Source organism: Emydura macquarii, unplaced genomic scaffold (genome assembly GCF_026122565.2).
Source record: "Emydura macquarii macquarii isolate MOO-44397 ecotype Brisbane River unplaced genomic scaffold, CSIRO-AGI_Emac_v2 contig_1253, whole genome shotgun sequence".
Classification (NCBI taxonomy): domain Eukaryota; kingdom Metazoa; phylum Chordata; order Testudines; family Chelidae; genus Emydura; species Emydura macquarii.
This window is the reverse complement of record NW_027131390.1, coordinates 46,044,736-46,156,351: the sequence shown is the minus strand read 5'-3', so window position 1 is coordinate 46,156,351 and position 111,616 is coordinate 46,044,736. Positions and strand designations below refer to the sequence as shown.

The window sequence follows — 111,616 nt, the reverse complement described above, 5'->3', positions numbered from 1 at the left end:
TCTATGGCTCCCGCTACAACGAAAGAGCTATCTTGTTTTCAGGTCCCATTGCAAGCCCCCCGAGTAAACATGGGAATGCCGCTGATTGTCACTAGTACAGCTTATCCCGGTTTCACGCAGAGATAAACTACACCCATTCAAGATACCATTTACTTGGTGTACAATAGGGGGTTGTGACAGCTCGCACCACTCACCGCCAGTCTGGTGCCTCCTGCTGGTTGTCTGGAAAATAGGTCCAGGCTGACACCCACATCCACAGTCCGCGACACGTCAGTCTCTTGCTGCAGTTGGCCTGTTCCCCTTCCTGTAGCTGTCCAAAACCGCAGGATCCTCTTCCTAAGTCAGCCCTCCAGCTAAGTCACAATCTGTGTTTTCCCCTTCCGGGGGAGATTCTGGGCTCCTTGGCAGTCTGGCCACTTTCCCAGTGGCTACTGCAGTTTCCCATCCTACCACTTCCTGAGTGGCACCTGCAGCCACTTATCATGCCATTTCCCCTGTGGCGAGTAGGGGAGAGAGAGGGACCCAGGCCTGCCCACTACTCTGGGTCCTGGCCCACAGCCTTTGGCTGCATCCCTAGTTCCTCTTCCTGTTGCTATCTCCCTGGGACACTTCCCCCCAGTCCTAATACCTTCTTCATCCTCACTCAGGCTGTATCACTATCTACTTCCAACAGTCCACCAGGACATGTCTGCTCTACTCTGGCCTGCAGCTCCTTTTATATGGGCCTACTGGCCTTTGATTGGCTGTTCCTCTCAGCCTCTCTCCTATTGGCTGCCTCCCAAGGGCTGCTTTTAACCCTATAAGTGCCAGGTTGGGGCAGACCAGGTGTATTAGACCAGCTATCCTGAAGGCTGGAATCAGGGCCAAACCTCAGTATACGCGTTGCTCAGCTGGAAAAGATGACTTCTAAAGGTGTTGGCTACCGTGGCAAACAGACACAGATACTGCTAACCTAGTCACTATTCATAGTGGGGGGGGGATATTCCAGTCAACAGAGCCTTCAAGAGGAAATGTTACTTTAGGAATCTCTCGTCCTGTTCCAGAATTAAAAGCACACAGTTGTGTTGAGAGGCAAGGACGTTTCTAATGAAAATCATTGAGTGTAGGTAAGCTACATAAGTCCGTCATTGTACCCCACAGTTGGTAAGGCAGTCATTAAAGAAAAAATAAAACATAGCCCTTTTGGTTGCCATAGCCAGGAATCCTTTAATATTTTTCAACTTTACAGCTTGCCGTTTTGAACAGTTCACCAGCTCAGCAGACAAGATTCACGAGGAAACCCGCCTGCTTGCAAATTGTGTGAGCCCTAATTAGATCACAGCATCTGAATGTGATTTGTTTGGTCTTTGGTGAGGTATGGCCATTCAAATAAGTAAAGAATTGAATGCTCCAATAAATAAAATCTTTTTTGGGGATGGGATGGAGGTAGAGGAGATTTGTTATTTCTCCTCTTGCTATTTCCTTTTTATGCACTGATCCCATCTGTTAATGCGCTGCTGTTATGGTAGCTCCTTTGTGCTTAAAACACAATGGCACAGACCACAGATAACAAAATGCAGTCAATAGGAACGTACAGCATTGAGCAATGTTTGACAAGTTCACTTTGTAGCTCTGAATGAGTGTGGAAACACAGGCTTGTGATCAATGCCAGGTTAATGAATGTATTTCTCTCCCCACTGTTCCTCCCCACCAAATCCTCTGCTTCAATGCCACAGCTTTGTTTCCTGTACTTTAACAATGGCATTTTTCAAATAGGATGCATTTGCATTGACTGGTTAAGTGAGGAAAATAAACGCAGAAGATGACAATTCTGCCAGCGTCAGGAGAGAGGAAAGCAGATGCAAAATGGGGTGCTGGCAGCTCCTAACATAAAATCGGCTTTATTGTATAATTTAGCATATGTAGAGATATATATAAACAGAGCAGAATGAAGGCAGATACATAAAAAGAGCCTGAGAAACTACAATCTGAATAATGCCTTATTTTACTTTGCCGAGGTTTGTCAAGAGATTCTGATATTGGACTAAAGGTGGAACCATGTATTGCAGAGAATTTGTTTCTAGTCAAGGTGGTACTATACTGTGGCTTGAAAAAAATACTGGGCCAGGTCCTGAGCTGCTATAAAGCTGCATAATTCTATTGATTTAAATGGAGCTGCGTTACACCGGCTGAGGAGGGAGACCAGTGTATTAGGCCTTAAGTTAGCTCAGTGGTGAGATATATACAACTGGTCATTTACATTTTTCGCAGGGTGCTGTGATGACATCGCTGTGGCTGGAAGTTGGTTTCTAACAATTATTTGCAGTGGGCTATATGTATGTCTTGGAATGGCCTAGCCCTATGTCATCTTCAAGAGAACTCAAGAGCTCAGCATGGACCAAGGAACTATTGGGTTGTGAAGGGAATTTGAGACTGTTAGTGGCTTCTGTTTACTGAAAACGATGCAGCCACTGTGGACAAATTGCATTGTCATTTCAACTATCATGACCAAGGGTACAAGTACACTAGGCAGAGGATAAAAATATCCCTCATTAGTTACAATTAGAGCTGGTCGGAAAATTTTCATCAAATTTTTTTTTTTTACTAAAGAAAATGCAATTTTTGTCAAATAAAAATATTTTGAAAAACACGTTGATTTTGACTGAACTTCTTTAGAAACCTCCCACTCCAACGAGCATTTGAATAATGTCGAAACATCCCATTTTGACATATTCGGACTAGAACATTTCAAGGTGTGTCAGTTCAAGATGACTTTTTTCCTTTTTTTTTTTAATTTTATATAAAAACACTTGAAAGTTTTGAAGTTGAAATGGGAATGAATTGATTTGGTTTGATTGAAATGAAACCTTTTGATTGACCCGAAACAAACTCTTTTGGAATTTGGTTCCACTGGGGATTTTGAAATATTTTGTTTTCATTCCATTTCAGAAGAGAAAAAAATTTCAAAAAACCAGAATTTCCTGTGAAACAGAAAATCTGGGTCCTGCCCAGTTCTAGTCACAATTATTGTGCTAGGCGACTGCAGAGGTATGGTGGCTCGGATCATGATCAAAGCCTAGCACAATGACGTGTTACTCACAAAAGGCTTCACATGGATCTTTCTTAAACTAAATGTTTTTGTTTTAAAATACTGAGGTGGCCTCCAGCCCTCTTATTTGAGTTGTTGCTGGGGAGTCTTGTTGTGTTGGACCTACCAGTGGTGCTGGCACAGGTTCAGGCAAGTCCACCAAACCAGAACTCCGTGGGGAAGCTGTGTGCTCAAACCTTTCACAAATATCCCTTGGCAAGACAGTGAGGGCAGAGTGCTTAGAGGCCCTGGAGATGAGTGCTGTACAAAAAAGGTTGGACTTAGTGGATGTGGACAATTGAAAACCAGAGGGAAAAAGGAATGTGAAGTTCCAGATGGAGTGTGTTAAGGATGCAACTGCACACAGACTGGCAGGCAGGAAGAGAAACCGGAATCTGGTGGCATTTTGATGAGCAAAATTAGCTAGCTTTGGGACAATTCCCAAAAGGGGCCAGACAGGGCAGAGACTCCAATGGGCAGGCATAATTTATCCTCTTTTCTGCAGCTGCCTGGGCACTCAGGCCTCCAGTCTGTAAAGCATCCTTATTCAGCACAGCTCTTCCATGCCACCAGCTTCAAGGGGACTTCAACTCATACCTAAATGTTTTCCTGAATTGGGGGCCTCATTGAGCCATCCCTTAAGAAAGGTTATCCAACTCCCGCCACCTTCCTTCTCAGATCTGCCCTGCGAGTGAGGAAAAGCTGAATATTCCCTCTATGCTGCTAGTAATAATACAGTAGAACCTTCGAGTTACGACACCAGAGTTACGAACTGACCTGTCAACCACGCACGTCATTTGGAACCGGAATATGCAATCAGGCAGCCGCAGAGAACACCCCCTTTTCCCCACCCCCCCCAAAAAGCAAATACAGTAGAGTACTTTGTTTAATGTAAATTACTAAAGAAATAAAGGGAAAGCAGCATTTTTCTTTTGCATAGTAATGTCTCAAAGCTGTTTTAAAGTCAATGTTCAGTTGTAAACTTTTGAAAGAACCACCATAACGTTTTGTTCAGAATTACAAACAACCTCCATTTCCGAGCTGTTTGTCGCTCTGAGGTTCTACTGTACTTTGCATTTTTCAATGTGTAAGCTACACCTGTTTGGTGTAGCATCTGCCCCCCTCTAGTGGGGGCTAGGCCCACTAGAGATTGAGGAGCCTGCAGCAGCCCCGGTTAACAGAGCTCTCCTCTTAGTTTAGGCAGCAGTGGCTCTTTTATTAAGATCTGGAAGTTCTCGGTTCTAGGCACCCTGCCTACAGACTGTCGGCATTACACACGTTTCATCCAAAAATCTATTGCCAAGTGCTTCACAGGGGTACATCAGGACAATTACCAACTCCATTGGACTCCTGGGGAGAAGAGGTTGTGAGAAGGGAAGTGATTTGCCCAAAGTCATTCACAGACGGTACCAGAGCCGGGAGCAGAATCCAGGCCTAGGACTCCAGACCCCACAATCCAAAACCCGAGACATCGTCTGCCTGTTTGCTTAACCATCAGTGCTCCACAGCACCTTGTGAGAGCTGTAATGTTGTCGTCGAGTCAGAGCTCAGCTGGATGACCAAACATCATGGCTGGAAGTATTTTAATGGAGACAATCACTGAAGGCGTCTGGCACCCCTCCACCACCCCCTTCTTTGGCCAGCTGGTTTGCAAGTATCTGGTGGTGTCCTGCAGGCTGTATTTGACAGACGTTCCTGGAGGCCTGTAATACCAGGGATTGGCAGTAGGTGCTTATATTCAGAGAAGGATCGCACAACTGAGCCAAGTCACTCTATACATGCAGTCAGTTCTTCTCCCTGTCTGATGGCTCACTACAAACCCACGGGGGGAGACGGGCAATGGACAGAACTTGGACAACTGCGGAGTGACCTTTGCAAACACTGAGCAGCACACCATCAAAGTGTTAAGCCTGCTTTTTTGAGGCATTGGGGACCAGGCACCTTAAATCCACTGCAAAGCCTTTCATATTTATGGGTCCAATCACTGACTTCACTGAACCAACCCAACAGGAAAGCAACATCAGAGCGAAAACTCACTCCACCGAAGCCACCAGAATTACACCCAGCATGTATCTGGCCCACTAATTTAACCATCCCACCTACCAGCCATGACAGTGTAAGCCAAAAAAAAATGCAGACAGATGTCCTGGTTTCACAACAATGGAGCTTTGCTTAAGAGACATAGTGGGTGCGCGGTGTAATCGCGGGGGCCGGTTTGCTAGACACTGTGGGCTGGAAATCCTGTCAGGAGCAGGCAGCGCCTTGTTTATTCTGATGTGGACTCGGTTGCTTCTGTAGCAAGGTTGAATGTGAGCTCTGTCAGCACAACTCCGCAGCGCTGTCTTGTCTCACAGGACTGCCTCCTCCTCTCTGTCCAGCATTCCAGGTGGGGAGTGGATTGGCAGAAGGAACAGGGTGTGCCAAGGGAAACAAAGGTGAAGCTCGGAGCTGAGGTCGTGCATTGTCAGCAACATTTCAGCGTCAGGCGGTTCCACCTTCTTCAGGGCCGATGGGTCATCACAGGTTTCTGCAAAGCACAAAAGCATTGAACTGAAAACCATGGGGCTCCGGGATCAAATGCACTGATCTCATTTGCCCCAGATTTGCACTGCTTTCTTTCCCTTCTCCCAAGCGGGGTGCCCCTCCTCCTGCAATTTCCACTCACATGTGGGCTGCCCTCGCCTCCCCCTTTCCACTCGGACAGCAGAGAAGGAGAAAAAAGCCACCAGCACCGCTTCCAGAGGAGATATTACCCCTTAAAGAACAAACAGCCTCCTTTCATCATGCCCATTTAATAGTCTCAGACACACTCTTGACCTAGTCACCGGTCATGAGATCAGCTCTGCACTCCACAGCTCCATTTCTTGCCTGCTGGCCTCCTGTGACTGCATGCTGGCTAAGGGTGGGCAGGCTGAACCAGGGAGGAGTGGTTGCTAGCCTCTGGGCACTGCTGATGTCTCATGGGTTTCAATAGTGGAGACCCATGCAGTCATCACGCATATCTTGAGGGGTGAAATCGTCAGTAATACAGAGTTTGCTAAGACTTCCGTGCTAGTTTGTTGGTGTAGTGCAGGGGTGACCAACCAGTGAGAGACAAAGAGCCGCAGTTACCCTTGCCCTCAGGCAACGTGTCAATTTCACTCCCCCTCCTCTCTCTACCCCCCACCAACAGTTGGCACTGATCTGTCAATTTCGGTGGCAGCTCGTCAATTTCACTCCCCCTCTTCTCCCAGAGCCGCATCTGTCTGAGCAAAGAGCCGCATGCGGCTTGCGAGCCGCGGGATGGCCACCCCTGGTGTAGTGAAATGCCCGGACTCTATATGGCTGATCAGCAAGAAAGCTGAGCAACCTCATGCCCCTTTCAACCTCCCTTGTGGAGTATCTGGCACGAAGGAGCACGACAGGACCCGCATTGCCACTCATGCAGCTGCTGGAATGACCCCTTTGCTCACCCTTCCCGCCACACTCAGGGGCTGCAGTGAGTTCCATGAGACCAGAGCATCGGAGCCTCCATCAGCTCCCACGCTCTGCTGATTGAAACTCCCCTGCCCCCATCACTGTGTCTGGTCAATAAGTGAGCGTTTGGAAGGTTACCGCGAAGATGCGATCCGCTTTCCTGTTCTTCCCATTGGGGTTTCTTTGTGTCAAGGAGCCTCGGTAAATGGAGTTTCGATCAAAGGATTCATCACTATCTGTATGAAAAGAAAAAGATAAAAATGGCTTACATGGGTGGTGCTGATCTAGGTCACGCTTGGGTGACTAGGAAATGCACCTGGATCTTTTGCAATAGCTTCCTCAGACTGCTCTGGGCCTGATTCTCCTCTGACTCGCAGCAGTGTATAATCGGTGAGTTACTCCCCCATTCACACGAGTGTAAACCAGAAGAGAATTAGACCTTTCATGTTTGAGGCAAACAGATTCATATTCTGTCATATTCCACATCAGTCAGAGGTGTCCGTTTCTCACTGCGCTATTGTTATCATTTCCATTCATAATTCAGTACATACATTTCACGAATGGGCCCAAACAAGTCAACCAACAGCCTCTAGTTATTCAGGCAGCAGCTCACCTAGGCCTCAGAATACTCATCGTTCTATCAGTGACCCCTCATTTATATTTATATATCCCCCCACTTCCTGTTCAGGAAAATGGTCTGAATCTACCTTGGAAACTCTGAGCTCAGCCACCGATCTGAGAAGCAGCTTCATAGAATCTATCACAGCAGTGTCCGGCTAGCCTGGAACCAGCTTGCTAATTTCTTGGCCAATGTAAACAAGAGGCAAACCTGGGGTGTTCAGGTTGCATGTGAGAGCACTGTGTGCCCAGCTGGCGGCAATAGCAGGACTGGACTGTCTGCTACAGGCCTGATTCTCTTCGACTTTACTTCTGTGTGGCCTTTGCACCAGCGGTTTCCAGTCTGAACTGGTAAGAGTTTACACCCGCCTCCCTTTGGTGCCCACCGGGGGCTTAAAGCTCTGTGGGATAGTCAGAGAAATAACCAACTCTTGGCTTGTGCTAAAACGAGTCCAGTCACCTTCACTGCTGCTGTTCCGAGTAGACATCAGAGCTCCTTGGCACCATGGCGGGGTGCATTAGAAATGTAAGGGGCCAGATCCTCTGTCCCTCCCAGGTCCCCTGCGCCATCCCCACAACACAGAAGGGACTAACAGCTGTCGTAAGGCAGCAGCTGGTGATTCTCCGAGCAAAGGGATCCCCTAGATGGCCCACCTGCTCTGAGTGATGGGCTTGTGCAGGGGCAGGGCTGTGGTTCCACCAGCTAGAGGTGCACATCGGCCGTGAGAGCACCGAAGATAGGGAAGGAGAATTTCCCTAGGCACAGGAACGGCACAGGGCTGCTGACATAGGCTCCTCACTGTCCCTCCCTCCTGTGTGCACCTTCCGCGCTGTGCTTCCCGGAGCACTCTGCTCAAAAGGACAAGGGCTTGTTCTGCAGAGCTGATGTGCACGTGATGGCCGGGTTCCGCTTGCCCAAGGTGTTTACAGTATCGCTCTGGTCAGAGAAACGGCTGCACTCTGAAAGCAGTGCTGAGTTCGTTCTCCTGCAACGGTCCCATTGCAAATCTACTCAGTTCCCAAGATCAGGCCAGCTCAACCTGCTGGCTAAATATCAAGCCACGTCTCCTCTGCCTCATCATTAACGAGAAAAGTTCTGGAACTAGGGAGCAGCTGGTAACGTTGTTAATAAAGGCGTGGGGCTGGGGATACAATCTTGCTTCTGTCACACTAAGACAGGATTCGAAAGGGATACGCATGAGGGAACACTGTTGTTCAGGAACCACTTTTCTGATCATGACCACGCACTAAATTTTAAATGATCAAAGGTTTCTCTTTTAAAATCTCTTTGCTGGCGGTTCTTAGCAATGGAGAAAGGGAAACACAACATTCTGCATAAAAAACACAGTGCCACTGAAACAAGGACTCGGGGTTCATATGCTGAAAGCATCTGAAAGAGCTGGGGTATCATTTGCAATGCTCCCTTCCTGCATTTGTAGCAGAGCTGCCTGTGGACTCTCTGGTTCTCACCTGCTTCTGCTCTTGGCAGATCTTGCAAATGTCTCTAGTGAAAGAAAAGTCCAAGAGTGCAGTCCTCAGGTGTGCTGGAACTCAATATGCTCAATGCACCAAAGGGGTGGAGGGGCAAAAGGAGCCTTACAACAGCTTTGTGTCCGTTCGTCCGTCGTCATGTTCCCCCTCTCCCCCATTCTGGGAACAGCTCAGCGCCTGGCTCAGTTTGTGTCTCGAAGGGCTTTACGCTGCCTGGAGACCACAGTGCACTCCAAGCACGTCCCCAACCTTACATCAAGCTTCAGTTTGGCCCATTTTTATGGTGTACAGTTGCATCCCAAACCCCAGCTACAGGGGTTCTTTCTGTAGGAGGCACAGACTGGCCTGTTGATCTTCACTGTGACATACAGGAGCGAAGTGTAAACTCCCGTTAGTTAGCCCACTGTATTGAAGAGGACGGCATGGTACGCTGTGTTATGGAAACATCCTTAGCACGATCAAGTCTCCCCCGGAAATCCTGACATCCCCATTAACCTAGAAATGCCTGGCTTAATGAACCTCTACATAATCTTCCATTCACTGCAGCCTTGTTCCAATTTCCCCTATCTGCATCCTGCCCTGAACAACCTTGCACATCATTGACCTGTGGGGAGAGTGGCAAGGAGAAACAGAGTCTCTCTGCTTCCCCGCTGGAGCGCGTGGGGGATTAGACTCATGCCCTGACGTCATCTGATTGCACCATCGCTCTATCTGCATGCCAGGAATGCAGCGCCCCGTTTATCTAGCTGCCCTTTCAAGGGAAGAGCAGATGACTTCCTCACCAACAAAGAGAAGGGACTTCGCTCCCTGAAAGACTCAGATCAGGAAACATGCCTTGCAATCCACTTTTAATTGGCGGGGGGGAGGAGAATGCTATTCATTCTCTGTATGAAATGATTGCTTTTCCCTTTCCTCGCCATTCCTTCCTCTATTCAGCACTTATCTTGAAGGAGAGCAGCTCTTTCTTCAATCCCTCCTGTAAGCTTATGATTCAAGATAAGAGAGAAGTGGAAAAATCAGTTCCTAATGGCCCTTGCCGACAGCTGTCAGGTTATAACGTATCTAGAGTCCTTCCCATCGCACAGCCACTGCTGCTAGATTTTGGGTCTTTGTCTTCTCTGAAACATTTCTAGCTGCTGTAGTGTAGCAATGGTTGGGCAATGGCTCCTGCCCCTATAGAAGAGGTCAGAACGGTGACAAGCCAGGGACTGTAAAGACACTCACATCGAGGAAAAAAAATACAAGGGGTGTGGCAAACCCCTAAGATAGAAGGAGGTGGGGAAATTTGGAGATTTGTATTTCCTTAGGGTATCCTAACAGAATCCTATTCTCTACTGGGAGGGGGCCATGGAGATTATTAACCTTTTGTCTCAATCTGGCCTCTGGATTCTGCTTCCTTCCCAGATTTCATGGGCTTATTTCTAAAATCCCTGTCCCCTGCACTTGCCATACCAGATCCCTAGTTGAAAAACATGTAAAGCTGGCCAGATGTGACTGAAAGCCCCCCCAGATTTGGGACATTAATCCCCACAAGATACAACATTCCCTCCACAACTTCCTCAGACACAAGCAGAGAGCACAAATCTTACCTGCAATTTCGAGGGAACTGTTGAATTTTCTCCTTAACACCTGTGGCATAGACATTACCTAGAAAAGAAAGGAGACTTGTCGTCAATCTCCGTGACTGTGTCCTTTATATTCAAGCACTATATGATAAGGCCAGTGGATAACCTTAAAGCTAGGCTTTCCGTCTATGTTTAGGAAATAATACCGATATCAAACACACCTTAACATGGCCACAGTATTCTTATCAGCAAGTTAAAGAAGTATGGGTTAGATGAATGGTCTATAAAATAGATAGAGAACTGGCTAGATCACTGGGCTCAACGGGTAGTGATCAATGGCTCCATGTCTAGCTGGCAGCTGGTAACAAGCAGAGTGCCCCAGGGGTTGGTCCTGGGGCTAATTCTGTTCAACATCATTAATGATCTGGAGGATGGGGTAGATTGTACCCTCAGCAAGTTTGCAGATGACACTAAGCTAGGGGGAGTGGAAGATACCCTGGAAGGTAGGGATAGGATACAGAGTGACCTAGACAAATTGGAGGATTGGGCCAAAAGAAATCTGATGAGGTCCAACAAGGACAAGTGCCGAGTCCTGCACTTTGGATGGAAGAATCCCATGCACAGCTACAGACTGGGGACCAATGAGCTAGGCAGCAGTTCTGCAGAAAAGGACCTGGGGGGTTACAGTGGATAAAAAGCTGGATATGAGTCAGCAGCGTGCCCTGGTTGCCAAGAAGGCTAATAGCATATTGGGCTGCATTAGTAGGAGCATTGCTAGCAGATCGAGGGAAGTGATTAATCCCCTCTATTCGGCATTGGTGAGGCCGCATTTGGAGTATTGTGTCCAGTTTTGGGCCCCCCACTAAAAAAAGGATGTGGACAAGTTGGAGAGAGTTCAGCGGAGGGCAACAAAAATGATTAGGGGACTGCAGCACAAGACTTTTGAGGAGAGGCTGAGGGAACTAGGCTTGTTTAGTCTGCAGAAGAGAAGAATGAGGGGGGATTTGATAGCAGCCTTTAACAACCTGAAAGGGGTTCCAGGGAGGATGGAGCTAGGCTGTTCTCAATGGTAGTAGATGACAGAACAAGGAGCAATGGTCTCAAGTTGCAGTGGGAGAGGTCTAGGTTGGATATTAGGAAAATATTTTTCACTAGGAGGGTGGTGAAGCACTGGAATAGGTTACCTAGGGAGGTGGTGGAATCTCCATCTTTAGAGGTTTTTAAGGTGTGGCTTGACAAAGCCCTGGCTGGGATGATTTAGCTGAGGTTAGTCCTGCTTTGAGCAGGGGGTTGGACTAGATGACCTCCTGAGGTCCGTTCCAACTCTAATATTCTAAGATTCTATGGTCATCCTGGCCAGAATCAGTCAGCTGAGTGTGTGTTGGTGGGAATGCTGTGTTTACTAGCAGATTGTACCCAGAAGACATGGGGGGAAACAAGGGGAAAAGCAAAGAAGAGATCATTTTTTAATTCTTCCAAAAACGCAAAACTCCATTTGACGAGAGAAATTCTGGCAGCTCCTCTGGAACGAATTCTAGTGCTGTAAAGCTGTGCCTTATATAGCACTTTGCCTTAAGATGACAGTCCCATGCTGCCAGCCAGATGAATGGTTAGGATGGTGTGCATCATACAGGTGTCTGCATTCTCCAAGCAGGTTAAGATATATTATTGCAAATGCAGAATGAAAATACTGCAGCGTTTGTAACAGGTGCCAGACGTGTGGCCTTATAGTCGGAGGGGCCTTTTTCAGCTACCCAACAGCTAGCACCAGTGCAAACTTCCCCAGGCGGCTATGTCTCAGCCCTGTGCTGGAGTAATTCATTTGGCGCTGAATCAACAAAGCATTTAAACACGGGCTGAAGTCTACCCCATGCAGCCAACCACGTGTTTTGCTGACTACAGATAACATGGGTGTGTAGATGAGTGGCTACCTCATGGGTGTGTAGATGAGTGGCCTCAGGATGGCCCTGCAAGCAGCCCTTCTTTTCCCTTCTTGGATCCCCAAATAAACTACACGCAAAGTTTTTCCAGTCAAATGACACCAGCCCTCCTTGGGGTCTGAGGTCTTAACTATAAGTTCTGAACTAAACCCTTCAGTGGGGTACAGTCAAAGGCCCTGGTCTGGTCAGAGCCCTTCCTGCCTTAGTAGGCAACGCCCAGCCCTGCCTAGCTGCAGCCATCCCCCTGGTCTCAGGATCTTCCCTTCTCTCATGCTCTGCAGTCTCGCTACAGCTCCTGAGCTTCCGCCTTACGGCAGCCATCTTCCACTCTTTATAGGAAATTCCCTGATTCCCCTCAGGCGGGGCTGGCCCCTGTTATCAGTGTTGGGTTGGACCCAGGCTCTCCAGCTCCAGGGCAAGTCACTCTGTCACAGGGTCCTTTAGGTATGAGAGAACAAGACAGTTTCCCTGCCCATTTCTGAGACTGCCAAGAGTAGCTGCCAATTATTGACGGTGATGAATTTGTGATGTGGGCAGATGTCCATTAGGATTTGGCTGAGTCCCCCAAAGCCCATTTCATACAGGCCTCTTCAAAGGACAGTGGTCACAATCACGACAGACTTGGACTACATCTAGACTGGTGACCTAGAGGAGAAAGGCTTTCCTGCCAGACCATTCCTGAGCAGACGAACCAAGGTTTCTCTGGTTTGTTTTAATCACCTCATTTACCACCAGGCAATCTCTGTGTACTCACTTTGAAGTCATTCGGCGATGCCATCCCTGGAGAATCCGTACTTTGATCCCCTTGACTGCTACCTGCGTTCCTGGGAGGCTGGCGCATAAACAGCTTGGGACAGAAGACAGGAAAAAGATTTCTATGACTGCTTCAAAGGACAAGCAAGAGGTACAGATGTCCACTGGGCTGACCCTAGCAGCCGGAACATTTGCAGCCTTGGCACTCTATGGCCACTCATGATGATATTGAGGGACCTATGGGTTCCATTACTTGACTGCTCGAAGACTAGCATTGAGAGAACAGCCCTGAGTTCTAGTCCCAGCCCTGCTACCAGCCTGCTGGGGAACTTTGGGCAAGTAACTTCACCTCTATCTCTTTGTTTCCCCTCCCAGTGTTTGACCGTCTGGTCTATTCAGATTGTAAGTCTCACCCAGGGACCTCTTGACGACAACTGGCAGAGTGCACAAGGGTTACGGGAATCCCCGGAGTCTGACATTTACATTGTGGTTCAACGAAGAGTGTCACATGAGGTCTCTACAGGGAGCTGGTGTCACCCTAGTCATCAAGATCATTGCAAAATAGATGTATGTGCGTTGTGTACGGCGTTACAGAGTTGCACTGAAAATTACGTTCTTAAGGTCTAGGAACTGGTCACCAGCAAAGGCGAAAAGCAGGTTTTCTTGCAGACAAGAAACATTTCTCTGTCTGTTTACATGGACGTTAAGTATTGCTTCATTCACACTGGGTACCCACTCAGAAGTCTGAGCTGAATGCTAATGAAGGATTGTGGCGTCTTCACGGAGAGGAAGTTAACAGGAAGAGGAAAATAGCAGGAGTTATTCTGTTTAGACTGATTATATATGGAACTTTTGAAACCATATCTGAGGTACATAAGAACCTCTACGTATTCCTTTCACTATCACTTGAATCTTTCTTCATTGATGGTAAACTGATCCTTGTTTTCACTATATATCTAGACCGAGGGAGCAAACTGCTGGGGTGTTAAGCAAACTGGCGATCCGGAGTTCCCTGTTGCAAGCTGGTGTGCGCAGTTCCTTTGGGAGTGCCCAGTGGAACAGGGGCCGGACACATCGATGGGATGGATGTGGGTCTATTGCTAACTTGCACAGAGTCAGCGAGGCCTGCGGAGGCCTGGAAGGCCGTGCTTGTGTTGCCAGAGGCTGGTGGTTTTAGGGTGGGGCCGGTCTCTTACTGGGTGTGCGTACAGTCCCTAGCCCAGTCGTGTCCTGGGACCTCCAAACACTACCATCATTCCAATGACAGCAGCCAGGAGATAAAATTCTTTTAAAATATGGATTTCAGCTGCCCCTGGTGGTCCAATTTGAAGTGGTGGACACGTGCCAGGGCAGAGGTTGCTTCAGGCAAGGATCTCATTTACAAAAAGAAGAATTTTATGTGACAGATGGCTGGGATTTCTTTCTGATAAAGGAGGAGGGGAGAGTGTACAATACACGGGTTCCTTAGGAATACAGGGCGAGGGGCCTAGGGAGTAGCATTGGAGCCCAGAATTATAGATGTGCAGTGGGTAGAGCACTGGACTGGGAGCCTTCTATTTCCAGTCTTGTCACTGGCCTGCTGGGTGACCTTGAGCAAGTCACTTCCCCTCTCTGTGCCTCAGTTTCCCTATGTGTAAGATGGGGGTAACACTACTACCTTCCTTTGTAAAGTGCTTTGATATCTACCGCTGGAAAGTGCTGGAAAAGAGCTATGGATTGTTATCACAGAGCTGTAGCGTTTACACTGTACGTAGAATTTTGTACCATTGTTTTAAAATCAGCAAAGGTTTTGCCTTGGGAAAATCACTTCCACCCTCTGTGCCCCTTAGTGGGGATTAAAGATACTGAACCACATTTGTGAAGGGCTTGGAGATCTAGGGACAAGAAGCTCATTAAAAAGCCCCGCACCCCATGAGTTCCCTCATTTTCACCTGTGAAAACTCACAAGTCGGGCTTAGAGAGAGATCAATGCTGAGTCGTGGGCGAAGTGTCAGAAACAAGAAACAGTCACCTCAAATCAGCAGATCTGAACATCACAGGCAGCTATTTCAGTTTTTTTAGCGCTTGGGGGAAGGGCCTCATGCAGGAATTGGCAGGGGAGGCTTTTACTCCTGGATTATTCAGGCTGTTGGATGAGATGCTCATAACTGTCCCTTCTGGCTTTGACATCACTGCATAATGTGCACATCTGAAAGCTGGGTATGTTCTCCGAATGCAGAGACACTCACCTGGGTGCTGGATTTCTTCCTTGGTTTTTCCACTGGTTTAACTGTCAGCCCAGCAGCACTCAGCGCTGCGATTCGAGACTCTATGTCGGAAACCTAAGAGAAAAAAGGCATGTAACTTCTCACAGGTGCGCCCCCAGCAATTATTCACATGGTACGCAGGTGCACCATGTGAGCCGGGCAGATCCCAATCACCACCAATCCCTGGAGAACCAACTCCACAGCAGCCACTGGCCATAGGGCCTTGCCCGCTGGGTCAATGCCACATTTGGCCTCCGCAGAATGCAGAGCGATTCCACCTTGTGCTCACTCCCCAGCAGTGGCTTCTGTCCCGGGAAGCTCACGGGATTGCAGCGCCATTCAAGTTTGGCCCAGCTGGCTCTCCGTAGATGGAGACAGAAGGGCGGATGGACCACATTTGACTGGTGTTGTGTCCTAGAGCATGGGGGTCACAGCACCACTCAGGTTTGACCCGTCCACCCCTCCAGACCAAACCTGAATGGCACTGCATCTCCCCATGTGGCAGATTGCAACGCCACTCAGTCTGAGGGCCCTTGGAAAATTGCCCTACCCCTGGGTGTCCGTGCTGCCAATGATATACACCATGTGTAATGTGTGTATGGCTCTGAACGTCACGGATATCTTATAAATATTGCATGACAGCATAAAGGAAATGCTCACTCCTGGTTTATTTTCTTACTGAGTCCAGGATGAAGCATTCAGCGGTTGGCCCAGCACTGTGTTTGTACAGCGCCTAGCACAATGGGGGCCTGGTCTATGCTAAGGCCAGAGATTTTACCTCACTCTCAGCACGCTGCACCTGCACAGCCGTTGACGCCACTTTGTCCTCTAGCTCTGACAGCTCTGAGTCCGTGGTCCCGCTGTGCCGCGCATGTTCCTCTAGCTCCCTCAGAGTTTTTTCCAACCCGTATGTCTTTCCAGCAGTCATGTAGACCTGAAAAAAGCCATCACTTGACACATCTCACAGCTAGGCATCATTTGTTACACTGTCTTCCCATTCTAACCCCCGTTGTGTTGACACGGGCTGCTCTCTTTTGCCTAGTTAGACAGCCTGAGGTTGCCATGGACTCAGTCACAAATGGTTTCCACTGGTGAGACCAGCGCTTTATAACGGCAAACTTCTGTTTTGCTGAGCAGTCCATACCTTTGGACTCCTGCAGGGCTTCCTTCCTCTAAGGGACTGGGGCCATTTCCTCCCCTTGCTACTTTATGGATATGATGAAGTGATTAAAGCTCATTGTGAAATACCAGGACAAATCTGCACAATCTGAATTAGTGGCGTCAGTGTGTGAACAAGGAGCTTCATGTCGTGCCTTGAGACTAGAGGGCAGGCACTTGGAAACACGTGCAGGCTGCTGTGTCCTGCTGTGACATGCTTTCAAGGAGAGGAGAGGCGGAACAATACAAGCCAGGCTCTGAACGTCTCCTGTCTCTGTCAGCTGTGTCTGGATCTGTTGAAGAGCTCTGTGCAATGTCCCTACACTTCAGGAGCTGGAGGTGTAATGAACACCAGTCCACTTCTATAGCACCCTTATGTTCTGAAAATACGTTTTTGGGTAGGAATTCCTCTGTGGGCATGCAAACAAGGTGTCACGTGTATGTGCCGACTGGAGTTGATTTGAAGATATGTGTAAACATTCCTTTCTAGATCAAAGGGTTAAAGAAACATTATTCCCCATCCCAGTACACAACTTGATTACTGCTATGTTTTTGGTTTATTGAATAAAGCTTATTCTCGACGACTCCCATCAAAGTCTAAAATACTTGGTTTACTTGATTTTGAGAGCGGATTTTCATTAAAATGTACATCCTTTCATTGTAGCTTTTGGTATTTTTATAGATACAGTCTATGATTAGGGCTGCCACGCACTACTGTAATATGCCTAATAAATAAACACAGTACATTGCCCAGCACAGTGGGATCCTGGGTAAGGCTATGATTTTGGCATGGAACATTTTTGGTAAATTTCATGGCAGAGGTGCTAGAAACAAATGATAAGTCAGGGAAAGTTCATCACATAATGTGGTTCCCTTTATGGAGGGGCTGCTGGGCCAAACCTGAGTGGTGTGGAGCCCCGTGTGCTAGATTGCAATGTCACTTGGTTTGGGAGCCTAATCAAATGTGTTTTTACAGCCGTTGCCAAGATTTCAATGACTTTATTCCAATTCATGATTTCCATGACTGTCACTTCCGTGACAAAACCATAGTCATGTCTGGGGTTCCTGGCTGGGTGCTCCTAGGCACTACTGTGATACAACTACTGTGCTACATCTAGCACAATGGGGTCTGGGTCCATGACTAGAGGCCTGCTAGGTATCATCATAAAACACCGAATAAATAATAATAATAAATCACGCAAGCATTTTCCCTCTCTAGTCTTATACAAAGTGATTCCACAAAATAAACAAACTAATCAATCTCAAACGTACAACGTGATTTTGGCCGTGGCTGTCAAAACCCTGTTGGCTTCTATGGCATGAAGATTGGCCCCTTGTGTGTCTCTTTCTGTGCATAATCTACTGGCAGGAATGATAAACAAAGACCTGATCCAAAACCCCTTGAAGTCAATGGGAATCTTTCTACTGGCTTCAGGAAGGCTTTGGATCTGGCCCCAGAACAGCCAATTTTAGGTGAATATTAAGTTCATACTGATGAATACACACATCAAACACTTGATTCCAAGCGTTATGTTAAACAGAAGTACCGTTACTACCTTGATACCACAAGGAGTGAGTCTACCTAGATGTTTGACTGGATAAAACATTAACAAATAATATTCAAAATCCAGAATGCTGCTTACATGCTTTGCTGAATGATCCCATTATCTTATTATTGCAAATAGCCTTTCCTCCCCCGTCCACAGCTCCCTGGCTTGCTGTCCCTGTATCATGTAATGTGTGAAGTTAGACAGCAAGATCTAAAAGGCAGGGGACTTTTGCAATTTATATGTACCAGGAGGCACCTGGCACAATCCTGGGGCATGGTAAAATAAATGTAAGTACTAATTATCCAGTCAGGGAAGAGAAACATACCATGTGCCCTATGTGTCCAATTAAACCTGAAAATCAGAGTGTTGTATATTTGTAACTAACTGAAATTATCCACTGAAGCTATCTGTTAAATCATTTCAGTGCATCATGAGAATCAATCTGTTGATGGACAATTAAAAAACTCACAGAGAAGTTACTTTACAAACACGAATTAATGCTCAGAACACCCAGGGTATGTAGATGCAGGAGGGGAAATGACCTGCCTAAAGAGGCAGTAGAAGTCTTGAGAGTGTGGCTCCCACCCCATTCCTGTTGCTTCTGAACAATCTTGTTGAGCAGCGTACATGCCCCAAACTGTTTTCGAAAGCACCTCAAGTTCACGGCACCACCGGCTGGATTCCCTCTTTGTGGGGAAGAATTCAAAGATGGAAACTGATGTAAAGAGTCCCACTGTCATTGGGATGTAGCATTTCATTCAGAAACCGAGTGCGAATTTCTGAGAACGTTTTGCAGCTGTATTTGTAGGAATACACTCTCTGATGAATGATTGAAACACACACAGTATAAAAACCACTCCCAAACACAGAAGCAGAATCCACCAACCCAGACCCAATTTTGACCACTAAAACTTACCAAACTATCTACCAAGGTCAAAACAAATGACTTGAATTTAACAATTCTACTCCCAATAAAGTGATCCATTTCCAGTACACTATAACAGTACTATACGGCATTACTTATTACAAAACGCTGCGTGGGAGATGCTATGCACTAGTAAAATACAAACGTACAAGCTCTACACACACTTGCATAAACCTACAACGCCATATTAGCAACAGACTGATCATTCTATTCCTATTCATAAAGACATTTCCCCCACTCCACTACACACCACACTATAAGAAATCTTATACAACTTGGACAGAACATACTCCATGAGCCCTCTTCAATCTTTACTACACTTTGATCCTTAGTGCAGTTAGTGGAAAGACTCAAGTTGACTCCAAAGGACTTTGGATCAGGACCTTACAAATATAACATCAACAATATCCACCCATCAGCACATTCCCATTGCAGAACTGGACATGGGGGCAAAATAAAGGTTGGGTGGTTGGTGGCAATTGGTAGGGGGTGAATGAGGGACATTTTAACCCAGACTTTCCCACGACTATAGAATCCATCGAGCAACTATTTAAACCGAGATGGTGTAAAATAGCCACAGGAGAGGAGACTTGTGCTAATGGATCAAAGTTGGGCTTCTCTCCTGAGGAAGTGTGTGTGTGTGTGGGAGGGGGAGGGGCACGAGTGTGACTGTCTGTGTGTGTTGTTAGTTACGCCTGGGTGGGATATAAAGTAGTAGAAGGTTGAGGTCCGTGATAGGGAGACTTTTCCCCATCCGAAACCTTGGTTCAGATCCTCAGCTGAGAAGTGCTTGGGGCAGCTTAGGAGTGGTGGAGCAAAGATGGCTTAAGGGCTGCTCTGGCAGTTGGGGGTTGCCAGGGCCCATGTCCTCTTTCACTTCATTGACTATCTATACCATTTTAAAGTGGATAACAGACTCAGCCTTTCCCTGACTTCCATGCCCTTTCTCAATGGCCCATGGGCTCCTATACCGTCGTCACCCACTCATCAACCTGCCATTCTCCTGATGGAACCCTTCCTCCCACCTCTCCCAGAGTTCCTCTCCCCTCAGCTTGAGAATGGACAACTTAGTAAAACATTCACAAGGGGCTATTGGTGGGAGGCAGTGGGAAAGTGTGGCAGAACGTATCCCTGTGTCCACACCCTACACACCACTGTAATAATCTTTGTACAGTGTATGCCTTGTGAGCTATCATTTGAAAACTCACAATTTGCTGGTCAATACTGTCCTTATAAAAGATGTGTGACAATGCTGTATGTGAAGTTATAAGATTCCACTCTATGGCGTTCTTAACACATGTTCCAAACTAAGGCCGGCAAACAGGTCTGGCTCAAACAAAGCAATGTGTGCTCTGCTTAATTTGCATCTTAGTAGTAAACAGTCATCAAGCAGGAAGGGAAACAAAAGAAGCTCCAACAGGTGAGGAAAAAGCAGCAGGGAGCATCCTTCCGTATAAACTCTCTCTCTCCTGAATCTCAGCTGGAAATATTTTCCAAGAGGGGGACTGAGGCTGTAAAAAGGAGGGACAAACACTCCCAGGCATCCCCCCTGCCCATCAGTTCTCTGTATCAGAAGGGACAAAGGAAGAAGCCACTGAACTGGGGAAAGGGTCCTGGCCTAAGAAGTTTGGTCAGTAAGACTGTTACGAGCATGTGATGAGAAAGCTTTGCTTTGAATTTAACAGTTTGTTGGGTTAAGCCCCAGTTGCTGTTTATCTTTGTTTTTCTTGTAACCATTTCTGACTTTTATGCCCCATGACTTGTACTCACTTAAAATCTCTCGGAGTTAATCAACTTGTTTTATTATTTTATGTAACCCAGTGTGTTTGAACTGAAGTGCCTGGGAAACTCCATATGGGGCAGCAACTTACATGCATATTATTTCTGCTAAAGCCATAACGGGCTCTGTATGAATTTGTACTGTCCAGGAGAGGGCTGAGCAGTACAGAATGTACATTTTGGGGGGGAAATCTAGGACTGGTGGTGTGTAGGGGCCACTCTGCAGTATAACCGAGGCTGGTAAGAATCAGGTGTAGCTGGCTGGCTGCAGCACACACACAGACATAGGCGGGAGTGACTTACATGCTGGCGGCTCTTTGTGAGCGGTCCAGGCTGGAGGCGACAGCAGCAAAGCAGTGTAAAGGGCACCCCAGGTTAAACAGTAGGGGTGACTGACAAAGCTACTCATTACTCTGGACTGCACCCTGGGTATGTCACGGAAAGGTCTGCGTTGTATCAGTGAGGAATGGAAAGTGTCAAAGGGAGTGGGGGGGTGGTTGGAGTCTATCAGAAGCATCTTGCTTGGAGACAGCCAAGACCTGAGAAACTCTCATCCCACTGTACTCAGTCAATGTTCCCTTTAGTCTACAATAGTGCTCCTCCACCTTTCCCATCCCAGTCTAGCTGGGCACATTCTCCCCATCCCCAAATTGTGCACCGCCTGGGTGCAGCAGGGTGGGAGGGATTCCCCTGGCACCTGATTCTCAAGGCCCCTGGAGGGGTCATTATCCTTGGTTTAGAATCTTTGTTTTAACTCTTACATGTCCAGAGCCAGGAGCTTTAACCACCCAGGGCATTTTGCTGTGTCCTGCACACTCAGTGGGGGCCCTGCCTATGAGCAGCAGGGAGCCTTACATTTTCTTCAAGTTTTCGACAGGCTTCGCCCACCTCCATCCCGTCTTTCAGCCTGGAAGGCTGCCCTGCAGGGAGAGGAGAAGCATCCTCACACTGGCCATTTCCATTCAAGGACTCGTGCGTGGCTCTCTCCAGGGCATTGATGGCTCTCAGCGCTGTGGCTGTGATGTCACACAAAACCTGAGCCGATGACCTCTGTGAATGCCAGACACAGCCAGAGAAAAAGTTATGGTACCACACACATGCACGCACACACACAGCTGCACGAACGGGGGAGAGGAGGTGGCACAGAAAGAGGAGCTGGGAAAGACACAAGAGCTGTAATTAAAGGGCTCCCATTGTTCCATAAGGGCTCTCAGCCGGAGATGGAAGTGGCTTTTACGTTGCGCTTTGATCTCGGATCATACCTAGTCAAGTGCGGCTGTGACAAAGGAACCATCTCAGAACGCCAGTGAAGAGCGCCCATTAGCCGGCAGCCTGCACATAACTACAGGCTGCAGGAGAACGCTGCAAGAGGGCGGCTCTTGGCCTTGCTGGGTGTTTGTACAGCACCTAGCACAAGGGGACTTTGATCTTAGTTGGGCTTTTTAGGCGCTGCATAAGGCAAACATTGATGCTATTTTTTTGCTTGTTGTGGTACACAATATTACTGCAGTTCTCCCACCGCTGCAGTTGGAAATACCCAAAGTCAAATTCAGCTCAGTTACACAAATGCAACAGAGCAGAATTTGGCCCAGGTGTTGGCGGTTTTTGAGTCAAATTGAAGCTGTCGAACCAGCTTTTTGATAACAGCCACAGCCCTTCCTCCCCTCTGTTTTCCCTTCCTTGCAACACTCCCTCATCTTCAAAATGCAGAAACAGCCTCTGGGAGCTACTTGTTCCATTGATGCTGGTCTAGCCAGCCATCCAATCTACAAGCACTTACATGAGAGATCAATGGAGGTAAAGTAGCAACAGGAACAGCTGAGTTAGGGACATAAAGTCCTTATCCACTCAGGTGCCAGTCAGACATTTGTACTAGCAGAGCTCTGAACATGGGACTTTCCAAAAGTTTTCAGGGGGGGATGCGGGGTGTGTGGATTCCACAGAATTATGGCTTTAAAAAAAAGGGGGGGGTGAGATAGAATGAGAGAAGCATAATGGCAATTCCTTTCCTTTCCTTGTCTCCGCTCACAGGGGATTATTATTAATTATTGCATTGAGGAGGCCCAGTCATGGACCAGGGCCCTATTGCGCTAGGCGCTGTCAGAGCAAGGTACATGGCAATGGTAAGGTGTCTTAAAACTCTAGAAGCCCATTTCAAATGGTTCAAGTTGTTCTGCGCTGTAAAGATCCATATGACAATGTTCCTAGCCTCCACCCAAGAGAAGGAGAGGGACCTCCTGGAATGGCCAGGGTTAAATCAATACAGTGCACATTCTTAAAGGAAACTCTGTGGGGATCTCAGCGAAAGCCCGGGCACTGGGCCTTTCTGAACGGTGCAAGCTGGAAACGTCTCAGCTAGCCCTCATAATATGTAAGAGACCAAACCAACCCTCCGCCATCCCAGGATACAGACATCCCCGGACGCTGCACCTCTCTAGGAGAGCAGTTAAGAGGGAGAATTCCTTTTCCTCGGTTCAGAGTGCCAGTGTACCAATATGTGAACCCTGGTGGAGCTGCAGTCGGGAGGAGAGGAAAGTAAGTTATAGCCAGTTTTATATCTGCAATATACTATCTCATACTCTGCTTCCCCCTAACTACCACAGCCACACAGTGAGCCAGTGCCTGCATAGGAGAACTCTAAAGACCAGCAAAGATACTGCAAGGAGTGATGTGCATCTCTCAGAGCTGGTACTGAATTCAGAATAGGGGTGGAGGTCAGGGGGATCCTACTCGTAGGGCACAGTGGCTAAGAGCAGAATCGGACCGGCTGTGATTTGGATGAGGCCATCAAACAGAGGCCCTGATGGCCTTTGGTTATGAAGGGTCCCATGATGCTTTTCATAAGAGCCAGGATGTGATCCTGATGTCCTGCCTAAATTCTGACCCGGGTAATTACACTCTGCCTCTACGGATTCACGCAGTAGCTACGACTGGCATTTTTTTCACTGCTGTGTAGTGTGGAGCAGCTGCTGCGTTTCGTCCTCGTAGAAGGCGTGCAGGTTGTACATAAATGCACCCAGTGCTTTGGGGCGAGCGGCGTTACAGGTGACTGGAATGATCTTGGCCATCATTACTGGGCAGTCTTTACCCTGACTATACTGTGTTTGGCTGCTCCGCTCTCTCTCTAGTCAGGCTATGTCTTTGCACCGGAGGTGCTGTGGATCAGGCATATCCCTGTCCGGAGACACTGCATACTGCGTGACGCCCGCCATTGCAGGTGGCTGTGAGCTACAGCACAGAGTGGACAGAAAAATCTCCTCTCTGCAGATCCCCAGAACCGCCCCCACAAGAGGGCAGTTCTGGCAGGAAGGGGGCGTGGCCAAGTGGTTGATCAGTACATCCACCCACCCGCTTTCAATGGCAGGTCTCCTTTGGCTCCTCCAGTGGATTTTAAAGCTGCGCCCCAGGCAGAAACCCCGAGGAAGGGCATGGGGCAGAAATATCTCCTGCACTCCCTCAAGCTGGAGCAGCAGCCTCGCTAGCACAGGCCTGTGTTCCTTACACCCCCGAGCTGGTGAAGCAACTTGGGCCCAGTGTCTCGAAGGGTGGAACAGGTCTGGGTCCCGGGAGAGACTTGGTTCCAAATAGCTTAGTTGGCCCCGGGGTGAACGCACCTGCCGGCTGTCCTGCGCTGGTTTGGATTAACTGCTGACCCTGGTGTATTTTGGTTGGCAGGCCTGTAACGAAAACAGACAACAGCCAGGAGGAAGGAGGGATGTGTCGATAAGGCAGTAGGCTGGGACTCAGGAGATCTGCGACAGACTCCCTGGGAGATGAGTTTAGGGTGGGATTTGCAGGGAGCTGAATTAGGCCAATACTAAGTGCTCATTCTGCTCATCTCTCTCTCCGCTCCAGTTCCCCATCTGCAAAATGGGGATAATCCTACCTTTTTCCCACTTGCTGTCTGATCTATTTAGACTGCACATTCTTTGAGGCTGGGATTTTCTCTCACTATGTGCATGTACAGCACCTAGCACAAAGGGGCCCTGACCTCAGGCAGGGCCTCTGTGCACCACTGGAATACAAATACTTAATAACAGTGATGGCTGTGGCCCATCCATAGAGGCAAGCCTCCATGCTTTGCCTCTCCTCCTTGCATGGCCTTGGAAGAAAAGCCTTTATTACTTCCATAACCCATTAAATGCGTGCGAATGTGCTGCTGCTGCGGTCCCTCCCCGGCCACCCCAGGAAGCTGGCACTTGCATCAGGTTGTTTACTTATCTTGCCTCTATTTTTCATTTGAGACATCTGCTTCTCAACAGGCAGCCCAGGGAAGCGGGTGGCTGGCTGTTATTTCCGGGATCGGTTCCTGGGGCTGTACACTCCCCTTCCAGCCTCTCCCCCAGCTGTGTTCCCTGATGCTACACGCCACTGACTCATCAGGCCACAGCTGCTTTTGGTGGGCAGCCCTGATAAGTTGCAGAAAATGTTCCTTTCTGCCTCTTTACCTCTGTTGTCCTTGCTGTATCCCAGAGTAGTGCAAGATCTTATTAACTGGTGGGTTTGAATGCTGCACAGAGAGAGTGTTTAGCCTCTAATTGCAACATACGGCTTTATGGTACAGTGGGCCTGATCTTGGATATCAGCGCTGACCAGATTTTGTGTGGACAGGAAAAGGCATATTATTTCAGCACTGCCAAAACTTACAAGCAGCTCTGCCGAGAAGCACTGTCAGAGCAAAAACAACAAGAGTGCGGTAGCACCTTAAAGACTAACAAATTTCTGCGGGCATAAGCTTTCGTGGGCTGCAACCCACTTCGTCAGAGCTGCATGATAAAGTTTGTACTGTGCCTCCTTGTTCCTGGATCAAGCTAGTCAATCCTGTATTTTGATACAACTTAAAAACAGTAAAAAGAAATACAGCATGCTAATCCCTACTAATAACTTCCTAGATACGCTGGGGATAGATGCAATATAAATACCACAGGCAGAGACAGACCAGTGTGTTTGCAAGGACAAGCCCATTTCCTGGAATATCACTAAGCTGGGAGGTGGCTAACTGTCCATTTGTTATTTTATAGTGTACCTGTGGTTTGAGACAAAATCTGTTTTCCAAGTTGCTTTTCACAGAAAAAGGCGTCTGATTTTATGACAGTTCCTTCCTTTTATAAGACTTTTTATGAGCAGACACGGGGTTCAAGAACAAACCCAGATCCAAACACAGGGGACACTTGAAATGCAAACCTGGATCAGGGTTTTGCAAATGGGCCCCACTGTCTTTAGAATAGACTAAATCAAAACCATGATTTAGATCCATCTGGATTTTGGGTGGGTTTTTTTTTTGTTTTTTTTTAAGTCCAGATCCAAATGTTGCAGCTTGAGATCAATTTTGTTCCAGAAGGACACAGAGTTTTGTACCAAGAAAGCATTTTCTAAATATCTGTAATGAACGTCAGGGGAGAAAAAGCATACACTCTGTATCTGCTACTGCCCAGTTTGTCTACAAAATCCCTGCATTAGCTTCTAATTCAGTGCTGCGAAGTTCCTGGGATACCTTGGCTCTAAGCATGGAGCCAAATTCTAGTCTACAGCCCAGATTCTGTATGTCCTAGCCACTTTGTGCCACTGGTATTTGGCCTGACTTAGCTACCTGGGAATTCCTTTGCAAAGGGGAGCTCTCAGTTTGCTTCTTCTATGTCAATTGCCGCTGGCTCCCCCACCCAGGGGTTATGGGGGCATGTTGGGACTGAGATGCGCCTGTGTTTGCCAATTCACGACTGGTGTTCGGTCTCACGTGGTTGTAGCCAGCTGACAAAGTTAGAGCAGACCCAAAGCTGCTTTTATTTATGCTCATGGGCCCGGGCCAGTGCAGATGCGTGAGACTGTGGGAGGTGTAACCTGATCCCTGAAGAGAAATCTGGGACTCTGTTAAGTAGTTTTCTGGCAAACAGCCTTACAGCATAGTGTGACTAAGGGAACAGCAAGCTTTGCCCCCAAAACTGCACGCAGGAATCACGTGAAATGCCAGCTGTCCCCCGAATTTATCTTCAGCCCTGGACTGACCTTCTCTCAGCACATGCACGCACAAACTCAACACATGTGCCCCATACAGCTGCTCACCACTACACTGAGTCATCTTCCTCTCCACAGCCAAGTGTCTTCTTTCCGGATTCAGATGAACAAAGATAAAAAAGGGCCCTCGTGGAGAAATAAAAGACTCTCCGATCACGCAGATGAAAGCGGCTTTGCACAAGCAGTTATGTGCCACCTGGCCCAGCCTCGCTCCTTTGATAGCAAAGCTGCTCATTAAAAGGAGATGGGGTCAAAGTGCACAAAAACAGCAGCAGAGAGACCCGGACAAAGGAGCCATTAAAACCCAAAGGAATGCTGACCTCTCCGCTTTGTTCTAATGGAACACCTCAGAAGGGAAGAACAGCGAGTGCGAGGCCTACAGAGTACACGAGGCACAAGCTCTTTCTTCCTTTAATTAATATTTGAATCACCTCCGGTTCTTTATGGGCTGTCAGCAACTACTCCTCACCAAAGTGATCAACACAGAGCTACTGAGTCATAGAATTTAGAGATTAAAAAAAGACCTGTGAGCTCTGCTCTTTGAGGAGGGCCTGGGCGGAGGGGTGCTAGCGTATTAACAGCGCTGGACGCCTTTGTCTGCCGGGGCTTTTCAGTTTAGGAAGAACCCCCAGTGGATGTTCTTCCTGGAGACCTCTGTCTCCGGTGGGTAGAAGTCTGGGAGTGTCTCTGCATTGCCCTGGCTCCGGTGCTGAATAGAACAGCTACTTTCTCAGTGTGAAAAAGCGATTCCAGTCCACGATCTAGTTCAATACACAGCAAAGGACTAGGAAGGGCTTATTGCAAAACCAGTCTGGGGCTTTTCATCTCTGATGCACCCCTGTACAGCATACACTGCAGGGCCAACATGGGGGCCCAAATCCTGAGCCCAGTGTCGGGTGGGCTGGACTCTGGGTACTCCTCTATGGGGACTAACAGCTAGAATAGTCTAGGCTGGCCTCCCCGAGGGAGAAGAGGATTGAAGGATCTACTGAGCCATAGGTCCTTGGGCCGTGCCCAGCCACCAGCCCTTCACCTGCTGGTCAGACATGGCACACAGGGCTGTGGCAGACATGATCCCCGCATCCAGACCGATTGCCCAGTGGAATCTCTGCTCTAGGAGCATCCACACTACCAAGGAGCAGCCTGGATTTGCCTTCAGTGCCCCACTGAGATGGCACCATCCCATGCCCAGGGCTCCTGTTCTTCCACTGGCAGCACAGGACACAACGCAGCAAGGGAGGCCAAACTCCAGAATCACCCTCTGCCCCCTTTGCGGCCCGGTGGCAAAAGCTACTTGTGACTCTTGGAAGGGCTGCTGCGGGAGAAGCGGACAGGAGTAGTGGGGCTACGTCCCTGGATGCCACTCAGGACATGTCTACATTGCTAAAAAAACACCCCGCAGCAGTGCATCTCAGAGCCTGGGTCAGCTGATTCAGGGCTAAAAATAGCAGCTTGGACGTGCCTGCTCCAGGACTCTCTCCCACTCACTGGTTGTCAGAGCCCGGGCTCCAGCCCCAGTGGGAATGCCTATACCACTCTCTTTATCCCCATAGCACGAGAGCGAGTCAGTTGACCTGACACAATTGGCATTATCTTAACCCACCTGGGCTTGCATGAGTTGGTGCTACTGGGGAAACCAGATTCCCCTTCCAAAGCCATGATCCACGATGCTGCAGACAGCTTAAATGAACATCACCTGGAGAGGCCTCCAAGGAACTGGAGTTCCCCATGGTGCACGCACGCAAAATGTTCACCAAACCTTCTGTACTTCCACCTGCCCTCTGCATCAGAGGCAGGGAAAAAGATTTCCCCACATTTCCCTTCCTGCCCCGGAGGCGCGGAGGACTTTGTACCCTCATCGCTAGCGCTTTAGCAAAGCATCTGCTGTTCTCAGCAGCCCAGAGGAATATCTTTGTTGAGTAGAAAGCATGCACCCGCTGTGAATGTCTGATAAGATTTAGAGTTTCCTGGCTGCAGAATGGTTTGTCTGAAATGTAGGCTTCTAAGCGATCTGTGGGCTAGTTTATCAACCACCCTAAGTCATGGGTTCTCAACTTGGGGCTCACGAAAGGTGGGTTGGAACCACCCTGCACTTCCCTTATTGGTTACGGGACAGGGAAGGGGAGGTAGAGGGGGGATGCATGTCCCAGTGTGGAAAAGGCAACCCAAATGTAAGCCTCCAGCCTGGTTGAACAGTCAAAGACCTTAAGTGCCAGCACCGAGTGTCCAAGATGGTATGTAGGAAAAGCCAATAGGTACTTGACTGTGGTGCAGTGATAGGATATTAAGAGCAGAGGGAAGAACAGGAACATAAATAGAAACATGGAGAATGGCACGTGAACTGTACTGAGTTTTAGATAGTAGGACTCATGCTACCTGATGAGCATCACAAGGCAGGTCACTGCTGGAGGAGCTCATTTCTGGTTTTGATTCGTCCTCCTTCTTTTCCTCCTCTTCCTCAGAAGAAACTCCTTTGTCACTGATGTTGCTGGCTAACTCTTCCAGCTTCCTCTTCAATTCCTCTTCTTCCACATCAGGATCGGTATGGGACTCAAAGGCTGGTGACTAGAGGTAGAAAAACAAGCAATTCTTAGTCTTTTGGTGTTCATGCCATTTGAATGTTGTTGGTATTTTTAGGCTTCCGGTGTCATTTCTAGGCTAGCAAAAGGGTAAAAGCGAGGGTTTATTCTGTCACTGCTTAAGCAAACCAGCTTGTGCAGTTGTAATGCAACACTCTTGGGTGGATTATCGGGTGCAGAATTCAAACCCAGGACCTCTGGATCTAAAAGAATAAGCCTCTACCTGAGATGGCTGTGCAGACTCAAATATCTCTGTGATCCAACCACTAGAGTTGGAGAGAGAGCACAGTGTGTGAAGGTGGGTTACACAATCACCACTTAGCACTTACCACTCAGATTCTCAAACAGCCAGACCCTGCAGTCTTCCAGTCCACACACCTCCATGAGATTTCACGTGCAGTATAGATGATTTTCATATCTACTTTCATGTAGTTTAAGGCCATCCCTCACAAATACAAGCTGGAGCACACAAGAGGTAGGTTGTATCCCACAATAAGTTAGCGTGGATCCTCTGATGGAGCTAAGAAGTGCCTGCTGCAATCTGATCCTGACCTAAATATGCACCAGCCTGCTGGTAACTTTGAGCAGCCTGTCCTAAATAAATTACCTCTGACTAAATCGGGCTGGCTAAAAATTTTCCAGCAAAACTTTTTGTTTTAACAGAAAGTTAAATTTTTGACTAAACAACATTTTTGTTGCAAAAAGTGTCTGCTTTCTGCAGAAGATTTTGATTTTTTTGTCAAAAAACTGCAATATTTTGGCTGAAACCCAAAATATTTTGAATTGGAAATGCTGAAATATGATGCTATCACTAAACGCAGCATGGCCATAGGCTCCCATGATGCACTGCTTCTCTTCTTCAAGAGGGAAGAGTGTGATGCATCATGGGAGATGTAGTCTGGCCTATCAAGCAGAATGGGAGCATGAGGAAAACAAACTACATCTCTCATGAGGCACTCTGGAAGTATTTCCAAATCAAAATATTTTGTTTTTTGACCAAAATATTTTGCTTTTCAAATTTGTGCTTAAAAAAATAAAAAATGTCCACCAAGAAAAGCTAGTTGAAAAGCTAGTAAGAAACTAGAGCGAGTTGAAAGAGCTAGTTGAAAAATAGTAAGTAATCTTCTTTGATCTAGACATGCACCACATTTAAATCTTGGATCCAAGCACCCCTAAATTTTGATGACATTTGGATCTGAAGAAAGCGCAAAACTTTTCAGCTTGAACCCCCCCTTTAATTTTAAACAGAGATAAATTACCCTCATTCAAGCCAGGCCTGTATGAATCTTTTAAATTATTTTTGTCCCTTCTACTGTCAAATGTATCAATAACTGCATGATCCCAAGTAAAGGAAACAAAGTGCGTAAATATTCTACAATTGGGAACTCAAATTAGCACTAAGTGAGCTACCTATGCACCAGCTGATTCAATGTCACAACAGAATTCCAAATTAAATTGACCTTTTCCCTTGAGGGTATGATGATAGTCATTGAGACAAGGGCAATCACATGGAAAAGACAAATGTCCATCTCAGTTAGAATCTGCTATTCACAACACAGATTATTACATTTAACGTAGCTATTGATTTCTGTGTAGTAACCACGGAATTCTCATCCATTCTGGAAGCATTTACACGCATATAGGAACACTGCTTAGACTAGTATAAATAAAACCGTCTTGTTCGTGCAGAGAATGAACTGACGTGGAGCTAATTCAAACTCGTCAGACCACCGTTGGCATGTTTGATATCCATTTAATTTCCATTATATTCAGTTTTCTGATGAGACTCACAAGCTAAAAAATGATAGGTCTAAAAAGGCTAAAATAAATGGTTAAAAAGATGAATCATCTGCCACTTGAAAATCACGTTAGCCTTCATGCTGCTCCAGGGCCTTTCTTTCAATGGAAAGACGCACCCTAGCCAATCAATGCTACATCTGCCTTGGCAGAAAGTTCTGTTCCTCGTTCAGGCAGTTTAGGAAGCTCCACAGAGACTGAAGCTTGTAGGAGGGATGGGTGTTGGTGTACATCTGGGTCGGACAGAACTAAGCACTTTGAGGAGTTGGGTTATACGTTAGTTGGTCTATTGGTGCAATAAATACCCTAGGATTTAAACAAACTACTTCATCCCTGTCCTTTTAGCCACCACTTCCGTGGTGTGCAGGGCATCCTGACTCCCTGGGTGTGTCTACACTGCAGTTGGGAGATGTGATTACACTGTGTGGGCACCAAGTTAGCTTTAATCAGGCTAGAATGGGCGCAGCAGAATAGGTGGTGGCCCAGGCTAGCCCCGCCTGACCACAAGCCTGCCTGGCACCCTGGTATGTACTTGGGCGGTAAGCAGTGTAACACCTCCTGACGGCAGTGTAGACACGTCCACTGATGCAGCTGGTGACACTTTCCACCTCCTAGATATACTTTCTGTCAACAGAAGCACCTCTTCTTCCCGAGTGCTGTACAGCAGATTTCTTGTCTATTGTCTGTGTAACTGGGGGAAGCCATGTCTCCTGCCGACACAATGCAAGCTGCTTCAAAGGACTTTGAGGAGACTGCAAAAGGAGATATTTTCTCCTGTTGCACACAGCCCCCAACTCGGCACTGTTACCTCTTCTGAGTGCACCATGATTCTTTCCTCCAGACGATTCAGCATGCGTTCAATAGCTGACATGCGTTTGTTGAGTTCAAATATCTACAGGAGAGGAGAGAGAAAGGAATACAGTATAGAACAGCTCCCACCACCAGAGTGAGAATACAGTACAGGGCAGATCTAATCAACACAATAAAGAATATGGCATAGAACAGAGCCCATCACCGGTACCACTGGTTAGGCATGAAATACAGAACAGATCACCGTTAGAAAGACAGTGGGTGAGGTTTTCAAAAGAGCCTAAAGGAATCAAGAGTAGAGCTGGGCACAATTTTTCAACCTAAACTTTTTGGTGAAAGAAAAATGCAGATTCGGGTTGTCTGAAACATTTCAAAATTCATGTCAATTTGATCACATTGTTTTGGTCCACTAAAAAAAATTAGAAAAAATTGAAATGTTTTGTTCGGTTTGATTTTTCAATTTGAAATGACTTTCATTTCCAAATTTCCATTTTAAAAGATTTAAACAGTTTAAAAAAAAAAAAAGCCACCTGCTCTTAATCAAACTCATACTTTTCCCTTTGGGTTGAACTTGGCATTTTGTTCAACTGGAAATGATTTTTTTCCCCCAATGTCTCATTTTGCTAAAAATGTTTTAAAAATTTGTTTTTGGGTTGACCCCCAAACCATTTTCTCCCCTTGAGTTTCCAGAAAATTGCCAGCAAATCACAAAATCAGTTATTTGTATAGATCTATCTGTTAAGGGAACAAGTCAAGGAGTTTGCTGTAGAATGAGGTAGGAAAAGTTATATGGCTTTCAAATTATATAGCTTTCAAATGGCCTCGGACTTGTTCAATCTGAATCTTCATGGATTGGATATGACAGTGTCAGAGAGAGGGTAGGACAGCAGGGTAGCTTGCCTGATGTAGAGGTTGCCTAGTTGTCAATCAGGGCATTGGATGGTCCTTTGTGTGGCTGGTGCTCCCTGAGCCAAGTTCCTGACACTGCAAAATACATGCGAAGTACTCCAGTGGATGTGCTGCCCTTCTGCTTTTATGATGTAGACACTGGTCTGTCATTGACTGATATAATCAATCCATTATTATTGCCCCTAGGCCAGTGACCAGCATCAGAAAAGAAAATCATTTTATGGTCATTAACACACTGGGAGAGATTCAAGTCTGGGCTAGCTTCCATTTCCTATTGCTAAATCTTTCAGTCAGCTAGCACTCCATTAACCCCTCTGTAATGCACCAGTGGAAATGGAAATACTTGAAAGAAGGTAACTGTTCTCCATGACAATTTTTGAATGGAAAGCCAAACAAAGAAGTGTTTCCTTTGAAATTTTCTGATTTTTTTCAATTAAATTCAAAACATTCAAACATTTTTCAGTTTTTATTTATTTATTTATTTATTTGTGGGTGGTTGGACCAGTGAAGAAAAGCGGGGTGGGGGGTTGGCAGGGGGAGAGAGGCAAAGCAGACAACTCAAAACTGGAAAAGCAAAGACAAATACTTTTTGGATTTTCAAAAGCCAAGATGAAATTGTCCATTTAGTCAAAAAACTGGAAGATTTAAAAGGAAACCAATGCTGTCTGTAAAAAAGAAAAAAATCATTTCCTTCTGTGATGCTGTCTGGATTGGAGGGTGGGAGAGCCATTTTTAATATTACTAATACCAATATTACAGCATTGCAACAAATATCGTATAGAATATGCCCTGCAAGGTATCGATGGAAAAGGCATGATTCGCTCAGATTGATAAGCCCGTTTATACGTACGTATCAGTTTTGTATTATGAGTCTCAATATGCATGGTATACTTGTATTTCCAACTTGGGCTGTTTCAGGGTGACACCCCCCAGACAAGATGGCAGCAGCACTAGGCCTGCTTAATGGCTCATCGAGGGAAGGCAGGTGTACAATGAATCCAGCAAAAGAACTGAGGGGGCTGCACCTTATGAGTTACCAGGACATGTAAGAATATACCTACGGACAGGGGACTCTGAGGCTTTTCCATGCCCTGTGCTGTGGGGCTGTGTTTGGGACAAAGGAAGTACAAGTCTCACGGCAGAAACTATAAAATGCAGCTGCATTATCTGCATCTTGTCTTCATTCCTGCTTCCTACCTCCGGATCAACTACTCCACATCTGAAGCTGTGAAACAAAGGACTGAGACCCATCCGGGTACTGGATGTACACCAGAGGGACTGTACAAGCCTGCAAAGTCCACAATTCTGCTGAGAATCTGATATATATGGACTTTCAAATCATTTGTATGTATCGGATAGCTTTGACCATTTAACATCTCTCTTCTTGTTTGTTTCTTTCATTTTATAATAAACCTTTAGTTTTCGTTACTAAAGGATTGGCTGGCAGCATAGTACTTTGAGTAAGGTCCAAACTTATATTGATCTGGTAAAGTGACTGACCTTCTGGTGATCAGAAGAACATTTTGGTAAAGGGAATAGAGTTTTAAATAACTTCTCTCTTTACTGGATTTATTTCTGATTGGGAGCCAGAGACCGAAATGCAATAAAGGGGGCTATGTATTTCTTGTAGCTTCTTGATAACCTGTGTGGGGAATCAGAAACACTGTTTGTGACTGGTCAGAGAATCTAACTTCAATGTTACCCACCAGATCAGGGTGAATCTGCCCTCTTTTTGCAGCCTGCCCTGACCTTGGCATTTTCAGGTGGGCTACTCTTGGCGCGGACGGATCACATCTTCTAAAAACCGTTTTTTAGGTAGGGAAAAAAATGATGAAAATTGTTCTAAATGGAAATGACAATCTTCTCCATGTCACAACCCATTCTCCTCAGATGTATCCCATTAAAAGATGAATGGCCAGCAAAGGAAATAATAAAGAGAAATGTGTGCATGTTTTTAACACTTCCTTCTTTCTTCTCATGTTGCTTTTGTATTTGTTAATAAATGATTAATTAGATTCCCACAAGAAGTTGGCGTGGATGCATGTGTTTAAAAGAATAAAGTCAGCTCAGCAGATGAATGTAAAAAATGGGTACTTCAGAGCAAAGAGTACTGTAATTATCATCCTTAACAGAAAGCATCTTTAGTAGCATTAAACTCACAGAGAGGCAGTAATCCAATAATTTTGAAAGTGAAGTCTCTGTAAACACTGTTGCGTCTGATGTGACTAGCGTTTAGATCACTCCAGGGGCAATAATCAGGCTGAGCTTTGTAGCTTGTCACTAATAAATTAATCTATTAAAAGAGTTGGATATAAGAGACTAATACCTGATAGTTTATGGTTTAAAGCTGAAATGCAAGAAACCTACAGGCTAAAATATTTAGCTTAGGCAAATTAAGCCTTAGGATAAATTTGCTATATTATAAAAATAAATCAGCATAAGTAAATTAACAGTAAACCTGCTAAGCTAGCATCAATGTTGTGATATGGTGAGGTTTTGAAAATAACGGCTAAGTTTAGATAATAATGTCTATGAAAGCTCAGTAGACACCACAGGATGACTGTTGGTAGCTGGGGTGAAATGCTAAAAACATCCTTAAGATAACTTGCCTGCAACTATCATGATAAAGTGATATAAACGGGAACCAACAGGTTAGCCTACCGGACATAGGGAACCCCAAAAGTAGTGGGGTATGGAAGCTGAAATAAGGAAAAGGGGTTAAAACCTTCCTAAATATATACGAATGCCAATGGGCATCAGTGTAACACATTATAAAAGTTGCATCCTGGCCTGTGTGCCTTGGGAGATGCCAGGATGATGACTGTGGGTGATGGTGAGGATGATGATGATGACTAACAATCATTTTTTCCGCAAAGGGTGATGTGAGTAATGCAAATGCTAGACATTTCGTATTGTGCTCTCTCCCCTTTACCAGACTGCTGGGTGCATATTATCTGTTTGGTTAATAATAGTAACTATGACAGAAAGAGCATTGTTTAATCTCTGTAATGCATCATTGGGTCCCACTTCTACTGATAACTTCTGTACTGGAGTTGATCTGGGGGCTGAACTCCCACAGCTCAAAGTAGGTATAAAGTAGGTATAAACCCTCACCCTGGGGTGGGCACCTAAAGTAACCCATAACTACAGCTTGACCATCCGCTTGGAGAAGGGAAATCAGCAACTGGAGTTGCAGCTAGCGAGGGACGTGAAGGGGAACAAGAAGGGTTTCTACAGGCATGTTGCCAACAAGAGGAAGATTCGGGAAAGTGTGGGCCCCTTAGAGAATGAGGGGGCGACCTAGTGACGGAGGATGTGGAGAAAGCTGAGGTACTCAATGCCTTTTTTGCCTCTGTCTTCACAGACAAGATCAGCTCCCAGACTGCTGTACTGGGTGGCACAAAATGGGAAGGAGGCGAACATCCCACAGTGCTGAAGGAACGGGTCCAAGAATATTTAGAAGGATTGGACATACACAAGTCCATGGGGCCGGATGCAATGCACCCGAGGGTGCTGAGGGAGTTGGCTGAGGTGATTTCAGAGCCGTTGGCTATTATCTTTGAAAGCTCGTGGCAACAGGGGGAGGTCCCTGAGGACTGGAAAAAAGCAAATATAGTGCCCATCTTCAAAATAGGGAGGAAAGGGGATCCAGGGAACTACAGACCGGTCAGCCTCACTTCAATCCCTGGAAAGATCATGGAGCAGGTCCTTAAGGAATCCATTTTAAGGCACTTGGAGGAGAGGAAGGTGATCAGGAACAGTCAACACGGATTCACCAAGGGAAAGTCATGCCTGACCAACCTGATTGCTTTCTATGATGAGGTGACTGGCTCTGTGGATGTAGGGAAGGCGGTGGATGTGATATACCTTGACTTTAGCAAAGCTTTTGATACTGTCTCGCACAGTATTCTTATCAACAAGTTAAAGAAGTATGGGTTGGATGAATGGACTATAAAATGGATAGAGAACTGGCTAGAGCATAGGGCTCAACGTGTAGTGATCAATGGCTCCATGTCTAGCTGGCAACCGGTCACAAGTGGAGTTCCCCAGGGGTCGGTCCTGGGGCCGGTTTTGTTCAACATCTTTATTAATGATCTGGAGGATGGGGTAGATTGCACCCTCAGCAAGTTTGCGGACGACACTAAGCTGGGGGGAGTGGTAGATACCCTGGAGGGTAGGGATAGGATACAGAGTGACCTAAACAAACTGGAGGATTGGGCCAAAAGAAATCTAATGAGGTTCAACAAGGACAAGTGCAGAGTCCTCCACTTAGGAAGGAAGAATCCCATGCACAGCTATAGACTGGGGACCGACCTGGGCAGCAGCTCTGCAGAAAAGGACCTGGGGGTAACGGTGGATAAAAAGCTGGATATGAGTCAGCAGTGTGCCCTGGTTGTCAAGAAGGCTAATGGCATATTGGGCTGCATTAGGAGGGGCATTCCAGCAGGTCACGGGAAGTGATTATTCCCCTCTATTCGGCATTGGTGAGGCCGCATTTAGAATACTGTGTCCAGTTTTGGGCCCCCCACTACAAAAAAGATGTGGACAATTTGGAGAGAGTGCAGCGGAGGGCAACCAAAATGATTAGGGGACTGGAGCACAGGACTTATGAGGAGAGGCTGAGGGAACTGGGCTTGTTTAGTCTGCAAAAGAGAAGAGTGAGGGGGGATTTGATAGCAGCTTTTAACTACCTGAAAGGGGATTCCAGGGAGGATGGGGCTAGGCTGTTCTCGGTGGTGGCAGATGACAGAACAAGGAGCAACGGTCTCAAGTTGCAGGGCGGGAGGTCTAGGTTGGACATTAGGAAAAAGTTTTTCATTAGGAGGGTGGTGAAGCATTGGAATGGGTTACCTAGGGAGGTTGTGGAATCTCCATCCTTAGCTGAGGCTTGACAAAGCCCTGGTTGGGATGATATAAGGTTAGTCCTGCTTTGAGCAGGGGGTTGGACTAGATGACCTCCTGAGGTCCCTTCCAACTCTAATATTCTATGATTCTATGATTCTAAGAGAGGGCAAAGCCGCATGCCCTTGCGTTAACAATCCAAGCAGTAGTTCTGCCGTGATAAGGCAATAATACACAGATCACAGACAGCCCTTATATAGATCTATAATGCCATTGAAAGGGCTCTTTATGGAATACCAGGGGCTGTTTGTCCAAGCTCTGAAAGTTTTAGAACAAGCTAGCCACAACGTGAAGTGAGACCGGGATAGCCTCTAGGTCCACGCCGAGGCATTCTCTCCCCCTGAGAATCAACCCCTCCCACCCAGGGCCAGATTCTGCCCTCAGTTACACCACCCCAGGGAGGTCAATGAGGACACAGCAGTGTAACTGAGTGCACAATTCAGCCCCAAGTGCTAGCGTGGGTCTACTGAGCGATTTCAGCCATAATGCAGTTATATAGAGCCATGCTGTAAAACTGCAAAGGCTCAGTCATGCAGGTTGAAGGTACAATCAGATTAGTTCTTAGGCTTTGCCCAATTTATTAGAACCTCGTATGTGGAGCACCTCCGAGAAAGTCAGGCTGGCGCAGCCACCATCAATCTCCATTAGGAGCTGTAATGCTGCTGTGTTGGCTGCACGACGAAGGCTGGCAGACAAGGGCTCAGCACTAAAGCTTTTGTTGTTCTTGTTAAATACAAACTGGACAGTAGAGGACAGCTCCTCAGATGGTGACTTCAGTGAAGCTGGGACAATTTATGCAAGCTGAGGATCTGCAGCCTGCCAAAACCTCAATTAGCCAATGAAGGTTCAGGAGACAACTGTTGTTCCCCATTTTCCCCTCAGAGGATTTTTGGCCAGATAATAGTATTTGGTTGAACAATTTTTCCTTTTAAAAAAAGAAAGGTTTATTTAAGAGGTAATTTTTTTTTCTGAAAGTAGAGCTGGCTGAAAAACAGGATGTCATTTCTTTGAAAATTTTTGCTGAAATTATCAGCTCTTTTTCCCATTGAAATTTATAATTTTTATGAAGACATCCTATACATGTTTTATTATTTAATGTATAACCAAGGACATTCACTAACTAAATTATGCGTTGAAGGAATTTAGGAAGACAAGGGAAAGCACAATCTTGATTAAAAGTAGCTTTCAACATGTAAGCCTCAGACTTAATGTTCCTAGTGTTAGATTGCACATTCATTGCACACCCCTAGACTCACACTGATTGCAATTGGTGTTTTGGATGTGCAAAAAAAGCCCCAGACATCTGCTTGTTGAAAATGTAGATTAGAAATTGGTCTGTGTATTAACCGTGCATTTATTTGTTCAAGCTCCAATGCATGCTTTTGTTTAGCGGATGAGCATGGCTTTCTGCTGAATCAACTTGCAGTTTTGTAATCTGTTTTAAACCTTCAGTACAGGAGGGAAGGGTTGGGGGGGGGGAGAAATCTAACTCTCCCACTCTAAAATAAACAACATTTGAAGCTTTTCAGACATCATTTGCTAGACATGCTCCCCTTACCATCACTCATCAAAGGTATGTGACAAGTCAGAGTGACCGATCTGACTGCAATTGGAATACTTCAAGAGCTACAAAAGAAGACGATGATCACAAAGTCGAGCAGGCTTTGTCCGCTCCTCAAGCACTGGTCCGTTCACGTGAATAAAGTCTTTTTCACGTGCATAGGAAACTATAGGCATCTTATAGAATAAATGAAACAGGCTGGGCTTTTTATTACAGCTAAATGGAGCGTGAAGGAGAACTCCATTTCCTCTTCTTGCTGAATTAAAAAAGTGTGATAGTGAAGAGGATGGAGTAGGGAAATGACTACGGGCACTGCGACTTTCTGTGTAAAAAAGGGGGACAGAGACAGAAGGATCTATTCTCTCTGTGCCCAGGCACATAATTCAGCAAGATTAATGAGCTTTAAATGTGCACTTCTAGAGCCACATCTCGTTACACTGGTACAACCCGCAATGGAATTAATGACAGCTGCCCTTCACGGTCTGGGAGCAAAAATGTGGCCCACAATGTGGCATGGGATATGAACATCTAGGTACCAGCACACCATAAAATGGTACCAGGAAAATATCTTAAGAGACAGATCCTAGACCCTGTTACGGCTCCTTTTACTACTCTGGCAATGCAGAGAGACTGCAAAACCAACTTAACCAGCTTGCTGGGGATCCTCTCTGCAGCGATGGACTCTCTGGTCCGTGTGGATCTGACAGATCTACTCCAGGCCCCACTGTTCAGGGCCCCTAGCACAGGGGTTGTGGGTGGGAGAAGAGGGTGTGGCTGGCATGCCTCTGTGCTGCTGGATTGATCCCTTGATTTCACAGGCAGATGGAGCTGCTTTCTTGATTGCATACAGTGTGCTCTCTCTGCCTTCTGATCATCCATTAAAGCGGCTAAATTATTATTTCACCGCACCAGAGCCACCCTTTACGATGACCATCTGTCTGAACCATTCTGCACGTGCTAAGTTTCAAAAGTGACAGGTTGCAGAGACTCAGCCACAGATCATACGAGTGTGACACTATGTCTGAAAGTGTCACCCCAGAAACCCCATATTCACCCGTCATATAATTATGCTATGTTCTATACAAAGTATGCCTTGGGAAGTATCATTTTAAAAGTCTTGATCTGCTACACATGAATAGCTTGTTGGATTGTATGTGCTGCCATCGGATGTGAAGTTGTGACATATTGCTGTGTATGTTACAAGAACACGTTGTGAGGTGGGAAACACCGAACCCAGCTTTTCAGGTACAATGGAGTAGCCAGAAGTGCTGATGGGCCAGTAAGGGAAATCTGCTCTCCCAACCCCCATCCCTAGAAACTTCACCAAGGAAGCAAGTACATAATGGGATGCTGCTTGACCAATGGGGGGCGTCCCCCCATGTCACATGCATAGATCTCTCCCAAGCTGGAGGAAGCTAGAAAAGGGAGGGAGTGGCATCATCATTTGTCTTCACTCCCCCCCCAACTCAACACCTGCAGGAATGCCTGGCAAGACCAAAGCACTTTTGAAGCGGGGTTGGGGGAGAGGGAAACCCAGGCTGCAAAGCAGACGCAGCCTGTGTAACAAGAATAATCTGTAAACCTGCTTGTATCATCAGACTGGGTGAGATACTGCTCATTCAAATCCTGTTCAGTATTACAGAATTTAGACTGCAGACTTATTTTTATTTCTTTGGTAACTCCCTCTGATCCTTTGCACCAACTACTTCTAATCACTTACAATCTATTTTTCTGTCGTTAATAAATCTGGTTGATAATTTTACCTAACACAATCTGTCTTGAATTGAAGTGTTAGCGAAACCTCAGCTCAGTGACAAAGACCATGCACATCCTCCCCACGATGGCAGGGCGGGGAGGTAATAAACATGTCTTGGTCAGGCTTCTGAGTAGGGCAGGAGAGGGCAACTTCGGAGTGCAAAGCAGGGAGTTGGCGTGAACTGGCTGGTGGCTTTCTATCCATTGCTTGTTGGGGAGGGGCTGGAAAGCAGCCAGGTAACTCAGCTGGGGGTGTGGCTCCACCCGCCATCAGATTGGGCGATAACAGGATCTGGAGGATCTTGCTGTTTGTCACCAGCAGAGCCCGGTGAGAGGCAAACCCAGCTGGACAGTGAAGGGGGCACAGCGCGGTACTCCATTTTCCAGGCTGCAACCTGGGAGATGCATCCTGTCCCAACGAGGAACTGGGAATGGTTTAAAATCCCTTTGTTACCTGATTTCCAGAGTGGTTTATATTCTCCTGGGATGAGGCCCTGTTCCTGCGTTTTGCATGATGGGGCTGGTAGACAGGGAACTTCTGGGCTCCCTTTACATCCTCATCGGAGGTGTCCATATCTGCGGAGTATTGGGATCGGTGCTGCTCGCTCCATGGGCTGCCTTTGGGGACAGAACGGGTTCGAGTCACTTGGGGTTCAGGGCAGGGATTATCATCTTAGGTTTCAGGAAAAGCCCATGGAAGGACAGGTGAGGAGAGGTGAAAAAGGAAATAGATTGCAACAACATTAGGAAAAAGTTTTAAACAGCTTTACAGAGTACCATGGACCGATCCAAAGCGCAAGGAAATCAGTGGAAAGATTCCCACTGATGTCAGTGGACTTTGGATCAGTCTCTAAGACCAGATGCTCACATGCATGCAAAGTAAATTACTCCATGATGCCTTATTAGAGGAACGGTCAAGCTCTTCCCTTTCCACATTGTGGCAGTAGATACTCTAACAGCAACAGCTTATTCAAAGCAAAAGTGAATGCATCCACGGCCAGAATAACCATAGCATCCCTATTTCCACCAAGACAAGCTTTCAGCTAACCAAGTTACAGGGAGCTCTGGAAAGCTAAGCTATAAAGCTCCTGAGCTCATTCAAGGGAGTGCGTCAAAAATCTATTTGTCTCAAGGGATGTTACTCGTTTTTATAACAGCAAGGCAAGACAAAAATCCAGCCCTCTAAGACGGCCAAACTTCAAAGCTCTGGCATATTGGCTAGGCTGAACTGTAAGCTCTTTGACACCTTCTTGCTCTGCGTGTCTCAGACAGAGGGACCTCGATCTCAATTAGAACCTCTAGGCACAAGCAATAAACAAACGAGCACAAGAATCTGCTGCCCTGTGACCAAAGCTGCTATAGTCTTTCTTAGACTGCTTGCAGAGCATATGTGGATCCTTTCCTTTCAGCCCACTGCATCATTTTGGTGAAGAAAGACAACTGTTTCACCAGGCCTACTGAAGGGGCTGTTATCCAAAGGTAACATTTAAGAGAGCAGATACATCTATGGGGCTTGAAACACAGTTTAAAATAATTTGAGCGCCCAGAACAAACAAGATTGACATTGCAATTTCTATGCCTTATTGGAGGCAGCGCTGTCTAATGATCAGAGCACACAAACTCTCTCTTGCTATGTATATGCATAACACCGCTCCACTTTCCAATCCGTTAAACAGTGGCTAGTAGTTCTTTGGCTTTTTGCAAGACTTAATTAAGAGACCCTCACCCAAAAGGTGCTTTATGGGGGAAAATATCGCACAATGAAAAACACTTTACAGGATTTAGGGGAGGAGGCAGGACTACTTAAGGAGACTGGCAATGGGCTAGGGAACTTTTCACTGCTGTATTTTCGGGTTCAAATCCAGCCCAGGTAGTTGCTGACTGAGCTCTCTCTCTCTCTGGCAGCTGTTTCCCTGGTCATTGTGACATTAATTGGTGGTCTCAGCCTAGCTCCTGGTGGAGACAGGTCTACATCACAAGACCCACTTTCCCAGCTGGGCTCAGTTGGGAGCTGAGCTCATGAAAGGCCTAATCCAAAAACCACTGAAGTCAAAGGGAATTTTTCCATTGATTTCAATGGGCTTTGGATCAGGCCTCAAAACAAGGAGAAATTAATAACAGCCTTTCTAAATGCTTTTAAAATCAGTTCCACGGTGTTATTTCTATCCTATACAGTACTTCCATTTTGTTTACCTCCATCTTGGATAATCTCAGTGGTCAGTCATCTGGGTGTTAATAAATCCAGCCAATAAATTACAACCACATGGGAGATGGTATTTCAGGACTGCCCATGTCTAAACTGGGCCTCAGGCATTTTTTGCTTTGCTACCCTGATAGGAGAAAGCACATCAGATATAGAAGATTTCTGTAATCTCATTTGCTAGAGTACTTACAGTCTCCATAAACTCCTGATCCCCCCCCAGGAGAGGGTTTGATTGCACAGGGCTTTGACAGTTCACTTTAAATGAGCACATTTGGGGCACAACTTGAAAAATGAGGACAAAAGCTATCATGCAACTGAGCCATGGGGCTGACATGGTGGCCAAAACCTCCTCTGGTGTAGATCAAGCAGTGCTCCCCTTTGATTTGATTAGAACTAGGATGATCTCCACCCGATGGGGATCTGGCTGGGCATTCACAAGTTAAAATGTGGTCACGCGAAGGCCTGAAGCAAGGCTGCTTTGGCTTTTGGTTTCATCTCACACGCTACACAAAGTAGCCTCAGAGACCTCCTGGCACAGCCCAGAGGGCTGTAGGGAATAAGACGGGTGGCATTTCTTGCTTTGGAGTCAGGATGATCAGCTGCTCATGCCCAAGTGATCAGCTAGCTGTGCAAGCTGATTTGCTTGTGCAAATCAGATGTAGGGTTAAGACCTAATTTTGGAAGTCAAGCCCTCTGTGTTTTTGCTATTTTTAAAGAGCCCAGGACCTTTAATTTTTCCATTCTGGTAGAATTGCTGGCCCAGCTACTGTTTTTCCTCAGAGGGGAAAGGAGATCAGTGCAGCTTACTGGGTTTGGGATTCCTTTCCAGGCTCTTCCTGCGTGAGTTTACCATCAGCCGAACCTCGGTGCTAAACTCTTGCTCTGGAGGGGCCACATGTTGTCCCTGCTCCTGGAGGATCTGGTGGAACACTGCAGCCAGGTCAGCTTCAGCGATCATTGTCTCCTTCCGGGAGGCATCCTCTCCGGCATCTGGGAAATCTGGGAATGACTGAGAAGAGAGGACACTGGTCAGTATCTATAAATGGGCAGTGTGTTCCCTTTTCCCAATAGCTCACTTTCAAGCAAGATATTTGCAGATTATTTTTTCCCATCCAGTGAATTAATGGATCAACTTTCTAGATCCACTTCCTGAACCAAGACATAGAAATGGGTGGAATTTGAAATGTTTGCCTAAGGGATCTGGACACAACTTGCCATTAGTTTTAATTGGGCATCACCATCCCCTAAGCAGCCTTGAAAATCCCAGCCCACGTGCCTATGATTTTAAAATTTCATCTTTTTACTGATAAAACAATAACATTGCTTCCAAAACCCTGATTATTTTCAGATGGTTCCTAAAGAGAGATCATTTTCTCATAGGCTACAATCACAGTGTCCTTCATAAGGAAGGGCTAGAATAAAATAAGGAACAGCCTAAGCGGTTTGCCCCAAAAGCCTTATCAAACTTCTTTTGGAGTTTGAAAACTCGGAGGTTTGGTTGACTTTTCAAACAAAAAGTTATCGTTATGGTTCTCAGCACTTCCTGGTTCTACCCAGGAAAAGGGTTTTAAGTAATGAGGTACCAAAAAAAAGAGAAGTAAAAAAAAGAGGCTACTCAGTATTTCTGGCTTGCCCAGAAGCAAAAATGGACTATCCAGTCCTGCAACTCCACAAAGTCTGGATGGTTTGAATAAAAACTGAGATCAGCTTCCAGACATCTGAGCTCTTGTACAAACTGAACCAACCCTCCTTGCTTTTGAAGTTTGCACATCACTAGACTGCGTGTGAGTCAGTTATAGACATTTCAGGAAAATTCTGTCTGCCTTTTGGACATTAAGCAAGAGATGCTGCTTTTTGTGCACCTGCAGGAACAGGCAGAAGACGTGAATTTTTTTGTGACGGAGACAATGTGGGTGAGGTGATGTCTTTTACTGGTCCAACTTCTGTTGGTGGATGGTAAACCTTTAGAGCTACGCAGAGATCTTCTTCAGGTTTGGGGAAGAAGGAAGAATCTTTTATGTAGTAGAGTCAGCATCGAGATGTGACTTTCACAGTCACGAGGTGTGTTGTTCACTCAAGGCACTAACGTGACCCAGTTTGCAATGGCAGGTAACAGCCAGCGATGACTGGAAGAAGCACTGATGCATTATGAAGCTGGTCTTGCACTTTTCTACACAATTTTAATGCAACCCTTTGTTTTCTCAGCTCTGGGAAATGTTCTGCTACCCACACAATTCCCTCTCTTTCATAAGCTCAGTCTTCATGTGCCTTGCTGTGACAGGACAAGCTAATTAACAGAGCCAGGCCCACGGAGTTTTGCAAACAAAAAGAACAGCTTTTCCGGTCAGGACTTTATGGATCAGTCTTTTCAGATGGCCTCAGCCCCTCCCCAGAGGAGCCTGCCTCAGAGTAAACACAGGAACAAAATTATAGAGAAAACATATGTGCCCCTTCCTGCATGGAGAATCACCTCCTGCTCTCTTCAGGTTTCCCACAGAACAGGGAGAGAAGGGCTCTTCATATTCCCCATCCTTTTCCCCAAGCAGGTTTTGCCAGAACCCAGTACTCCTGTTATGGTTTCCCTGACTACAATTCCCAGCCTGCTTTGCTCTCCATCTCCAGCAAGAGTGGCTGGCTGTAACCACAAGAAGCTATCTTTATCCCTTACCATTGAGGCAGAGGGGAGTTCCCTGCACTTCGAACTCTGGTCTCAGGCTCTAAACGAAGAAAATATGGGTTTCCCAAACCTACACTACCTTCCTGAAATATGCCCTCTTCTCCAGCAACCACACTGTCTGTCCCACAGATATTTCTGGAGTAGGGTAGTGCTGGCTCAAAAGAGTTCCCACTCTGAATCTCAAAGACTCAGGTCATCCTGACATAACATATTTCTCATGGTGGCACCATCTTGAAAAACATCCAAGATGACAGAGCCTGCAAATAGAAGAGATGGCAGAAGAAGAGGCTGGTTTTATTTAGTGATTCAGTAATCTGGTACTCAGCTGCCAATTAATATTATTTTAGAGAGCCAAGGAAGACAGCTAGAATGTATTGAGCCTTGGTCCTTGTGGGTTTGCAAAGAAACAGAGACTTGTCCTGCAGGAGCCAATACAAAAACAGCAATTAAACCCAGAAGAAAATGAGACCAAAAGACATGTTCTCTTCCGAATCTCCTGCTATCCTAGCTCACCCGTCCTCACTTCAACTCACTATTCTCAATCTGATTCATGGCCTTCAGAAGTAAGGTCTATGTGGCAGAAAATAAAACAAGGGGGAAAGCTAGTCAACATCATACCCTTGGGAGCAAGGAAAGAGAGAGAAGCCGTCTCCCACCACCTCCCCAGTACCTGAAGGCCATCCTGGTTGACCGGTGCTGGAGAAAGCTGCATAGATTGACGGCGTGATTGAGCAGAATATTCCGAGTCCAGTTCAAAATCAAAGGGATGAACAGACAGCAGGCGCTTTGTCTTGCGCATCTTAGAAAGCATAGAAAGTGCGGGAAAGCAAAACTGAGTGTAAATACAATTGGTCTTTAAAAAGGGGACTAAGGACTCCTTCGGCCCATAACTATCTAGCTCTGCCTATGTCTCTCTGGTTGTGTATTTTCTCCTCTGCTGGCTACAGATCTTACAGTACTGCTTTGCCTAATTGTATTTAGGGATTGAATGTTGCTCTCTCTTTCTGCCATGCAACCCTGGAGTTGCATGTGGATCAAATTTTTTCCTATTTAAAAGGTAGACATGTACATGAGTGTGGGAATGATAGTCAGTATTGGTGTGGATCAGATGAGCAAGGTCCATTCCAGTGCACATTGAAGAGACTGGAAAGACTCCCTTTGAATTCAATGATCAAGACCAGAGTATTCCAAGGCTGTTGATGAGAAACTTAACTAGAGGTTTATTAAGGAGTTGTGGGGAAATGAGATTGGCTTAAATTTCACAGGAAATGTCAACAGCTGCTGTGGATGCCTCAAAAATTTGTCCCCCTTTTCAGTCAGGGGATGATTCAGATAGCCACAGCTAGGAGGCATTGCCATCTCTCCTTCTTAAAATACCTCTGGAAGCTTTGCAATTAGAGCTAATTTATTAGGCACGTGTGGAGTTTTATACTTCATTGTCTGATGCTTAGGCCCCCTTAAGAGAGCCTTCACAAAACTAATAGTTCTGGGGAAGAATAGCCTGTTTCTTTAACAGGTTAGATTGAAATGAAGTGACTGCATTTCCAGGAGAGTAACTGAAACAAACAATTACATCTCCAGATAATATCAATGATGCAACAAATGGATGTGGTAAGGGAGCTGGCTAAGAGGCTGACCTATAGCATAGCAAGGTAGAAAATGAAATGTGACTTTTAGAATCTATTTAACAATACCTAGCTCTCTCATCAGGTTATTCATCTTAAAAGTGCTAAGGAGGGTCAATATCATTATCTCCATTTTACAGATAGGGAAACCGAGGCACAGAGGGGGGATGTGACTTGCAGCAGGTCACCCAGCAGGCCCAGGACTAGAACCCAGGTCTCAATCTAGTGCTCTGCCCTTTAGGCCACACTGTTCCTTCCTATTTAGAAAAAAGTGGCTGGTGTTACTCAGAGAACCAGGCTGTTCGTATTAATGCGGGGAAGGAAGCCTGGTCAATAGCGGCTAGTGACTTTGGGAGCCTCTGTTTGAGACATTACAAAGAGGCCAGATTTCCAGCGGGCGGGTTTCCAGCACTTTCTTTTCTTATACCTGCTACATGGGAAGATAGGTTTATAATAAGAAAACCAAAGCAACAGAAGCCCCTGCAGAGATAGCTCCCACCAGCCAAGAAAGCCCAGCAGCCGGAAATGCACAGTCCATGCAGATTCACGTGGAATGAGTCATGGTATCTTCACGGAGGTAAATGCTTACCCTAGCACGGTGCTCCGCTTCGGCACCATCAAGGAGGTCATCTTCATCATCACTGTCATTGTCCACCCCACCGCCGGCACGTAGCTGGCACTCACCTGGGAAGAAGCACAAGAAAAACGTTGTGCGTAAAGGGCTTGGCAGCCCGCGCGCTACACCGGGCTGAGATTTCAGAGTACTTAACTGTAGCCAGCTGAAGCATTTCAGCCATCGTGGGGCTGGAGTAACATTGTCTGTTGGCCACCCCTAGGGTTGTCTCTTGGCTGGCTTTGAAGCAGCCTTGCCAGTTTTCTTATGGCTACGGTTGCTGGTGAAAAGATTTAATTTTCTGGGGTTTTTCCTACTTGGGACAGTTAAACATAAAAATGTACTTATTGTGTTATGGCATGTGCGTGTGTTTGTGTGTATGTATAATGCTTCTCAAACACATTTCAGTAACAGTTAGTTATAGTTGGCGCTAGGACTCTTTTTGTTGGTGGTGGTGGAGGTTGAGGAAGCCAGTGTGTCTAAGAGGTGGCGACCTCTTGGCCCATACTCTTGTTCCTGTCATAGCATCTCTTGGGGCCAGCTCCTGCTCCTATTTGGATTTTTTGGCTTCAAGGGGTGCAAGATAGGCCCATGTTTTTGTAAAATGCTGCCTTAGGGCTGGTCTACACTTACCTTGTGATTCGGTGGTAGTCGACGGGAGTTACGCAAACTACGCAGAATAATTTGCGTAACTCACTTCGACTGCTCTGCTTCCCTTCTCCGCACTGTCTACACTGTGCTGCGCTTCTTGAGGGGGTGGATTTACTCAGTCGACTTCCTGATCGACTGAGCAGGTCTATATTGACTGCTCAATCGATCCAGAAAGATCGATCTGGCGGCAGCGAATTTGCCGCCGTCAGTATAGACATGGCCTTAGTGTGTGATTTTATCTCCCTCTAGTGGCTGATCCAAGGACTATATGCTATGTCAGTCTATTGCAGCAAAGGGTCTCTTTTAGCCCAAGAGATATAGGCCAGTACTCCTGGGTGCTGAAGATCCCGGATGTGATGTGCCTTGATGACAGTGGTGTATGTGGCCATGGTTCACAGCCCTTATCTTCTTATGAAAACTTATATCATCTTATACCCTCTCACTAGTTGCCCTTCCTGCTGCAGACCCTTCTTCCAGCTCTTTGATGTATAAGATACACCAATGCAAGCTCAAACAGGCCAAATTCAGAAGTGATCGTTAAAGTGGTGTGAGTCTGAGGCTCAGAGCATTTCACTGAGTCTGAGTGACTCTAAAGTGTAAATCACACTAGCTTAGATTCACTTATTCTTAGCTCTAACTTCAGCACAAGGTAGTTTCACATCCATTTTGTTCTCAATTCTCACCTGCCCCCTTGTAGCAGGTACTATAAAGAGAAAATCCAGACCTCTTCACCCTTGTGTGCTAACCCTTCGATATGAATGGCTCATAACCATTGATTTCCAGACCTGATACTACTGTAATAAGGAGCCCCACTGATCTCAATGGGAATCAATACTGCTTTGGAAAGCATAAATAATGCACAACCCCAAACAGTAAAATTCCCAGAGAGCACTTTAGTCAAACCCGAGATGGATAAAAGGCCCATTCACATGAATGGGAAAAGTTTTGATTATCACTGGCAAGAACCCCCAATTATGATGTTATGAAGGCCCAGGTTCAGCAAGGTATTGAAGACGTGCCTGACTTTAAGAATGAGTCGTTCCATTGACTGATTTAAATAGAATGACTCATGCTTAAAGACTGGCCCGCGATTAAGAGCATTACTGAATCAGGGCCTAAATTTGAAAAAACGGAAGTCTCAGGACAGACATGAATTGTTAGAGTGAAGAAGGATCAATATTATGGAGGTTCCAATTTTCAAACACCCCTCCTGAAATATACTGTTCTGAAGTGTACAGTAACTGTCTGGGGTTTACAGGAACCAAGAGGACCCGGGAAGCAGAAGATCTGGGAACCCCACTAGTCCTGAGTTGAGCCGTCAGAGCAGCTCACATGCTATGATTTTCTTTTAAACGACATTAAAAAAAAACCAACTAACTTACTGTTGATGTCTGGCAAGCTGTAAACTCTGTCATGAAGACCTATGTGCAAAGAAAAATAGTGGGGGGGGGAAATAAAACACTTTCTGCAGGTTTGTTACACAAAGCAACCGTCAGAACCCAGCTTAGTAGGAGCTAGATTCTGTTCTCCAGAGTTCTCAAGGCACAACCAGTGAAGCACATTTCAAAAGCCAAACCATGAGTTTGGAGTCACAGCTGGACCGAAAAATCAATGAGGTTCTGCCACGTGCTATAGAGGCATAAAGGGGATTAGTGTAGCTAGTTCACACTTCATTCGTTCAGCATCAATATGTGCACAGGGCTCTCCTGCAACGAACATGCGGTTGGCTTTGTTACCTTATTTAATAGCCTCGGGTGGGAGTTATGGGTGACTGGCACTTCTTAGTGTCAGGTCTGAGGACAACATAAGGCAAAGTCTGGTTCCACTGGGATTCGTTCATCATCACCATGGCTCTGAGTCCCCTCACACAGGAGTCCATGGAAAGATTCTCATGGACTTTAGTGGGATCTGGGCCAGGATCCAGCAGAGCTGGCGTGAATGCGCACCGTGTCTGCGGATACTCCTGGGACACAGATGGAATCACTCGAGTGGGGCATGCATGAGGGCCAGTGAGCAGAGACGCAGCCAGGAAAAGAAGAAGAATGCTTAAAACAAAGGGAAGTAACAGATGGAAGAGCCCAAGAGGATATATTGTGTGACGGAGGGGTGCGCCTGCCATTTATTACCAGGCTCATCGCTAGGAGGTGCTGTTGGCCAATTAATAGTGGCTGCCACAAGGGCTTTTGTACCATTGTGCCCTTTTCGCTCTGTGCCCTTATCCCTGGCCTTGCCGCCCCCAGGCTGGGTTACAGTAACATGCTCTACACGAGGCTATGCCTTAACACCACTGAGAAACCGCAGCGGGGGCAGAGCGTGGCTGCTCCTTGGTAAAAGTGACGCTTCCTGTGGTGATCCCAGGACGCCTGGGCCCTGACCTGTGCTGCCTGCAACCTGGTTTCACTGTGAGGCTGCGGGGCTGGGTTTGGCCAGTGATTGCAAGACGGTGTGATGTGAGCGCAGCTGCAAGGAGCCAAGGGATGAGAGCTAACCGTCCACAGCTACCTGGTGGTGGCAGAGCTCTTAGGGAACTTCCTCAGCTGTCCAATTCACTTCCCCACAGGGTCTGATGGCACCTGACACTCATGACATGCTCGAAGGCTCATCTGTTTCCCCATGTTTTTCAAGGACATGAGCAGGGATGGAAAGGTGGAGACTGAAATACATTTGGGTGGGTTGTATCGGACTGTATGGTATGCATGGTAAGCATGGCATGGGTATTTTTAGGACTGTGTTATTAACCAGTGAAGACAATGATTCACCAGTGTAATTAAGCAAACGCCAAACATTAAGCATTCGAGCGGTCCCACCCATTTCAACGGGACACACACGTGTTTGAAGTTAAATTCCCCGCAGAATCTAGGACTCAGCAATGTGTATGGTGGATGACACTGTGCAGCCCAAACCACAAAGGCCTAACACTGTCCTATCACATTGTCCTTATCAATGGTAGTTATTATAAGAAGATTAACTCCAGTGAAAGGAGCCAGCCAATTTCCCTGTGTTTTTTAATTGATAACAAAAATTATTAGCCACTCTGTGACGAAAAAAGACTAAGCAAATTATTATCCTTCATCTTTGTTTCAGCATTTCCTTTGTTTTGTTTTAAGCTAACCACTTCAACACTCTTTACTCTTGGTGTATTATTGAGAAAGGTGCTCATCAGATTCAGCAATCATTTTAATTTCATATTAAAAACGATCTATATCATGTGCTTCTAATTGTATTTCTATGAACTAGTAGATGTTGGAAAAGAATAACACTATAAGGCCTTAATCAATGTATGCCCATGGCATTAGAACAAACTATTTTCTGGGACTTCACCCGCACCCCTGATATTACCATGGACGACAGAACCAGTTTTCAAATGTGCGCATTAAGGAAATAGCGGCAATACCATATTATGTTGGCAGCAGCTAATTGTTAAAGAATTATATAGTTAACTATCTGATGTTGATGGTAGCTGTGTGGATAAATCCAATCTCTGAACTGCCACACAATGTTTATATGCTACCGGGCCAATCTCTAAAATAAAAAAAAGACCTGTTCTAAAGGCCGTAGCAACCGGGATGTCAGTCTCATGGATCGATACAGGATTGCCAACCTCAAGGCAACCCCCAACGAGTTCTGCCCCAAAAATCATGAGATTGGCTTAAAAATTCATGAGATTTCAAAAACTAAAATAAAATAAAAAGTGTTGGGGTCTTTTTATTTGCCTTGTGGTTTTTGAGCCTTAGGTTATGCTTTGGTCACTTTTTCAAGCTTTGCTCTGCAATCATAAGGGCTAAAAGTGTACTTTAAAAAAAAAATAATGAAAGCCGAGATTCTCACCTAAGCACAAGATTCCAGGAGCTAGGGCTTTAAGAGAAACACCAAATCACGCGAGACTTGCTAAAAATTGCGAGGGTTGGTAACTCTGCAAGCATGGCGCACACGTTCTAAATTTTAATATGCCCCTCTTCTCTCCCCGCACTTTGTACTTATTGATACCTCTCAGGCATTAGGATAACTCTCATAATGCATAGCACACACGCTTCCCTTTGCTTCCTTTGTTATTAGATCTCACCAGTTTCATTCCAAGAGCAACTTCAGCAGATGTGCTTGTTAACCCTGCAACACAGCCCTGGGAAGCCTTTAAACCTCTCCAATGCTGCCATCTACTGGCAAGTCGGTATACAAACATTTATCAGCGTGCAGAAAACAGGGGCAGAGGAGAAACCTCTGTGGTAAAGGGCCAGCTTCTCAACTTGTGTACACTGCCCTAGCACTGCTGAAATCGGTTATTTAAAAGGCAGGCACACTCCTTGGTGTTCTTTGCATTATGAAGCATAAATGTTGATTGAGGATTAAATCCTCAGCTGCTCAGGAGCAGAGCAAGGCACAGAGGAGGGAGGGGAGGGAAGGCGAATTCAAACTCTGTCCCTGTGGCCAGTTGGGGGCCAAACTAGAGCAAGTCTGAATTAAATAAGGGATGATTTAGCTTACATATGCCTTGGAATAACCCCCTCAGGGTCATTACACTGACCGGATTTGTCAGAGCACAGTGCACTCCAGCCCTGCCCCCAACATCCCTACACCTTAGGGTTCAGAGGAGACAACTCCAGCAGTTGCCCCAACCTAGAAAAATCCTGAGCTGCACATTTAAGGCAGTTTGGTTGGCCCTGTGTGCTGCCCTGGTAGTGCAAAGAGGCCTTTGTAGGGGCTGGAATCTGGCCCTTACTTACAGGGCTTAGATATATTTTAAGCGACTGTGCGAATACTGATAGAAAAGCACCGTATTTGTATATATTTTTATATATAGATGCATAGCGCGCACACACACGCACACACACACACGTGCGCGTGCAGATTCATCCTTGGTATCAATAGAGTTACACCAGGGATACATTGTACCTAGTCAGTTACAGTCTCAGTTTGAAACAATCCAATTTTATAGATAGGGAATTGAGGCACAGAAAGATTAAAAGATATACCAAAGGTTACACAGGAAATCTGTGGCAGAGCAGATCATTAAGTGAATTCTAATTAACTGAATCTTTGTCACACTCACTAATAGCAAAAAATACCAGTAATTTAGCAGTAATTGGTATATTATTATAAGTATTATTGCTAGCATGTAAGCCCCTGACTGCCAGATGCTGGGATGAGATGACACTCAATAAATGCCCTGTTCTGTTCATTCCCTCTGAAGCATCTGGCACCAGCCACTGTCAGAAGACAGAACATTGGGCGAGATGGACCATTGGTCTGATCCAGTTATGGCTGTTCTTATGTATCTGGTGTTGCATATCTTCAAAGCGTTTGCACAACCATGAGCTAAATAAGCATGCGAGGTAGCTCAAAAAGAGCACCGCTCTTTGCCATACCTAGCAACGTTGGATTCATTTTCTGCCCATGCCTTAGCCTGCCATAGAGAGACCGCATCACTTTAGCGCTTCCAAACCGTTTGAACCGGGATCTCACGTGTTCATAATACCACTCCAGGGAGCCAATCTTCACAATTCTGCCCAAAGAGAAACAGAGAGAGAGAGACATGGTAACTTACAGACATGAGCCAGTTTGGTCGCGCTTTCATTGATCCGTGTCTGATCCGATCCGCACAAGTCAACTGAAGGACTTTTGTTGGCTTCAGTTTAGTGGGTGTTGGATTGGGCCCCAAATGGAAGACACAGGGAAAGGCAAGATGTAGGGTTTATTTCCCTACTGTCCTACCATACACACACATATGTATCCTCCTTTCCACTTGGAGCAGTAAACAATATTGGACTTGGTAACTCAGATGTCTCCTTATGGCCCCATCTCTCTGTTTCGAGCATCACACAGCATACAAATGTGAATGCAAAAGGGATTTTCACATTGGTTTAGTTGCCATGATTTCAGGAGGATGGTACATTGCCTGGAATTTCAATCTTAATAAAAATGCCCCCAGCCTGCAGTACAACATGGCAGGTGTCTGGAGTTGTTTTGGCTGTTGGGGGCTATTTGTCTCCCCAACACTAATGGTCTAACCTTAGCTTCACCCACTACCAATGGAAACTGCGGCTCTGTTCAGGGTGAGGATCGGACAGCCTGTTCCAGATGGCGAGATCATCCAGGGGCATGTCCTACGCTCAGATACACCCACACAAAGGCCCAGAACGCTGACACAGCTCCATAGCAGGGGTGATCTTCCCTTCAACTTCGCTCTTCCAGACAGCAGCGCCTTTGGTTTCAGACTGTGGCTGAGATTACCAGAAGCCTCCTTGTCTGGTGCATCTTTGGCAAGGCCGTCACCATCCCAGGCCCTATGCCTGGGGAGTGCAAGGTTCATTCCCTCCCTGCACTGAGAGAGAAGGGGGGCATATTGCTGCAGAAGAGGGGGGAGAGGAAGAGACAGGGACACAGCACTATCTCCTCCTGGAGGCAGAAAGGCCCTGTAGAGCATCTAACTCCAGCCAGCGCCTTTCTGGCCTAACAGAGCTCTTTATGTGCTGTGCTCTGTTTAATCCTCATCCCTTTTCTTTGTTAATACAGAAGTGACTGTTCACATGCATGTATTTAGGGCAGAGCACGGTCAGGGCTGCCCAAGAGAGCCTTTCCCCTGTTCTCTCACCCCCAGGAGGAAAGGTACTGAGAGTGGCAGAAGGTCACTGGTCATGCCCAGGGAGAGAGGCTGTGCTCTCTGCTGCTAGACACACCAGAAGTTAGTGCTAGAAGGTGCACAGGGGACCCAGAGAAAGTGAACTTAAAATAACAGGACCTGCACAACAACGACAACATCAAAGCTTTTTGGAGAGGGAACTTGCACGTGAGGTCCTTTGTGATCCTTGCTCGTGGCTTTACTTCGCCTAACCTTTGGGGTTATTCATAATAATAGTGCCCAGCTCTTAGGGAGCATCCTTCATGTGTGGATTTCAAAACACTTCACAAAAGGAGGTCAGTATTATTATCCCCATTATACAGATGGGAAAACTGAGGTACAGAGGGACGAAGCCACTTGCCCCAGGCCAGCCAATAGGCTAGTGGCAATGTCGGAAAGAGAACCCAGGTCTTCTGAGTGTCAGCCTAGGGGCCCGTCCACTAGGCCACACTGCCTCTCATCTCCAGCATCATTCTACTGTGAAACCCCTTCCTGTGCATGTCTGCTGACCCCGGTCCTTCTACCTGGATAAGCGGCAAGGGTCACAGATCCAGGCTTGCTCCTTTTTGTTGTAGCGGCTGCAGTTCTTGCAGGTGTAGAAGTGGCAGTCCAAGCACTGGCGCTTGCTGTTCACCAGGAACTTGAAGGGCTGTAGGCAGTGGACGCAGTGGGTCTCATTGAGGTGGGACTGGTTGGACAAGAGCTCCCTTTTGGTGCTCTCTTTTTCAATCTTGCATTTCAGTTCCCTAAAAAAGCCAAACACAGACATTAGGAAATGAGGGCGAGGCCAGGCTACAGGACGTGGGCTGAGTCTGGAAACAGCCTGGAGTCCTCCCAGCTGGGGGATAGGCTGGCACAACCATAATCATTAAGCACATCAACCCCAGTTCTGCTCTGAATTACACTGCTGTAAATCCAGAGTAGTAATACCCTGCCATCATACAACAGTTTCCATCTTTAGAACGCAAAGCTCAGAATCGTTATCCCCATTTTACAGATGGGCAAACTGAGGCACAGGGGGAGAAGTGACAGCGCAAATCACCTAGCAGACCTGTGACAGAGCCAGGCATAGAAAGAACCCAGGTCTCCAGAATCCCAGTGCAATGCTCTATCCGCTCTTTACTGTACACCGCTGAAATCAATGGCGCTACGCGGGATTTACATCACTGTTCTCGAGAGTGGAATTTGGCCCACTGATGGATTTGTTTATGCCGTGTGACTGACCAAATATAATTTCATTTAGCTCTGCATCCTTCCACATGACAAGCTCCATAAGACTTATAAATCACTCTAGACCAGCATTCTCCAAGCCCCATGGCTTGTGGAAACTCTGCTCCAGGTTAACTGTTATCACTAACGAATAGGGAGGGCCCTACCAAATTCATGATCCAACCTGGGCAAGAGAGGCAGCAGAGAAGTGAGTCTGATCTCTCCTGTGCTGCTGGGAATGCCCCAACCCAGCCGGGATTAGCAGATAGGAGCCTTGGCTGGGGCACTCCCAGCACCATGGGAGAGATCAGACCCACTTCCGACTGCAGGAACCTCCGGGGATGCTGCACAGCCCCAGAGCTTCCTGCAGAAGGGGAGGTGGCTGGGAGCCTGGCTGGGACTAGTGGCTATGGAGCCCCCAGCCAGGACACTCCCAGCAGCATGGGGGAAATCAGATTTCATGGTGAAGGGCCAATTTCACGGTCCGTGATGTATTTTTCACGGCTGAGAAATTGGCAGAGCTGTAATTGTTAATGAATCAAGTATTAGAAAACAGCAAAGACAGTGTTTGGATCTGGACCCAGATTAGGTTTAGGCTAGGGGCTGGATTCAAGGCCAAATTGACTGTAAAGGTTTGCGGTTTGCTGAAATCCGGCAAGGTAGCCTGGGAAGATTTTGGATGTAAACAGCAGAACCCCCAATAGATCTGTTGTTCTCGCAAGATTTTGGCTGAATCCAAAACCCATGAAATAGGCCTGTTGAGGTCAGGAGCCTATGTGGAATTAAAAGCCATAGGACCGAATGTTTAGAAAGTCGATGGAGCTACAATGATTTCTACCAGCTGAGAATCCGGCCCAATAACTCAGCCCAGTCAAGCTGATCACTACAGCCTCATTGTTTGCTTGTACCCCCAGATCCGTTTGTATCATCTTTTGTCTTATCCTTAGACTGTCAACTCCTTGGGGTCTGTCTTTTTGTTGGCTGTCTGTAGAACATAAAGCACCATGGAGTCCTAGTCCATGAATAGTCCATCTAGGCACTATGATTATACAAATAATACACCGTAATAATAAATAATGATTACTATTCTTTATTTCTGTTTTTCAATTCTCCCCACTGCCCTTGAGGAGATTCAGGACAGTAGGTTACTTTCATAGGAGATTGGCTGTGATTTGGACATCAGTGTAGACCTGCTACCTCGAAGAAGAGGAACTGTTTGAATACATATGTCTTCACTGGAAAGCGCTGTTTACAATTAATGTGGGGTATTGAACAAAGATTTCATGATCTGTTCTTACAGTTTTTGGACCCAACTCACAGCCCAGCACTACTAAAGTCCACGAAACAGCTACAGTTTAATAAAGGTAGAAAGGTCTCAGAACAGCATATGTCAGTTACGAAGAAAGCAACCATGTGAGATGTTCATGACAATCCCATGAATGGCTATCTAATACAGGGTGCGCTTTGAAAGCAATCTTGGCTGGAACTTTGCCTCACAATAGACTCTTTCTGCTAACAAACATTTCATTTGCTTTTAGGATATGCTTCCCGGTCTGGATAACCGGCAATCCTCAGTGCAGGAAATACTACTCCAATTAGTCTGCGTTTCAAGCGGCAGTCAGGGCTGGTTAAAACACACATTCCAATCAACTGAGCAAGAACGGTGTCTTACTGGAGAATCTGTTGCATTACCTGAAGGATTTCTGTTTGTTCTCAGCGCAGTGCATTAGCTAGTAAATACCACAGCTTGTTTGCCTTTCAGTTCATGATTAAGCAGCGTAATGTTTGATTTGTAGGAAGGGTCCTTGCAGGATTGTTTTCCATCTAGGCAGGGCCAGAAAGCTGCCTCTTCCAGAACTCAGGTAACATTACCGTTCTAGAAAGCTCAGTAGATCAGCTGTTCTCACAAGATTTAGCTGCATCTGGAGTAGCTATGTTAGCTATACACCACTGCAGTGCTTTTATCAGGGAGTTAACAAATGGGAATCAGTATGACCAATTAACAGACCATTTGATTTAATGAATCTTTTTCAATATTCTGTGGTACTGGAATGGACTGGAAAATCCCAGGGCTGCCCCTGCAAAAGCATGCTGGGGAAGATCTCAAGGAATTCTCATCTACAGCCTGTGCATAAGATTTTCCAGGAGGCTGGGGGTCACAGTGGGCCAAATTCTTACTTAGTGTACATCTGCATGTTTCCATTAAGTTGAACTGAGCTACGCTGGTTTATATCAGCTGTGAATCCGGCCCCGTGTTATCATGCGCCATGAATTTGCCAGGATGCTTCTGGCCATGGGATGTTTACAGTAGCAATAACTTGTCCGTCATGAAGGCTGACTTAAACAAACGGTGGCTACTTCCATACTTTTCTATTTAATTGAATTCCCAGTGTTGCTTGCTCCTTAGGGAAAGCCCTGCATTCACTGCTTCGGGGGGCAAAATGCTTTTCTAAAGAAGTTGCTGTCAATGGATCAAATTCTTGCTCTCAGTCACACACCGGCTTGGGAGGAGCTATGCTATTTGACACTAACTGGGGAGCTGGCACATACAGGAATAAAATCAGCATGAGAGGCCACTCGGGCTCAAATCCTTTATATTTGGTAAAGCAAATATCTATTAAGTGTCCAATAAGCAGCAAATTTGCCTGTGGTTAACACAAAACTCGAGGGCCAAGGCTGTTCCAGTTTTACAAACAACTTTCTAAAAGCTGCTTTCGGAAAGTGGGCTGGTTTTTAGCCCTTTCCGAAGGTGATTTTTGGCTGGGATGCCAGTGCCCAAGACAGACCCTCATTCTTAGTCCTAGTTGAAGAGCAGCATATAGGCATGTGCTCCCGTTGGCATTTTGGATTATGGAACGAAAAAATGAGAATGCATAAGGCTAAGCTGTATAGGAGTCTATGGCTATGTAGATACTCTCTGCGTTTTGAGAATTGCTCTTTAGAGCAGAGATTGACCTTTCATATAGCACCTAGCACAAGGGGCTCAACCTTGGTGTGGCCTTTGGGTGCTACACCAGCATAAATACTGTTTGCTCTGCGTTATACCTGATGCATTTTCCCCAAGTGTACTTGAGGATCAGGATGGTTTTGCAGGGATCTGAAACTGGCACTAGACCAGTTTTTCATGTTTTCAAAGCCTGCCAGCCCTTCCCTACCCCTGCCAAGGAGATAACAGGTCTCCGCTAACTCAATTTAAATCCCATCGGAACCACGTGGCCTTTGTTTATTCTTTTTCAACAGTCAGGGTTGTAGACAGCTCTTTTGTTACTAAACTCACTGCAGAATGGAGTAACCGAAGGTGTGGCTGGCATGGGCTGCTATGGAAATGCATGAAAAAGCCTCTAGCCAGAGCAGACTGAGGTTGAACTCCTCAGTGGCATTCCAGGAAACAGCCGGATATCCCCGTCGTGGAATACCCCTGTTGCAGAGGGATGGTTTCCTGTGTGGCGTAGGGCTGGCCTACCACTCCCTGATCTAGAAGCCTACTGAGGGGATGGAGTCAGGCTGCGATCTGGTTATTCTGGACTGCAAAGGGTTCCCTTGAGCCTGTTCCAGCCAGGGTCCGAATGAGAACAGTAGTTGGGCTGCTCTAGTTGATGGCAAAGAGGAAACCATTCCCTGCCATCACCAGATTTTCCTACGAACACATTTGCCCCCATCTTTCCAAGCTGTGCTTCCTGAGAGGCTCATATGAGAGTGCAGGATAGATTCTCTGGGCCTGACTGCAATCCCATTTGCACTGGCATAAATCCAGAGCAATGCCGTTCACTTCAATGGTGCTACTCTGAATTTACACAGGAGGTGATGGAGATCAGAATCTGTCCCTTGCACGTAGGGTGACCAGACAGCAAGTGCGAAAAATCGGGAGAGGAAGTGGGGGGTTGTCGACGCCCATTTAAGAAAAAGCCCTGACTATTGGGGCTGTCCCTATAAAATTGGGACATCTGATCACCTTACCTGCAGTCTTGAATGATCGAGGTCAGCAGTCACATAGCTTTCTCCTTGCACAATGACTCAATGTTAAATTAAACTATGGAACTGGTCTGAAGAGATTGAGCAACCAACATTTAAAGAGTCAAGAAAACATAACAATGAGAGGACAACATTCACATTCAGTGTGAAAATCTAAACCACAAAATCAGGGGTCAGGATTCTGCTCTGCAATGTAAATCTGAAGCATTTCCTTTGAAATCTTGAGACTCATCTGGATTTGCAGTGACGGTGAGAAGAGATTTTGATCCAGTAACAAGAACACACAGAAGACAGGTGCTGAGGAAAAACTGCTCATTTGGGTTCACAGTCATGAGGGATACTATGATTTCGCTGTGCCTGGATGGATGGGCATGAAAGCTGTGTGAATAAGGAGCTTTTATTTATTGTCAAACACAAAAAACAAAAAATAATCAGGAAAAAAAATTAGGAAAACCACCTGAATAAAAAAAAAAAAAAAAAAAAGTAAGTGAATTGAAATGAGATTTTGATCCATTAACATACCTTAATTTTCTAAAAACAAAAATGAAATTTCAACACAAAAAGTCATTTTGAATAAAAAAATTAAAGTGTTTCATTTCAAATAGAAAACAAAACGTTTTGATTAATTTTGGAAATTTTTTTTTTTTTTGGACTGAAACGATTTGGCAAATGGACACACATTGGCGAAGTGTTTTAGCGTAATTGAATCTGCATTTCATGCTTAAAGTTTCGATCAAAAAGTTTCACCCAGCTCTAACAGTGAAGGCACTGGACTGACACTTGGGAGACTTGGGTTCAATTCCTAAACTCTACTACTGACCGCCTGTGGGTATGTCGACACTGTGATAAAAGACCCACGTTGTCTACGGCTCGCTTGGATCAGGGTTTGTGGGGCTAAAAACCACAGTTCAGGCTCAGGCCACAGCCTGGGCTCTGAGACCTTATGAGGAGGGGTAGGTCTGTGGTGAGAGAAAACAGTAACTACGGGAACACTGCCACACGCTCTCCAGTGAGAACGCCTGTCGCCCTACTTCCCCTATTGCTGTAAGTGGTGCTGCATAAAGCAGCATGGGAGCACCCCGACACACCAGCGTGCCCAATGAGCTATGAGAAGAGCATGCCTCAAGTCCACTGTAAGGTAGATGCCAATTGTTTCCAACACCAGAGGGGGTAGTTATTTGAATACAGCTTGTTAGGAGGGTGCTCTGTGCACATGTAAATTGTTAATAGAAAACGTGTGCCCGGGAACATGGATCTCTGCTGATGGGTCAGGTGGGAGTAGTTAGGTTTCTTGAGCACTGCAAATGGTTTCTTCTATGCAGCTCTTTACGTAGCTCACCCTGCAGCTGAGTGTGTTCATAGGAACTGATTCCGATCACATGTCTGTCAGCGTCGTTCTATTGACTTCATTATAGTTCCGTATTATAAACGGGCAAAATTCCCCCAGCACTATTTACCCAAGGCCCCTGTACATTGGATAAAAGAAGTTCCTTTTCTTATGCTCTAGTTTGGCTCTAAAACACCCCTGGGGGCTGGGCTTTCTCTTTGGAAAACCAAAATCTGAGCGAGAAGGATATTTATATTAAAAAAAAAAAAAAAAAAAAAAAAAAGAAATGAAGAGATCAGAAGTAAAACCACCCTTGGTTCTGCCCGTTTCTACAACCTGTCAGATCTGTGGATTAACTCATATTAATAACTCTAGAAATCATGGACATAGCAGAGTTCATGTGACACCTTTGTGCATGCAGCCGGTTCAATGAAGGCTGCCAGAACATTCTAAATACGTCTCATTCTAGCTCCACCTCTGAGCCTGGCTGCAGCAAGCAGCCTCTGCTGCGTGTCCATACACACGAACCCCTCGGCTGTTCAGATGTCCTACCTCAGCGACGAAGAACCTGCAGCGGGCAGAAGCCTGCTACACACGCTGTCAATTGCCAGGGGCTAGACGGTCACTGGGGCTACACGTCTGTCCGGAGGAATGAGAATTACTACCCCCAGAACAGGGTGCATGGACCTTGGGCCTGTGCACATGGAGGGAGAGGAGCCTCTGCACGTTTGCTTACTCACCCACCAAAGCTGCTGAGTGGGGCATAGGAGGAATTTCAGAGGTTCCCTGCCTCACGTGTCAGCCAGTATAGTGCAGCCTCCAACGCAGGGGGATGGGGAGGGAAGGGGATGGGGAGGGACAGAGCCCACTTTAGGCTAGCTAGCGCAGGGCTGACATAACGTGCTGCTGGTATAGGCCAACAGCAAATTACAACCGCTCTAGCCCCAACAAGGGGGCTGTGGAAATGTGCCTCAGAGGGGTGTCTCTGCGGTACAATGCCTTGTGGTGCTAGGCCGAGGGCGGTGCATCTTATAGCCCCCCCTTCCCCAGTCAGGGCTGTGGCTCAAGAAACAATCTGGCCCTTGGGATCCCCACAGTTCAGCCTGGGGCCCCACGGAGCCAGCCGGGCGCCCGGGACAGCGAAGCAGGTGCAGAGGGCCTTCTCCCTGTGGAAGGGTTGCTCAGTGGCTGGAACATCCCCTCGTGGCCAAGCAAGATGCAGCAGCCTCTCTGAGTCTGGTGCCCCCCCCCACCCTCGACAGGCCTGCCACGCCAGGGGTGATTTGCCCCTCCTCACAACTCAGCCCTTGGGTCAGGTCACACATAATCCCCACCCCTTCTGGAATAGAAAAGAGCTCAACAGACAAACGCAGTCTCATGCTCTAAGGGCAGCTCTGCCACCCCACCTTGGGTTCAATAGTCCTGGCCCCTGTGCTTTTACCGCCCTTCTTCTGGTGGCAGGAAGGGGAACCCAGACCTTGCCTCTGGCCTGGGTTCCAGCCCAGGGACCCTCTACTGAGCCGCTAAGGTCTGCTTCCTCAGACTCACCGCTGCTTCCCTGGGCCACTTCCTACTTTCAGCGGCCTCCAGTTCCTGAACTCATTTCAGAGCTGTGCCACTGGAGGTGCCAGCTGCTTCCGACCTCCTCCTCAGAGTCTCTGCCACCCCCTTCTGGTCTGCTGGCTCCCCGAACCCAGCAAGTGTTGGTCTACCAATCAGCACCAGGTAAAGACGTATCTGCTGTGTCTTTTAATCTCTTAGTTGCTGTGGCAGGAAAGCGTTTATGCCCCCCATCACACGCCCATTCTGTAGGTTTGCCTGATATCTACTACATCGGTTCAGCATCTAGCGCAATGGGGTCCTGGGTCCATGGCTATGAACACAGGCAAACCGGGCGTTTTTGGAGGGACCACATGTAGCCAAGTCTCCAGCAACTCATTGCTGATTATGGAGGACAAAAAAGCTTGTTTGTGCGAGCACTTCTCAATGAAATGGCTACTAAAGGCCATGAGGCCATGACGGACTCAACATGAAGGAACACAAGATGGTAATGGCTGTAACTTCATTTTAAGGCCCAGCCTGAAACCACAGGCAGAAATGAATGGTGTGCTAGAGTATAAAGCAGTGGTTCCTAACCTGTGTGGTCTTTCAAAGTGGCTCACGGCTCCCCTCCTGCTGGCTGCAGAAGGGAGCCAGTGCTTAGGGACCAAGGGGGCTATAGGACGTGTGCAGTTTCCCTGCTGCAGCCAGGGGGACGGGAGATGAGCAAGGAGGCAGCCTCACCGCTGAACTCCTTCCCTCTGGCTGCAGTGTGGGTATTTGTGTAGGGAGAAGTGGGGGGGCTGCTGGCGGAGACAGCACGATTGTAAAAATGATACCTGTGGTTCTCGAGCCAAAAAGGTTGGGAATCACTGGTATAAAGCTTTCCTTTATAACCATGGCAGATGCTTGGTCTCTGCCTCCATCCCAAACCTCAAAGCACACTCTGCCTCCCGGTCTCACCCCCCCTGGTGACCAGGCAGCATGACTTGCTCATTGCATTGACTGAGCCTTTGTATGTCTCACATTGTGGAACAGGGTAAAAAAAGGGTGGAACTGATAAAAATACACTAGCGACAGAAACCAACGGGGTTATAGGCCATGGAAGCTTATTCTCCCAGACATCAAATGATCTAAAGCCTTCCTTTTTAGTCTCAGCATTTGGCAAGGCACCTTCTTCTGAAATCACATGGGAGAGACTTTTGTTTAGCTGGGGAACTGGTACAAAAACGTTTTCAGGACCAGTGGCCACAAAGAAAAAAAAAGGCTGCTTCCTGCCACACTGAATCAAACTCATCGACTCTAAAGCTCCTCCTCTACTTTCCAACCCTTGGTGAACCATTCAGCCTGCTCTGTGCTCTACTGCAGCTCTCGATGGAGAGACTCCTTGAGAGTGCACAGCAAGTTGGTCTGAGTTCTCTCTTGCCTTCCTCTGAATCATACATCCAGCAGCATTTAACGTGACTATGGACAGGCGCATGGCATAGCGGATAAAGTTTGTCCCACCGCGTACTTGGCAATTTCCGCTCAGAAGAGTTTGTCCACACAGGAAGATTGTAAATCAGCTGGGAAATCCCTTGGCAGAGCTGTAGGGAAACTTGGACGCATGGCAACATCTAGCAGGCATTAGTTATTTCTGGTTGCCAGGAAAACTATAAATTCATTCCCCCCCCTGTCCCTCCTGAACTGCTGGGAAGCCAGCTCACTGTGGGCACAGGAAAACGTTTTATGATTATAGATGCTATAAAGGAGTCAATGCAAATGGAATACCTAAGAAGTCATCCACATTTATGATTAATGGTGGAGCTGCTTTGCTTTCCATCTCTCACCTCAATGTACAATATAAACAATTCCCTCCCCAGGACAGAATTAGTCTTTCCAAGTAACTGGGATACTTTAACGCCCTAGTCGTCGTTTGCCAAGCCTCATGATTAGCACGGCACAGCCTTTAGAACCATGGGACGCAGATGATCATATAGGGAAAAAAAAGAATTCAGAATAATTATCACTGCCTCCCACGCATGCTGCATTTCCCTATTCAAACTCCATGGGTTTGTTTGTTCCAGGTGGGGGCCCATTGGTCCTGTCAATTCATTTTTTACTGCTGTTGGTAAATTGGGTTTGAATGGGTGCATCACGGTCTTTAATATATTTGCCTTCACAGCACACCTGGAAGGCCGGGCAATGTTATTATCCCCATTGCACAGGTGGGAAAGAGAGACACGTAGAGACTAAGAGACTTGCTCAGGTCACACAAGAAGTCTGTGCCAACGCAGGGAATTGAACTCAGGTCTCCCCAGGCCTATGCCTAGTGCCTTAAACATTGGAAACCTAAAAACTTCCTGACACTCAAGAGCTCAGGTGCTCTGAAGTCTAATCTGAAAAATTCCTTGGCATCCGCTTTTCTAGACATTGTCTAGAGGAGACTGCTGGCAATGGGGACCTTTCAGTGGCCAGAAGTAAGATGCTCAGATGGTGGTGCTGAAGACTCCCGTTATTGTTAAAGGGATTATAACCTAAACCACCCTCAAAAATTACTTTTTCTGTTTTAAAATGTCTCCTTGTCAAAGAGAAAACTACCAATCCCAGCAGGAAAGGGCTGCCACAAAGACTAAATTTAGCCCTGGTATAAGTAGATGTAACTCCTAAAGCAATCACAATTGTACCTAATTATGCCAAGATTGAATTTGGCCTCAGCTTTTTTGCTGGGGGGACACCCACCACGAACAAACCACCATGGCTCATGCCTTCAGCTAAAGGACTGAAATCAATGAGCTTCCTACCCCCCAGAGCACTTCAGAGGATAGTGATTTGTCAATTTCAATCTCCCCTGCCAGCTCACCAATTCAGCCCCAACAGGGTCGGCAGAAGTTCAGCAGCACACAGAGGATGAACAAATTAGTTCACATACAACTACGCATTTAGTTAATTTCCTGTTCAAACCAAAGCTGGATATTTCTCTTGTTCAAAACAAGTACTGTTAACTTCTCCCCATACATTTTCAATGCTGATATCCTACAATACATGCTGTGGACCACAGCTAGGCAAAATCTCTCAGATTAGAAGTTTCATCTGATTTGGGGGGCCAAAAGCTCCAATTTTAATGAAGAAGAGATCAGCTTGTTATAAACATTGACCTATTTTTAGCCCACTCTTTTGTAAACTGCCCACTCCTGAGAACCAAGTAGATATTTGAACTTGCTATACTGTAGTTAGTTTATAAAAGCCTGTTAATAAAAATAACAGCAATGGAGCCAAGTTCTGTCCTTCATTCCATACATTGAAATCAGTGGCAGATGCACACACGTCTCTGAAACCAGACTTTGGCCCGTGATATTTCCTCAGTGAGGATACTGCGCTTCGGGTCACATACTTAGCTGTCAAAAATGGGTGTAGTTCCACTGATTTTAAATCAGTGATTGATCCTAATGGAGCTATGCTGATTTCCACCAGCTGAGTATCTGGACCTTCCCCTTCAAACAATAACCAAATGTAGTGGACTAGGTTAATACAATGGGCTACTCCTTTTTCCTATAGAATCATAGAAGATGAGGGTTGGAAGGACCTCAGGAGGTCATCTAGTCCAACGCCCCGCTCAAAGCAGGACCAACCCTGCGGCTGTCAAGTCCCAGCTGTTTTTCCTTGCCCAGATTTTCAAACTGCTGGCTTTATTTGTCTGTTCTCATGTTAAGAGAGACATAAGAGAGTCCAGTTTTGGGCCCCCCACTACAAAAAGGATGTGGAGAAGTTGGAGAGAGTCCAGCGGAGGGCAACAAAAATGATTAGGGGGCTGGAGCACAGGACTTATGAGGAGAGGCTGAGGGAACTGGGCTTGTTTAGTCTGCAAAAGAGAAGAATGAGGGGGGATTTGATAGTGGCCTTTAATTACCTGAAAGGGGGTTCCAGGGAGGATGGGGCTAGGCTGTTCTCGGTGGTGGCAGATGACAGAACAAGGAGCAACGGTCTCAAGTTGCAGGGCGGGAGGTCTAGGTTGGACATTAGGAAAAAGTTTTTCACTAGGAGGGTGGTGAAGCACTGGAATGGGTTACCTAGAGAGGTGGTGGAATCTCCATCTTTAGAGGTTTTTAAGCTGAGGCTTGACAAAGCCCTGGCTGGGATGATATAGCTGAGGTTAGTCCTGCTTTGAGCAGGGGGTTGGACTAGATGACCTCCTGAGGTCCCTTCCAACTCTAATATTCTAAGATTCTATAAGAGCTTCTATACTTCCTTCTGTGAGTCATCAAAACATTGAAGTATCCACAAAGTATGTACTCACTCCAATCTTTCTTCCTCTTTCTTCCGCAGATCAAAGTCCCGTTGAACCACTTCCCAAACATGTTTGGCTTCTTCATCTGTTAGCTTGGAAAGATCCAGTTTCCGTCTCATCCTAGCAAGCAGTTATGTCAGGGGATCTAAACAACAATGAGAGCAATAAGTCAGTAAGGTCAATATAAGAGCCAGTTTAGGTGCATTCATTCAATGAGACACCGCCAAGTTCTAATCAGATGAGGCACAAGCTCATGCATACCCGGGGAGGTATTTCATATTGACAGAGGGAAGGAACTCTACTCCACCACTGTCAATATCTGTAGGTGTTGGTTCATTTGAGTGGTTTGGTATGTGAAATGACATTGTGTACAATGGGTGGCCTGCTGTGACAATGAAAATCACTTGCTGACATAGCCTGCCTTCAGAGAGAGACACGGTAGTAGTTTAAGGCCTATGGAGAGAGTTTCCTTGGGATTATGGGAAGGCTCATCGACAGAGCCTGATGCACTTGACGGCCTAGCTTTGGAGAGTAAAATGCTCATTAATAGGTGCCCGGGCTGTTTAATAAGTGTACCTGAACTATACACAACTTAAACTTTTCCCAAGCAAGTCAAGGGCCTGTTTGTGAGGGGTTTGGGTGACAGGACTTCTGGAATCTTCTCTGCTTGCCGTGGTAGCTGAGGTTAAAAAAATGTAAACCCAGAAGGACTCCAAGGGGAGCAGGATGGCTTTTGTCAGCTTGTCTCTCCCTTTTCTTATTTTCTGCACTAAACTGCAGGGCTAACGGGTGTCAAGCCAACAAGCCCTCAGGCCACATGGCCTCTTGGATTTTGAGAACGTTCTCTAGCCGTCCTGGATATGGGCCCTGCCTGCTCGGAGAGGCACTGCCTGTCAAACTCGTGTCAACAACAGCTCCCCAGTCTTTAGCCTGACCTGAACATCACTGGACAAGGATGTTCCTGTCCACCTGAGACAGAAGGCCAGCTTTTGCCTGATGTAACCACTCTACAGCCACCTACTACACACAACTGCCACAGAGTACCTTCCCCCACTCCCTTCTTCTGGTTCATTGGCTTGTTTCTTTCTCATCTGATTTGGTCCCAGCTTTGTAATTAAGCCAAGTATATTTTGGTTGTAATTTATTTAACGGTGTCATCGTAACATTAATATTGCCATTATGAATTCTCGAATATCACCACCATAACTTAAAAGACAAGCCTGGTTTGGTAAGTTACATTTTCCTTGTATCATGTGGTTAATGAAGGCAGAAGGGTTAAATCTCCTGTCTTTATTAACAAGAACCTTAATACAGAGTACAAGCCACAGGGTGCAGGATAACACCTAAAATAATTTGATTGCCACAACAGGCTTAATTATCACCTTTGCTTCTTGTTCAGTTAGTAAAACATTTCTCTGTTACCGAGAGGGGCTCTCTCCTTGAGAAAATACTCTGGGAATCTATAGGAATCTCTTTGCTTCCTTTGTAGGGGCAAACATTACTTTACATATTTTTATTTCAGGTATTTAAGCCAAGAAGACACACTAAAGAGTACAAAATTTTGCCAGGATGAGAAGTTTTATCTGCTGAGACTGCTCTCAACACAGACCATCCACCCAGAATAAGTTCTGCTCATGCCACTTTGATTTCAGGTAAGTCTCCTACTGTCCAGACTGGAAATTCCTGGTCACAGCTAGGTGGCTACTGTATTTTATCTGTCAGGCATGAGAGTAATTCACTCGGAGCAAGGGCTAGAATAACCTCAACCATATTTGGGCCTGAAAAGGACTTTAGGTGAGCTGAATCCAAAAATCAAATAAATTTTGTGTAGAAATGGAGTTTTCAGGCGAAGTAGATAGCTGAGGTGAGAACATGCTCTTTATTTTAAACCCTGGATCTATTTCTAGCTCATCCAACTGAGTTGGGAGCCCAAGGAGAACCATTAGTTAACTGGCAGAAGTGAGCGATGAGTTTATCAGCAACTTACATAAGCAGATTTGAGAGTGGCTTTGCACTGATGAATCCAAACAGCACGTCAATAGATGACAATTAGCATCACAACAAGACCCTATCTAAGTGCTTTTGCTGCAATTATCCCAGGGCCTCTTAAGCATGGGTTTGCTCCTGTTCTGTTCTGAATTCAATAGGGAGAAGAAGAAGAAAAAAAAAAGAAAAGTACATTCCAACTATTCATACTGTTCTGCGTGTCTACATGCCTGTTTACCGTTTCCAGTTCCTTCACAAACACAACACACATATTCTGCTCAAACAAAGAAGGAAATATTTTGTTGACAAGACAGTCGCCCACTTTTGGTTCCATCGGATAAGAGATCAAATGGTGAGTGGCAATTCTCACTATACAGAAACTGTAACTTCAAATAGAATGCAAAGTTTTTGCTTCAGATTGACATGTATGACAATTGCTTGCACTGTAACAATGAAAGGTGTGACACCCTGGTCTTACTCTTGTTGCTATTAAAGTAAACAACAATGCTCCCTATTAACTTCACCAGGAAGGGGACCACTCCTTATTTTACAACGCGGCGCCGAGTCTGAAAACGACAGAACACCTCTCTCAGTGTCATAGGGCCAGATTCTGCCACTCTTACTCACTGAGTGGCACCTCTCACCAGGAACTCAATGGGATCACTTATGAGGTGAGGTGCCACTGAGCCCAAGAATCGAACACTAAGCATTCAGCATTTGCCTGATTTTCATCTCATTGAAATCAGTAAGACTCTCATTGACTTCAAAGGGCCCCTAGTTCAGCCAAGAATATGAGCATGGTGCTCAACTCTAAGAATTGGAGTAGATCCACTAGAATCGATGGTGCTATCTCACCAGCTGAAACAACGTTGTCAATGGAACAACCCACAAGCTTAGGTGGTCTGTTGAATTGGGACCTAACAACAGAATTGATCAATTAGTCAGCACTGGTTTTACAGTTCCTACCAGTGGGACCTCAATATCGCTGTTTTCATAAGCAATGTTATTTTTGTCAGCAATATGCCCACACAGAGGTCAGACACGGCAGCATCACTTGAAAATGACATTTGAACTAGATTCCGACAACCAAAAAAATAAAATAAAATTAAAAAAAAAAATCTGCCTTGATACAGCTCTAGCAAATTAGCTACAGCAGCTTTTAAATAATAAACTCTCTTAGAAATCATTTTAAATGGGAAATCTATCCCCTGCATGTTCTGACTGAAGCTGATCTTTTTTAAAGTTTGTTCATGGAATTTTGCAGCTTTACAACAAGAGCATTCACCAGCATGAAAGCCACAAATACAACTTCCTATTTTAAGAAAGAAAATTACATCAACATGACCATCAGCTGATTTCCCCATCACTTTCCCCCTCCAACAAATACGTGAATAAAATGCCCAAAGCTTATTAACTTGAGTCAGCAGATGTTTTACACAGAGGTGACCATGGATGAGTGAAAGGGACTTGAGCTCCATCTGATAGAAATCGATGGAAGGATATGCCAATTTACACTAGGTGAGGATCTGGCCCCAAAAGGCTTCAGAATGACAGCACCACTGAAAGATCAGTTTAAATGAGGCTTTTTATTTTGTTGTTGTTGCCATCTCGACTAATAGCTATGTTGGTCAGGGGCGTGGATTTTTTCATACTCGACTGACATAGGTGTGGCTTTTACATGTAAACCAAGCCCAAGAACCAACAGGCTTCTCAAACTAAACTAACAGCTTGTTTTTCAGAAGAATGGGAACCCAAGTCTGCATACAAAGTGAGGGGTACAACTGCATGTCTATTTGGCACACAAGGTTCCCACAGAGGGGCACAGAAATCAGGCACTTGTACATACAAGTCAAGCCATAACTGGCTGTGTATCAGTGGAATTGTCTGACTTGCAAGCTCAGCTGCAGAACTTGCATATGGAAGAAGCAGCACGTACCACTAAGGCTGCCTTCACCTCCTATACTCCCAGCAAAGCTAATGCATTGCAATGGAGATTTCAGTTCTCCATGTCAGGGGAGGCTCAGCATAGTAACTTTCTTAAGCAGCCTTAGAGATAGTTAAACAGGATGAAACAGGAGTGAGAGCTCTCACTGTGCCAGCAGTGAAGGATGAGGTGCTCTGTGCAAATGCTGCTAATGCAAATCAGGGAGGAAAGTGGGAGCCCCTCTCTGCTTTTAGCACAGGAGGGGGAACTGTATTCCCCACACACCCTCTCTTGAACCCTTGCTTTGTAATAAGTGTACATGCATTTCGCACTAGAACTGGGTGAAGATTTTCAGGACACAAACTGTTTGCAAATTCAGGTTAAATTCGATGAACAGTTTTGGCTTTAAAAAAATCCACAACTGGAAAAAATTCAAGAAGTTGCAATGATTCAATTTGGCCAGTTCCCAATGGACTATTTCAACTTTTCATTTGGAAACAATGAATGTAGCTGATTTTTTTTTTTTAAAAAGCTGACAAAGATCCCTGAAATGAAGGGCCAGGGGGAAAGAAAATAGTTTTGGGTCTGAGACGAGGGACACTCACCTCTCGTGAGCACCTCCAGTCGGGTGGATGCGAACCTGTAGACTCTCTCTCTTTCTCTCTCTGCGGTACCCCCTGTTGGCCATTGCACTTTTAAGGTGGGTCATCAGTGGCTCAGCCCTCTGGCCAAGTCACACACAGTCAATATGCAGGAATGCACAAACACCTTCCTGGCCCTGGCCCCTGAATAATGTCTTTAGCCCGGTCTCTGGGCTCAGTTCTGAGCCCCTTCTGGACTAGCTTTAAGTCTGTGCCTGCCCAGTTATAGAGCAGAGCCTCCAGGGCTCTCTCTTTGCCTTTAAATTCTAGCCTGGTGTTGGGGCTTCTAAATAAAACTCATCCCTTTCTCGGGGCTTTGGCCACTCTTCCAGTGGGGGAACCCGGGCCCACCCACTACTCCAGGTCCCAACCCAGGGAGACTACAAATAGCAGCCACATGCTGCTCCCTTTAATATTTGATGCTGCTATTCCTTGTGCCACTTCCTACATAGGCCCTTCCTCTTCACCTTTACCTCAGTGTTCTTTGTCTGTTCCCTGCTTGAGCAGGGTCTTGCCCAGTCCTCTTTAACCATGGACTTTCACAGATTTCCAGTACTTCCTCACCCTTCTGCTCCCAGCCAGCAACTGACTAGCACACCCCCTGCACTGCCTTTTAACTGAGCCTGCTGCGTTCGGATTGGCTGCTTCCCTGCAGCCTGTGTAGGCAGGCCTGGAGGACCCACCTTTACTGCTCCTTTTCTGGGGCAGGGTGTGGTAGGACTGCAAAGCCCCCAGCAGGAAGTTTCAAAGGGCCTGGTACATCCACATGACAGGGTCAAACAAAACATTTATTTCAATCACAAACATTCTCCCCTTCCCTCCCCTCCCCCCCCATTTTTCCATTCTGGTGAGAAAAACCAAAATAATTCACTTTTGGTTTGCATGGAACAATTTTTTCTTTTTTTTTTTTTTTTTTAAAGATTTTTTTGGTTTGGCTCCGAACCAAAAAAATCAATTATATGCTCAGCTCTATCGTGCACGTTTTCCAAGACTTGACTTTCTGAAAATAAGGTCGCCAATGTTTTCTCTCAATGTATGCAACAGCTAGTCTTTTCGATATTACGGGCCAGATTCTCTGCTGGTACAATTCAGTGTTTACACCAGCTGTGGACCTGGCGCTGTAAGTCTGTGTTTCCTCACCCGCAAATGGCCAGGGAGGAGCAAGAGGTTCTAGTGATGCTGAAACGGAGATCTGAGTTTCGCAACTCATAACCATCTCTGAGCTGAAAGAAGGCAAGCAACACGAACACAAAGGACCCAATTCACTGCAGGATGGAGAGATCATTACATTGTATCCAAACAAGGCAGGCAGAAAGTCCTCACTGCCAACTCAGAGGAAGCCTCCACGGATGTCAAAGGCAAGTTTACTGGCTTTTTGCTCTTTGGAACCATCTCAGAGTCATAAGAATTATCATCTATAACCCCATTTCCCCCCTTCACCTGAACGTAGTTTTCTACAGAGGTCCTCTCGTTTGCACTTCGCTTCCTTTCAGAACATTGCGATGACCCTCATTACACAAGACACTGGGAAAAAACAAGTTCAAGCAGCTTTAGCTACAAAATAGATCTATTATCAGGCATCCTATGGGTTTACTTATTACTGTTGTAACGTTTATTTAATGATCAAAGCTTATTTTGGACAGTTTAAGGCAACCAGAACAAAACTTATCAGAGTTATAACTTTATGCTAAGGAAAAAGGGCTCTCATTAGTCTGTGATCAGTTGACTCTCATTAGTCTTTGATCAATTGCTGGAGCAAACATTGCCGTGACGTTAATGAGGGTTAGAAATTGACAGCCCCAGGGGATTAGAAAAGGAAGCTTTGTTTAGCAGCTTCTACTGGCAACGGACAATCTGCTAACACAGGCAGCAGAGGCTGTATTTTGTAAAGGTGCGTTGTCCGGATATGACAGCGGTGTGTATGATTGACAGTGGACATTAAGATGGATAATGGGGATACTAGATGCAGCCTAGATTTGAAACTAGTGAGATTATTCTAAGCCTCCATCCTCCTCTAAATCCCAATGTTTATAAAATCCTGCTCCTTTCTTTAATGGGCTACGCTGTGGCTTTACCTCTAGCCTGGAATGAAAAAGCTGTGCGTCGCTGCACTGCTCTAGGTGCTGACCAGGACACAAACTATGGCTCAGTCATGATTCTCCCTTGCGCCATGGGAGAAGTAAACCATGTGCAACGGCCCTACACCTGGTGCAGATTCCTTCCCTCTCTGTGTAGGCTTGGCTGTGCTGGCTGGTGTGTTGGGGGTGGGGTGGATGGACTCTCAGGTCTGTCTGGCTGTTGTCTCTCTCCCATACTACAACATGCAATGAGGGTAGCCCACCTTACAGCCCTATACTGCTATGCGTGGGTGCACAGGGCAAACCACAACCTTGCCCCACGTGATTTTCTAATCTGCTCAATATCAAAGCAACTGACTGAAGCCAAAATGCAAGCCAGCTGGTCTTAGTAATACTTCTAGGACAAGAGCGTTGCTGCTGATAGATACAGTGACGCTATGCCATGTATTTATTTCAGTCTGAGAATCAAAGGGCAGATTCCCATGCTTTACTCATGTGGAGTAGCAGCTTACTCCAGAGGTAGCAGTTCCATTGAACTGGGGGGGCAATCCTGGAGTAAAGTACTACTTGGTGTGAGAAAGGATAGCAGAATTTGGCCCTGTCAGGAAGACAGGACTGTTTCCTCGAGAATCATAGACTCCTAGAAGATTAGGGTTGGAAGGGACCTCAGGAAATCGTCCAGTCCAACCTCCTGCTCAAAGCAGGACCAACCCCTACTAAATCATCCCAGCCAGGGCTTTGTCAAGCCGCACCTTAAAAACCTCTAAGGATGGAGGTTCCACCACATCCCTAAGTAACCTATTCCAGTGCTTCACCACCCTCCCAGTGACAAAGTTTTTCCTAATATCCAACCTAGACCTCCCCCACTGCAACTTGAGACCATTGCTCCTAGTTCTGTCATCCATCACCATTGAGAATAGCCTAGCTCCATCCTCCCTGGAACCCCCTTTCTGTTAGTTAAAGGCTGCTATCAAATCCCCCCTCATTCTACTCATCTGCAGAGTAAACAAGCCTAGTTCCCTCAGCCTCTCCTCATGAGTCATGTGCTCCAGCCCCCTAATAATTTTTGTTGCCCTCTGCTGGACTTTTTCCAATTTATCCACATCCTTTCTGTGGTGGAAGCAAATGAGACCTCACCAGTGCCAAATAGAGGGGAATAATCACTTCCCTCAATCTGCTGGCAATGCTCCTACTAATGCAGCCCAATATGTCATTAGCCTTCTTGACAATAAGGGCACAATGTTGACTCATATCTAGCTTGTCCATTGTAACTCCCAGGTTCTTTTCTGCCGAACTGCTGCCTAGCCAGTTGGCCCCCAGTCTGCAGCAGTGCATAGAATTCTTCCATCCTAAGTGCAAGACTCTGCGCTTGTCCTTGTTGAATCTCATCAGATTTCCTAGCAGAGAAACCTAGCTTCATCATGCCTAAGGGGAGTAAAGTTTTGATGTCTGTTATAAACAGTGTAAATCTGATGTATTGCCTTTGGAATCACCTCAGTAAAGAGGTATACTTGCTTTTATTTTTTGGTACTGTTTGAATGGGTTAAATTGAATGCTTGAAAGTATACAGAAACAAGACACTTTTGTAGCTGCCTCTGTGGACATGGTTAATACCTGGTGAAGCCAGCTGCACTGTAAACTAATAAAAATTAATGGAAACTTACAAAAGTAAACAGTAACTGAACAAACTCAAGTTAATTTCTTTCCTATCTGATTGTGAATTCAAGCATGCCCGTGTGCACAGGTCTTTAATGACTTAAATATACCTATTACAGCTGAGCAGTAATGGGTAGGAACATAAAGTATTGAATAGCTTGGGTTAAACTGACCTGTGGGAACAATGCATGAATACCAGCCACATTCCAGGAGACATGGCTTAGACTCCACTCAAGCTTTAGCGCTTGGGACCAGACAGATTTATCACTGATTTTAATGACACCGACTCAGTGGATTTGCACCCAGGATGATTTTATAGTCCAACAGGCCTTGGGCATGAAATGCTATTGTGTGGGGTCTGGAGTAAAAGCATTTAATAGAATCACAGAAGTCAGATGTGGGACCTATTATAAGATTACCGTCTTTTTCCCTACTGCCAGTGCAGGAGTGCTTCTTAACGCAGGATTCCCAATGCTTTACAAATAAATTGCACCAGAGAGCCAAGCAGCCATTAGGTCTTTGGAGACTATTCCACACTGGCAGGAAGCTTCTCCCAGATATTCAACCATAACATCTTGGTTTCCTCCCATCAATCCTACTTCTCCCCAAAGAGTCTATGGCACAGCCCCAGTGGCACTCTGGTCTCATAAACTGGAAGCTCCGTGGCAGCTTAATTCAACTTGTTTACATTCAAATGAGCTGAGACAATAAATAATACATTCATTGCAGTAGCCCCCATGTTATTTCTTTTGCTATTAATTCCATTTGTGCGGGGTTCACATTTTCAGGATTTCAATATGTGGCAGGTTTTTCTAATGATAACGGCCTTGTAGCAATTGTCATGAGGGAAGCTGGAGGTTCCAGGAGCTGAGGAGGAAGCCCTTGGGATTTTTTAACACCTATGCAGATGTGAGAGGTATCTTGGGATTGTAGAGCAGGGATGTTAGCTGGATGTTTCTGCTGAATTGGTCAGCAGGGTCACAGTTAACATACTAACATTTAAATGGCTAAGTTTAGTTCTCAGATTTGATGCTCTGCTGAGATAAATGGGGCAGCTCACACATTCAGAGCAATCGTTTCAGGTTGCCTGCAGATTCAGGCAGATACTACTGCATTGGTTTACACTCGGTTCAAATTCAAAAGGTTTTTGTTCACCACCATCAAAACAGAACTGATGAATTAGAAGTGAAGATCTGGTTCCCAAAGCAACTGACCCTAACACTAACAGTGTTCCAAAATCCGCTAATGCAACATTGGAAAAGGGCTGGATTCTCCTCCAGTGTGCGCAGGTGAAAATCAGAGGAAAATCCACTGAAGTCAATGGAGTTACACTGATATAAAACTGGTGTAAGCGAGAGGAGATTCAGGCCTCAAAGCTGACTATGCAATACCTGGAGGCTTGACGTACTAGTTGGGAGAGGAGAGAACACACTGATTACATCTGTGGAAGACACTAGAGAGAAGATCCCGGATCTGGGTCTCATGAAGGGTCCATTTTACACTTCATGATCCCCATGAGGAAACAAAGCAAGAATTCACTTGGCTTTTGCCCCCCCCCCAGACATTTGTGATACAGACTGTGGACAGGGAGAAGGGGCCAGAAGGGGTTGGTCCCCCTCCAGGATGTAAGCCATGATGCAAGATCAGAGGGTACTTAGTGAAATCAGAGGAAGGTTGTTGCTGGAGCCTGTGCATGCAGCCTTATCAAACATCGCTATGCTCTGTGCCGTGCACACAGACGAGCAACATCTTTTCTTAGGACAAAGACTCTAGAGTGGAACAAACGGGAAAGAGGAAGACCTGGGCAGCTGAATTCCCAGCTGTAATTCAGCCACCACAATTTAATAAGGCACATTATGGTTGCTTCTTTCCTCTTGCCATTTCAACACGCTGGAGGAAAGGACACAATCCTTGTTGTAGGAGGTTAGTCAGCTGATTTGCTCGCATAGCTAGAAAGCAGCACAGACAGTGTAATTCTCTGAGAGCTGAGTTCTGCCCGTACCACAACATAACTGTGTCCTCAGGAGATCTGCCGGGGTGGGTAAAGATGAAAACTCTCCCGGGAGTTCAAGTAACCTCTGCTCCCCCTAGTGCAGAATGGCTTGTGGATCTGATTTTCAACAGAGCATAGCATCTTGGTGATCAGGCATTAGGGCCTCAATTCAGCAGAGCACCTAAAGTTAAGCACAGGAATCCCAGGATAGGATTGCTTAAATGCTTAAAAGTTCAGCACATACTTAAGTGATCTGCAGAATCAGAGCATACGGGACACACTGAATTTAAAACTCTCCCTCTCGGCCTAATGGTAGACTAACAGGCAAATCCTTAGTTGGCGTAAATTGTTAATGGAGCTCAGCGATTTACACTAGCCTACGATCTCTCCCAAAGTTGGCAGGTGAAATAACATTAAGCTAACCTGCTTTAACATATGGATTTGCTTTCAAGCACAGGCAGCATGTGGGTGCACATGTTGTGTCCACCCGGCCTTCTCCGAAATTTGCATGGGTATCTCTACACAGCCCATGGCAGTGAGCCTCCGAGCCCAGGTCGACAGACTCAGGCTTGTACTGAGGTTCTAAAAATAGATGTAGCAGCTCGGTCTTTGAAGTCTGAGAGGGACACAGCCTTCAGAGCCCGAGTCACAACTTCAAAGAGCTGCCTACACAGCTAGTTTCAGTGCAGTAGCGCCAGCCTTGTGACAAGACTCACTGCCATCGGCTGTGTAGACATATACTCTCTGCCCTAATTCTCCATCTGTAAAATAGAAATAATACAGGGGCATTGTAAGGGTGAATACATTAAAGATCGCAAGGCACTCCAACTCTACAATAACAGAAGCCATACAAATATCTGAGATAGACAGAGGCTAGCCTGAGTAGAGGCCCATTGTTATTGTATTTACTGTAAAGCTATTTACAGCTAGTAAAGAAAATCTTCAGCTCTAGAAAACCTGATCAAAAGGGAGTACAAATGCATAAAGTTTCTTTTAAAAAGAAAAATCGGTCTGAATGGAAAAATGATCCATTTTTAAATCATTTCAACAAAAACAGTTTTGTGTTTGTAGTCAATTGTTTCCCAGTAGTGCTGGCAACCCGAATGCCAGGGCAAAGTGAAGCTGCTAGGAAACTGACAATTGTGTGTGTGTAAAGTAGTGGACGGTGAAGCTGATTTTAAAAATCACTCTTTAGTAATTAAGGCCCTGATTCAAGAAAGCATTTCTGTTCAGGACAGCATGTAAGCGTGTGCTTAAGATTAAGTCTGTGCTTAAATTCTATCCTGAATTTGGGCCTTTTAGAATTATTAGCAACACTAGTGCCATCTTTTTTGTATTTCCTTTTCTGACCTGGACAACGTCCTTTTAAAGAAATGAGCATTGGATTTCAGAAGCATGAGATATTTTGGTCAGAAATTCTCATGGTAGGTGCACCTCTCAAATGTATTTCCTTTCATGCTAGTCCCCAAGATACTTCTGTTTCACAGAAGTTTGCTTATATTACTGGAAATTATTTACATCAGAATTAATGAGCTATGAAGCTGAGCCAGCAGAAAGTGCTGTCTGCACTAAAGGAAGGAATCCCACAGACTTGCTAAGCATCCCATGTGACAATTTTTATGTCCTTCATTTTTGTCTTTGACATACATTACATTACATCCCACATTTGGGTTTAGAAGATGCAGTGATATAGTGTCTACAGAACGCTTGGTTTCTAGCCTCCGATTATTTTAAGGAAATGGATACAAAGGTGATAAGATAAATACTTGAACTCATCAGCTGCTTGTATGCCATTCACATGTTAGTCTTTGATCTAAGGTATGATAACTAATTCAGTTATGTACTCAAGACTTCTAGAATAACCATGTGCATTAAGATTAGACTCACATAATGATAAGATAATAAGTGCCTGATTCTCAGAAGTGCTGAGCTCTCATTAACTTCAGTGTGGGAGTTGAGCAATTCTGGAACTTAAACCCCTTTGGGAAACAGCCCCACAGTTTCTGGGATAAGCAGATGCAATCAAGGAAAGGCTAATATCATTCTCTTAAAGTTGGTTTGAGTGAAACAAAATCTTTCTCAACATGTCTTCCCCTAAGAGAAGAAACTAACATTTATTGGACCTAATCATTAAGTTTAAAAAAAGAAAAAAGAAAAAAAGTAAGCCACGTTATTGTAAAACTGCAGTGTTTTGAATAATTAAAATGCTAGAATATCATAGTTTTCTTGTACAGTCAGGGTCCCCACATGGGGGGGCGGGGGAAGGGTACACTTTACCAGGGCCTGCAGGCCCTGGGGGGCCCAGCCCAGGCTGCAACCCCCATGGGTGTGTTTGTGGGACGGAGCTTGTTTTACAAGTTTGTACTGGGCCAGTAAAAATTATGCTTGGGCCTTGTATATGGTGATAGCTGAACATACACTATAGTGTCTTCTAGCAGTTTCATTATAAAATCAGCTATATTGGGTTTAAAACTCAAACGCATGGTCTTGTCCACACATGAAAGTCATTTCAGAATAAGGTAATGTGTAAATTTAAATGAAATAGCTATTCTGGAATAACTCCATGTTTGAGCATTTTATTCCAGAATAAAACTGGCTTTTACTTGTTAAACTTAATCCACCTCCAAAGTGGATTAAATTAATTCCAGAATAGTTATTTTGTAATAACTCCACTCTAAGTTTTTCAAACCCAAATGTGTCCAATAGTGTATAACTAAATGATTTAGATAATGGCATAGAGAGTACACTTACTAAGTTTGAGGACGATACCAAACTGGGAAGGACTGGTAAGTGGTTTGGAGGCTAGGATAATAATTCAGAATGATCTGGACAAACCGGAGAATTGGTCTGATGTAAATAGGATGAAATTCAATAAGGACAAATGCAAAGTACTCCACTTAGGAAGGAACAATCAGTTGAACAAAATGGAAAATGACTGCCTAGGAAGGAGTACTGCGGAAAGAGATCTGGGGGTCAGAGTGGACCACAAGCTAAATATGAGTCAACAGTGTAACGCTGTTGCAAAAAAAGCAAACATGATTCTGGGATATATTAGCCGTAGTATTGTAAGTAAGACACGAGTAGTAATTCTTCCACTCTACTCTGCGCTGATTAGGCCTCAACTGGAGTATTGTGTCCAGTTTTGGGCACCACATTTCAAGATGTGGACAAACTGGAGAAAGTCCAGAGAAAAGCAACAAAAATGATTAAAGGTCTAGAAAATATGACTTGTGAGGCAAGACTGAAAGAACTGGTTTGTTTAGCCTGGAGAAGAGAAGACTGAGAGGGGACATGATAACAGCTTTCAAGTACATAAAAGGTTGTTACGGGGAGGAGGGAGAAAAATTGTTCTTCTTAGCCTCTGAGGACAGGACAAGAAGCAATGGGCTTAAACTGCAGCAAGGAAGGTCTAGGTTGGACATTAGGAAAAGCTTCCTCACTGTCGGGGTGATTAATCGCTGGAATAAATTGCCTAAGGAGGTTGTGGAATCTCCATCACTGGAGATTTTTAAGAGCAGGTTGGACAAACACCTGTCAGGGAGGGTCTAGATATGACTTAGTCCTGCCATGAGTGCAGGGGGCTGGACTAGATGACCTCTCGAGGTCCCTTCCAGCCCTATGATTCTATGAAGCTATTTCATGAAACAAGAAATTTGGCTAGGTTGTTCTTGTTTTGATTTGCATCTAGAGTATTATTTACATGCACACACACACACACACACACACTCTTTCTCCTGACTCTAACCCTGAACAATATATACAGTTTGGAATTTGTGAGATTAAACCATTCCTTCCCCCATGGCTTCACCCAGCTGCCGTTAAGGCGAGGTATCTCTCATGGAAGTCGATGAGAGTTCTGCGTGCCTAAGACTAAAAGGTCTCAGGGTGGTGTGTGTCAACATAAAATGGAAATAAAGGGCTAGTTCCTTCACATTCACTCCTGTTCCATAATATATTTCAACAGACAGGGAGCAAAATTAAATTGAATTGGGGCCAGCAGTCAGATGTATGGTGTGGTGTTGTTTGTTCCATAATAACTGAGGTCACAGCTAGCTCTCCATTATAAATTCAATTTTCAACCACCATCCCCAACTAGTTCTGAAAGATATCCTGCATGCTACATCTCATCCCAGGCGACAGTTTTCTGGGAAGCTTGGCAGAAATCTGACAGTTTTAAAGATCTGGCGTTTTGAAATCTTAGCAGTAATTGTGCATTTTTTTGGCTCAGCACAGCTTTAAAAAAGCACGGCCTGAAAACCTCACAATTATTTTGTTTTCAGAGGCCTTGCTGAGGAGAGGGCCCTTTTATAATTTTGGGAGAATAAGGTAAAGAACTGTTTTAAAAGAAGTATATAATGAACAATGTTCACAGAACATAATTTTCAGGTAATAGTTTTCTTAATTTTACATGTATTTATGTAAATTATAAAGGGGAAGGGGGTGTAAGTTTGATGGGGTGATAGAAAGTGAAGGAGGAAGACATGGCACAGGCTAAGTGGCTTCAGACCTTAATTGTTCTTTTAAAGACTTTTAGAAGAATTGTTCTCTGGAAATCACAGGACATTGTCAGGGTGTCAAGTAGGCTACATCAATATATACTCACAAGCAGAATTATATTGAATAATATCTTCTCTCACGCTGAGCACACATACACACCTCCACAACCTCCTTTAGGAATGTGTTAATATTTGCAGAGCATTAGCACATGGCCTGTAAGAGCCACAGATCAGTTAAAACATCAGTGCTTGGAAGAAATATCATGGTTATCCCTAGCTGGGGGGTTGTTCTCCATTTAAAGATTCAGCAGCAAGAGACAGATAGAAGAGTAAAGGAAGGGCCATGTGAGGCTCCTTCTAAGTGCCATCAGTTTCCATTGAAAACAGCAGGATTTGAGGACACCTAGCACTTTCCAGGATCAGAACTGAATTGCAAAGATTAAGTGGTAGTATCCTGAGCTTGGCATTCCTGTCAATTCAACAATTTTGATTTCCAAAAATGAAACTAACCTCCCCTCTAGATAGGAGCCAGCAGTAGTTTTTGTTTGTTTGAAAACCTAAGATATTGAGAGTCTTTTTTTTTTTTTTTTTTTTTGCTATTTCTCTCTAAATCCATAGGCAGTGGTTTTATAGGAGTCAGCCCAACATGGGACAGATTAGATAGCCACTCTGTTAACAATAATGGGAGTTGCCCCATTTACTCTGCTTACATGATGCTGAGAATTAACCCTTTGAGGCATGATCCTGTACCTCATGTATATCTTGCGGTTCCATAAAAGTTAACAGGAGTTTGGAGGCAAAAGTAAGCAGGATTATGTCTTGAACAGAATTTTTTGTTAATACAGATTCTAGGAGTGGCTAACATGCTTCCGTGGAGAGCTATTCATCATTAATAATGCATTGCAAATGAAATTACCACATGCACAAAAAGTAAAGATCCTTACATTTTCAAGGATTGCACTAGATTTACCCCCACACAGCTTCATCTGAAATCAATAGGAGATTCAGTATGTGGATTATTCCTCAATTTATAGGTAAAATAGGCTAGGTCTTAAACCCTCAGAAACTAGGAAATTTAGAGTTAAAGGAAACTGCCCTGCTTTTCACAGCATGCTCTTCTGAAAGTTCAGCTAAGGAAAGGCACTGCCAACCATGTGTATGACATGAATTGCATGTGAAATTTAATTAATGCACTTTAAATTGGCATTTTGAAGCCTCAGGCTGGTTATCTGCCAGACTATGGAAGAGTGACATAATTTCTGAGACTGGCTGGAAGGGCATTCAATGTCAGGGAGTTTACACCCGTTTCCATTCTTCTTTCAGGTTGATTCAACTAGCATAGGGATTTTTCCTGACACTCTCAGCAGAGCTGCAATAGCCAGTCTGTACTTTTGGACACAGTTGAGACACTCTACAATCCAGTTTTACAGGTTAATCCAGAAAATAGCTCTCTTTCTGTCTGGAAGTTTATCTTCTTTGATCACCACCCGTCCCAATATAAAACTGGTATTTCTTTCCTACCTCTCTCCTCTCCAGTCACTTTTCTTACCTTTGCTACTGTCACCATCCTGCACTTTACCTACCAGTCGCAGCAGGGCTATTGATTGCTACAGGGCAGGGACACTACTTAAAGCTGGGGCTCAGCGTTAAGAAACTTACTGATCACGTTAGCACTAAGTCCCTTTCCCATCAAATCCTTTGTGTAAACGCCCCAGAACTGATCCTTATAAGAGGAAGATGCGCTTTACCTTGTGAAGGGCTGCAGCCGAGGTTGCTTTGGTCTCCCTCCCTCTCTCTCTGTCTGGCTAGGTGGCAACTGGCAAGGCAATCACCAGTCCTCCTAGGGGGTGGAGTAAAACTATGTTTTTGTCACATGCTCTCATCCTCTCCCCTGCGGCTGGTAACCAGAACCAACCACCTAATCAGTGCCCAGCGATCACATGGGCCGATTAGCGCAATTTAGAAACTCGGAGCTAGGGGGATCCTGCTCACCCACCCAGGACTCTAACCCCCCTTAAGTCAGTTTCCCAGGCCGCTGGACTAGCTCCTCTTGGGAGACTGTAGTAAAATTTAAGGGGAATAGACAGGAAATATGGGGCCAAATACAGGCCTGGTGTAGCTTTGTTGAAGCCGGTAGAGTAGTTACATCAGAGAGGAATTTGGCGCAGGCACTTCAAATAACACACACTATCCTATTGGCAAAGAAAGAAAGAAAAAAACCCCAAGGAAAAAAGAAATATTTGCCAATTTTTTAATCAGTTGAGTAGAGACCCAGGATTTTCAGTCTTGGAAATCTTGTGACCCGAAAGCAGGTGATTGCATAAGGGAACAAAAATACAAAAAAGAAACAAACATACAACAAACAAACAAAAAACCTAGACAAAACCCCAGTAGCACTCACGCACAGAAAATCAAAGTTTATAAGGTTTGGAGGAAAAAAAGAAAGTTAAAGTGACTGTGTGTGTCTGTATCATGTTGGGACTTACTTCAAGAGAAACAATCATGGTTTAGTTCTGTCTCCAAAAATGATCAATATCTTTTTAAACTAAATTTGACCAAAGTTTGGGAAACATTGAATGGAGTCACGTCTGCAGCATGTGATATTTTGCCTTCTGATGCATGATAATTAATGGAGACTTTTAGATACTGAAATCAATACATGGAATTAAATTGTGGTGATATTGAAGTAGTGGGGGTGGATCATCTATATTTCCATTTGCTTGTTGATTTTATTTTAATCTCTGGAGGCCTGGATTGAAATCCACTGGTGATCAGATCAGGGAGATGAGTTTGGTGGTCTCAGCTAGAGATGCCTAGGACACTTGTCTGTGACCATCATAAATCAAACTGGCTCTATGAAGCAAGCTGTGTGAGGAAGTCTGCACATTGCCTGCCTGCCAGTACATCTAGCCCTTTGTTCTCACTAGCACTAAAGCTCATGTATACTTAAAAATAAATAAATTAGATCCCTCCCTTCCAGCATGGGGCATAAAGTCATTAGATTTAGCAAACTATGGCCAACATCTATAGACGACAATATACACGATCAATGGCTTTTCAAGGACAAGGAGTCTGGCTTGGAGCAAACTCTGCTTCAAAGAACTCTGACAGGCAATGGAGTCTGGGGAGATGAGCGCAGTCTGGAGTCAGGCAATCTCCAATTCCAGTCTGGTGACTTGTGTGTGGCCGCAAGCAAGTCATTTAGTCTTAGTTTCCCCAAAGAGGTGGCCTGGCTGCAGGGCATGCCTACCCAGAACTTATTGCAGGATTGGGGGCTGGGTAGACAAGGCAGGAGGGCTGTATTTGCATTTTACAGAGTGGGAACCGAGGCACGGAGAATTCAAGGGACTTGCCCAAAGTCACACAGGAAGTCAGTGACGGAGCAGGGAAGTGAACCATCATCCTTGAGCCCCATCCCAGAGACTTAATCACCCAGTTAAGCCCTCGCCTGGAGAGTAAACAAAAATCTGTGCCCTGAAGAGGATGCACAAACCTGCATGTTCTAGCAGCCTGGGGAGGGGAGACAGATATTTTGGTCCTATTCACACGACTGTTCCTTTTTAAGTAGGGTGCTAGTGGGGAAGACGTGGGCATCATCCAAAGCCCTCTGAGTTGACAGCCGTCTTTCTATTGACTTCACTAGGCTTTGGATCATCTGTAGGGGCCCTACCAAATTCATGGTCTATTTTGGTCAATTTTATGGTCATAGGATTTTCAAAAGAGTAAATTTCACGGTTTCAGGTATTTACGTCTGAAATTTCACAGTGTTGTAACTGCAGGGGTCCTGACTCAAAAGGGGCCATGGAGGGTTGCAAGGTTATTGTTGGGGATCGTGCTATTGCCTTCTTTACTTCTGTGCGGCTGTTGGCTGGGCGTTGCTTTACAGAGCCAGGGGACACGTACAGCTCCAGGCGAGACTTGTCCCTCCGTTTTGCTGCTCAGGGCAGGCTAGATTGTAACCGAGGGAGAGATGGCATGTCACTGCACTGCCCCAGGCCTGGACCACAGAACCGACTGTTCCCTCCATTGTACCGCATGTCTGTAGGGTGCCTTGCAGATTCACAGTCCTCCCCTGATTACCTCCTTGCTCTGTGGGAGGGGTAAAAGCCCTCCACCGCTTCCCTTTTTGTGAGGCAGCTTTATCCCCCTTGTACACCAGGCCAGCAAGAAAGGGACTGGAGCCAGGGCTCCACCCCCTCCCTGCCCCGTGTCTCAAAGAGGAGAGCAGTGAGAGAGTAACCTCCACACCCCACAAGCTGATCAGAGAATTAAACCCCTTGTTCCCCTGTGATCCAGCCCACGGGACTCAGCCCATGCCTCTCTTACCATCCCTTACTCCACTAGCAACACTACAGGAACCAGGGCGAGGGAAGGGACTGCTCAGCGTCAGCCAGCGGGGCTGAGACAGGCCCTCCAGGCGTCTCGCCGAGCGGGATGATAAGCGCATTTTATAAATCTAACTCAATAGCCACCCCCCAGCCACTGTGTGTGTGATTAAATTAGACCAGGGCCCGTGGGCGGTCTGCGCTGGAAACACGCCCCTGGGGCTTGGCTCCGGTTGGGCAGGGGGTTTAGGCACCACTTGAGTTATCTCGCTGCCTTGGATGTTTGGCCAGGGGCCAGCGTGAGACTAGGAAGGGCCCATTTAAATTTCATTGATGGGACCCTTTGGAACACGGAGTTGGCCCCTGGCCTCCCCAAAGAGCAATAGGATTTTAGCTACGCTGAGAGGTAGAGGAAGGGTGGCCTAGTGGTTAGGGCGCTAAGCAGGTACTCAGAAAACCTGTATTAAATTCCCTTCCATGCCTCTGGCATCCTATTTCCCGCCCTCCTCCCCTCCCCCAATCTGAGCAGTACCTTAGCTTCCCTGCCCCTGTGTATAGGCGGGCTTCCTCTACAGCACAGGTCTGCCTTAAGAGAATGGGTGGTAAAGGCTTGATGCTATTTGCTCTGTAGAGGTTCTTATACCAGGCTCCTCTCTGTAGCATCTCAGCACCAGTCGTGTTTAAGTCCTCTAACTAACATCTGCACCTGTGTGTTTGTTCTCTTGTCCTCTCTCCAGCGGGAGAATTAAGCCATTTTACTGGCAGCAAAATACATGGCAATGCCCAGGAGCCCTCGTCATGGAGCAGGCCCCCATTGTGCTAGGTGCTGTACAAACCCAGAGCAAGAGGACGGTCCCTGCCCCACCGCATGAGACACAACAGGTGGAGACAGACAGGAGTGCTAGGATGCAATGAGACAATATTGCTGATAGGCAGGAGTCCCCACCCGCCAGCGGTCTAACCCCAGTCAGGGTGTTTATAGGCATTACGGCAAAGGGGAGTTCTGAGGGAAGGAGAGACGATAGGTGGGGTGAGCGTGGGCAGGAAAGGACCTGAAAATGATGACAAGCAGCTTATGTTTGATGTGACAGAGAAGAGGGAGCCAGTGGAGGGATACAAAGTGATGATCTAGGAGAAGGATCTTTGCAGCAGCATTCTGAACGGCTAGGAGGAGCAGCGCAAGACTGCATTTGTCAAGGCCAGAGCAAAAGAACATTGCAGTAACTGAGACATGAGACGGTGGGAGCCCGGGCGAGAGAGCGTTAGCTGTGTGGATGGGTAGGGAAGGCTGTATCTTCCAGATACTGTGCAGAAAGACTCAGCAAGATTTAGACAGCCTAGAGGCAAGACCCTAGAGATGTCCGAATTGAAGATTGTGCCCAGGTTACAAGCCTGAGTGAGGTTAGATCTGGCTTGTGCGTCCCGCAGGCTGGATAACACCTACGGGGTATTAGAATTGGAATTAAAAGTTAATCTCATCTTAAAAAAAAAAAAAAGCAGCACTAGGCACTATTTTAGGTCTTCAGAGGGGAATTGGCCAAGAAATGTTACTAATAGCGTGTGTCAGATGCTGCTCTCACTTACACCAAAGCAATGCTATGGATTTAGGGGGCACATAGGTGTAAGAAGCAGAGTTTGCCGTTCATTCCCAAAGGCAGCCTATATATTACAGACCTGATTTAGACCATTGCTGTCATGGCTCAGGGCCAGATCCCCAGCCCCCACGTAGCTCTCCTTCTGCTCCAGCAGCACAAAGCAGCCTTTACGCTACCTTCGAGAACCTCTGAAGGAGTCCCCGAGCCGTGCAGGGGGCATGGCTGGGAAAAGAGGTGTACATCCAGGACAAGTACATCCTGTGCTCTGGGTAACCCTGGCTGCTTAGCAGGGATTTGGGCAGAGTCACTTTTGCACACTCCTTCCAGAGACCAGGACAAAGTCTGAGCCCTTATAATCCAAAGTGGTTACACTACACAGAAGGAGAGGAGAGCTGTAGGCTCTGGCCCCAATCCCTCTTCTGGGTGTAGTCCAGCCGAGACCATTCACTTCACGTGCATGAAATTCAGCCTTGAATGATGGTCAGTCTTTGCACTGCAGTCCACGGTGTGATTGCAGCCCCAATAGACGTACCCAAGTGTCACCCAATACATGGGTGGTCTGACTGAGGGTCCAGGGGAATCAGGAATCAGGCAGGTCAGATAAGAGCTGGGAACCATTCAGGACCCCTAGCATTGCACCAATCAGAGCCCAGGATTGGAGCCCTCTCTCAGGGTTAGCCAGTTACTGGGTAGCAGGGGGGGACTGACCTTGTTCCTAAACATCCTCTCGCTGGGGGTTCAAGACCTGCTTGTCCTGACAGCTAGCTAGCTTTAATTTAGCTAAGGAGAGCAATGAAGATGCGAGTCCAGCGAGAGACCTACAGAATGGTGGGTAATTACTTAGCTGGCTTATCAGTGCTTGTACTCTCTATCTATCTGCTGTCTACATGTGCTGCAACGGCACCCTGCCTGCAGTCTAGACATTGCCTTAGTCTCCAGCAGGGAGGCCAGCGTGTGAATTTTGCACATCTCAAGGTGCAGAGTGTGAGATCTGAAGCCTACACAGCTGATTCCATGCTAAAATACAATAACCAGCCAGATATTAGTAGGTCACGTTAGTTTCGCTGACTTAGAAAGAGCAAGTTTTCCTTCCCTTCTCTGCACCATGTTTATTTCTCATTTATGATTCAAATCATAATTCGTCTGCTCACGCTCCTTTTGGTTCCAGATTATGATGTAAGAAAAACTGTAACAACCGTTATGTTCACACTGGAAAAGAGCCCCAGGCCTATTCATTACGGAGCTTGGAGACATCATCTAACAAGATTTTCCTTCCATAGTTTTGCAGTTAAAAACCGTGCCTGTTAGAGTCTGAAAAGTGGTGCTTGAAGACGTGCAAGCCAGGGGAACCTTGATCCAAAGTGTCATAGACAGGACCCTGAGAACAATCCCCGCTTGTTATCACACTGTGCAACGTTTGCTGGACAACAACCATCCAGGCCCTGTGAAAAAAACTTTTGTTGTTACTCCCACAGCAGTGTCCCCCACAACAATGAAAGAGAAAAACTACTTACCATCCAGGAACAAAGGGTGTAATAAACAGATACACAAAGAACTGTGCACTGTTACACAACTGGAATCGAGCTACAGATCCTGCCCCCATTGAAATCAGAGGTGAAAATGGCCTTGACTTTCAGGGTGGGACACAGAGGCCAGATCTGCTCTACAGCCTTTGGCCCATGTAGCTGCGTCGGCCCGAGGTGTAGGATCTGGCCCTGCGGCAGCAGCGAGACCCTGGATGTCCCGCTGCCCCTCAGCTTTGAGGGCCAAACCCATACTGTGCTGCGACCCCCCCACCCACCAAGGCCACACCCTCCGTTTTGGCCCTGCCACTCCCTGTCCCGATGGAGGAGCTGGGAGGGCTGTAAACCTGCAGGGACAGTGGGGAGCCCACTGCAGCTCCTCCACACCATTGCCAGGGGGCTGGCTCCTGCACCAGGGCACCCCCAGGGCCTACCCCGCCTCGTCTCACTGAGGTACGTGCTGTGCATATGGCTGCTGGGGCTGAAATTAAAGCCCCTGGGGGACTTTGACAGTGGAAAGTTGAGCACCTAGAAAATTTAGAAGCCCGCAGAACTAGGCAGCAGCTGCGCGTGCCCGCAAGGGTGTAGTGAAAATAAATTCATTATCATGTACGAAATACTCAGCTATTTTAGTGATGGGCGCTGTCAAAGAAGCCCCGGGAAGCCATTTAGAAACCTGCCTTCAGAGCAGGGTTTGAACAGTGCATGCTCCACAAGGGTGTTCATGTTGAATGAACAATGAGGGTAAAACAAAATATCGAATAGCTGCTTATTGACTGAGCACCCTCCATCCCGCACACAGAACGAAGCAGGGATACTGTGGGAAAAAACAAGGCGTGATTGTGAAATTAAAGACTACCGTACTGCAGAAGCACTGAATTTGTTGCCCAGGCAGCCTTTGTTCTGCCACTTCCTACGTCGTAGGTATTTGCAACCTGAATCATGCTATTTTAGTGTCGTTTTTTTCATGGGCAAGACATATAATTAAGTTGGGCCTATGGTGAGAAAGGTCGTAACTTTGCCTGAAAGGGAATGAACAGTCCGTACAGGGGCAGGCAGTGTTGCAGCAAAGAGATCTTTATGCAGCATGCTGAGGGGCCAGTGTGACCATACTGAGGCTCCAGTTATGGCTGTTATGTTACATCCTTGGAAAGTACTTGTATTCTGAGAGAAATGAGCCCGGACCACGGAGAGATGCAAACCCATGAAAAGTCTTTGTTGCACTAACCCTAAAAACCAGCCAGGACAGGCTGAGCTATCCCCTAATAGTCTCTCTCTATTGCTATGGCAACAAGCTGAGCTCTGTTGCTATGGCAACCTAGGCAATAAGGCAAGATGCAAACAATGTCTAGGCAGCCTGTTCCCAGGCAGCTTGTTCCCGACAGCACAATGAATGAAGTCTCTCTTAGGGCTGGCCTGCCCTGAGAACTGACACCGGCCAAGCGATGTCTCCACAAACCCCACTTCCCCCGAGAGACATAGCTATACGAATCTAATCCCTGGTGTAGACAGTGCTAGGTCGATGGAAGAATTCATCCATGGACCTAGCTAGTGCCTTTTGGGGAGGTGGGTTACCTGTGTTGATGGCATAGGTAGAGAGTGGCAGAGCACGTGCCATGACATGCAGAGCATTCATGGCTGGCAGTGAATAACGTAGAATAATGTGGCATTCATCAATGGACGGGAGCCTACCGCGCGACACAGCACAGCCGTGAGACTGCTCTCAGCAAGGTCATGTAAGGAGAGTCTAACTTGCGTCTCTAAACGTGTGGGGAGCTGCTTATTGATCTGGTCTCTAATGAGTTTCCATTTGGCTTGCTGCTCTTTGAAACCGCACTAAACAAGAGGCATTCTTTCCCTTTGGATTTTTGGCAGCCACAAGCAGCTTTCCCCCTGACCTACTGGAACGGGGAAGGAAGCACGTGTCCAGAGCCCAGACTGAGAGATGCTGGAGGAAATGGAGTTGCCCTTGCTGGCGGTGTTGGCATACTCAGTGTGTTAAGAAGGGAAAAGAAATAACCTTGGTATACACTCTCATTGTCTCAATTCTGTCACTTCTTGCTTAATGCTGATTCAGCAACTCTGTCTCCACCGCCAGCAGAACGAGCTGGGCAAAATATATTTCTTCTAATGAGTTAGCGTCAGAATCAGGGAACGCCTTGGGTACTGCCAAGGGAGGGACGGGGCTTAGCGGGGCCACGTCCAGCCGTCAGCTGGTACGTGACATCCCAAAGGGCTGCCCATGAATAAGCAGGAATAAGAAAGGCCCAGCTCCTGCATCTCCTGGGTCTACTCCCATCTCATCTCTAGATACTTCTGATATGGGCTGTCATTCAATCCAGTTCATGGTGGAATGACCATTTCTGGCCAGGCCGGGCCTGGGCCTGGGCCTCACTTGGCATAAGTGGACAATGCTCCACTGGGGTCAGAGTGGACCTATGCCTGTTGACACTAGCTGAGGATCTGCCCCCTTTTATGTTAAAACACAGGCTTTGCGTAGCATTGCGAACCAGCAGCAAATGGGTTAGTTTTTCTGGGTCTGCTGCAATGGGTTCCTCGGAATACACGCCACCCGCCGTGTTCCTGCAGCCCTCAGGAGCCTGGAAACAATATACAAGATGTGTTGTGGTAACTAGTGTTTTAGCTTGCACCTTGTCTAATTACATCTGACTACATAGCTAGGAACTGAAGTACTTGGGCTGCTAAGGAGGCTACAGTGCTGGTTAGCTCTCTACCATGCTGTAGAGGCTTAGCAGACTGGAGAATCCAGCCCTAAGTCCACTTTGCACTGCAGAACTTCTCTCCAGCGGGAAGGGGAGGGGACATCTCTGCCTACCTCTGTGCACATCAGGGGCATGCTGGGGCAGGAAGCGTGCATGCTGGAGTAGAGCTCGGCTACGTCTCTCTCTCCTGCTCCCCTGCTGCAGCTTTAAACTTTGCACTGGAATCAGATGGCTCACAACTGATGGCGCACTGGATCACAGCTCGAGTGGGGTACAGAATCTGCCCCTCCTGGTTTTGATTAATAAGTTAAGCAGCTACCAAGAAGAAGCCAAGTGAGCGGCTCATGACTGGTCCCTTCACGGCACTGAGCAGGTTACCGATTCCTTTCTTCCTCCGTCCCCTCCTTCTCTGAGCCCCACTCAGATCCCAGCACTTGTCCTCTTCTACCTCTTCACTCTCCCTGACGTCCAAGCTGGTTGTAAGCAACTTGCCTTCATCTGCGTCCAAATCCACCGTTGGCCCCGCAATTTCCCCAGTCTGAGGAGCTCCCGCTGCACCACAGGGGAGCTATGAAACACAGTTTTCCTCAGAATTAGAAGCTGAAGGCAGAGCAGGGGTGGGCCTTAATTCTCCCGACACGAGAGGACGGTGAATAACTTTATTCACATCTGTAGGATTGTCAGTGGTCCAGTTTTTGACTGGAAAGTCCAAAAGCCCAGTCACTGCAGTAACCGCACTTGGCCTCCACCGCCAGGAGCGGGTGAAGAGCAGCTGCTGCTGGAGGAACTCAGCTGATGAAGAGAAGCTTAATCTGAGGAACGGGATCCTGGCGCTGGTGGAAAGATAGGTACCGGTGCTGCCCGGGGGACGGGATCCTGACTGCATGTGGTGTTTGAGGAGCAGGGCCGGCAGCTAGTCTCACCACCCGCGATGGCCAGTCTTGCCTTTTCAGACTCTCTCTGACCCCTTGCTCCAGGGACTGATCTCCTCTGCCACACCCTGATTTGGCAGGCAAGCAGGCTCCACATCACCTCCTCCCAGCCTGGCTCTGCAGGCAGCAGGCGAGTCCTGGAAAAGGGGGGATCGAGTGATAGGGTGTGGGGGAGGGGATGAGCGACGGGGAGGCCTGTAGTGTCTGGTTTTGATAAATTGGAAAGTTGGTAACCTATTCCCACGGGCAGACAAGGAGGGTTTGCCACACCAGGCTGTGGGAGGCTAACATTGTCCCACAAAGAGATTTTCACTGAGATGCCATGAGTATTTGAGCCGGGAAGCTGCTGGTCGAATGCAGAGCTGTTAAACAGAGGATATGATACACCATCTGCTTATCAGTCTGGTTTTATCATGTGCCAGGCTAGCTCCAGTTATAAGTGAACTGTGGGCATTTTATAGTTGATCTCTTATTTCTCTCCGGAGGGGCAGGCTGGGCTGATGGGTTGAAAACCAGCCTGGGAGCTGGGTGTTTTCAGCTCTAATCTTGTCTCTATTAGACTTCTCTCTGTCTCTCTCCCCTCTATAAGACGGGGCTCACGCTAGTTTGCTGGCATGTTACAAGCACTGATTAATACATTTGGCCAGTGCTTTGAAGATGTAGACTGGGATTCAAAGGAGCCATAGGGAGGCAGGCACTTGACACTCATTGGTTTTATATAGGATTTGAAAAATCCCCTCCAGGAAGTGCCATAGAAGAATTATTTAAATCCAAGATGCAGGCTGACAAGGACCTGGCATGCAGAAGAGTCAAGGTCAGGAGGGGAGAAGTGCTTGGTATTGTCCAGGGATGACCCCCTCTGACGCAGGAGCTGCGCCGACAGTATACCAGAAAACTGCCTCCAGACACTCCTTGGCCAGAGGAATACTGTTGCCCACACAGGGACAGTGGGCAGCAAGAACAGGGAAAAGCAAGTCCTCTGGAGGGCTCTTCTAGGGATACAGAGGAAATAAAGCTGCGCTCTGCAACTTGGGTGACTCAGAACACGAGCATGTGATTAGATAGGATGATGACATGCCAGAGATAAATGGGCAGTGGGTTGGGGGAAGACCCATTTTTAAAGCGATGCCTTGATTCGTTAGGGGAAATTGGAGTTCCCAGTCTGCCAAGGCTAAAGAGAGTCCCCATGCAACACACCTAAAATACAGGGGAAAGCTTGGAAGAAGAGGGGGGTTCATTTTAACCTTGATAAACGGTAACTGCAATGTCACGATTCTTTGATATTTCTGATGTCAAGTTACAGTATCACCCAACAAGCAAATGGCAGTTCCTCGGGAGAGGAAAAGTAAACTTTAGCAGCAAAGCGGCGCCTTGTAATCATTTTAACTTGCAGAGCCGCCTGTCCCAGATGCCGTCTAGCCCCAGGATGTATGGTGAGACTGGGTATGACTGGTTGTCTTGTGCCATCTGGCGGATGTTAGCCATAACTACAGGGCTAGAGCCACACGGCAGCTGAGGTTAATTTAGTGGAATGAGCAGTTGGATTCATTGTTTGTAGCATCATCGCTTTATGTAGCTCGAAAGTGTATCTCTCTCACCAGCAAAAGTTGGTCCAATAAAAGATAATATCTTGCCCACCTTGTCTTTCTCAATTGATTCATGAAAGACTCTGGTACCACTGAAAAGTCCCATCAACGCTGCCAGCGATGTTAAAAAGAATAAAACCAATGAGGTTTTAAGAGATTTAAAGCAGACAGTGCCAGAGACAGAGGGCAGAGCACAGATTCTCTCAGTGCGACAGCTCAGACCCCAATTGAAACAGGCAGAGAAAAAAAGTCTTCCCCTTCACCGGAAGGGGTTAAGACGGTTAAAAGCCCTGCCGGGCCAGGTCACTCAATAGAACTGGACAAGATGTTTTTGTAAAGCCAAAATCTCAGAATTTCCCCAGCTACGCATTTTCCCCAACTTGCACTGAAGACTGAGCACAGTCTTTTCCAAAGCCCAGTGAAGTCAGTGGAAAGATTCCTACTCACTTCAGTGGGTTTTGGATCAAGTCCTGTGGTGTCTTGGAAAGACATAAATCACTACAGCTCATTTCCCTTATGGATAGCTCCCCAGACAATCCATGCACTGAAGACATGCAGCTGTGATCATTTTTTGCTCCTCAGGGAGAGAAGGTTAACCCTTTCCCTGCTAATTTCTAGATATATTCCATATAGTCACGCTCATCAGTTGTGTTCCCCTGATTTCTTGTGGGTTCCAGGTGACACAAGAGCAATGCGGGCGAATAGGAGGTCAGAAGTAGAGCTGTGTGATATTTTTTGGCCCAAATTCTCCTTGGCAAAAAAACCTACAGCTTCACCAGCACAAACATTTTGTGAATTCATGTCAGATTTTTGCAGAATTGTTAGTGTCGTCCCCCCACCCCCACCCCAGTTTCCATGTTTCAATCGGAAGCGACTTTGCTTGGGAATTTCCTTCAATTTTATTAAAAAATGGAAACATTAAATAGCTTGAAATTGAAAGAAAACATTTCATTTCGTGCCAAACTAAATGTGGTTTTTTAAATCCAAAATACATGATATTTTTTGGAATTGCTAGCAAACCAAGAAAAAATAAGTTAGTTATTTACCCGCCTCTGGTCAGAAGCTGTTCCTGAACATGGGTTCTTAGTTAAGAAAGTGAGAGCTTTAGGATTTCCGGCACTTCAGGAAGATGCTAATGAAATCTGCCTTTGATGTCACTGATTGTTAAAGAAATCCTGCAACTCTGCATATGAATCATTAACACAGGCATGACAGAAATCCAAAAGGTTTAGATGTAAGAGAGAAATTTAGAGTTACAGTTAAAAACCCATCTCATGTGAATGGTGCAATTCTCCTGGGGGATGAAAATCTGGGCGGAAGAAGGCCCAAAGCATTCAGGAGAGTAGCTGAAGCCACAGTGGAAGACAGATTGCAGTAGGTCTTGGGTGGCACTGGCGGGCTGTGCTTTTAAATGATTATTTCAGTGAGCTAAGAGGAAATGGCAAATGGAGTGGGAGCTGGAGAGGCAGGTGTGATCAAAAGACAGAGGAGAGAAGACAGAACATATTTGTATTTTGAGAGGGGGCGTGTCAGCGGTTAAGGGTGAAATAGAGTGGGAGATGAGGGGGAAGAATCAGTAGCCAGGAGGGAATGGGTTTGAGGGCGGTGGTAGATGAGACATAGTACAATGAATGTTAGAGCTCCCGCCGTGATGTTTCTATGGGTGTAGCAGGGTCCAAGATGTTCTTGTGTGCAGATCCTCCTGCTTGCTGTTGGCTTGAATTAGCTGTGTGGGCCTTACTCTACTGTTAGGGTTGGTTGAAAATTCTGTGAAAGCTGTTTTGATAGATAATTGGGGTTTGACAAGACCATTTTTGCAAGGAGTGACTGCTTTCCAGGGAGAATGTTGATTTTTCAGTGAAAATCCAAATACCCCCAAAATATTTGTATTTGGAAGCGATACAGTGGTGCCTCATGGGAATTAGAGTTTTTTTCCCCATGTCCCCCATTCTCCTCTCTGGGCTGATCTCCCTTGCCAGGCTACATCTCCCATGATGCAACCATGTGGTGCATCATGTGAGATGTGGTCTGCTCAGAGAGCTGGTCTACACAGGAGAACGGGGGCCTGAGTCATCTGAATTTAGGAGAGTCACCACCTCCACATTTCCATCTAAATGGATGTTTTCAGATTAAGTATTTAAGTTTTTGATTTTTTTTTGCATAAAAAACTTGAACTTTTCTGTGGAAAAATCTGGAAAAAATTTAATGTGAGTCGCCTCATTTTCTAAACCAGCTTTACCACTTGTGTTTCCCCAAGAGAGCATGAAGGGGAAGGACTAAGTGAGGGGATTGAGAGGACTGGCTGCCATGAACGATGGAAGCTGCAAAGGGAGGACTGAAGGGGAGATCTAGGCATCAGTGGGTGCAGGGAGCTGAAGAGTGAGAGATGAAGCTAATCAGGGATGGCAGTAAGCCTCTGGGAAATGAAGCAAGTAGTTCACAGGAAATCAAGAGCCTTGCGGAGACTATCAATCGCAGTAGGCAGTGGTCCACCATAGTCAGAGCAAAATCATTTGAACCAGTTGGCCAGGGTCATCTCAACTCCATGACTAGATGCTGTTACCAGCAGTGTCTGGTGTTGTCTCTTAGCCCAGAAGCTGGATATTGACAGAAGGCTCAATAGTCTGCATGAAGCACCGGGGGAAGCCTCACACAGCTCATGCTGTAATAAGAAACCAAACCAAACCATAAACCCTGAAGAAGAAGAGCTAGATTCTCAGCTAGTGTTGACTGATCTTCAGTGGAGCTAGGTCAGTGGATCTCTATTGATTTACTTCAGCTGACAAACTGCCCTGAAGTGCAGACACTCCAAGCTTGGTTCTTAAGGTTGATGCTGACCTCGTCAAAGTAGATGGTCATATATTGCCCTCAGTTTCCGTGGCTCTCCTTTGAGTCTCCTTAGATGCTGTCTACCAAGATGAAACAACTGCTGCCTGGCTACAAGGATTTCATGGTAGCCACTCTACCAAAGCCAAATATGGCTCAGCTCAGTTTCAGGAAAGGAAGCCTCTTGCCAAACCAATAACAGAGGGAAGAGACGCCAGAAAGATGACATTTCATTTATTACATGTTGCGTAACCCCCTGTTAAAGCAGAAGGGAGCAATGCCGTATATGTCTGTCTCAAAGAATGTGGTCAACGAAGGAGTAATGCTAGATTTCCAACAGCAGAAAGCAATGGGAAACAGCTGCTTGACACATTCCTTGAGACAGCTGTTCTGAACTAGGGTCATTTATTTAAAATCAAACTCCTTCCGCCAGCCCATTAACCTCTGGAGAAGCTGTTGTGAAAGAAATCGGAATGATCTTGCTACAGCTCTTGAAGTTTGCTGGTGCTGAAAGTTACTCTAGCTGCAGATGTGACAGAGTGCCATCTTCCCTTTATCATCACAAACTAAAAGGATCATATACTCAAAAACATGATGCTGGAGGGGAGGTGCCTCTTTCAAGCACTTTGGAAGCAATGGGTGTCAGCTAACATGGCTTGGCCTGGAATGATGTGTGAATCAAGATGGATAAATACATAACCCCCGCACCCTCAACATAGCATAATAATCACCCACTCACAGGCAAGTGTTACAGTCAATAGGCATAACAGGGCTCAAGAGTAATTCTAATATTGTTTTTTAAAGCAACAGAGGTACATTTCTCCCACTCCCATTCTTTCTCAATCTCAAGCTGTCATGCTACTTCTAAACTGCATGTTCTGTACCTTCTTTTAGTTTTCACCAGACTCAGGGGTGGTCTGCACTACACAGGCCCTGCTGACACAGCAATACCAGTGTAGATGTACCAGCAAAACACCCTTGTGAAGACCCAACTCATGCTGACAGACAGCATTTTTCTGTTGGCATAGTAGCCCCACCTCTCCGAATGATATTAGCTATGCCAACAGAAGCACTCTCTTGGCACAGCTGTGTTCCCACTGGGTGTTTTGCCAGCATGTTGCTAAGGGATGGTTTTTTCACACCCCTGACCAACACAGTTATGGTAATAAATCTTTATATTATAGACCTGGCCTAAGACCAACCTCAATCTTTCCTTCCTGAAGTTTATAGATCAATTTAATGCCCTCCCAATTGTCACCTCCTGAGCTACCTGGTTTTGAGACTGGCAGTGAGAATAAATTTTCATCTATCCTAAAACTATCAAGATGAAATGTGACTTGTCTGCGGGTTTGGTTTCAGCTTTGGATGTCTAATGAAGTCATTTAGCTTTTATTTTCCTGTTGAGAGGTAGAGTTGGTCCAAAGTTCGCCAACAGATTCGTTTTCTGGTGGAAAATGCCAGTTTAGATGACATTTTATTAAAAATAAAATAAAATTCAAGGTGAAACTTTTTGACAAGGTCAAAATAGCTTGACCTTATCAAAATGTAATGTTTTGAAGTGACGGTTTCCAAAATTGTTTTCATTATACTATGAGTTATAGAAAATCTATGAAATAAAGTCAAAGTCCAAAATATTTGGATTGATCCAAAATGGTTGGTTTTTTAAATGCGTGTCTTGTTTGGGTTGAGGTTTGACCAGTGAATTAAGCTACACTGGAACAAAGCACTCATTTCTTTATTTCCAGATTTAAACAAACTTCCTCTGGGCTTATTACTTCCATTTGACAATCCGGGAATGTATGCACAGGGAGATTGTATGTACAGAGTCCAGCTAAAGGTGGTCCTGAGCCTATGTCTATATTGACAGTGGCACTGTTGGCACCACTGGATCGATTCTTCGGGATTGATTGAGCGGCACAGAAGACCCACTCAGTCGAACCTGGAAGTTGATGCCCTTTATCCACCCCCACAAAAAAGCATAGTGGGGACGCTGCGGTAGAAGTTAGGAAGTCAATGGGAGATACACAAGCTATGTAAATAAGCTATGTAGATTTGCTACGAATTTTGCCGGCAGTATAAACATAGTGTGAGTGAGACCTCCCAGCAACAAGAGAAAGTCATGTATTAACCATGTCCAGCAAACCCGTTGTTAAAGGAATGAAACCCTGCTGGTTCTAGGTGCTAAGTTGTGTTTAATAAGGTGCTAATTAAATGAGCTAGTTAGAACATTTTCAACAACTCACTGGTTTTCCCAGTGTGGACAAAGAATTAAGAACTTTGTCCATGTCCAGAGTTGAAACATCTCAAATTAAACCAGTATAATGTGTCTACAGTATGGGGCTACGCCAACATAGCTACAGCATTGTAACTATGCCCTTATGGTCCCTGTTCTGTAAACGCGGCCTGAGGGTCTCCACATTGGGGCTTGCATCAGATCAACCGAACTGCAAGTTTGTGTTTAGACATATGTGGAAGCACATGTTGCCATGTCTGGTAAAATCTTCTCCCTGTTAGCTGATCTGCCTGCTATATGAAAAGTCACACCCAATTACTTGAAATGTGGACACACTCCAGTGTGATTTGGGCTGCATTTTTTAAAATTGTTATTGGCAAATGCTGAAGCTTTAAGTGTCACATGATAGCAGGCAATACATATAGCAACATGTGACACGAATTAAAACTGGATGGATAAAGTTCAGTTCCCTCTCTCCTGCCCTTCCCCTGCACCAAAGTCTAGAGGGGAATAGGAGCTGGACTAGCTACACTATTACACACTTACATTAGCACTCTGGTTTTAGGCTACAATCCTGGAAAAAACCCTTCAGTACATGCCTAACTTTGATTTCAATGGGGCTACTCACGTGCTTAAATTTAAGCATGTACTTAAGTGCTTTGCAGAACTGGGGCCTTGCTGAATCAGCCACACGAGATCTCAGTTGAATAAGTCTACAAAGGGAGGTATTTTTGGAGGGTGAGGGGAAGGAAAAAAAAAAAAGAACTACTGGCTAGATTTTGGCTCTGGCTCTATTGAAGCAGCAATTACTCAGTCATGCAGGACAAAGCTGGTGGTGGTGGTGGTGGTGGTGGGATTTTCCAGCCCCAAGCAGGATTTTCAGTGGGTCACGATGCTTGTTCTCAGAGCATATCACTTTAATGTGTGTGGGTTTGGCGAAACAAAAATTCTGGAGCATTTTTGGGTCACACGTTGTGTTGCTCCTTTATAAAGCTGTTGCATACAGTTCTCGCGCCAGGGACTGTCAACAGGTCTTTTTCCCCAGCCCGAGAGTCAAACCATGGAAAAGAAGCAAACATAAGTTTTAAAGATTCTTTTTTTTTTAAACACCTTTCAGAAGGCGTTCCCATTCCCTTGGGCGCGATGCATGTTTGCCTTTCCCCCTCCCCGTCACCTCTGTTGCTAAAGAAGAAAAATATAAACTGTTTGCAAACTATTTTAGTGGAAGCCAGTCTGCGTTTGCTTCTCTCAGGGTGAAGTTTCCTGGCCTTTCTTTTTAGAGTTTAGGATATTAATTTAATTAGATGAGCTCAGGGAAGCCCAGCGCTTCTCAGATGTGCACAGACATGTCCCTTTAAGACAAGGATCTTCTGCCAGTCGGAGCTGGCCGCGACAAGGGCCGGGTTCAATACCTAGGGGTTCCTTTCAACAATACAAGACAAAACTGGCTCAAGCCCCCACCCCGTAACCTGGGACAATTACACACCATCCCTCAATCGCCTCTAGAGGCAATACTTGCCCTCTCGCAAGCACCGAGACTGAGTGCAGAACACAGACTTTTAATAAAAAGGGGAAAAGTAACTTGGCATTAACCTGAGGCAATGCTGCAAGCAGGATTCACATGCATAAAACCATGAACAAAACACCCACCCCAGAGGATGTGGGGCAGTTTCCTTTTGCCTCCGTTCTTAAGTCCAGCAACAAGAAGTTCCTTTAATGCGCCCTCCCTTCGCAGAGCCCCACTCGCAGGTGTTGTCCCTCGTCAGGGCCGACCCAGAGTCTAGAGGTGCAGCTGCAGAGCTCACCTCCCACCCTGCTTTGGGCGGAGGGGGAAAGAAGGCACCTTGCTCACTCTGCTGTCTGGCTGTGATGTTCTGGCTGCCAACCGCCCGCACTAGCCACTCTACCAGCTGCCCTGCTGGCCACTCATTGCTCCGTGGGCCGCTCCATTAGCCTCCCTGCCAGCTGCTCTGCTGCACCCCATCACCTTCTACTACCACCTGCTAATCCACTATCACCTCTGTGGGTCAGTCTCTTTAGGTTCCACCCAGCTCTCAGTGATTGTCAGGCTCTTAGCGGGTGAACCTTGGTGCTGACGCTGGGCAGGCGCGCCGTCCCACACTAGACAATGTCAGCTTTCGCGAGCACTTAACAAAACAAAAGACTCTTAGGCAGAGCCCTCACTTTCAGGCAGAAATAGACATATAGACTCAAATTATAAGGTCACAAGGGACCATTATGATCATCTAGTCTGGCCTCCTGCACAACGCAGGCCACAGAACTTCACCCACCCACTCCTTTAATAGACCCCTAACCTAAGACTGAGTTATTGAAGTCCTCAAATAATGATTTAAAGACTTCAAGGTACAGAGAATCCACTAGCAAGTGACCTGTGCCCCATGCTGCAGAGGAAAGCGAAAAAACCCCAGGGCCTCTGCCAGTCTGTCCTGGGAGAAAATTCCTTACCGACCCCAAATATGGCGATCAGTTAAGCCCTGAAGACATGGCAAAACTCACCAGCCAGACATCCACAAATAATTATCTGTAGTAACTCAGAACCCACCCTGTCTAACGCCCCATCACAGGCCAATGGGCGTATTTATCACTAGTAGTCAAAGATCAGTTAATTGCCAAATTAGGCTGCCCCATCCTACCAACCCCTCCATAAACTTATCAAGCTCAGTTTTGAAGCCAGCTAGGTTTCTTGCCCCCACTGAGCCCCTTGGAAGGCTGTTCCAGAACTTCACTCCTCTGATGGTTGGAAACCTTCATCTAATTTCAGGTCTAAACTTCCTGAAGGCCAGTTTATATCCATTTGTTCTTATGTCCACATTGGCGCTGAACTTCAGTAATTCTTCTCCCTCCCTAGTATTTATCCTTCTGATGTATTTATAGAGAGCAATTATATCTCCCCTCAGCCTTCTTTCGGCTAGACTAAACAAGCCAAGCTCTTTGAGTCTTCTCTCATAAGGCAGGTTTTCCATTCCCCAGATCATCCTAGTAGCCCTTTTCTGCACCTGTTCCAGTTTGAATTCATCTTTCTTAAGCATGGGAGACCAGAACTGCACACAGTATTCCAGATGACGTCTCACCAGCGCCTTGTGTAACGGTACTAACACCTCCCTATATCTATTGGAAATACCTCATCTGATGCATCCAAGGACTGCATTAACTTTTTTCATGGCCACAACACATTAGAGGCTCATAGTCATCCTGTGATCAACCAATACGCCCAGGTTCTTTTCTTCCTCTGTCACTTCCAACTGATGTGTCCCCAGCTTATAGCAGAAATTCTTGTTATTAGTCCCTAAATGCATGACCTTGAACTTTCCACTATTACATTTCATCCTATTTCTATTACTCCAGTTTACAAGGTCATCCAGATCTTGTTGTATGAGATTCCGTTCTTTCTCTGTATTAGCGATACCTCCAAACTCTGTGTCATCCGCAAACTTTATTAGTACACTCCCACTTTTTGTTCCAAGGTCAGTAATAAAAAGGTTAAATAAGATTGGTCCCAAGAGCTATCCCTGAGAAACTCCACTAGTAACCTCCCTCCAGCATGACAGTTCACCTTTCAGTATGACCCATTGTAGTCTCCCCTTTAACCAGTTCCTTAGCCACCTTTCAATTTTCATATTAATCCCCATCTTTTCCAATTTAACTAATAATTCTCCATGTGGAACTGTATCAAATGCCCTACTGAAATCTAGATAAATTAGATCCACTGCATTCCTTTTGTCTAAAAAATCTGTTATCTTCTCAAAAAAGGAGATCGGGTTGGTCTGGCACGACCTACCTTTTGTAAAACCATGTTGTATTTTGTCCCAATTATTGTTAACCTCGGTGTCCTGAACTATTTTCTCTTTCAAAAATTTTTCCAAGACCTTGCATACTACTGAGATCAAACTAATAGGTCTGTAATTACCCGGATCATGTAGCTCCCGTGCCAGTGGGTTTTGGGCATAGCACAGGGTGGTGCAAGAGGGGAAAACAGTTGTTTGGGAACTCAAAGAGCAAAATTCTTACAAGGGTAACAGTGAAGCCATTGGATGGGTTGTCAGCAGTAAGGGACCTAACCTGGGCTGCCTACATCTGAACCCCTACTGTCTGAGCAAAGCGCAGGCTGTAAGCCACCTCATCAATGTCTCAAGCCCAGCCATCACTGCGGGGGGCAGAGCACCATATCAAGTTGTCACGGCTTACACAGGTAAAAGTTGCAGGGGTGGGGAGGTTCTGGTAATTAAGGTGATGGATTGAGGGAGCAGAGGGTGGGAAAAGAAGAACTAAAGGGCTCTACAAAGATTATTTCTGTGGCTGTACTTCGTGTGTCTGTAGGAGTGGGAAGAGCCCAACACATTAACCACATGCCTACCTATTGAACTCAGGAGATGCCTTTTACAGCTAGCATACAGGTCCAGTGTTTTAGAATATTAATGTTGGATCCCAGATTTGATAAAAATGACTAGAGCCAGTTTCTCTTGATTTAATAAAAATCACCAGAAAGACCACATCCTGGATGGTGTAAAGAAGCTCACTTTAGTAAGGGAACACTCTGTTATATAGAGAGATTTGATGATTATATTACTGCATAATGTTTCTCTAAACAAAAATAAAATAATCTCACCGTAGTAACGATCATCATTTTTTGCCTGATATTTACATGGCAATGATTTGTAAGCCTGTTAAAACTTCCTAAAGAGCTATAAAGAGCATTTACAATCCTCTGCCAAGCGCATCACAGCTAGAAGTCTCAGTGGGTGCTTAGTTCATATAGAATATATTTCCACTGCGTTAGCTTGCTACAGCTATTTTATCCAGGGAGCTTTAGAGGGATGGTTGGCCAAGCTTATTTGACCAGATGTTTTCTGCAGAGACTTGTGTTTCTATAGAGTACAGCTAGGAGGACATTTGTGGCATGTTCCTAGAGTATATAGATCAGCTGAAACATTAAGAGGAGGGTTGGAGAGAACATGCTGCAGTGAGAACAGGGTACGTACTGTACTTTGTACATTATTGCACGTTCCTGCTGGCGGAAGGAACAGATATAGGCAATAGTTTCTCTTTTGGAACCCAGATGAGCTCAAGTTACTGAAGCAGACATATTGCTTTTCTCCTTGGATGTTATTTAACTTTCAAAAAGACAGAAAACGGATGCTTTTGGTTTGTGAGTTCCTGAAATGAATCCAAGTGCTTAATGTAATGTTAGGTATACACTAACTTGTATCCAAATAATTGAGTAACAGGATGTCCCAGGAGGCACTGTCAAGGCAGTTATGGTTTACTTACATTGCAGTAGCACCTACATTCCCCTGTTCGTGCTAAGCACAATACAAATAGTCAGATGACCCCTGACCCAGAGACCTTACAAGTTAAATAGATAAGACAGTCAATGGGCAGCAAGAAAGAGGTGTGAGAAGCAAGCAGAGTGGTAGTTGCCAATCTCCTGTTAGTTTCAGTTTGTGGTTTTGTTTCACTGAATATTAAGTAGAGCTGGGCGACATTTTTCAGGCGAATAATTTGCCAAAAATGCAGTTTTGGTCAACCTGAAACTGTTTGCACATTTAACGGGGGTAGTTTTGACCATTCTCAAGAGGGGCAGGGGAGGAGGAAGTAGTGATGGTAGAGCTGCTGCTGACTCTCACACCCTCCCCCCCCCCCCCGTAACTTTTAGCCCTCTGGTAGGGCCCTCACCTGAGATAGGGGAGAACCACCTTCAAATCCCTGCTCTGCAACACACCCAGAACAGATTTTTGATTCACCGGACGTTCTGAAATTTTTCAGATTCAGTTTGACCTGATCCAAAAAACTTTGATTTTTCAGAATTGCCACGAAAAAGAAAAAAAAGCGGTTATTTACCTACTCTAATATTAAGTGCACCAGAGATAGGCGTGGACGGGGGATGATAAAGAATGGACATGAGGGACTTTAAGGGACACACCTGACAGGATCTCATTACAACAGCCTTAAAGAAGCAACTCATTCAATTCACAAACTGAACAGAGTCAGGCTGACGGATGCTTATGCCACAATGTGTGAGCATGCGGTTCTTGACTTGAGCATCTCATGCAATATCAGTACTCGGCGGAGTTAGTGCATGCACAGAGTGAGTGTGAAGCAGATTGCTGGAACACTGCTAATAAAGGGGCATTTACCTCATGCCTGAGCTGACTGTACAAGATGTTTGGGAAGGTGACGGTTTTTTATTCTAATAAATAAGAGATATTGTTAGTTCTTTTGACATCACTGTTCCATTGTGATGCCACCAGTGTCCATCTGCCAGGCAATAGCAGATTTCTGGTGCCATGCAGGTTGGCTCTCCAGGGGTGGAGACATGGAGTCTGGCTATATTCTATATGTCACTTGCTTTATTTATACCACTCCTGAAATAAGATAGTCAGACAACACATAGGCAATCTCTTGTTTCAAGGATCTCAGCCCACACCAATCCCCAGCTCTAGGAGAGCCAGTCAAGAATGGTGCCTGAAGAATTGACTCTAATCAAAGTCCAAGGCAGAAAGTGAACACTACTATTTCTCAGACAGTTCCTTCTCCAAGAACCTTGCATTGTCTGGTTAGGTTAGAATAGCATATCTTCCCATGACTGACAATTTGCTCACACACTAAAAAGAATATGGAATACAATGTTTAGTCATGCCATCTTGTTATGGCAGGAATCACAATGTAACATATTAAATCCTACTTCCATGAACAAAGGACTTGCCCACACTGAGAAGAAGGGGGAAAAAATAAACCCATAAACACTAAGTCACACTTGGCATAGAATCATAGAAGTGTAGGACTGGAAAGGAACCTCAATAGATCATCTCATCCAGTCCCATGCACTCAAGGCAGAACTAAGTAACAACCAGACCATTCCTGACAGGTATTTGTCAAACCTGTTCTTAAAAACCTCCAATAACAGAGATTCCACAATCTACCTCGGCAATTTGTTCCTGGGCTTAACTACCCTGACAGTTAGGAAGTTTTTCCTAATGTCTAACCTAAATCTCCCTTGCTGCAATTTAAGACCATTGCTTCCTGTCCTAGCCTCAGAGGTTAACATGAACAATTTTTTCACCCTCTTCCTTGTAGCAGCCTTTTATGTACCCGAAGACTGTTATCATGTCTCCCCTTAGTCTTCTCTTCTCCAGACTAAACAAACCTAATTTTTTCAATCTTCCCTCATAGATCATATTTTCTAGACCTTTAATAATCTTTTTTGCTCTCCTCTGAACTTTCCTGAAATGTGGCACCCAGAACTGGACACAATACTCTAGTTGAGGCCATATCAGCGTGGAGTAGAGTGGAAGAATTACTTTGCGTGTCTTGCTTATAACGCTCCTGCTAATACATCCCAGAATGACATTTGCTTTTTTTGCAACAGCGTTACACTGTTGATTCATATGTAGCTTGTGAGGCACTATGATCCCCAGATCCCTTTCCACAGTACTCCTTCCTTGGCAGTCATTTCACATTTTGTACGTGTGCAACTGATTGTTCCTTCCTAAATGGAGTACTTTGCATTTGTCCTCATTGAATTTAATCGTTTTTACTTCAGACCATTTCTCCAGTTTATCCAGATCATTTTGAATTTTAATGCTATCCTCCAAAGCACTTGCAACCCCTCTCAGCTTGGTATTGTTCACAAACTTTGTAAGTGTACTCTTTCTGCCATTATCTAAATCATTTAAGATGTTGAATAGAACTGGACCCAGGATCAATCCCTGCGGGACCCCACTCAATATATTCTTATAGCTTGACTAAACCACTGATAACTACTCCCTGGGAATGGTTTTCCCAACCAGTTATGCACCCAGCTTATAGTAGCTCCATGAGACTATATAAAAGCAGAAACACAAGTCAGAGAACAGAGCTAACTGGAGTTCTCTAATTTAAGAGAACAATAAATCAGATGGATTAAGGAATAAAAATTGCCATTGCCAGAGGACTAAGACTTTCAAAGGTATTACATTTCTTAGACAGCTGGAAGGAAATATAGAGTACATGGATTAATTGCAATGCAGAGGACAGGAAAGAGAAACCAAAACCCTCAATCATGCATGAAAAAATCTGTTACAAGTTGCAGTGCTGGCAGTTAGGTGTGGTTAGAGACCTGGCAATTTGGCATTCATCCAATGTCCTAGAAAGAGAGATTCTTATTCAGTCTTGCTGGAGCCCCTTTATCTTGTCTAGCTTCTGTGTGAGCATTAAAATGAGGGACAGTGAAAAGAGGTGGGGAATAAGAGCTGTAAGTAGCCAGGTTATGTCTGTACTACAGAGATGGGACTCTTATGGCCATATGTGTGTCTCTGGACCCTGTTCTGTAGTTGAGTCTGAATGGCCGGGAGAAGTTGATTCCTTTCCCTTGAGGTACCCGAGGGTAAGGTGGACTGGATAATTGGTGAGGAAGAGCTGGCATGAGCCAAGCCATACAGGGCATCTTTTCCCAGAGTTGAGCCCTTTTCCATCCTCTTGTTAGGACTCGGCTTTAATCTGCCAGAGACCCTTCCTTGGATGGCAAGTCCTACTGCTACTTCCCTGTGGTGACAGTTGGTAAGCAGTGGATCACCAGGCGAATTGTGGAGGGTGAATCCCCCCATTTTGGGGGAGGGTTGGGATGGGCAGCCCCATCAAAATCTGCCCCCTGGTAAGGGTAGTCTCCCCCAGGTAAGGGTAGTTTCCCCCTGGGAAGGGTCATATCTCTTAAATAGGGAGGAATCTATTTTAGATATTCACACCAGATTGACGCTGGACTGGGTTAACAATGTCCCTGCTGCTGGTTTTGATGCCCCAGCTAGCAGTGTTAAATATGTTAAGAGATTAATTCTGGCTGCAGGACCTCTCTTCTCTCCTTTCCACGAGGAAGCAATAAAGGAGAGGGCTACTCGCAAAGAGAATGCGTGTGATCCCCCTAGTGGAGATGACAATGTTTCGGAGGAACAAGGCTGGATTAGTGAGGGCCAGAGACGGCTGTTGAGCTAACATTTTTACCAGTGTTTTTTTTTATTAATAGTCTTTTTTAGCGATTTAGAAGAGGATAACTTTAAGTCTAGTTTTTATAATAATTTTTTAGATTCATTTAAGGATCCATATTTTATCGCGATTGGACATTTTGATACTATTGTACATACTGGCAAATGGCCGGCTTCACCCTAGTGGGTCTCACACTCTTGCCTCTTGTAATGGGTCAGGGCATCACCAGTTAACCTGTCTCCTCTGAGGAGGGGGTAGGGACCCAGGCCCACCCGTTCCTCTGGGTCCCAGCCCAGGTGCCCTATGAGTAGCAACTATTGCTGCTGGTACCGTGTTCACAGCTGTAGTCTTTTTCCCCTGGATTAATTTCCCCCTCCTTCTGTCCTCTTGGCTTCTTGAGCCCAGTACCTTCCTCCAGACTCCTGTCTGCTCCTCCACACAACTCAGCATTCCTACCCACAGCACAGCACTCCTACTCCTCCAGCTCGTGCGCTGTCTGTCTGGAGCAGAGGGTTTTTATGAAGCACCTGGCTGGTCCTTAATTGGCCTCAGCTGCTCCTAATTGCCCCCTAATGACTCTTAGTTAGTCTGCAGGGAACAGAGCCCTGAGTATTCTGGGGCTTACATACCTCCCTTCGAGCACTCTCCTACTGCCTTCTGCCCTCGCTATGTCACAATACCGATTTTAATATTACAAATAAGAGACAAAATAGCAGTTTACAAAAGGATGGGATATTTTATTTAGAATATCCTGTAGAGTACTATAACTGCCTATCCTCAGGCTTTAGCAACCTTCAGTAAATGGTCCATAGAAGTAGAGCAATCAGAGTGGTGTGCAAGAAATGTGGTAAACATTCCCCTACCCCAAGTGCGTGCCTAAAGAGGTAGATGGCTTAGAGAGGGGTTTTACTGTTTGCTCTATGGGTCTGCCTTTCATACTAGATCAGGACTTAGTCAACACACTTGGCATAGACATCCAGCGGCAAGGAATGAGCAAAGGAAAGAAGCTAAGGTGGAGGGAAATGCAATTTGTTTTTGTGTGTGGACAGATCAAGAAATGGAGTTTTTACTTCAGCTTGAAAATAAATATGCTGGAGTGTGGAATATTAATAAATATATTGAAAAAAAATTGAAGACCAAAACAAATAAGCATATTTCTGATAAGAGGAGATACCTGGCCAAAAAGAGGATTAAGGAAGATATGGAAGTTTTAGGGGGGCGAGGGAGTGGGTAGTTGTATGTTAGAAGTTCCACCCCCTCAGGAAAAGATACAACCTCTTAGAGAGCATCCAGTGATTGAAAGGATGTCTACATTATGTAAGGGAAGAAATGTTGAACATATTTTAAATAGTTTATATGAAGCAGAACAGCAATTGAATGGACCACAGAATGCATCAGTTGGATGGGGTCTGATAGAGGAAATGTGTAAATCATTGATGAATGTTAGAGCTATCGAACAAGTAGAGGAGCAGAACATAGAGGTTGCTAATAAGACAAGAGAGACAAGAAATAGATTGGAAAGGAAGAATCAATCAGTTTTAATGAGGAAATATGCCACTAAGAAAGCCTGATATAAATTCTATCCGAGATTATTTGATAAAGATAGAAAAAGATTGGTGCAAATTATTATGGGAGAGCCAGATAAAGCTAAATGTCGTATCCCCTTTTATGAGATTAAACAATATTATGGGGAGATATTGAATAAGATTGGCCATGGTAATACAGTAGGATGGCCTCCAGGAGAGGAATGAGCTAATAATAATTTATTGGAAAGTCCAATGTCTAGTGATGAGGTTAGGGACGCTCTACAAGCTATTCATAGAACTAGTGCTTCTGGTCCTGACAGGGTTACAGTTAGTGATTTATGGGTTCTTTTTAATCTGGATACTCGTATTCTTACAAAGATGTTTAATATATGGTTTTTAAATAGGCAAATTCCAGAATATTTTAAAGAAAACAGGACTATTTTAATTCCAAAGGTCCAAGATCCTCAAAAGTATGTTAAGTTCTCTTCTTGGAGACCTTTAACTATATAGGGTCTGTATGGATTAGATTAAATACTAAAATTTTAGCTAAGAGATTAAATAGTGCTGTAAAGATATGTCTTAGACAGAAAGGTTTTACCTCTGCCCTGGGGTGTGAACAGAATATATCCATTTTAGATGCATTGATTAAAGGAGCTAAATGTAATGGGGATGAAATTGCTGTTGTGTTCATTGATTTGGCCAAAACATTTGATTCAATTGGACACGAACATATAAACATAACATGGTTAAAGGGATTTGGGATTGGGGAGCAATTTATTGAAATGATCAAGAATTTGTACACTGATTTTATAACTAAAGCGTGGGTGGGAGAGGAAAGTATGGGGCCCATCTCTATTCAAAGTGGTGTTAAACAAGGAGATCCTTTATCCCCCCCATATTATTTAATATCGTTATGGACTCACTTTTAACTAGGTTAGAATTTGAGGGGTTAGGGTTTACGGTTCAGGGAAATAAGATCACGACATTAGCTTTTGCAGATAATGTGGGTCTTTAAGTAATTCTTA

At 45.8% G+C, this 111,616-nt stretch overlaps 1 protein-coding gene across 13 annotated transcripts; it reads right to left on the bottom strand.

The window, feature by feature from the left end:
* Nucleotides 1–3,948: 3,948 nt before the first annotated feature.
* On the bottom strand, nt 3,949–84,158 carry MLPH (melanophilin). 13 transcript variants are annotated; one of them, XM_067548665.1, is made up of 18 exons: nt 83,291–83,332; nt 73,564–73,647; nt 67,582–67,717; nt 55,783–56,004; nt 54,006–54,142; nt 50,025–50,063; nt 47,968–48,062; nt 46,424–46,552; nt 43,884–44,085; nt 41,328–41,491; nt 28,937–29,125; nt 21,404–21,598; nt 15,915–16,070; nt 15,119–15,211; nt 12,892–12,984; nt 10,222–10,279; nt 6,662–6,759; nt 3,949–5,594 (listed from the first exon to the last, which is right to left on the bottom strand). In XM_067548665.1, the coding sequence occupies exons 3-18, from the start codon at nt 67,689–67,691 to the stop codon at nt 5,568–5,570; spliced, it is 2,007 nt and encodes a 668-aa protein (XP_067404766.1). In that variant the 5' UTR covers nt 67,692–67,717; nt 73,564–73,647; nt 83,291–83,332; the 3' UTR covers nt 3,949–5,567. The 13 variants fall into 13 exon arrangements, 12 of the variants coding, with proteins under 12 accessions (XP_067404766.1, XP_067404767.1, XP_067404764.1 ...); XM_067548666.1 differs by lacking the exons at nt 73,564–73,647; nt 83,291–83,332 and adding exons at nt 72,088–72,159; nt 72,597–72,797; XR_010919791.1 differs by lacking the exons at nt 73,564–73,647; nt 83,291–83,332 and adding an exon at nt 72,597–72,797 and having other exon boundaries at nt 6,662–6,755.
* Nucleotides 84,159–111,616: the final 27,458 nt, after the last annotated feature.

Excerpts from the sequence above, each read along its gene's own strand:
- MLPH (XM_067548663.1), bottom strand. The coding sequence starts at position 67,691 with ATGAGACGGAAACTGGATCTTTCCAAGCTAACAGATGAAGAAGCCAAA. Across the intron at positions 29,126-41,327 it reads TAAACCACTCTGGAAATCAG|TCACCAGCCTTTGAGTCCCA; the intron begins GTAACAAAGGGA and ends TTCTACCTCTAG. Across the intron at positions 10,280-12,891 it reads CATCGCCGAATGACTTCAAA|GTAATGTCTATGCCACAGGT; the intron begins GTGAGTACACAG and ends TTTCTTTTCTAG.